Genomic DNA, 144,179 nt, shown 5'->3' on the forward strand with positions numbered 1-144,179 from the left:
ACATCAGACCGTTTATTGTTTAAATGTCCTATGTAGGCTATATGTCTCTGTCTCTACTCAAATAAACAATAAATGAAAACAAGACAAAAAATGAAATTTATGTACAATAGTTTAATTATTATGGCTAATTTATCCACAGATGTATAGATTCAGAATGCCAGACCAGTGTTTTTAGTCCTCATGAATGAGATTATTAATTTCAAGAAAGCAGTGAAATGTGTACAAACCAGACACGCCTTGAGTGATTTCCAAAACATATATAGGCTATTTTGATTTCTGATTAGACCTCTGACTCATTTTTGTTATGTATTTTATTTATAATTAGTTTGAATTCTAAATTTATTTTCTATATTTTTTTTAAATTGCTCTTCTTGTCTTGAATTTGTAATGTATGATCACTAATGACTGGAAATGCCAGACTTTGTTAACAGAAAAAAACACTGTCAATGGTTTCCATGTATATCCACTTGTTCCCAACACTAATAGCAGCCGTTTAAAACATTTGTACTACCCGCTGTGAAATTGGAGCATATACAGTAGATCAGTGTTTCCCAACCAGGGGTACGTGTACCCCTAGGGGTAGGCTACTTGAGCAGCTTGCAGGGGGTACTTGGAAAGATTTGGCATTACAATTTATTTCCAAAATGATGGGAGAAAAATAATTTCAAAAGTAATTTCATAAGCCCATTGTTAAAATGGCACATGCACGCACATGCACTAGTTCCCCCCGTCATGTAACAGGTGTCAACTGTTACATGACTGATAAATGGCTCAAAAACGTCCAGTTGCTGTCGCTCCAGATTCAGATTTAGGAGAGCCTGGTTATAAAAGGAAAAAGGAGGCCAATCCCAAACACGTCAGTTCAGTGAAACATATCTTTTGTATGGATTTCTTTGTACGTCTGCATATTATTACACTAAAAGTTATAGAACAAATTTAGGAGCATCATCAACAGGCATGAGTGAGGGGGTAGGCTACTATTGGCATGGCAAAACAGCTCAAGGGGTACATAAGACAAAAAAGGTTGGGAACCACTGCAGTAGATGACCTGATGGGACACTGGGGTCATGGACACCCAAGCTTGGAAAAAGATGCAATATACCTCCACCTAGCTTAGGCTACTTGCTTAGTTTAGCTCTGAGGGACAGTATTTGATTTTGGCCTGGCCTCATTAAAATAACTTTACTTTCTGATGTCTGTGTTCTTGGTTGGGATGTAAGGAGTGTGTGTGTGTGTGTGTGTGTGTGTGGGGGGGGGGGGGGCTCAATTCTATAATGCATTTTTGGTCTTGTCAACATTGTTGTCCAGCTGATGCAGGATCTTAAAACTCCACTATTTCCGTGTGGTTGAATCAAACATTTGCTCCATTAATTTGTGTGTGATCCAACTGGTTTAGGCACACGAACCAAGGGATTTCATCTGCAATTCTTTTTTCCATGGACATTTCATGAAATGCTAAAAGTAGCCTAGTTTGATTTGGTCAAACCAAGTGATTCAGCTATACAGTATTTAGAATTGGAATCAGGAGGGGCCGAGGGGCCATATAACATTTCACTCAGACCTAAAAAGCAAAGAAAAAAGCAAGTTAAAGATGTTTTTTTAGACTTTTTGTTGACGTTTTGGTCCGAGTGAAATGTTCTGGTGTCTAAATATAGCTGAATCGCTTGGTTTGACCAAGTGAAACTTATTTTTAGAAGCATTCTGTTGACTTTGTCATTTGGCTCTCTATTGGACACGTTAATGCCCATGTTTTTTTAAGAGATGCTCAACAATCACAGTATGTTTAGGTGTTCATACTTCTGCCCATATAGTGGGTTTCCTACAACTGCTCATCTCTTGTGTTACAAAGATGATATATGTCCTGAGGTGAATAGCAGTTGTTACAGCAGCAAATTCACAATGGTAAAACCCAGGACAAGTCACAGAGTACGAGAAACACAATACTATCAACAGGACACTCCAACTCCACCAAGGTAAACAGCACACTGTACAAGAGACACAATGCATACAAATGGGATAAAATATAGCCTACAGTAATTCATATGTATGCGTTTGTCATATTTATATGTTCTTCATAGTAGGCAACAAAGTAAATAATGTATCTTGGAAGAGGAAATGTGTTAAGACTTTTTTTCTGTTAACACAGTCTGGCATTCAGTCATTACATTACAAAATCTATACTGAGCAATTACAGAATATTAAAATCAAATATAATCTTGCATTGTATTGCATCTTGTAGTATGTTTGGCGATTGAGGGTATTTTTCCATTGAGATTGGTGGTTGATTGGTCGCAGGCCTGGTCGCTGGATGATCTGTGGGCGTGGCCAACCTGTGCTGAGTGCGTGCTCTTCCTGTTTTCAACAACAAAACATCGTCAGTTCAGAATGCGACTGAGTGTTTAGCCTGCGTGACACGGTTCCTCAGGTCTCATGAGACAACTCAGTCAGACAGGTATGTTTTGATATGTTATTTGGGGAACGAAACGGAGGCATTCACAAGGACAGCTACGTATTCTGTTGCGTCCTTTCAACAGCTGGCGTAGCTGTGGAAACCACAGACGCAATTGGCTGACGGTCGCCAGTTATATGGTCGCCAGTTGTTCCGGCTCACCGGTGCTGACAGATCATTGGCCAGATCCATAGCTGGCTTCGGCAAATATATAGCCTCCGACGGCTTCTCAGTAGTCTTAAATTTGTCCCTTATGCTGCCCCATATTTTATAGACCAAACTACTAATTGATTAGTCGAGAAACTAATCAAGAGATTAATCGATAATCAACATAATCATTTGTTCAGCCCTACCAGCATAGCAGCGATCAAGAGGCGCAGTTTGGAGTCCAGTCTTCTTCAGTTCTTCCACCACCTCTGCTAACATGGTGTTTTTCACCAGGACAGGCCTTGGTGTGAAGGTCTGCCTGCACTGGGGGCAGCTGTGGATTTTCTTCTGATCCTTTTCATCCCAGAAGCTTTTAATACAGCTCATGCAGTAGCTGTGCCCACAGGGAATAGTCACCGGATCCTTCAGTAGATCCAGACAGATCGAACAGCAGAGTTTTGCTCCGTCCAGCTGAATTCCTTGCTGTGCCATTTCACTTCTCAGTAATAGTGTGTCAGATAGTTTCACTTTCTATCAACAGAAAAAAAGTGCTCCGATCCAAACCAACAATCTGTCCCTTGTGTTCATGTTAATGTACTGATCTGCAGTGAATCGGCTTGTCAGCTCTTTATGTTGTTTACACCCATCTTTAAACTGGTAGATCTGTGGAAGGGGAGGGAACAGGACAAATCTGGACCAAGTGGAACAGGCTGTGTTTGAGATCAGGAAGAAGAGGGAGGGGTTAACAGGCTAGTATGTATTGTTCCAGGAAGAGGAGCTGTGTGTCTTTAGCTCTCGTTTAAAAGTGAAGGTCATCATTTTACATCAAAAATTTAGGATCTCTCTCTCTCACACGTTATTCCCCCCTCACTTTTTAAAGTGCAACTTTTAAAATAAACGTCCAAAACAAGTGGTCTTGTGGAACACTGAACAGTAAAACTCTCTCTCTCTCTCTCTCTCTCTCTCTCTGTGCATGTGCATGTGTGTGTGTGTGTGTGTGTGTGTGTGTGTGTGTGTGAGAGAGAGAGAGAGAGAGAGAGAGAGAGAGAGAGAGAGAGAGAGAGAGAGAGAGCATGGACAGGGCATGGATTCCCCTCAACCTCTGTGTTTCATGAATTCCATTCCCCACTCCCATTCACAGAGATCGTCATTGTCACTCCTCCGACATCTTCTCCTGGCTGGGGGATCTTCAAACTCCACTGCTGCTAGAATTGCCAATAATCTGGCTTTCATGTTTACAGTGCGAACAATCAACAACAACAAACAGGACCACAATGCATTGCGCTGGCAAGATCTCCTCACCTGTGATTATGTCACGCGCCCAGCAGTCCTATAAGGAACTAGTTAGTGGTTAATATGTGTGCCTTAATATATAAAGTGTTCTAAACAGATCTAAGATGTGTTAATGTGGAAGGCAGCATTGTAATGTGAAACAGATCTAAGCTGTGTTAATGTAGAAGGCAGCATTGTAATGTAGAACAGATCTAAGCTGTGTTCATGTGGAAGGCAGCATTGTAATGTAGAACAGATCTAAGCTGTGTTCATGTGAAAGGCAGCATTGTAAAGACCAGCAGAGACAGGCTGCTTTTAGAGTGGTAGGCTAATCCTCTAGTTCCTTCCTGTTGTTGTTGTTGTTGTATCTCCATCTTTGTTGCTCAGACTCATGTTGTTGTTGTGTCTCCATCTTTGTTGCTCAGACTCATGTTGTTGTTGTGTCTCCATCTTTGTTGCTCAGACTCATTGCTGTGGTGTTTCTGCACTGATCTCCCCAGAGAGATCCTGTGTCAATCAATGTGTCCACGTCTGTTTAGTTCATGCAGTATGATTTTGTGTACATGTAGGTGGCGCTCTTTTTTTCTGTTGCTCAGCCATGGTGGCTATCACTGGCCATGCCAACTACACAGTTCTTCTATAGTTATTATTATTCCAAATATACCAAAGGGTAAAATACATCACTTCTGTAGCCTACAGCTGAAGATTTTTCCCATGAAGGACCTACCAGCATCCAGCTGTTTAGAACATCAAAAAGCATGAACTGGATTATAGATTAAATCACTGTCATGTTATCAATCAGTGATAGAGACATTTATTTGTATGAAAATATCATGTATTATTATTATTAATAATTGAACAGAGGTCAGGCCAATAGGAAGGAGCAAGGTGGAGGGATCCATCTGACTTGTGGTCAAACTGCTCCCTCTGCTGTGTGAATCAAACATTCACTGACCACTTTAGTAGGGGCATCTGCTTGTTAACACTCCTCCAAACAGAGAGAATTATGTGGCAGCAACGCATGCAGACATGGTGATAGAAAGCTGTACCTAATATAGTGGCCAGAGTGTATAGGCATCACACTGTCAGACAAACAGACCACGTCCACAGACTTCCATTGGATAGCATTTTCTCCTGGGGGTCCCCAGGGGAAGCCTAACCTATTAGTCATTAGTCTGATATATTCTGTAATTGGGATCATTTATAGTGAATGAAATTAAATTTTAATTAATTCTAGGGAAATTAAACTATTCCTCATTTTGTAGGGGTGCAGTAATATGTTATGTTAGTATATGTTACTATTCACTGTTCAGAAAATCTGAATTTGTTTTATACAATACAAGAAATTGTTTACCTCTGAATATTGTTTCAGTATAGCTTTTATTGAACTGAGGTTTGGCATGCCCACATACAACATCTGGGTCCAACATGTACCATTTTAGGGCACCACTAGGTGTCCCTGTAACACAGGCTAGTGAGGCTACTATATGCCTATATGTAACAAATATTACTGATATAAATAAACCTTATCAAGACACAAAAACCTCTTTGGGGAAGATTGTAAATGGCCAGGTCTCGCTCCACACCGAACTCCTCCATCTTCTTCAGGGCAGCGTAGATGAACTCCACATGGCGCCTCACGTCCCTGGGTGAACACCTCCAGCAAGTCCAACGTCCTGCTGAACGTGGCCTTGGTCTTGGCTTTGCTGGCCATGTGCTCAAACAGGTCATCGTGAGCCACCAGCGACTTGTCCTTTTTGGGCTCCAGGAAGTCTGACTGCAGGCATGGGCCAGGGCCACTCTTCAGACAGGCTGGACTGGGCTGCCGTGGAAATGCCTCAGCACCTACAGATGACAGTTTGAAGTTAAAGCCCATGGAAACCCAAATCCACAATAACCTTCATTGTTTACTGACATGAGAATGAGTTGGAGTAGACCGATCTCGGACTGGACCAGAGACCACCACGAAGCAAGATTAGTGGCTTAGCAGGTAACTTCAGGTAGGTTTAACCCTTAGTTGACATCTACAGGCTTCTCACAGAGGAATCTATAGGCACACACACCAGTTTAAAGGCAAATATGTTGGCCCTTGCCTTGTTTCATTATGTTTTATATAGATTGAGGAGAAGTTCATGGTGACGGGGTCCACACAAACCTATGGAATTGGAGCTGTGTTCATGCACTGCAGGACCCACTGGGGCACCATGCAAACACCAGGCAGCAGTGGCTAAAATCTGCAGATGCTTGTCAAATACTTTCCTTCCAACAAGTGCAGAGATGAGAGCAGAACTGCTCAAACTAACATCAGGAGTTAAGCCAATATTTTCACAATAACTGGTATAGTATGACTCCCAAAATGTCCAGCTTAAAATATACAATTAGGAATAGAATATTAATTGTATTTCAAGTGTCCAATTGGGCCACGAAGCCATTTGGTGGTCATTGCAAGTAATTTCATTGTTTATTTGGGATCCTTCAGAGTATTGGCACTCTCTCATCTTCAGTCCGCTCAAATCTGCATAATTTAGGTGTCATTTTTGATCAATCTGTCATTCGACCATCATGTTAAACAGCTCTCAAAATCATGTTTCTTCCATCTACGTAACATAGGTAAACTCAGATCTGTAGTCTCCACTTCTGAACTGGAGATGCTTATTCATGCCTTTATTTCATCACGTATAGACTAGCAAGACTCCTCACAAGATCTAACAGATACTCTCACATGACACCCCTTCTGAAATCACTCCCCTGGCTCCCTGGCTGTTCCATTTAGGTATCAGTTCAAAATTCTCACACTCACCTACAGAGCACTCCATGGTCAGGCTCCAGCTCACCTACAGAGCACTCCATGGTCAGGCTCCAGCTCACCTACAGAGCACTCCATGGTCAGGCTCCAGCTTACCTACAGAGCACTCCATGGTCAGGCTCCAGCTTACCTACAGAGCACTCCATGGTCAGGCTCCAGCTTACCTACAGAGCACTCCATGGTCAGGCTCCAGCTTACCTACAGAGCACTCCATGGTCAGGCTCCAGCTTACCTACAGAGCACTCCATGGTCAGGCTCCAGCTTACCTACAGAGCACTCCATGGTCAGGCTCCAGTTTACCTACAGAGCACTCCATGGTCAGGCTCCAGTTTACCTACAGAGCACTCCATGGTCAGGCTCCAGTTTACCTACAGAGCACTCCATGGTCAGGCTCCAGTTTACCTACAGAGCACTCCATGGTCAGGCTCCAGTTTACCTGGCTGATCTACTCATCCCTCACTCTTCTGTTCGTTCCCTCAGGTCAACTAACCTTCACCTCTTATCTTTCCCATGCACCGACCTCGTGACCCGTGGTGACAGAGCTTTTGCCGCTATTGCCCCTACATTGTGGAACTCTCTGCCCACTGCTATTAGGTCCTCTGACTCTGTTGGCTCTTTTAAGAGCCAGATAAAAACCTACCTGTTTAAACAGGCCTTCACCTGACTCCCTTGCACACATTGCATTTGCATTTGTTTTGTTTTGTCTTGCACACATGGGTTTGTCCGCCCTCTGCACTAAGGATTCAATATTGTCATTGCTTATTGTGTTTTTTATTCTTCCATATCTTGTTTGCATTATGCCTTGTTTGCTGTGTATTGCTTTTCCATCTCTGTGGCCTAGTGCCTTTTTTAATATCTTTTTTTTATGTCTCTAGCTATGCACATGCAGAGAACAATGTGCATAATGGCAATTTTCACTTTTGAGGACTGTTCCTATGCTGTGTGTACTTAAATAAACATACCGTATTCAAACTTTGTATGCCTCCGCCAGCGATAGCCAGGCCGGAGGCATTATGATTTCGGACTGTCCGTCCGTCCGTCCGTCCGTCCGTCCGATGTTCGTTAACACGATATCTGAGGAAAAATTATGGAAATTCATCAAATTTGCCTCAAACATTGACTTGGACTCAAGGATGAAGTGATTAGATTTTGGTGGTCAGAGGTCAAAGGTCAAGGTCACTGTGACCTCACGAACGCCATTTCCAAGCTCGATAACGCGATATCTCAGGAACGCCTTGATGGAATTTCTTCCAATTTGGCTCAAACGTCGACTTGGACTCAAGGATGAACTGATTCGATTTTGGTAGTCAAAGATCAAGGTCACTGTGACCTCTTGAATGTAATTTTCAAGCTCGTTAACGCGATATCTCAGGAACACCTTGACCGAATTTCTTCGAATTTGCCTCAAACGTCCACTTGGATTCAAGGATGAACTGATTATATTCTAGTGGTCTAAGTTCAAGGTCACTGTGACCTCATGACCACTCATTTCATGGTCGTTAACGCAACATCTCAGGGAACGCCTTGACGGAATTTAATCAAATTGGCCTCAAACGTCCACTTGAAATACCCCCCCCCCCCCCCCCCCAACAATGTATTTATTCTTTTTTTCAATCAGCACATTCAAACACAGACCAAATAATAATTACAATACAAACAACCACAACACAAACCACCGCCCTCCCCTCCCCACAACAACACAACAAAAAACAAAAAATGGCGATTTAGCTGGGGGTCAAATTAACTTGAGTTCAGTTCCATTTAGTTACATCTTGTCTATGCACAGATACAGAGAGTGGAATGAAGAAAGAAAAAAAACAATCAAACAAAGAAGTTGGATGACTTTTTGTTTAAGGGTTACTCAAACATCCCCAGGCGCCTCCATCATATCTGCCACATCTGTCCTCTCCAATAGTGACTGGTTACCCCTGATGGCATATGTGATACATTCTCTTCCTGCGTCCCAAAACGTTTTGATTTGGCTACACTGCCAAAGACAGTGGAAAAGCGTCCCTTTTTCTTTTCCGCACTTGAAACATACATCAGGAATGGCACCATTGTATTTATTGATCTTTTCTGGAGTTACATCACATCAGCTAGTTATACTGCAGCAATTTAAGGTGTGAGTTAATTGTTTGAGACTGCGCTTTGTCACATGCCTCCTCCCAGTCCTCTATGGTGATGTCTTCATCATCAAGTCCTCTCTCCATGCCTCTAGTCTCTCTATGGAAGACTCTGAGGACTGGCCTACCAGAAGGTTATATATCCTAGAGATTATGCTCACTTGTAAGTAGTTGAAGAACTGTTTGCAGGGTGTTATTGTAATTCCAGAGTGCAACTTCATCAATATTAGGGAAGATATTAACCCCCAAATATCTGAAATTGAGGACTATAGGAATATGAAAAAGAGACTTGGGGATTTAAGGCATTTAGAGGTAATAGTGGTGATTTATCCCAGTTAATCCTATATCCTGACATCCTACCAAATGTGTCAAATAGCTTGAATAAAGATGATATTGATTTGTCAGGATTTATTTTTGATAAATCAATATATCGTCCACATAAAGCGAGATGAAATGGGATGTATTATGGATCGTGACTGGTTCAAGATCCTGTGATTTGACGAATGGCCTGTGCAAGTGGTTTCAGGGACAGAGCAAACCGAAAGGGAGAGAGGGCAACCTTGATGGGAAGACCTGGAGATATGAAACCTTGCTGAGTAGATATTGCTTCTCATCAAGACCGATGCACTTTTTTATCATGGATGCAAATTGTTCACTGAATCCCATGGTGTGAAGGACGGTCCATAGGTATTCCCATTCAAGGCTGTCAAATGCTTTCTCTGCATCTAGAGAGAGAATTGCATTGGCATCCTTGGAGAAATAGAGAATTTGTGATCCAGATGATAAAATGTGATGCAGTGCTGTAAAGATGTCCCTGCATGTGTGAGGATGTGGAGAATTTTCCTAATGGATGTTCCTCCGGTGGATGAAAAACTCATGAACTGCCCTCTCAGATGCCCTTCCAAGTGAGAAAACATGATAAAGTGCCCGTGCAATGGAGAGGAAACAAAACAGTAAAGAAAATCAGGAGCAGTATATGAGGGATCAGCCGAGCAGCATTTTGGTAAACAAACCGCGTCACTGGGTGGCAACGGCAATGGAACCCTATGGAGCCTGAGTTTGAGCGTCTGACTCTAGCCGGCTGACCGTGTTTACAATTTAAAAACTGCAACAGTTCACACAACTTTTATTATTCTTTTATTTTTTTATTTTTATTTTTTTTTTTTTATTATTTTAACAACAATCCCCAACATTAGACATAGTACATCAAACAGAAAAAACAGGAAAATAAATAAATAATAATGTTTAAAAGGGAAAACAAACAAACAACACGAAACAAAAACAACAAAACAAAAAAGGCACAGGCACTTTTTGAATCTTACGTCATACAGTCGGTAGCTCTCAATCAGTCCAGAGTCCTCTCCTATGATAAAGTGTCCTACGCTACATTAGTAGCCAGGTATGTCCCCCATTTGAAGGTGAATTCCTCCAGTCTGTTATGCATCCTATAAAACAGATGTTCATAGGACGCCACCCTTCCCAGTTCAATCAGCCATTCCTGCATGGAGGGTCCCCCCGTTGTTTTCCACCCCCTCATTATCATTTGCCTCGAATACTAGTCTGGATCCAGTCTGCTACCTCACCCTTACAGTGGGTGAGCAGTGAGGGGTCACCCAAAACGTAAAGTCTAGGACAGAAAGAAAAATCAAGTTTCACAATATCACAGATTTTCTTATGAACTTAATTATTGCATGCCAGATTATGTGCCAGAAATCTTGGAGAACAGAACATGACCATAATGCATGTAAAAGAGTACCCTCTGACCTCTGACACCTCCAACAGTCTGCTGTGTCTTTCAGCCCCAGTCTATGCAACCTTGATGGAGTCCAATAAAACCGATTGATTATTTTTAATTGAATTAATCTAATTCTAATATCCCTAGACATTTTCTTTGAGTTCTGACATATTCGGTCCTATTCTTTTATTTTCTTGTGTCATCCATTTTATAGGTAGGCTATAAAAGGTAAAACAAAGTCATTTGGTAGAAAGGTCTTTTTCCTTTCATTAAACATGTTTTCTTATATAGCCATGATTTCGGGTGATTTAATGAGTATAGAAAAATTGATTTATTCTACCAACTGAGCAAATATTATCTGATTTTATGCAAACCCAATGATGTTTCAAGTCCTCTGTAAGTTTTTAGCTATTTTTGCAACTACTACGCTTGTCACTTAATGCCTATTTTAACCTCTTCTTTTATTCTTTTATTTTCTTCTGTCATCCATTTTATGTGAAGCACTTTGAATTGCCTCTGTGTATGAAATGTGCTATACAAATAAACTTGACTTGACTTGACTTTAACACGACATGCATTATATTATACATCAAACTCTTGAGCTAATTCTGCTCTCACTCACAATGTCAAAATATAAGCGATGTGATGTAGCTACAGTATACTTTTTGAACTGACCTCCTTTACAGTAATTCATTATATGTTTACAATCAGGGAGGCAAACTCATTAAAATATGCAATAATTAAGATGAGTGCATATGATGGAATAGTGGCATTAGAATGTGTTATTTTTTCCCCACTGGCTGGATATGCCATATCTGCATCATACGTGTATATGAGTAAGTATGATGATGCATCATAGATTTTCCCACGCTGGTGGGGCCCAAGTTCTGTAGGTGCTTTTTATTTTTTCGCACCTGCCTTTCCAAAGGCCTGAGTCTGTCACTCTGACACAGACAGACAGACAGACAGACAGACAGACAGACAGACAGACAGACAGACAGACAGACAGACAGACAGACAGACAGACAGACAGACAGACAGACAGACACCTGCAGAGAGAACCACAGAGAGAGGTAGAGAAGCGTAGGACAGCAGAGAGGGTTTATGGGTAACGTAGTGCTCACTGCTAAATGTGTTGACGTCAGGCAGGGGGAGGAGAGCAGTGTGTTGCCAGGTCTCGCGAGATAAATAAGCAGCCAGGTCTTCGAATCGAAAGACCTGGTTGCTTGTTTCTCTCGCGAGATCTGGCAACGTCTGGAGGAGAGAACTCCAGGCTCCTCAGTGTGTGTTTGTGTGTTGGTGTGTAGATGTGAGTGAGTGAGTGAGTGCACGGTGAGGAATTCAGAGGCTGCCTGTGGGACTTTACTGTCCGGATAAAACAACGTATCCCCCCCAGAGACAGGACCAGGAAACACAAGGGAGAATAATAGCGACAATGCGAAGAGAAATCCAGGAAGAGAGTGTCTTCTTCTTATTAAAAATTCAGCGCGGGAGTACAACCGACGTTATCGCCCGTTCAGATGACTTGTGGCTGCACTGAAAAAACAATAACATTAACTTTATGGGCTTGAAACGCCGTTGAATGGGGAGAAGCGAAGCTGCATTCCCCCCCCCTCAAAGTGAGTCCAAAGTATTTCCAAGCGGCCAAAAACCCAGGGAAGGGAAGGGGAGGAGAGGGGGGCAAAGAAAACGCCCTAGCCGCTGCTGCCTGTTGCTGCTGCTGGTATCTCTACAATTCAAACTTTGGAAAAATGCGTCCATCACCTACGGGAGGTGATATTATTACGAGGGAGTAACGTCGTTAGCTTCCCATTCGCGTTGAGTTTGGAGCACGAAGCTAAAACAAAAAAAAGGCCGACGTTAGCTAACCGTTAACGTTCTTGGCAAGTTTTGAGAAGCGGTGGTGAGTCTCTGTGCTTTTTGGGAATATTTTCTCTCCATTGAGGCGAGTTGGGTGGGCTGAGAGTCCAAGGCTGCTCTCTGCTGAGGCCCACGGCCATTAGCCAGGAACAAAGACGTTTCACATGTCAACTCTAACAGAAAGCCTGTAACCACTAACTTTGTAGCTAACCCGCCGACACAGGCTGCGGACATCATGTCACTCGGCGCGGAGAGAAGGGTGGAAACCCGGCTGAAAAAACTGGAGGAGATGATCAGAGATCCCAGATCTGCCATCAACTTGGAAAGTTTGCTGGTGAGTCGAGCAGCGGTGGATATACCCCTCATGTATTATTGAAAAGTACGCCATGCTGTCTATTCGCGAAACGCTAGTAGACACACGGTTTAGCAACAATGCATTGTATTGTTTATGTTTTGACAGTATTTCCAGATTTATACCCGCTGGCGAGGCCGTTCGGGGTTTTTCTTACAGACTGCGATGCTGCCAAGGACGACAGTTATATTCTCTATTCATATATTTCTCATGTCATCCTGCTCCTGCAGTGGTTTCCATTGCACGATACTATTCTCACTGTAAGGCGTTTGAAGAAGAAAAAAAAGAAAACAAGTCACAATAAAAGCACATGGTCGACACAGGCCTAACTAATAATTAAGCCAGAATGCAGACTGACAGTATATCTTGTGGCTGCATGCACGCACTGTCTGTGCAGATTAGGATTAACTATTTGGGAAGAATGTGCATGGGTCTGTTTATGAAGACTAATATTTCCGGCTAAAACTCCCGCCTGGATAGGAGTTGGGCCCAGTCGACCAGGACAGCCCCACTTCACTGTCCACTGACAGGACAGTGGTAGACCCATACACTGATATGCATGGTAGATTGTGCCGCTATTGTCCACCAATCTAGTTTCTTTATAGAGTTAGACAGAGTGGGGGGGGGGGGGGGGGATCCTCCTCTTGAGAGTTTTTGTTAGACCAGTTGTTTATCTACAGGCATGCTTTCAAATATACGTTAACCTGCACAAAATGAATCCAATAGCATGAGAGATTACTGTTCCTCTGGTTTAATGCCAAACCTGTTGTGGAGACCTCTGGAAATCTTCGTGATTTAAAGCCTCAGAGAGATAGTTGTAATCCCAACTAAATGAAGGAATGTTAAGTCATCCGAAAAACAACACAGCTGAGCATGCTATCCTCTGTATGACCGATTGATTTTGCAGAGACCTTTTGAATCAAACTTCTCTGAAAACGTCATAAAGGTATGGGGTCGATCGACCCTTCAATGCCTTCTATGTCAACATTGGCGCATATGTCACTTTTTTTTTACAGCTACCTAGTCATATTACAGTGAAAACAGACTGATTCACGAGTCTTACAGGATGTGAATCATGTAGATGCTACTTAAAGGCATTTCTTTGTGTTGCTTTCCCAACATAAGTTTCCTGGGAAGTGAGCTGTTGGCTTGCCAACATCAGTTTCCTCTGAGGTGAGGTGGTTAGAAGTGAAAGCAGTGATTTCAGATGCAGATTCCTCAGTTGTTACACAGCTAAGAGCCGCATGCCACAATGTGTTTGCACTCCTTCCTCCGTGTCTCTCGCACTAGCCTTGTTTGGAGCATCAAGGGAAGCACTGATGCTGTTATTGGGCCTGTGAAAGACTAAAATAGGGTATCATAGCATTCTGAGACCAGTAGCTGCATGTAACATGTCAGAAATTGAAGGAAAGATTCCCCCCCCTGCTTTATTGACAATAACACAGCAAAAGTTAGATATTTTCTAATGGAGAAGAATAGTCTGTATTATTGAGTAATGGATCGGTGCTCTACCGGAGGAGACTTAATACTCTAGTCTGAACGGTGTCCAAGGTGACCAGGGAGGGTCATGTCGGTACATCTCCTCTGGATAAAAGCTTTTGGTGAGTGCATTCTAGGCTTAAAAGCTTCACTAGGCAAGATGTATATGTCCAAATACACCCGTCTCATCATCCTAAATCACAAAGTGGGGCTGCAACAGAGAAGACCGTCCCATCTCCCTGTTGCTCATTGGTGGGAAATCTTCTCCATCCACAGGATCACAGGAAATCCAAACCGTCGTGTTAAACCAAATATTTTTCTTTTATATTTACTTTTACTGATGTTTTTTAAACATTGACAGAAAAAAAAGCTGAAGGCTGTCTGTCATTTTAACACAGGTAATAATAGATTACACATCCTAATTATAGAACTTTTCTGTCAAAAAGACAGACAATGAGAAAGTCTAATGCAACCTCTGTTCCGAACTAAACATTAGTGACCAGCTCTTCACCAGCATTAGATCTTTTCCTCTGGAATCACCAACCTTAGATCTTTTCCTCTCTCATCTCTTTGGTTTCCTTTGGTATAAGCATCACAGAGCAGCCAGGTTGGTAAACACCAATGTGCTGTGAGCAGTTTACTGACGTCGCGTTACAGGATTTCTAGGTATTGCAGTTAGCAGCACAATTTGATATCAACAAGTATCATTGTGATCCAGGAACAACGGTTACTTGGTGATATCAGATTCTTCATTGAAGTTACCTCTTGCTGCCATTTGGAGTGTAGCATTAAATTGACCTCAGTTCCATTTTGGATTTCTGGGCCCCCAGACAAGATCTGACACCCGGTCCAACTCACTGATGCATCGATCTTAAACCATATCGCCCCACCTCTCTAATGGGTCCCATCTAGCTTTGGGGCCCCTGCAAGTAACCCCCATACCTACCCCACTACTAGACTAGTGACGCTCCTGAGCAGTGGTCCAGAGCTTTCCTTCAAACACAGAGCAGCAGGATACTGAACACACGGCTCGTGTTGACTTCCTGCGCACAAGTCGGGGAGATGGAGGTGTTGAGTGTTCTAGACGTGAGTTGAGTGGGAAGCCTGCGTAGGAGGGGACAGGCTGCACTCTTCCATTTTTAGCAGCCTCAGTGCTGTCGCAGCCTGGGATCAAGAAGTTTGCTTGCTGATGATGGGGAGGATTCTAAATACGCACGTACACTTGAAAATGTCCCTCTGTGCAGGTGGGATAACATCGTGTGTGCTATAATGTCCCTCTGTGCGCAGGTGGGATAACATCGTGCGTGCTATAATGTCCCTGTGTGCAGGTGGGATAACATCGTGCGTGCTATAATGTCCCTCTGTGCAGGTGGGATAACATCGTGCATGCTATAATGTCCCTCTGTGCGCAGGTGGGATAACATCGTGCGTGCTATAATGTCCCTCTGTGCGCAGGTGGGATAACATCGTGCGTGCTATAATGTCCCTCTGTGCAGGTGGGATAACATTGTGCGTGCTATAATGTCCCTCTGTGCAGGTGGGATAACATTGTGCGTGCTATAATGTCCCTCTGTGCAGGTGGGATAACATCGTGCGTGCTATAATGTCCCTCTGTGCAGGTGGGATAACATCGTGCATGCTATAATGTCCCTGTGTGCACGTGGGATAACATTGTGCGTGCTATAATGTCCCTGTGTGCACGTGGGATAACATCGTGCGTGCTATAATGTCCCTGTGTGCACGTGGGATAACATCGTGCGTGCTATAATGTCCCTCTGTGCAGGTGGGATAACATCGTGCATGCTATAATGTCCCTGTGTGCACGTGGGATAACATTGTGCGTGCTATAATGTCCCTGTGTGCACGTGGGATAACATCGTGCGTGCTATAATGTCCCTGTGTGCAGGTGGGATAACATAGTGCGTGCTATAATGTCCCTGTGTGCAGGTGGGATAACATTGTGCGTGCTATAATGTCCCTGTGTGCAGGTGGGATAACATTGTGCGTGCTATAATGTCCCTGTGTGCAGGTGGGATAACATAGTGCATGCTATAATGTCCCTGTGTGCAGGTGGGATAACATAGTGCGTGCTATAATGTCCCTCTGTGCAGGTGGGATAACATCGTGCGTGCTATAATGTCCCTGTGTGCAGGTGGGATAACATTGTGCGTGCTATAATGTCCCTGTGTGCAGGTGGGATAACATAGTGCATGCTATAATGTCCCTGTGTGCAGGTGGGATAACATTGTGCGTGCTATAATGTCCCTCTGTGCAGGTGGGATAACATCGTGCGTGCTATAATGTCCCTCTGTGCAGGTGGGATAACATCGTGCATGCTATAATGTCCCTGTGTGCAGGTGGGATAACATAGTGCATGCTATAATGTCCCTCTGTGCAGGTGGGATAACATCGTGCATGCTATAATGTCCCTGTGTGCAGGTGGGATAACATTGTGCGTGCTATAATGTCCCTCTGTGCAGGTGGGATAACATCGTGCGTGCTATAATGTCCCTCTGTGCAGGTGGGATAACATTGTGCGTGCTATAATGTCCCTCTGTGCAGGTGGGATAACATCGTGCGTGCTATAATGTCCCTGTGTGCAGGTGGGATAACATCGTGCGTGCTATAATGTCCCTCTGTGCAGGTGGGATAACATCGTGCATGCTATAATGTCCCTGTGTGCAGGTGGGATAACATCGTGCGTGCTATAATGTCCCTGTGTGCAGGTGGGATAACATCGTGCATGCTATAATGTCCCTGTGTGCAGGTGGGATAACATAGTGCATGCTATAATGTCCCTCTGTGCAGGTGGGATAACATCGTGCATGCTATAATGTCCCTGTGTGCAGGTGGGATAACATTGTGCGTGCTATAATGTCCCTCTGTGCAGGTGGGATAACATCGTGCATGCTATAATGTCCCTGTGTGCAGGTGGGATAACATTGTGCGTGCTATAATGTCCCTCTGTGCAGGTGGGATAACATCGTGCGTGCTATAATGTCCCTCTGTGCAGGTGGGATAACATCGTGCGTGCTATAATGTCCCTCTGTGCAGGTGGGATAACATCGTGCGTGCTGTTTCGTGCCATAATAATTGCTCACAGGCACATTTTCAGTCAAGAATGAACCACAACACCCCCCCTGCTATTCTGGCATAGCAACAGCAGCACAAAAAAACACAACAAAAACAGTAGAACAAGCAAGGTGGAAGGCTTGTGGCTGAGTAATAGACTAAGCAGTCTCCTAAATAGCAGCTCAGTTAAGACGCGGAATAATTAATTTGAGGGCCGTGATACCTTTGGTTCCTCTTGAGGTTGAGTGGAGATGTGTCGGAGGCTTTGCTGAGCAGTGATTCAGGCTGACTGGCTGCCCTCAGGCTGTGGAAAGCTGAGTGGTGAATCTGCTGCATCAGTCGACCGGACTGGATGACATTCCTCTAAAGAATGCTGCCACATCATCCACCGTCTTTAAGTTAGGATATACTCCTGCGCTCTTTCACTTTCGATAGGCTTGGATTAGTGAACAGCAGGCCTATCCTTCTATCCTATCAGAAAGTGTGAATACTTTTCCCCCTGTTATGTCATTATATGCCTATTACAGATAACAGCCTCGGGGCCAGCCAGTGCTACTGCAACAATAGAAATCTATTCTAGAATATGATGATGTGTCCAACAGCCGCTCAAAGCAGTTTTATAGCCTAGAATGAAGCCTAATGTCTGCAGAACGGTAAAGTAGCCACGAGGAAATTGCCTGCGAGCAACATCACAAGAATGCATCTGCTTTAAGCTCAGTGCCCCCCTCCTACATGATGTTCATATACAGTAAACCACCCACTGCAGTGCCTCTATCAGCACTGGAGCCGATGCAAGCTAAAGTATATACAGTAAACCACCCACTGCAGTGCCTCTATCAGCACTGGAGCCGATGCAACCTAAAGTATATACAGTAAACCACCCACTGCAGTGCCTCTATCAGCACTGGAGCCGATGCAACCTAAAGTATATACAGTAAACCACCCACTGCAGTGCCTCTATCAGCACTGGAGCCGATGCAAGCTAAAGTATATACAGTAAACCACCCACTGCAGTGCCTCTATCAGCACTGGAGCCGATGCAACCTAAAGTATATACAGTAAACCACCCACTGCAGTGCCTCTATCAGCACTGGAGCCGATGCAACCTAAAGTATATACAGTAAACCACCCACTGCAGTGCCTCTATCAGCACTGGAGCCGATGCAACCTAAAGTATATACAGTAAACCACCCACTGCAGTGCCTCTATCAGCACTGGAGCCGATGCAACCTAAAGTATATACAGTAAACCACCCACTGCAGTGCCTCTATCAGCACTGGAGCCGATGCAAGCTAAAGTATATACAGTAAACCACCCACTGCAGTGCCTCTATCAGCACTGGAGCCGATGCAACCTAAAGTATATACAGTAAACCACCCACTGCAGTGCCTCTATCAGCACTGGAGCCGATGCAACCTAAAGTATATACAGTAAACCACCCACTGCAGTGCCTCTATCAGCACTGGAGCCGATGCAACCTAAAGTATATACAGTAAACCACCCACTGCAGTGCCTCTATCAGCACTGGAGCCGATGCAACCTAAAGTATATACAGTAAACCACCCACTGCAGTGTCTCTATCAGCACTGGAGCCGATGCAACCTAAAGTATATACAGTAAACCACCCACTGCAGTGCCTCTATCAGCACTGGAGCCGATGCAACCTAAAGTATATACAGTAAACCACCCACTGCAGTGTCTCTATCAGCACTGGAGCCGATGCAACCTAAAGTATATACAGTAAACCACCCACTGCAGTGCCTTTATCAGCACTGGAGCCGATGCAAGCTAAAGTATATACAGTAAACCACCCACTGCAGTGCCTCTATCAGCACTGGAGCCGATGCAAGCTAAAGTATATACAGTAAACCACCCACTGCAGTGCCTCTATCAGCACTGGATCCGATGCAACCTAAAGTATATACAGTAAACCACCCACTGCAGTGCCTCTATCAGCACTGGAGCCGATGCAACCTAAAGTATATACAGTAAACCACCCACTGCAGTTCCTCTATCAGCACTGGAGCCGATGCAAGCTAAAGTATATACAGTAAACCACCCACTGCAGTGCCTCTATCAGCACTGGAGCCGATGCAACCTAAAGTATATACAGTAAACCACCCACTGCAGTGCCTCTATCAGCACTGGAGCCGATGCAACCTAAAGCATCAGCAACCTTTTCCCTGCGCACAGTGCAAGCTGTAAGGATCTTTATTTGGCAGCACAGCATCGTTGACTGAAGTGCTGGACTTACTTGGCAGCTGGGAGTTTAAAGAGTGATTGCCGAGGAGGGCGAGCAAAAGAACGGGCATTTTTCCAGATTGAAAAAAAAAAGACATTTGATTGCAGTCACATAAGTTGCCTTTCTGCCGTCCTTAAGGAAGTGACCTCATTGAGTAAATAGTTGGCAGCTATATACGGGGCTCAAAGTCCCTGCGAGTGGCTGCACTTTCCCCTTTCACTTTTAGCCTTATCTCTCTTCCCTCGCTCTGCGTCTCTCTCAGCCTCCAGCCAACCCCCCTCTCTCTCTGGCTTGTTAACACACTGCAGGTATTCTACCCCGCTTGTTGTAGCTCCAATCTGGGCATACCAACCAACCGCTGTGAGTTGGGGAGTGCTGTCGGCCAGGCCTGAAGAGATCTTTGGCGCAGTTGGAATTGGTAATCATGTCGTGTGGTGGGCTGCATGATCCTGTCTAATACCTTTGCTATTCAGATAGTGTCAGATCATTTCAAACACAATGCTCAAAGTGTGTGAGCGACAACATTACACGACACAAGATCTTGGTTAGCTTGCTAACTTTCATTTTTATTGTCTTTTACTTGCAATAAACAAACACTTGGGGAATTACAACTCCCAATTAGAGATGCTGCGATCCGATCATGTGATCGGATATCGGCGCGATATCAGCCAAAAAACATGGATCGGATCGGATCGGATTCCAGCGAAAATGACCGATCCAAGGCTCCGATATAAGCACTCCATTCCATGACTCCGCTCCAGGATTTCTATCCAGCATGCAGCACACTGAGGCCGCGTTGAGCCTAGGATGGCCAGGGCCAAAACGTTGTCTTGCTTCAACATACATCGCATCGCATAAACCATTTCCACCCGCAGGTTTGAGGAGTAGCTAACATAAACGTCAGATAAATACTCTCAATAGGCTAACGTTACCCACTGAGACAGCTAACATGGCTAATTAGCTAGCTAACAGCAGCTATCTTTCTGCTCTAACTAACGTTAATGACACGTTAGTTGACTGAGCGAACGGCGCTGTACAGCAGGTCGTTATCAAAACGTATTGCACTGAAGAGAAGTAACATTAGATAATGACAAAAGACTCCTCCAATCTGGCAGTGGAAATGTATGCACAAACTTTGTGTGTAACTTTGCGAGACTCAACCGAATGACTGATTAGTCTCGCGTTGAGACATCTCAATATAGACAGCATAGAGAGGCTTAAATATGTGCTGTATCGGTATCGGATCGAAATCGGTATCGAATCGGGTATCGAAATTTGATCAGAATCGGATCGGTTTTGAGGCTAAAATATCGGGATCGGAATTGAAAAATCTCGATTGCAGCATCTCTACTCCCAATAGCCCATCCAAAATTAACAGTCTTATTCTTACAGAGCACATTTCAATTTATTAGTGTTATTTCCTTGTTCTAGCATAATTTGTGTCCCTCTGGTTTTAAACTCTTCTGGGGAAGGGAGCATTTTTCAAGACTAGATATGTGCCTGCTGTTTATCACACAGCTGGGAGAGCAGTTGTGGGAAGTCAGTCTCTGGCAACCCAGTCTCAAATATCTAGTTTTTTTTTCATGGGATATCACAGCTGACCATCACATTAATTACCCATCAACTAGGAGTAAAAAACAAAACAAAAAACTTTCACAACTATTATAAAACAAAGCTCAAAAACAGCCAAATCTGGCTGCTCCAATAATTTCTCAGGACTGTGGGCGCATGGCCACATCATCTACTTTTTCAAACTGCCAAAAAATGCAAATTGTTTATTTTATTTTTATTTTATTTTATTTTTTAAGTTTGGTGTATAATTGAATTTTCATAACAGCTTTTAAGGAAGGAAATCGCAGAATTGAATTACCTTGCCAGGGGCTTTAAGTCTTCCAAATAATCTCTGGTGACACTTCTGGAGTACCGTTTGTTTTTAAAAATACTTACCCTCTTGCATTGTGTATTCAGAATGATGCTCTAACTGAAAGTGCAGCTGTCTCTCACAGAGCCTAATGCACTTATTGAACTCCATAATGCACTCTTATTCACTATGTCCATTCTCTTTTTCCACTCACTTATTGTTTCTCCCCTTCTCTCTGTTTACCCTTCTCTCTATGCTTCTCCCTTTCTCTTTGTTTACCCTTCTCTCGGGATGCACAATATATCATCAGCAATGAACAATCATATCAGTTATCGATCTGATGAGCAAAATAACATACTTTTTTTTATGACCAAATATTTATTGTTTTTTTTAAATGATTTTCTCCATGAGGGGCAGGAAACAAAAATGAAAAACGGTTGATACAGAAACACTTACATTACATACAATTGACACGCTCCACAATACACACATGTTACTTCAGGATATAGGAGCATGCATGCACATACTCATGCAGTCCCTCCACCGTCCACACACATGTGGCTGCAACCCATCCCCTCTCCTACATCCAACAACAACACCTTTCCAGTGCTCTCTGTGCAAATCCTGTCTCCCCAGCATCAATGAAGAGTTAAGCAATAACAAATAAAAAAAAATCCATGCTCAAAACAAATTGTCTATAAGAGAGATCGTTCTTTTTCAACTGCCTTAGCTAAGGCCTATACAGTTTCACTTGTTGCACCACGTGAACGTGCAATAGACATTTCTAAGGAAAGTACATCCAAAAACAAACAATGCCAACGACATGTTGTTCAAAACATGTGGAGGTTTCCATCTCATAACCAAGTGTTTCTTTGCTGCCGTTGGTCCAATAACAGCAAATTTAATATCGGTTATCGGTATCGATCATATTGTCCTCGGTAAATATCAATATCAATTCTCATATCTGTCTGTGTATCCCTATTCTCCTTATGTTTGTCACACTTCTCTTCACCCAGGCCAGCATGTCTCTGGTCTGGTTCCTTCCTGGTATCTACAGTATCTATCATTGCTTCTCTCTCTATCTCCTCCCTTCATTCCCCCATCTTTTCCATGTCTTTGATTAGGCCTTACCCTGTCCCCCTCCCATAGTTAAGACTACAGTCTTCCCTCGTATCTGTCAGCTTTTAGGGGATGAGGGTGGAGGGTCACGAGGGATATCCCCATTCGGTCTGTCTCTCCATGTCTTTAGCCTGAGAGTCGGTGTCCGGTTTGTCTCGGGAGTGTAGTTGAGCTGCTCGCAGCAGCAGCAGTCCCGGCTGCAATGTGCTAGCAGGGAGAAACACTGCCATATATGGTGCTGGGGATGGTGGCCCCGGCCATTTCTGTGTGTGTGTGTGTGTGTGTGTGTGTGTGTGTGTGTGTGTGTGTGTGGAAAACAAGCCAGTCTCTCCGCTCCACACCTCCTCTGCTGTCTCTCTGATCCACACCTCCTCTGGTGTCACTCTGCTCTACACCTCCTCTGGTGTCACTCTGCTCCACACCTCCTCTGCTGTCTCTCTGCTCCACACCTCTGGTGTCTCTGCTCCACACCTCCTCTGGTGTCACTCTGCTCCACACCTCCTCTGGTGTCTCTCTGCTCTACACCTCCTCTGGTGTCACTCTGCTCCACACCTCCTCTGGTGTCTCTCTGCTCTACACCTCCTCTGGTGTCTCTCTGATCCACACCTCCTCTGCTGTCTCTCTGCTCCACACCTCTGGTGTCTCTGCTCCACACCTCCTCTGGTGTCACTCTGCTCCACACCTCCTCTGGTGTCTCTCTGCTCTACACCTCCTCTGGTGTCACTCTGCTCCACACCTCCTCTGGTGTCTCTCTGCTCCACACCTCCTCTGGTGTCACTCTGCTCCACGCCTCTGCTGTCACTCTGCTCCACACCTCCTCTGGTGTCACTCTGCTCCACACCTCTGCTGTCACTCTGCTCCACACCTCCTCTGCTGTCTCTCTGCTCCACACCTCCTCTGGTGTCACTCTGCTCCACACCTCCTCTGCTGTCACTCTGCTCCACACCTCTGCTGTCACTCTGCTCCACACCTCTGCTGTCACTCTGCTCCACACCTCTGCTGTCACTCTGCTCCACACCTCTGCTGTCACTCTGCTCCACACCTCCTCTGCTGTCTCTCTGCTCCACACCTCCTCTGGTGTCACTCTGCTCCACACCTCCTCTGCTGTTACTCTGCTCCACACCTCTGCTGTCACTCTGCTCCACACCTCCTCTGGTGTCTCTCTGCTCCACACCTCCTCTGCTGTCACTCTGCTCCACACCTCCTCTGCTGTCACTCTGCTCCACACCTCCTCTGGTGTCACTCTGCTCCACACCTCCTCTGGTGTCACTCTGCTCCACACCTCCTCTGGTGTCACTCTGCTCCACACCTCCTCAGCTGTCACTCTGCTCCACACCTCTGCTGTCACTCTGCTCCACACCTCCTCTGGTGTCACTCTGCTCCACACCTCCTCTGGTGTCACTCTGCTCCACACCTCCTCTGCTGTCACTCTGCTCCACACCTCCTCTGCTGTCACTCTGCTCCACACCTCCTCTGGTGTCACTCTGCTCCACACCTCCTCTGGTGTCACTCTGCTCCACACCTCCTCTGGTGTCACTCTGCTCCACACCTCCTCAGCTGTCACTCTGCTCCACACCTCTGCTGTCACTCTGCTCCACACCTCCTCTGCTGTCACTCTGCTCCACACCTCCTCTGGTGTCACTCTGCTCCACACCTCCTCTGCTGTCACTCTGCTCCACACCTCTGCTGTCACTCTGCTCCACACCTCCTCTGCTGTCTCTCTGCTCCACACCTCCTCTGGTGTCTCTCTGCTCCACACCTCCTCTGGTGTCTCTCTGCTCCACACCTCCTCTGGTGTCATTCTGCTCCACACCTCTGCTGTCACTCTGCTCCACACCTCCTCTGGTGTCACTCTGCTCCACACCTCCTCTGGTGTCACTCTGCTCCACACCTCCTCTGCTGTCACTCTGCTCCACACCTCCTCTGCTGTCACTCTGCTCCACACCTCCTCTGCTGTCACTCTGCTCCACACCTCCTCTGCTGTCATTCTGCTCCACACCTCCTCTGGTGTCACTCTGCTCCACACCTCTGCTGTCACTCTGCTCCACACCTCCTCTGCTGTCATTCTGCTCCACACCTCTGCTGTCACTCTGCTCCACACCTCCTCTGGTCTCTCTCTCCTCCACACCTCCTCTGGTGTCTCTCTCCTCCATACCTCCTCTGGGGTCACTCTCCTCCACACCTCAGGCTCTGGTGTCTATCTGCTCCACACATCCTCTGGTGTCTCTCTCCTCCACACCTCTGGTATCACTATCATCCACACCTCTGGTGTCACTCTCCTTCACATCTGCTCTGGTGTCTCTCCACACCTCCTCTGGTGTCTCACCTCCATACCTCCTCTGGTGTCACTCTCCTTCACATCTGCTCTGGTGTCTCTCCACACCTCCCCTGGTGTCTCTCACCTCCATACCTCATCTGGTGTCACTCTCCTCCACACCTCTCTGGTGTCTCTGCTCCACACTTCCTCTGGTGTCTCTCTGCTCCACACCTCCTCTGGTGTCTCTGCTCCACGCCTCCTCTGGTGTCACTCTGCTCCACACCTCTGGAGCCGAGTGCACCAGCTGGGCGTACGCCTAGGTGTAACGCTACGTCCGACGTAGAACTCAAAGTTACGACTAACTTCATTTTATGACTAGTGCACCATGTAGTCTTAAGCCCTGTATGCGCTGCGCCTGGGTGTAACTTTTACGTCTGGTATGGAGCAGGCGTAAAAGTTACACCTAATGCGTACCCATACTGACTGGCAGCTGTCTCATCTTGATCTGCGCTGTCGGGACTGACAGCTCTGTGCTGTCAGTGCTGTTCAGTCCTGTGATGCGGGGGAATCTTCTCCAAAAATATCGATCCATATGTGTGTGACGTTTTGGGCGCAGGACCTCCGCTCGTCGGCGGGTTTTTAAAAGCTGATGCGTCGGAAGATCTTCCCATTTCTTCCTGACTTCGTCAATTGCCCGCAGTGCGCAGTCCGCCATCACATTCATTACTGATTGCACTTGTGATTCTGTTTGTTTGTGTTGGCGCTGTTAAATTGAGCTGTGAGAACGTTTCTATGCTTTGAATACAACTCTATAAGTTTGAGCTGAGTTGGAGCTGTCTGTCAGCTGTCTCGAACTCGTCTGAGAGAAGTGTGTTGCTTGGCAACAAGCACGTATCCACGTGGACGCGCACGTCCGCAGCCTAAAGACCGGGCGCAGCTACGACCATGGTAAGTCAGGCTTGGTGCACTCGGTGTAAATTCAAATCACAACGTCGGGCGTAGCTAAGACCGGCGTAACAGTTAAGACCTACTTTTTTACGCCCAGCTGGTGCACTCGGCTCCTGGTGTCTCAGCTGCTCCACACCTCCTCTGGTGTCTCTGCTCCACACCTCCTCTGGTGTCTCGCTGCTCCACACCTCTGGTGTCTCAGCTGCTCCACACCTCTGGTGTCTCTCTGCTCCACACCTCCTCTGGTGTCTCGCTGCTCCACACCTCTGGTGTCTCAGCTGCTCCACACCTCTGGTGTCTCTCTGCTCCACACCTCCTCTGGTGTCTCTCTGCTCCACACCTCCTCTGGTGTCTCGCTGCTCCACACCTCTGGTGTCTCAGCTGCTCCACACCTCTGGTGTCTCTCTGCTCCACACCTCCTCTGGTGTCTCGCTGCTCCACACCTCCTCTGGTGTCTCGCTGCTCCACACCTCTGGTGTCTCAGCTGCTCCACACCTCCTCTGGTGTCTCTGCTCCACACCTCCTCTGGTGTCTCTCTGCTCCACACCTCCTCTGGTGTCTCGCTGCTCCACACCTCTGGTGTCTCAGCTGCTCCACACCTCCTCTGGTGTCTCTCTGCTCCACACCTCCTCTGGTGTCTCTCTGCTCCACACCTCCTCTGGTGTCTCTCTGCTCCACACCTCTGGTGTCTCAGCTGCTCCACACATCCTCTGGTCTCTCTGGTGTCTCTCTGCTCCACACATCCTCTGGTGTGATGGTCGGGCGTCTTCTGGGGGTACAAGCCCTCATCAGTCTTAAAATATGTCACACTTCACTTCAGGGCTGTAGTAGCTTACTGTCTCTTATATAAATATGTCACACTTCACTTCAGGGCTGTAGTATCTTACTGTCTCTTCAGTGGCCTTTACCTCCTGAGTAGAGCTGCACAATATAACGTTTCAGCATCGTCGTCACAATGTGCTCATGTGCAATAGTCACATCGCAGGACGTGTGATGTCAAGTCACAGCAAATTAACTCAAAAGATGTCATGCTACAATTTTTTTGCTGCTTGGATGTTTTTGGGTAAAATTACTTTCGATTAAGCGACACCTTAAAAAAAAGAGGTGAAATAAGACAGCTGGCACGCTTTCATTCCAGCGCTCCAGATGGTTTCAAATATGCACCCGTTATTTTAGTGTGCTGTGCAAGTCGTGCACTGCAGTGCTTCCCTTCGAAAAGTCGATGCTAACTTAGCATCAATGCTAACGGGAGGGAGGACTTACCAGCATTCAGTCATTGCCTGCTTACTGCTGCGTGCTGGTATTGTTAATCCCATGTCAGAAAAAGTCTCCAGGTGTGTGTCGCTAACGTTAGTTTCTTTTGAGAAAGATTGTCTCCACGGGCGTCTGAAAAGTTGTCTCGAGTCAGATGCAGCCATGAGTTGTGATGCAGCCAGTGTTGTATGACTGTGAGCGTCCATGCTAACGTTAGTACTTTAAACAGCAGCAGCGTGCGTCTTGTCTCTACGAACCTACAGAATGGACGGTTAAAGCATAGGCTCTTGCTTACTTTAAAACTTGTATTATCAACATACATATAACGTAACGTTCGCTCTAGTCTAGCTGCTATGGATACCCGACTGGTGTCTCACTGTTATTGTTCCCGGGAACAACATGCACTAGTAGGAACTAACAATCCTATTGTTTACATTTCCCGGTGTAACCGGTAATACCGGTGAGGTCACGTGCTTATTATTCGGTGTGAAGATGTTCACACCGTGACATCCCTAGCTGCTAACATGCTTTTGTACTAAGAGTCCGGACCAACTCTGCACTGGAGATTGGAGGAGTGTCACTTTATTTGCGTACAGCAGTGAACATAATGCATGGCCTCTCAGTGACATTCTAAGCTCTGTTCCCGCTAACTATGCTAACTTTACTCACTTGGCATCCTGCAACTCACTCTGGCTGCGGCTAAAAAACATTCACTTCCTACTATGACATCCCAGGTTACCTACTACTAGGCCACCTTCTTAAAGGGGCAAGGCTTGATTGAGCTATTCAAGTCATTTGGTGAAAGTTCATTTTTTTTATTTTTATCGCAAATTAATATATATCGCAAACACAGAATATATTGCAATATTAGTTTACCTCCCGATATCGTGCAGCCCTACTCCTGAGTGTTTTCTTTAGCATGCAACATGCTGTATTGCGTCTTTTTAGTTTTTCAGGGTTTCAGAATATTCTCCAAATAATCCAATTTCCCCTGAAATGTATTTCCTCCACCAACCAAGTTGGAAGGAGCCTCACTTTGTTGTATGCAACATTGAAATAGTGGATAGATAGATTTGCTCTTGGCTCAACAAGGATCCGTTGATTAAATTGTGGTGTGGTGATTTGGATCCGTTGATTTTCGTCATTGAGCTATTTCTGTTTAGCCACCATACAGTATATAACTATTGTGCTGTGTTCAATCATGTGCTGGTGGGAACTGGCAGGTCAGCTGTTTAAAGGGCAGGTCAGCTGTTTTCATTGCATTTCCATACTAATTTGTTGTATCAAATCAAACCCAGAGAAGACAAAGGATAAACAAACAAAATGTGTTACGGAGGCTAGATCTTTGACAGCTGGAGAATGGTTCAGTGTTGGCAGCAGCAGGTTGCTCTCCACACAGTGCCTTCTAGTTGAATAGGTGGTTGTTGATCTCATTGCTCAGATATGCCAGGCAACTCTTCCAACAGCATGGCATGTTAACTTACTTACATTCCTACCGGCAAGGTTATGTCAGAAATATTTAATAGGATTTACACACAGCCAACAGGAAGTGCAGTGTAAGCTTGTAGAACGACCATTATTGCCCTAAATCACTGTCCAAAAGTTGCCCAATTTTCACCTAATTTATCGCCTAAGCCTCTTGTAAAGCTAGTGATTGAATGCATCAGAAATGCATTAGATTGCATAACAGTAGTCCACTGGTTCAGCCCAAAACTGTCATGTGCATAAGAAACAAGAAATACCATGATTCATTAGTCTTAATTCCACACGCACGCGCGAATGTACACACTCACGCACGCACGCACACACACACGCATGCACGCACACACACACACACACAGGCACACACACACACACACACACACACACACACACACACACACACACACACACACACACACACACACACACACACCTTGACTAGATCTTACATAATACCTTGGATAAATATCAGAAGGCAGCAGGCCACACTGTCAAATCTAAAACCCACATGAAGATGTGATGAGGAGGAACACAAAGCATAGGAAAAGCCTCATCTCCCATCACTGATGAATGGGAGTGTAAAATGTATGTCCAGAAGAAATTAAAATCTGGATAAAACCTGCAAAATCTCATCCTTGACATAATGACAAGTTAGGACTAGTAGGAAGACTGGAACTGAATTTCCTAATTTTTGTTCACATGGTTCTCATGAAAAAAAAAACATTACGTGCATGTACACCCTGAGAAGATCCCGTCTTAAGCTTATGGATCTTCTTGTCTAGACACACGATGCTGTTGGAGAGGCGATGTTGCCGGGCACCTAACAGTGCATTCAACAACAATTTTTTATTCAGGGTTCCAGACTAACTTTTCCACTGGTAGCACTGCCTGGTGCTACCAACCTTCTCAGCTGGTCGCACCACGTTTTGACTCACCACGGTCCCTCTGTCCCAAATGCATCAAGCCACTGAAACCAGCCAGATCAAAACGCCGCTGTGTAGACCAGACATGGGCAAAACACAGCCCCAGAGCCAGAACCGGCCCATGGACCATCTCAATGTGGTCCGCAACGTCCTCAAAGGAGAACAAAACACCCCAGAAAATCTATAAAAGGCAGCATTATGTGAATAAATCTCGAGGCGAAGGATTAAAATGAGTCTGTACTGCTATTGTTTATCTATTAAATGTTGATATGGTAATTGTAAAACTGTCTGCCTTGAGTCCATATTTGCATAATGCAATGGGTTTCATCAGTAACTTAGTATGCAGTGGTGCACATCAGACCATTAGCCAGATGTAGGCTCATTTAAAACTTGATACTGCATTAAGTGGATTGTTTTATCTAAGTAAATATTTTCACCGTAACCGTAAAGTGCACCAGACTGACATACAGCTGTGTAAAAAAAAAGTCAACATTTTCTAAGGTGTTTTTTTTATTTATTTTTACCACGACCCAGGCCTTCTGGGCTGACAAATAGCCTATTGTAAAGCAATCGTCATGTCTACCAAATGAATGTAGCTGAAACCTAATTCAGTAGGTGTTTGACGTTTAAATTCAGTTGTCCAATGTGTGGCCCTTTCCTTACTTTGTCTAAGTCAGTATGGCCCTCTGTGCACCCCCCCCCCCCCCCCCCTCCCCCCGTACACATGCACTGATCATGCAAGTGCAGGCAGACAGCATCACAACAGCAAATAAGGTTATGCCAGACTGCTTTTCATCTGTCCCTGTTTCTTTCTCCTTGTGCTTTATGCACATGGGTTACACATCAAACTGGTATGTCTATGATAAGCAGGTTTCACTTTACATATCTTGCACTGCACAGACGTTTCATCGTTTTTGCTGAAATACTTCCAAACATGACTCGTATGCGGTGCCATGCTGCCTGAATCACCAGATCCATGTGACCAGGCCTGTGTAGAGCTGCCATTTTTAAGGGGGGCGAGTACCTGAACAGCTGAAACATTACTCGAGTACTGATGTTATGAAGGAGTACTCGAGTACCGATGTTATGAAGGAGTACTCGAGTACCGATGTTATGAAGGAGTACTCGAGTACTGATGTTATGAAGGAGTACTGATGTTATGAAGGAGTACTCAAGTACTGATGTTATGAAGGAGTACTCCAGTACTGATGTTATGAAGGAGTACTGATGTTATGAAGGAGTATTCGAGTACCGGTGTTATGAATGAGTACTCGAGTACTGATGTTATGAAGGAGTACTCGAGTACTGATGTTATGAAGGAGTACTGATGTTATGAAGGAGTACTCGCGTACTGATGTTATGAAGGAGTACTCGAGACCCCGAGTACTCCTTCATAACATCAGCGCTCGAGTACTGATGTTATAAAGGAGTACTCGAGTACTGATGTTATGAAGGAGTACTCGATTACTTATGTTATGAAGGAGTGCTCGAGTACTGATGTTATGAAGGAGTACTCGAGTACTGATGTTATGAAGCAGTACTCGAGTAGTGATGTTATGAAGGAGTACTCGAGACCCCGAGTACTCCCACCCATCCCTACTCATCTGTAGTCACAGGACCCCGAGCACATGCGTTACCCACAGGGGCACCAAAACAGCCTAATGACCCTCGTGCACATGTGACATTTTAACTCGCACTCTCAAAAATGGTGGCATGTTGGAGCCCTGGTCATAGTTCAGCTCAAGTCGTTTGCAAATACAAACTGTAGTTCCTTTGCTAATAATTCAGCTCTTTGTTTATATTTTGGATATGACAGCCGGTAAACCGAACCCACTCATGCAAAGCGGACGATCTGCGTTCGACACTGGCTAGATACACAAACCCCAGTGTTGAAATATGACTGTTGGCTTCTGCAGCATCTTCACATTGTTGGTCAGTGAGTGTGTTGAGGGTTTGTTACCTGAGAAGTCCCTGTGTATCTTCTAGTTTTTACATGAGAGTTTGGGTGAGATCAGGGACAGAAGAGAAGACTCCCACACATAATGCTCCATCCATCTGGCCTCAGCGTTATCATTCCATCATCACAACCTCCCACACACACACACGGGCACACACACACACACACACACACACACACACACACACACGGGCACACACACACACACACACACACACACACACACGGGCACACACACACACACACACACGGACACACACACGCACATGCACACACACACGGGCACACACACATACACACACACACACACACACACACACACACACACACACGGGCACACACACGCACACAGGCACACACACGCACACACGGGCACACAAACACACACACACACACACACACAAACACACACACACACACACACACGGGCACACACACACACAGGCACATGCATATACATAGACAGGGTCGGGCACTCATGTACACATTGGCACAAACGCGCACACAGAGAAGAGGGATGTTCACATTACTCACTTGATCTAACAGCAAGAGTGGAACAATTCATCACATGTATTTAACGTGTGGATTGTGAAATGAGCACATGCATCTTTCATTCCCTTTTCAAACCAAAACAAGAGGGTTTGTATTAAAAGGCCAATATAGAACCGATGCATTGGTCTAAACTAAAGTTGTGTTTTGGATTAGGGATGCACCATGATATATCTGATATCTGCAATAAATAAATCCAATAAAAATATCGTGCATCCCTATTTTGGATACTAGGAGGATAGTAGCAATTATTGAGAATATCCACCGTGAGAGGCATGCACGACAACCTTGCCACTGTATAATTTGTCCTTTAGTTTTTATTTTATTTAAACAAATGGAATATTACCACAACCATCCAGCAAAATTGAGTGTAAGTTCAGGGCTGTAGTCGCATGTCACCCTCTCTTTACCGTTTTTCCTGCGACATTCCTCAGCCTACTTCTGTGCCAAAAATGCATAGGGCATAGGAGCTGCTCCCTGAGAGGACATATAAGATACACTGTAGCTGCTCCCTGAGAGGACATATAAGATACACTGTAGCTGCTCCCTGAGAGGACATATAAGATACACTGTAGCTGCTCCCTGAGAGGACATATAAGATACACTGTAGCTGCTCCCTGAGAGGACATATAAGATACACTGTAGCTGCTCCCTGAGAGGACATATAAGATACACTGTAGCTGCTCCCTGAGAGGACATATAAGATACACTGTAGCTGCTCCCTGAGAGGACATATAAGATACACTGTAGCTGCTCCCTGAGAGGATAAGATACACTGTAGCTGCTCCCTGAGAGGATAAGATACACTGTAGCTGCTCCCTGAGAGGACATATAAGATACACTGTAGCTGCTCCCTGAGAGGATAAGATACACTGTAGCTGCTCCCTGAGAGCACATAAGATACACTGTAGCTGCTCCCTGAGAGGACATATAAGATACACTGTAGCTGCTCCCTGAGAGGACATATAAGATACACTGTAGCTGCTCCCTGAGAGGACATATAAGATACACTGTAGCTGCTCCCTGAGAGCACATAAGATACACTGTAGCTGCTCCCTGAGAGCACATATAAGATACACTGTAGCTGCTCCCTGAGAGGACATATAAGATACACTGTAGCTGCTCCCTGAGAGCACATATAAGATACACTGTAGCTGCTCCCTGAGAGCACATAAGATACACTGTAGCTGCTCCCTGAGAGGACATATAAGATACACTGTAGCTGCTCCCTGAGAGGACATATAAGATACACTGTAGCTGCTCCCTGAGAGGACATATAAGATACACTGTAGCTGCTCCCTGAGAGCACATAAGATACACTGTAGCTGCTCCCTGAGAGCACATATAAGATACACTGTAGCTGCTCCCTGAGAGGACATATAAGATACACTGTAGCTGCTCCCTGAGAGCACATATAAGATACACTGTAGCTGCTCCCTGAGAGCACATAAGATACACTGTAGCTGCTCCCTGAGAGGACATATAAGATACACTGTAGCTGCTCCCTGAGAGGACATATAAGATACACTGTAGCTGCTCCCTGAGAGGACATATAAGATACACTGTAGCTGCTCCCTGAGAGGACATATAAGATACACTGTAGCTGCTCCCTGAGAGGACATATAAGATACACTGTAGCTGCTCCCTGAGAGGACATATAAGATACACTGTTGCTGCTCCCTGAGAGGACATATAAGATACACTGTAGCTGCTCCCTGAGAGGACATATAAGATACACTGTAGCTGCTCCCTGAGAGGACATATAAGATACACTGTAGCTGCTCCCTGAGGGGACCTTAGCTGTGCCTTTTTGTGAGCCCCTCCAGGATCCTTGCCGTCCTGTGTCTTTCTTGGAGAGTTATGGCGCTGCCCGGCCCGCCTGGCCCTCCGTTTATCCCCACGACTATTTTTAAACGTCTGGAATTCGATCAAAACATTCGCTTTCTGCTCAAGCCTTTTAAAGCCCAGAGCACCGCTTGTTTTCTGTTCCACATGCCTAGTGATGAGATGGGTAGGAGGGGAGCTCGATTATTTTTCTTTGTGTGTGTGTGTGTGTGTGTGTGTGTGTGTGTGTGTGTGGGGGGGGGGGGGGGGGGTGCGAACGGAGCAGGCAGGGTTTCCGATGTGCTTTGGATACTCCTCCCTCTGTTTATTCCCTCTCAGGTTAACATCACGGCATTCCTGACTGCTCGATCCACGTGGCTTTTTATAGGGTGATAAAGACTGGAAGCAGGCACAGGGAGAATGACAGCTCAGTAATGTCAACAGCAGGTTGGCTAAATAAAATGGAATAGAATGGAGCCCGCTGAACCATGCCGCTGATAAAAGTCTTGCCTGCTGCTTTGCTATGGCTTCAACCCCTTTCCACTCTTTGTATTTTTCAGGAGTTGCCAAGCAACCCAGCACAACCCGTTGACTTGATTCCAGTATAGCCGAGATAAAAAGCTTCAGTGCAATCTCCTAGATATATAAGAACTGGGACTGATAAGCCTGACTGCAGAGATACTCATACCAGCCTGTTACTGTAGTTACAGGACAGATCTATGACCTGGTCACTCCACCAGTTAGGCCTATATATCAAAGTGTGCTATAACAACTTGTGGTATTACTTTTGATTGATTCTCACACACAAAAAGATTTTCACTTGCTAAGTGGTTTGGAACAAGTCCAAATTTGTCAGATACAATAAAGCTCCAATAACTTCTCAGTCCAGTTTCACACCAGACGCGTCTCAATTATTTCATATTTATAAAGAGCTGCTTTGAGTCAGGAGCTGAGAAATGCCCTCCAGAGGCTTCAGTGTTTCCCCTTCAGCAGCCCCCCCCCCCGCTGCTGAAATATCCCCCCCCCCCCCCACTGCTCAATTACATTGTTAAAAAAAAAACTATTGGAAAATTATAGGACTAGTGCAGGAATATTATAGGAATATTAGATCCCTATTGCCAAATACAATTGTATTAACTGTGTCTCCTACTAGACAGGACAGGACTAGGCAGGGCACACTTGGCAAGCAAAATACACTATTGGTGCAAAAAAATTGTCATATGCATGCTTCACCCCTGTTGCAGCTACAGCTCCATCCTAGGCATGCTTCACCCCTGCTGCAGCTAGAGCTCCATCCTAGGCATGCTTCACCCCCGCTGCTATAACACAGCTCCATCCTAGGCATGCTTCACCCCTGCTGCAGCTACAGCTCCATCCTAGGCATGCTTCACCCCTGCTGCAGCTAGAGCTCCATCCTAGGCATGCTTCACCCCTGCTGCAGCTAGAGCTCCATCCTAGGCATGCTTCACCCCTGCTGCAGCTAGAGCTCCATCCTAGGCATGCTTCACCCCTGCTGCAGCTAGAGCTCCATCCTAGGCATGCTTCACCCCTGCTGCAGCTACAGCTCCATCCTAGGCATGCTTCACCCCTGCTGCAGCTAGAGCTCCATCCTAGGCATGCTTCACCCCCGCTGCTATAACACAGCTCCATCCTAGGCATGCTTCACCCCTGCTGCAGCTACAGCTCCATCCTAGGCATGCTTCACCCCTGCTGCAGCTACAGCTCCATCCTAGGCATGCTTCACCCCTGCTGCAGCTAGAGCTCCATCCTAGGCATGCTTCACCCCTGCTGCAGCTACAGCTCCATCCTAGGCATGCTTCACCCCCGCTGCTACAACACAACTCCATCCTAGGCATGCTTCACCCCGCTGCTACAACACAACTCCATCCTAGGCATGCTTCACCCCACTGCTATAACACAGCTCCATCCTAGGCATGCTTCACCCCCACTGCTACAACACAGCTCCATCCTAGGCATGCTTCACCCCCGCTGCAGCTACAGCTCCATCCTAGGCATGCTTCACCCCCACTGCTACAACACAGCTCCATCCTAGGCATGCTTCACCCCCGCTGCAGCTACAGCTCCATCCTAGGCATGCTTCACCCCGCTGCTATAACAAAACTCCATCCTAGGCATGCTTCACCCCCACTGCTACAACACAGCTCCATCCTAGGCATGCTTCACCCCCACTGCTACAACACAGCTCCATCCTAGGCATGCTTCACCCCGCTGCTATAACACAACTCCATCCTAGAAATGCTTCACCCCCACTGCTACAACACAACTCCATCCTAGGCATGCTTCACCCCGCTGCTACAACACAACTCCATCCTAGAAATGCTTCACCCCCGCTGCTACAACACAGCTCCATCCTAGGCATGCTTCACCCCGCTGCTACAACACAACTCCATCCTAGGCATGCTTCACCCCCACTGCTACAACACAACTCCATCCTAGGCATGCTTCACCCCGCTGCTACAACACAACTCCATCCTAGGCATGCTTCACCCCCACTGCTACAACACAGCTCCATCCTAGGCATGCTTCACCCCCACTGCTACAACACAGCTCCATCCTAGGCATGCTTCACCCCCACTGCTACAACACAGCTCCATCCTCAGCTCATTTAATGTTTGTCTCGAACATAGCTCTGTAGGCTATAGCAGTGGTTCTCAAATGGGGGTCCGTGGCACTTTGCCAGGGGGTCCGCGAAAAGTTTTCAGGAAAATAAAAATAACTTTTTTTTTTGCAAAAGCTTCATAGTTCAATGACAATATTTTATGCTTTAAATCTAAAATGGTTCATGGATTATATTCTAATCTAAGAAACCTATCAATTTAAAAGTCAAGCACGTGACCATGGAAACAATTAAGTTGAGCCCAAAATCACAAATCAGAATGAGGGGGTCTCCCCGGTATATTTTCTATCTTGTAAGGGGTCCTTGGCTAAAAAAACATTTGAGAACCTCTGGGCTATAGCATGTAAAGTGTTAAATGTGAAACATGTTGCTGTTCTAATAGGTCTACACAGTTTTCACACTGATCTCAGTTGTCAAATTGGACTTATTTCATTTGAACTAGCGTTAAAAGTTCTCGGAACAACTTAAGTTGAACTTGATGAAACGCGCTGTCAGACATCCTGAACCTACAGGAGAAGAGTTTTCTAAGAAACAGTAAGCATACAGTAATTGCTCGATAATTGACTGCCCATGAAATATTTGCTGTTGCTTGAAAGATGTTTTACCAAATAAGAAGTGTGTGTGTGTGTGTGTGTGTGTGTGTGTGTGTGTGTGTGTGTGTGTGTGTGTGTGTGTGTGTGTGTGTGTGTGTGCGTGCGTGCGTGCGTGCGTGCGTGCGTGTGTGTGTGTGTAGTAGTAGTAGTGGAGAATGCTGCCTCAGAGGAAATGACTTGCACCCCCATGGACTAGCTTCATGACACAGTGAAATGATCTGCCAGGGGTGGCCTGGATCATTTCCTGTAGTGCTGAGCTTGTAGGGAGATCTGTGTGTGTGTGTGTGTGTGTGTGTGTGTGTGTGTGTGTGTGTGTGTGTGTGTGTGCGTGTGTGTGTGTGTGCACGCGCCCCCCCAGCGTGTGTATTTTCTTCCCTTAAATAGTAGTTTTGTGTGAGGTCAGTCCTTTAATGGGGAAGTGAGTGAGGTTTAGATGATGAAACAGAGCGTGCAGCGGGCTGAGTGCAGACTGACCGGAGCAGCAGGGCAGAGAGACATGGAGAGAGCAGGAAGAGCGACAGATGAGAGAGAGAGAGAGGGAGGGAGAGCAGAAGGAAAGGGCAATGGAGGAGTGAGTGAGAGAGAGAGAGAGGGAGAGATAGAGGAAGAAAAGGAGGAGAGTGGAAGTGAGAGAATAATAGAAAGATGACGACAAGCAGTGTGGCTACAGAGAGAGAGAGAAGAGGAAGAATAAACCAATTGACAACATTGCCTGGGGTGGTGGCTGACTGACTGACTGTACACTGTGTTGTAACGTTTGGCTTGGTGGTGGTGGCTGACTGACTGACTGTACACTGTGTTGTAACGTTTGGCTTGGTGGTGGTGGCTGACTGACTGACTGTACACTGTGTTGTAACGTTTGGCTTGGTGGTGGTGGCTGACTGACTGACTGTACACTGTGTTGTAACGTTTGGCTTGGTGGTGGTGGCTGACTGACTGACTGTACACTGTGTTGTAACGTTTGGCTTGGTGGTGGTGGCTGACTGACTGACTGTACACTGTGTTGTAACGTTTGGCTTGGTGGTGGTGGCTGACTGACTGACTGTACACTGTGTTGTAATGTTTGGCTTGGTGGTGGTGGTGGCTGACTGACTGTACACTGTGTTGTAACGTTTGGCTTGGTGGTGGTGGCTGACTGACTGTACACTGTGTTGTAACGTTTGGCTTGGTGGTGGTGGCTGACTGACTGACTGTACACTGTGTTGTAACGTTTGGCTTGGCGCAGCGTTTCAAGCGGCTCTGCATTGACCGTTGCGGAATGCACAAGTTGATAGATGACTTCCTCGTCGTAGCGATCGGGGCTTTGCATAAAGTTTGTCTTTGGCTTATTTATTGGTTGCCATGTATTGACCCGTGTCAAAGTATATCCAATATAAAAAGATGTAATAGGACAAATCCTCAGCTTGTGCTCACAGATAACCTAACACTCTGCTGCCAGTATTACAGTCTCATTCCCAACAGCTGTTCCCCACAGACACAGACTCACGTTTCTGAAAGTGGAGTACAGCGCCACCTATGGTATCACTTTCACTCTGACATTGATTTACTGAGAGCTCTTGATAAAACCACTTGACATCAAGCAGCTGTTAAATTTGAGATTGAGGTGGATTTTAGCATTTGAAAGTTGCATCATGCTTTCCTTATGTAAGTCCTACTCCTCAGAAATGGAGAGAATATTAACTCATTCATGGCCAGTTTAGGACTGCCAATATTTAGCACAGGCCAAAGATTTTCATAATTGTTGGTCATCTTTCAAGACCCACAGTAAATTATCTATTAGCACCAGAGTGATTTGCAATACCTCAAAATGAAGATGTACCTCTCTGGGTTCACCAGGGAAAAAAAAGTGAGCTTTTAGCATGTTCTGTACTCTACTTATATCCATTTATATACACCCTGTTTTCACCCAAAAGGTCTCTCTGAGATGACAAACAGGAGAAAAGGCAATTTCTGTAAAATACACATTCTCAAGCAGAACTCACTCTCAATTCTTTTATTTTGAACTGTATTGACATCAGACATGTAAATACTATTCGTTATGACACAAATGAAAATATATATATATATATATACACATGAAGTGCTTTTTTTTTACATTCAACAATACAGCAGAGTGAGTGTGCAGACAGACACACAGACAGACAGACAGACAGACAGACAGACACACCGACAGACAGACAGACACACACACACACACACACGATCCCCCTTCGTTGCGTGATTTCTAACCCCACATAGGATAAGCAATAACCACGCCCTGTGGCGCCGGGATTGGCCAGGAGCAACACTGGAGGGCACGCAGCCCAGCGATTTCATGAACCAACTGAATAGCTCTTGAGAACGGACAGCGGGCTGCTGTGACTGCCTTCTGCCCGCTGCTGCCTAGCTGTGTTTATTTTGTTTTGTTCTGGTCCACCCGTCCTCGTCCATGTCTCCCTCTCCTATCCTCCCTGCTATTTGATCGTTCCCGTTTTCCCCTCGGCTATTCAACACGTCCTCACCGCCCTCTGATCGATCATTTCCTCATTCCTCCGATGATCAAACGCATCTCTGGATTACTTTCTCCCGTTTTCTCCCGGCTGGCACACAGGAAAGCGACCAGCTCCTGCAGCGCGCCGAGTGGCGTTTCAATGGCGTTTCTCCTGTCTGCACAAGGAAGCGTTTTTTATCCGTTTTCTGCTTTTCCTCCTGCTCAATTTCAAAACAACAGCTGCGGTATGTGTTTGTTCACGTGTTGTCTTAGATGCTAGGGACCTGATACTATGTCACAGGCTGAGGAAGTGTTTGAACTACGCGCTGCAGTAATAAAAACAAAAACACGTCAAACACGTCTTTGGCGTGGATGGCTATTTCTGATAACACGTCAAAGACGTCTTTGGCGGTGAATGAGTTAAAGGATAATTTCGTGTTTTTTTCAACCTGGACCCTATTTTCCCCACACTGTATGTGTCTAATACAGAGGTTCTCAAATGTTTTTTTTAGCCAAGGACCCCTTACAAGATAGAAAATATACCGGGGACCCCCTCATTCTGATTTGTGATTTTGGGCTCAACTTAATTGTTTCCATGGTAACGTGCTTGACTTTTAAATTGATAGGTTTCTTAGATTAGAATATAATCCATGAACCATTTTAGATTTAAAGCATAAAATATTTTCATTGAACTATGAAGCTTTTGCAAAAAAAAAGTTATTATTTTTATTTTCCTGAAAACTTTTCGCGGACCCCCTGGCAAAGTGCCATGGACCCCTGGGGGTCCCCGGACCCCCATTTGAGAACCACTGGTCTAATAAACTCATCGTGACACTTTTTTTTCAAATTGGTCGAGTACTCACCGAGATCGCCTTGTTTACAGCTGGAGCAATGTGCTCAAACAACTACACAGTCGGGCAATCCTGCACCGCATCGTCAATACACGTTCGCTAATAAAACAGTTTGTTTTGCCGGCTGTCAATAATAGTGTCTGGCAACATGGAAATGACTCTATATATATTGAGCTGATTGATGGATAGTTTCCCATTCGGTCCCTCTGTTTTGGCGCAGGAGCAGACAGGGGCAACCAGCAAGACAGCGAAGCTCGTGCTGTGTCAACACAGAGGATTTCCCCTCTCTCATCAACACAACAGCGCTGTGCTGGAGACAATTCTTCCATGTCCCAAAAGTGAACTGGAAGAAGCGGCCAAAACAGAGGGACCGAATGGGAAACTATCCATCTATCAGCTCAATATATATAGAGTAATTTCCATGTTGCTAGACACTATTGACAGCCGGCAAAACAAACTGTTTTATTAGCCAACGTGTATTGACGATGCGGTGCGCAATTGCCCGACTGGGTTACACTGTGTAGTTGTTTGAGCACATTGCTCCAGCTGTAAACAAGGCTATCTCGGTGAGTACTGCACCAATTTGGAAAAAAAAGTGTCACGATGAGACACATACAGTGTGGGGAAAATAGGGTCCAGGTTGAAAAAACCCCGAAATGATCCTTTAATATTCTCTCCATTTCTGAGGAGTAGGACTTACGGTACATAAGGAAAGCATGATGCAACTTTCAAATGCTAAAATCCACCTGAATCTCAAATTTAACTGCCGCTTGATGTCAAGTGCTTTTATCCAAACCAGGATAAGGGCTTGTATTTACACACAGTGGTGGATGGTCATTAACACTTTATAACCTCTTTCTTCTCATATTCCCTTAAGAGATGAAACGGTATGAACATTTCATGTCAGTGAAGTCATCAGTGATGTCATACATAGGCATTGTGACACTGTGACATCACTGATGATGTCATCAGTGACACACAAGAGAGAAACTGAGGGAGAGGGAGAGAGAGACGGGGGGAGACATTGCGTCTGCGTCAATAGGGCAAGTGAGGCCACGCAGCAGCCGAGCTGCGGGCGAGGCCACACAGCAGCCGAGCTGCGGATGCGAGCGCCAGCTCGGTGAGCTGCAGGGTGTAGTGAGCCCGTGCAGCGGGCGAGCCTAGAAATCGAGCGCGCGAGATGCCTAGTGTTCAAAAAGTACTGATACAGACCCAGAGGCAAGGAGACTGTTGCTAACTTTGGTTGATGATGGGTAGTATTTACTATGTTTTTCAAAGCCTGGTAATCATATTAAAATTTTAAACGGTAATGCTGACCGTCATTACACTGGATCCTTAGAGTCCTTTAAAAAAAGTTATCTGTAGACTTAATTATAAAAGCTGTGTTTCATCTTTCATTCCCTATTCACCTTATCATTTGCCCATATCAGGACGCTTCTGCATAACGTCATTTTGTAATCGTTATTCTGTTTTAGACCCGTAAGTAGATTACTCCTTCCTACCTTTATCATTTTTAGACGTGCCAAAAAGTTTTCAAGCAAAAAAAACAACTGTTATAAAGTTTTAATATTTTTTCGGGTCAGCGTAACATTCCAATTATGTGACCCGTTTATCAGAATAATGCGTATTCTTAACACATTCACTGCCAGCCGTTTTTTCAATACTGTAGGTAGCTTCTGCCAAGGCTTTTTTTTGAGGATTCTGGCTCATCTTTCAAGAGCCGAGGATTCTTTTCTGCTAAGATTTTGTGAACACAAATTATCTCAAAAGAACTAATAGAATGTGTGCTTTCTCTGTCTAAAAGAGTTAGTTTGTAGAGTTTGTAGTTATGTAGGCATTAGCAGTAGAATACAGCATGGTTTCAGCGTCTGAAAATTTATGCTGAGATAAATGGCTTTTTGTGAAATTCGATAGAACAGTCACTTTAACCATTTATTTTTGGCGTAAGACGTCAGACATCTAAACAATAGTTTTGAACAGTAATTTCCTCCATAGCAGCAGGAAACCCCCCTCTCCTTCAAACTCCTCCCTCCGTGTGTGTTCTCCTCTCTCCGTGGCTGCAGCGGTACAAGCGAGGCTCTGCCTGTCTGTGCTGCCTGGCTGCTGGCGGCTGCTCTTTGGGCGAGTCTGCATGAGTCGTTTCGGTTGTGAGCTCAGCTGGAATGAAGCTGCGTGCGATTGTGGGCTTTCTGCCGGTGTTTCAAAGTGTGTTGCACGCATAATCTATTATGCAAATTTGCAATCCCCCAGCGCGATAATGCGCGAAAGCGAAAGCGTTTTCGCCAATCCATTTTACAGTATGAGAATGGTTTCCTCGCGCGTTCCCCTGCAGTTTTGGCTCGGCTTTTTCTAGTCTGGAGAGCACTGTCGCCACTTAGTGGGTCGGTGGAATGGGTTGTACACGTTCGGTGGCTCCCATATTTTTATAGGAGACGTGGGGGGCGTTGATCCACGTCCCACCGTCAAAAACTTTTTTTTTTTTTTTTTTGACGACTTGACTCGTCAATGGCAGTCAACCGTTGGATTTTTTTTGACGAGTCAACTCGCCAATGGCAGTGAACATGTTAACGAGCAGCGAGGACTGAGAGCGCTGGCTGTGTGACCGGTAGGACTAGCTAGTATCTGTCAACCCCTACTGTACTGTCTGGCAGTGAGAAAACACTGTCGACGTGCTTTTGTAACTAACGTTAAATGCCGACCAGGTGCAGCCATCGGCTCCTCGCAGCAGTAGGAGCATGTAACTGAAGCTGGCCGCAGTGTAGCTGCTGAATGTTGCTAAACTTCATTCATAGGAGGAGAAAGCAGGGTTACACACAGCAGATTTGACCTTTGACCTTTGACCTCAGCCTCAGCTTTGTGAACGCTTCTGCTGGTCTGCAACACTACAGTTTAAAAAAATGACAATGAAACAACTGCATTTTATTTTTGTATTACGTTTATTTCACAATTCCAAGCAACTGTGAATGGTGAACTGCCTCGGTGAACTCTATCTTTTTGGAAACGAGGCTGACATACTGCACCCGCACTCTCTGTGGTAGAAACAATGGAAAATTGGAAAATTGGAATAGAGGTTAAAGGAAAAACCCAAAGTAAGATTTTTGCAGCTGCAGCATAAATAAACGGTACCAGATATCAATGAGTGGGGTAAATAAAACTCTACCAATGACTCTGCATGTTGGGCTGAGAGGAGAGTTCACTGCATAATATTATTTTTAAGAGTGACTGCTTCCGAAAGCGAGCAGAAATCGTTACAAATTGAATGAATGACAGAAGCCCGTTTGTCATTTTGTCAGTTGATGAACCTAAAGACAAAATATCACACGACATCAACTAGGCTACTGGTGACACAATGGCTTGATCAATTCCTTATCATGAGGAACTGGGCTTTTAGTTGACACCATTCTTTGTGCAGTTTGAGTTGTGTGTGCACTCAAGTTGAAATGTTGGGGAGGGAATTTTCCCAGGCAAAAGCAGTTGGGTTTTCATTCAGACACCCTAATATTCGTCCACTACACGACAGTGATGATGTGGAAGTGTTTGTGTCCTGTGCAATGGTCAGATGATATACAGGAAACAAACACCCTAAAAACCACAGTCTGTGGCTCTGGATCATCTTCAGTCTGGAGGTAGGCCCGCTATATGTAGCCCAGTCAATCCTGCACTACACTGGCTTTATTGGCTGGTACATGTTTGCCAGTTGGCCTGACTGGCTCAACGTTTTTACATCAGACAAATTGAGAGAGTTGGGAGCGTTCTTTTATTTTTTTTATTTTTTTCCTGCCATGGTGCTACAGCTCCATAGTCATCAGGAAGTAACATTTACATGACCTCAGTCAGTCAGGGATGAAACACTTTGCTTCTGCTATCAAACATCCTCACGGTTTGCAAAATAGTTTTCTATAATCTGGCTTTTAATGAGCAGAATCTAGTTAATAGAAGAAAATCTTGGAATTATTGTGAAAATGTAAAGGTACCTTTGAATCCTCATCCTCACACCTTGAGCTGTGCTTTTCTCTAGGGGTGGGAATCTCTAGGCACCTCACGATGCTTCTGAGGGCTACGACTCCATGATCAAACCATTATCGATGCCATCGATTATAGATGCATCTTTTTTTTCTCACTGTGTTAAAATAAAGTGCATTTTGAATTGCATTGTAATGATCCATAATTAAAATCAACAGATGAATTTACTTCCATTATCTTTTATTAACAAAGCAAATGGAATTGTTTTGTCAACTGGAAGGTTACATTTACCAACATATCTCCCAGCATTGTAAAGAACCAACAGGAAAAGAAACACAAGTGTGACAGTTGTGCCTGTAGCAGCATCCTTGTAGTAAATTAACGTCACTTCAGCATATTCTGAATCACTTCTTCTACATGTTGTAACAGCTCTGCCACATTTGCACCCGTGTGGCTCTCAGTCATCACTCTTGTTTGGAGTCCATGAGACGCTAGCTGCCACTGCCAGTGTTCAGTGATGAAGTGCACAGTAACAATGCATCACGCATCACAAGTTAAAGCAGCTACGAGCAACTTTTTCGATTGTTATTAAACAGTATAAATTTAATATCAATGCATCACATCTTACCTCTAATAGTCGACGAGACCAAAGCCGTGTGTATCTGAGATTGCTCCCTTAGGTGATTATTAAGTCTATAGTCTGTCTAAACTCGCGCCAACAGGGGGCTCTCTAGAGCGACCGGACCGGGTAACCCGGAAGTGAAACGCGGAAGTGAAACCAGGAAGTGAAACGCAGCTGCCTTTTTACGCCGTTTGCGCTGCCTAGCAACATAACATAAACAATGTGAACGCCACGCATACTCGCGGGAACATCTCTCGTTATATTCTAACAGGTTTTTTGGAAGTTATTTTGTGGTTATGGCCGAAGTGGCTGCTGCAAACCGTTTCATTTCAATTCCTGATCTGCCCTGGCTACAGACACACTAACACTGGCCGATTCACTCGGGGTTCAAGCGAGACTACTCTGTGTTGGTATCGTCGACTATTAGAGGTAAGATGTGATGCATTGATATTAAATTTATACTGTTTAATAACAATCGAAAAAGTTGCTCGTAGCTGCTTTAAGAGATATCCTACCCGCTTTCTTCAGTGAGTCCATAACTTGGGCTTTGGTCTCATTGTACAGTCTGGGGATCACTGTGTCGGTAAAAAACCAGCGAGATGGGACGTTGTACCTCGGCTCCAAAGTGCGCAATATAGCGCGGAATCCCTGGTTCTCAATGACTGAGTACGGGCGTATATCCATGGCAATGAAAGTTGCAATGGATTTTGTGATTTGTTTCGCCCTTTCTGAGTTGGGTGGATGCTTTGATAGCATTGCTTGCTCGATTGTTGGCTGGTTGGGAGCAACTACAGCCGGTGTGTCTGATTTCATGTTATTGTTTTGGCATCTTCACACGCCTTTGTTTTGCTTTCAGCTGCGCCACGCTGTAAACTGTCCGGACGGACGCTGCATTTTAGTTCAGTTTAGTTCCGCCTTTTCGTTCAGTCAACATTAAAAAAAAATCGATTGTCGACATTTGTGAATCGATTCATAATCGTCCACGTCCGCATCTCGATGCATCTAAGAATCGATTTCCCCCCCCCCCCCCACCCCTAATTTTCATACAACCATAATCATCTACTTGTATGCAGATTAATCTTGATGGGAGAATGAACTTCTGTATTTAGCGTTGCTATATAATGTGTTCATGTTAGGCTGCATAACAGTGGTACTGTATATCTTTTTATGATCCGCTTTACTCTGGAATTGTATAGTAAATCACACTTGTATGCACAGTGCCTCTGTCTGTACAGTGTAGAGTTTAAGTAGGCTAATATGCTCTGAGCTAAATTAGCTAAAAGGCTCAGTTTTATTCTCCCTGGATGTGATAAAGGCAGCTGACCATCTGTTAGGGCAGTGTTACTGGTTCCCAAACTTTTTTGTCACATGTACCCTTGTACCCTGCGATGCCAATAGTACCCCCTCACTCATGTGTGTTATGATACTCCTAAATGTGTTCTATTAAACTCATATTAAATAGGGCTGTGAATCTTCACTGGCCTCACCATTCGATTCGATTACGATTCATCTGTCAACGATTCAATTCGATTCCACGATGCATCACGATACAGCTCAAAGTATTGCAGCTCCAAGTATCAAATCCTCAATTTTCTGTACTATTACTGCACATGGCTACAATTAATACAAGCAGTCAGATAAATATCAACTCCCTTTTTTACTTAGAAAGTGCTTTAAAATCTGAATGTCAACAGAGATATAAACATAAACGATTCAACGATTCATCTGTCAACGATTCGATTCGATTCACACGTCCGCATCACGATGCATCGATTATACGATTAATTTTGACACCCCTAATATTAAACCGTTAGTATCGAACTCAAAACTGAGTATTAGATGAATGAATAATTCTGACAGGTTATGATTGAAGCCAGTTGACAACTACCAGGGGGGAGCTAGTTGCATATACCATTTTAGCAACACGTACCCCTGGTTGGGAAACACTGAGTTAGGGAGCTAAAAAGATAAATGACATTCAAATAAACTGATAATTAATTAGGCCTATATTGCAGCGTGGGACTGGACAGAATCTATCTTGTACTTATTTTTCTCTCTCCATATGGACCCATGCTTGATCTTTGCACAACATGGATCTATGCAGTGTCTGAGTCCCTGGGTACTCTTAAGTGTCTGAGTCCCTGGGTACCAAGTGTCTGGTTCCCTGGGTACTCTAAGTGTCTGATTCCCTGGGTACTCTAAGTGTCTGATTCCCTGGGTACTCTAATGGCCCATTTCCACCGCTGGTATCAACGCGGCCCCGCCCAGCTCGTCTCGCTTTTTTGTCTCATTCCACCGATCAAAAACGTGGACAGCCCGGGTTGAGTCGGGGTTGAGTCGTGCTGCTTTTGGTCCCTGCTCTGTTGAGGTTCTAGCACTGTGAACCCGGGTTCATACGGTGACGTGAAAACACTGCAGACGACTGATTGGTCAGGCAGAATTGTGTTTACTCTATCTACTGACTGTCAATGCAATGCTGCATACCAGTTTAGTGGGGCTTACCTTCTCTTCTGTTATGTTATTTCCATCAGTCTTTTGTGTTGCTGCCTTCGCCTCTGGTGAAATAAAATCGATCTCCTTACTCAGCTTTAACATGGCGGTGGGTTTCAATTGTTTTGAGAGAGACAAAGTCCGCTGCTCAGGAAGCCCTTGTAGTTGAGTGCAGCGTCGGCTCCGCTAGGCCGCAGGTGCTTTGGTGAAGCCGCGGTCTTGCCTGGTGAGAGGCCGCCGGGGTAGAGGCTTCACTCTGTAGCGCAACCCCCGTCCCTCGCGCAGCGCATGCATGTGAGTTTGACTAACAACAAAGTGATATCCATTCTCACATTTGCCCATGTACACTGTACTGTAGGTCATTTAGAGGCACCAGTATTTCATAAACAGTTTAAAAGTTCTGTGTATGGATTTAATTTTAACGTTATCGACCAGTTTTGGGCGGGGGTGGGCGGGGGCAGATCAGCAGCGGTGGAAACAAAACATCCATCGGGTCGAAACAAATAGAGCCGAGTGGTGACGAGCTGTGCAGGGCTGTAAAATGTGGTGGAAATGAGCCATAAGTGTCTGAGTCCCTGGGTACTCTAATCTAAGGGGCAAGCTGGAGAGAATCAGGGCAGGAGATTGCAGGATCCTGGTCCTGGTGTTAATCCCTCTTATACAGCATTATACTTGCTTGAGGGAAGCGTGTCTTATTAACTAATTAATTCACTCACTCACTCACAGATTATATTAACCAATTTACTCATTGACTATGTCTTATAGGGCTCCACAATAAATTGTATTTTAATCGTCATCGCGATATGAACATAATGCAATAAACACATCACAAAGACTGCCTGAAATGAATTATTAACTCAAATCGTTTTATTTCCACACGCCATGCATTCACACTCAGCATGCGATCGTTTTGTGTTGTAAATCCAGCGCACACCTTTCCCTTGCAGTGGTGCGCTCCACCCCTCCACCAAAACCCAAACACGCTGTGTGTCGTTTCAGCTCGAGTTGCTAACAGAGAGCCATGCTTATGTTGGCAGTATTAAAGCAGAAAGACATAGGAAGTGTATAACTAATATGCATACTTCAATATTTGTTTGTTTATTGCATGCTTCAATATTTGTTTATCGCAAGTCATATTGCAGATTTTCCTCACATCATGCAGGCTAATGTCTTATCAATGGCCTGCCTCTCAAGCCAGGTGCTGCTGGTAATGCAGGACCACACATTAGACCCCAGTAACTGCACTGTGATCTGGCAATTTAATCAGATCAATTTCATTGAGATTTTCAGTTTACTTTTCACCATTTTTACAAGATTTTGCAGAAAGACTACCGTAGTCTATTTAGTTGGATGCTGTGTTTTCAATTTCTTCCATGTTTTCTGTTCAAACTTGAAGGATTCTCCTTTCTTTCCTTATAGGACTCCATAAACGCTGTGGTTTTAGACTTGGACTATCCTGCACTACGGAAAAATAAAAACATCGACACCTTTTTAATCAGATGTAAGTTTTGTGTGTGTGTGTGTGTGTGTGTGCGTGCGTGCGTGTGTGTGTGTGTGTGTGTGTGTGTGTGAGAGAGACACATTAAGGATGTATTTACAGCTGTACTTTGATGATTGGAGTAAATTGATCTAAAAACATTGTTGTTATTGGTTTATGGACACTTTCTTTTTATTTGAATTGTTGACATGCTCTCTTATTTATTTATTTTTATTTTATTTTATTTTATTTTGTAACCTTAGATGAGAAAGTCATGGGGCTGATTCGGGACCTCCAGACGAAGTCGGAGGACTTTGACAGAGTTAAAGTCATTGGCAGAGGAGCATTTGGTGAGGTTCAGCTGGTGAGTATTCTTTGAAATGTATTCTTTCATTTGCATCATGTTATTTTAGCTTTACGGACGCTTTTCTAGCTACTGTAGGAATACACTGCTATGTAGGATTGCTTTGCCAAAGCTACATGTAAAGAGATGCTACTAGAGAGTACCTGTTGGTGTTAAGTAGTCATCACTTGTTCTGCCCCCTCCACCACTCAGGTGAGGCACAAAGCCTCTCAGAAGGTCTATGCCATGAAGCTACTGAGCAAGTTTGAGATGATCAAGCGCTCAGACTCCGCCTTCTTCTGGGAGGAGAGGGACATCATGGCCTTCGCCAACAGTCCCTGGGTTGTACAGGTGTGGTTACTGTTGTTTTGATGCTTGCAGTCTTATATTCTCAACCAAAGAATGTTTTTCATTTATTTATTTAAACTTTATTTAAATGGGTTGGTCCCGTTGAAATACAAAAAACATCTCTTTCAAGGGTAGCCTGGCCAAGATAGCAGCATAAGGCCTTGGCCACACTGATCCGTCAGAAAATGGACAGAATTATTGAACAGACAGATGTCTGTCCGATGCATTGTTTTAACGGACAGATGTGTAACCTAGCGTCAGCTAACATGTTAAAATACAGTAGCACTGCAGCAGCCTATAATACTGACCTGGTAATCCCACAATCATCCCAACATTATGCCAGGCTGTCTCCGTTTTGTTTTTGTTTTTGTAATCTTTTGAAGTCACGTTGTACAACAGCAGGATGGTGTATAGTACACAGCATTAATTATAGCCTCCTTCACCGCCTCGGCCGCCATCTTCTTTGAAAAGTTGAAACAAATCTCAGAACGCCTCCTCTCGAGACCTCGACTCTGATTGGCTAAACGGACAGTGACCATCCGATACGTCCATCCAGAAAAAGTTCATCCCTCTTCAACTTTCTGTCCATCAAAACGTATGCAAATCTTCTGGATACGTACGCTTCTGAGTGCTCCACGGACAGTCGGACAGCTGTCATTGAAAATGATTGGAAGTGAACAGAGAAATGAACACACACGGACAGACACCACGGATCAGTGTGGCCAAGGCCTAAAAGAGATAAAGTTACAACAACATTAAAACGGACCAAGGCACAAACATGCAGTAAAACAAACAAAGGCAATTACAACGTTCGATTTTTTAAACTTCCAAATGGAAACGGTTCGTTCAGTTTTAGGTTGCTCTGAAGTAAGTTCCCAGGCTGTACTGTAGATGCAGAATACACACAAGCCTTCTTGACAAGATCTTTACAGCCCGTAACAAACCTCAGAGCACCATGATACACAGTGTCCACTGTGCAGACAATGGACATGGGCATGCGTATACAATAGATCACCATAGTTGAATACAGGGTGGAAGGTTGGTTGCAACCATTTCTTTTCTGGCAGCGAAAGAAAAGCACAACCTGCTTCAAAAGGAGAAAGCCATCAACCTTTTAATAATAAGGCTTTCAATGTGGAGTCTGAAAGATAAACCATCGTCAATTAAAATGCCCAAATACTTATAATGTGACACTAAATCGATCTGGCTGCCCTGCAAGGATAATATTTTGGGAGGAGGATCTGTGGTTTTCCTGCCATTTGAAAACACAATGAATTTAGTTTTGGCAACATTTAGGACAAGCTGGCTGAGACTCCACATGAGTACAAGCAGTCTGCAAATAGCCGAGGGCTTGAGTAAGAGTGGATCCACAGAGGACGGTGTCATCCGCATTGTGTGACCATTACCAGTAGAATAGGATTTTAGCCACCACCAGTAATATGAGCTTGTGTTAACAATGTTCTTGTTTCTGTGTTCAGTTGTGCTGCGCCTTCCAAGACGAGCTCCACCTCTACATGGTGATGGAGTACATGCCTGGCGGCGACCTGGTCAACCTGACCAGCACCTACGACGTGCCCGAGAAATGGGCCAAGTTCTACACGGCGGAGGTGGTGATGGCCCTGGACGCCATCCACTCCATGGGCTTCATCCACCGCGACGTCAAGCCGGACAACATGCTGCTGGACCGACTCGGACATCTCAAGCTGGCCGACTTCGGCACGTGCATGAAGATGGACTCTGTGAGTTGTGTCACATCGCTGAAACATCGACGCAGGAGCGTCCCAAGCTTCTGAAAAATATCTTATTTCTAGATGAACAGATCCTCTTGTACTTTCGGCAATGGTAACAGGGTTGAAGACTTCCTCTGTTAGGCATGTTACCTTTCATTGTTCAATTCAACTTCTGAATTGGCTTGATGATAGTGTGGCTATCTATGAGGCTAGGAGCCAGGATGCCGACTGTGAGTCTGTCGAGACTTTCTTTGAGGAATCTTCTCCTGAAGGTTATTGAATTTCTGAGTTCCTGAATGTGTCTCCATTTCTGTTGCAGACCGGCATGGTGCACTGTGATACGGCAGTCGGCACTCCGGACTACATCTCTCCTGAGGTGCTGAAATCCCAGGGAGGAGATGGCTATTATGGGAGAGAGTGTGACTGGTGGTCCGTAGGGGTCTTCATCTTCGAGATGCTGGTTGGTCAGTGAACATTTGTTTTGGACACAAGAATGTCACAGGACAAGAATGGACAAATCAAGCTATAATATATGTAGCATTTTGGGATCATCTGTGTGCAAAAAGCAACTGTTCAGTTGAATTTGTCATCCTAGTACTGTATATTATAGCTAACTTCATTACTGTCATCTCGGTTAGGTGATACTCCATTCTATGCTGACTCTCTGGTGGGAACCTACAGTAAGATCATGGACCATAAGAACTCCCTCAACTTCCCGGACGATGTGGAGATCTCAAAGGACGCCAAGAATATCATCTGTGCCTTCCTTACTGATAGGTATAGGGAGCTAAAAGAATCAGCTAACTGAAGTCATTCATCCATCCTCTGTTTGTCTGTCTATCTGTCCACTCAACCAACCAACCAATCAGTCTTTCTGTTTGTCTATCTGTCCACTCAACCAATCAGTCTTTCTGTTTGTCTGTCTATCTCTCCACTCAACCAATCAACCAATCAGTCTTTCTGTTTGTCTATCTGTCCACTCAACCAATCAACCAATCGGCCTTTCTGTTTGTCTATCTGTCCATTCAACCAATCAGTCTTTCTGTTTGTCTGTCTATCTGTCCACTCAACCAACCAACCAATCACTCTTTCTGTTTGTCTATCTGTGCACTCAACCAACCAACCAATCAGTCTTTCTGTTTGTCTATCTGTCCACTCAACCAACCAATCAATCAGCCTTTCTGTTTGTCTATCTGTCCACTCAACCAATCAATCAACCGGTCTTTCAATCTTTCATTCAGGCATGTGGGGGCCGAATCTTGCTAAGGGATGGATGCTCTTCTTTGTTACAACTCCACAATTGTATTTGTACATAAATATGTTGTCTAGTGCGGCTCTAAACCGTTTACATCACATTTTTTAAAGTATGGCAATAATGTAACATAAAACATACCAAACAAATTCATGAGAGACATCATATATTTATTGGTAGTTTGTGGGGTCTTAACCCATTCCCACAGCTGTTTAACAGAGCACAAAATGGACTAACTGTAACTAGGGCTGGGTGGGTATCGTAAAAAAAAAATCTACATTGATACCGGTACCTTGACTTCGATACCGGTTCCTGAATGACACATTTTGCGATGCTTTGCTCTCTCTGTAAAAAAAAAAAGATGGGGCGGCTGTAGCTCAGGAGGTAGAGCGGGTCATCCACTAATCGCTTTGGATAAAAGAGGTCGGTGGTTCGATTCCCGGCTCCTCCAGTCTGCATGTCGAAGTGTCCTTGGGCAAGACACTGAACCCCAAATTGCTCCCGTTGGTGTGCCAGCACCCTGCGTGCTAACCTGCCGCCATCGGTGTGTGAATGGGTGAATGTACTGATTGTAAAGCGCTTTGGATAAAAGCGCTATATAAATGCAGGCCATTTACCAAAAGAAAAGAAAGGTAATTTCACAATTTTCAGTTGTAAAAAAATAAGTCCAAACTTCTCAATTTCAACGGTTATTTATTTAGAACATTATTTGGTAATCTCGCGATCGTTTGCTGCATTCAAGGGCAACTAGGAAAAAACAAAATGTGCACATAGGTATTAAAATTTGGTGAATTGATACTCGAAGTGAATCTATACTCTATAGTATTGACGTAATTCGGTCGATACATAAACGTGTAGAAGTTTGACACCCAGCCCTAACTGTAACTGTCATTGTTGTCCCACTTATTCAGTCTCTTTTGTTTTGAGGGAGGTGCGATTGGGCAGGAATGGCGTGGGGGAAATCAAGCGGCACCCTTTCTTCAAGAACGACCTGTGGACCTTCGACACCATCAGAGACAGTTAGTATGAACACAGCTCAATGGGAGCATGTTTTCAGCTGATCCTATAGAATGATTGGTGATCTGGTTAAAACATCCAGATCCATGAACTCACATTTAGTTTGGTTTTGTGAATCCATCTGGACTCAGTGGTGTGCTCAGTCATTTCAGCGGGTCGAAGCAGCCAGTCCTTCAGCCAATCAGCGTCGGACCCAATCCAAGAACAGTGAAAACGTATTTTCCACCAAGAAACACCGCTGTTGCATGCTCCTGTTCTTGTTTAATTGTTATTGAGTCTATTTCTGCATTAACTGCACTTATGGCTGTTTAAACTCGACGAATGTTGACGTTACTGCTTGAGCAAGAGAGCCACGGAGGCAGCCATTACTGTTTTGCCAGCAGCGTTCCTGATTGGCCGGTTACGATGTCAACTACGAGGCAGCTCCCTGATTGGCTAGAGCACTAATTTCTGAAAACACCCGCCCAGGGCTGGAGGCTAGACGGAAACGCAGAACGAAACAGTGTGAGTTCACGTGACCGGCTGGTTGACCAGGCTATATAGTATAGAATGACGGTATCAACACATTTCAATGGGGACATGTTTTCAGCTGATCCTATTCACCTTATGTAGCCCCGCCCACTTGACCCATTGTATCACGATTTCCTGTTCAAAACGCCGGCTGTTTTACCTGCTCAAACTAGTCTAACCCACCTGGTCAAACCTAGTTTGACTCACATTATGAGTCAGACTAGGTTTATGAGTCACCGGAAGTGTAAATACAATCAGAACTTCTGATTGTATTTACACTTCCTCTTAGTCTATCAAGACAGACGGTCTCTTCTACATAAGGTGAATAGAATGACTATTTTAACTGGTTCAAGGACTAGACTTCACACAGTACCTCCTTTTCCACCATTCACGTTCTCTCTCATGTTTCTTTCTCTTTCACCATCGTCTCTCCTCAGCGGTTGCCCCTGTGGTCCCGGAGCTGAGCAGTGACATAGACACCAGCAACTTTGACGAGATCGAGGAAGACAAGGGCGATGTGGAAACATTCCCCACGCCTAAGGCCTTCGTTGGAAATCAGTTGCCCTTTGTTGGCTTCACCTACTTCAAAGAAGACCAGTAAGTTGATTCTGTTGATTTGTGAGACTGTTTATATATTCATTCTGCATTGATTGATTGATTTACTTTATTTGGTGATGTCAACAAAACAGGGCACAAATACAAAAACAGACAATCACCGAGGATAAAAACACAATAAAGCCACAGGCTTATTTCCATTGCGGTCCTCTGAACATAAAACATAAAAGAGACAGACATGAAACACGGATGGGTATCACCGTCAACACTCAGATTAAGATTAGTAACATTATTACTAGTTTGAAAAGTAATAAAGGCACACTTCAATATTATATGCATATATTCATCTTCTGCAAATATTTCTGTTTCATATTGTACATCTATATGCAGGGTTCCTAGGCAGGTCTGGAAAAGTATTGAAAATGAATTTGATCATTTCCAGGTCTTGAATAGTTTGGGAATTTGGAAACAAAACAAAACTGGAAAAGTATAACAAATGTTGTGGTTCAGGTCCGATACACACATAATTACAGCTTTTCTGTTGTTGTAGACCCACTTTGAGTCCAGAGTTTTCGTTGATGCGAAGAATAATGTTCAGATAGAGGGATGCTCGTATTACCCAGGCACTGTCAGCGCGTATTATATCATCAAATACCCACCAAAATCAAATCCAGTCAAGAATATGGGGTCTGGAAAAAATATGGAATTTTAAAATGGAAACGGTGTAGGAACCATGCCAAGCATCTCACATGTTCTGATATGTGTCACTGTGAAGAACAGTTTTCATCTATACAGTGATATTCAGATTCAGATTCAAACTCAAATTCACTTTAATAGCCACAGTAAATAATCAGATTACATCAGAGGAATTTGAGTTAGTGCAAGTATGCAGCGTAGCCGTCACATCAGTAGTAGAAGACAAAAACAATATAGAAAGACAATCACAAGAAATTTAAAGTGCAGAGGCCGGTTGCACAACGCACCTTAAGTTATGATTTTCCTTAGGGTCCGAGTTAAGGTGTCCATAAAATAGAATTGACTGCACAAAACACCCTTAAATCTTCTTCTTACGTTTTCCCTAAAATGATTAACCTTATAGACGGTTTTCACGGAATTGTGTTGCTATGGGAACAGTTTGAACCCTAACTTATTTCCTGTCAGCTATTGTATTAGCAAACATTGCAACAGGAAGTAAGCTAGGGGCAATTTTGAATGTTTAGATTGTCAAATTAAAAGCGTCTATAGAGAAGATTTAAGGGTATTTTGTGCAACCGATTTGATTTTATGGACACCTTAACTGGGACTCTAAGGAAAATCTTAACTTAAAGGCCGGCTTTACCGTGGGGAATATGAATATATTAAATCTCACGCCCCTAAGGTTTTCGAATCCGTTGAAATTTTTTAAATTGGTTGTTTCCCGCCAGAGATATCACCAGAAATCCACTCTGTGTGGAGGCGGGGGGTGGTGGAGGGGAGGGGCGGGTGCGGGGACCCGAAATACTACATTTCCCACAATGCACTGGGCTCGCGTGGCCTTCGTTTTCATGCCCACCCCTCAGGCATTTGGCTGATATCAAACTCCAGTAGGTGGCGGTAATGCACATATATGTTTGCCAACCGCCATAAAACTCAAAGAAGAAGAAGAAGGCTTCGACAATAAAAGATACAAAGAAGAAGAAATAAATCGAAAATAAAATTGCCTCCAAATTGCACCAAATGTAAACGGTAGTATATATGTCGGGAGATGTCTTCATAATTTTTTTTTCATGCATTTTAAGGCATTTTCGTAGGAGTTACGCGCATCTGATGTTGTAACTATTTTCTGTAAAAATGTGTAAAAATGGGTACATTGCTCAGCGTTGATTTCGTTACTTCAACTCACCTACTACTAGATGTAAAATTTGACGAGCTTTCCAATGCCGCCAGTCCCGTGTCTTTTGGTGCTTCCGTTCCAGAGATATGGTCTCTTGGCAAGGAGCTATGGAAAGCTAACCTAGCTACAGTATGCTATGCGGGTGAACAAGATGGCTGCCTTTTGCTTTTCGTCGAGAGCTCTGAAGGGGCGTGGAGGACCTCTAGAGGCGGGACCATGGCTCACAAGACTTGTAGTTCATAGGCGCTCGAGTTCCGCAAGCGGGGAGGGAAGCCGGGTGACGCGTAACGCGTCATCCGGCTTCCCTAAAAATGTGAGAGATGCCTGATAGGTCAGGCAGTGAAGCTCCATTTCAAAATATTTCAACGGATTCTAAAACCTTAGGGGCGTGAGATTGATATATATTCATATTCCCCACGGTAAAGCCGTCCTTTAAGGTGCTTTGTGCAACCGGCCCCTGACCTTTAAAGTGTGTGTGTGTGTGTGTGTGTGTGTGTGTGTGTGTGTGTGTGTGTTGGGGGTCATGTCTCTGCTCAGGGAACAAATCAGTCTGGAAAAAATATGGATTTTTTTTTAATTGAAAATGTGTAGGAACCTTGTAAATCAGTGTGAATAGCTTGTAATGCACATTTGCATTTTGAACTAAATTAATTTAGTTATATATTTTCTTCCATTGAAACACCTGATAATGTGAATAACTAGCAATTCATAACCGCACGTCTGCTTCACACCTGTAAATCTGTCAACAAAGATATTGGATCCTCATTCATTTGTCTGTCGTATTGTTTTCAAGATGTTCAGTTGCTAATATAATTACTTGTTGTGCTCGTCTTACTGTCGGCTGTATCCTGTTGTCTGCGCTGATGTCTCATTTTATCCCACAGGGATCATTCAAGTTCTAAGCATCTAATTTAGTCTAGTTTACCTGAATTCCCACCGGGCATAAAACACTCACAGCATGTGCAACGATTCATAACCAACACTAGATATGCAGTAAAACCAAGGAATGGAATGGAAGCATATTGATTTAGTCCTTTTCTTTCTTCAGGTTACTAAGTTCTTCCAACAATTCCTCAGTTGCGCATGAGAACTCGAAAGGAGAGGTAGGTCCTTTCATTTCTTAATAACTACAGCATACAGCTGGTGTGTTTGTCAGGTAATAACTACAGCATACAGCTGGTGTGTTTGTCAGGTAATAACTATAGCATACAGCTGGTGTGTTTGTCAGGTCATAACTACAGCATACAGCTGGTGTGTTTGTCAGGTCATAACTATAGCATACAGCTGGTGTGTTTGTCAGGTAATAACTACAGCATACAGCTGGTGTGTTTGTCAGGTAATAACTATAGCATACAGCTGGTGTGTTTGTCAGGTCATAACTATAGCGTACAGCTGGTGTGTTTGTCAGGTAATAACTATAGCATACAGCTGGTGTGTTTGTCAGGTAATAACTATAGCATACAGCTGGTGTGTTTGTCAGGTAATAACTATAGCATACAGCTGGTGTGTTTGTCAGGTAATAACTATAGCGTACAGCTGGTGTGTTTGTCAGGTAATAACTATAGCATACAGCTGGTGTGTTTGTCAGGTAATAACTATAGCATACAGCTGGTGTGTTTGTCAGGTAATAACTATAGCATACAGCTGGTGTGTTTGTCAGGTAATAACTATAGCGTACAGCTGGTGTGTTTGTCAGGTAATAACTACAGCATACAGCTGGTGTGTTTGTCAGGTAATAACTATAGCATACAGCTGGTGTGTTTGTCAGGTAATAACTATAGCATACAGCTGGTGTGTTTGTCAGGTAATAACTAGCATACAGCTGGTGTGTTTGTCAGGTAATAACTATAGCATACAGCTGGTGTGTTTGTCAGGTCATAACTAGCATACAGCTGGTGTGTTTGTCAGGTAATAACTATAGCATACAGCTGGTGTGTTTGTCAGGTAATAACTATAGCATACAGCTGGTGTGTTTGTCAGGTAATAACTATAGCATACAGCTGGTGTGTTTGTCAGGTAATAACTATAGCATACAGCTGGTGTGTTTGTCAGGTAATAACTATAGCATACAGCTGGTGTGTTTGTCAGGTCATAACTATAGCATACAGCTGGTGTGTTTGTCAGGTAATAACTACAGCATACAGCTGGTGTGTTTGTCAGGTAATAACTATAGCATACAGCTGGTGTGTTTGTCAGGTAATAACTATAGCATACAGCTGGTGTGTTTGTCAGGTAATAACTATAGCATACAGCTGGTGTGTTTGTCAGGTAATAACTATAGCATACAGCTGGTGTGTTTGTCAGGTAATAACTACAGCATACAGCTGGTGTGTTTGTCAGGTAATAACTATAGCATACAGCTGGTGTGTTTGTCAGGTAATAACTACAGCATACAGCTGGTGTGTTTGTCAGGTCATAACTATAGCATACAGCTGGTGTGTTTGTCAGGTCATAACTATAGCATACAGCTGGTGTGTTTGTCAGGTAATAACTATAGCATACAGCTGGTGTGTTTGTCAGGTAATAACTATAGCATACAGCTGGTGTGTTTGTCAGGTAATAACTATAGCATACAGCTGGTGTGTTTGTCAGGTAATAACTACAGCATACAGCTGGTGTGTTTGTCAGGTAATAACTATAGCATACAGCTGGTGTGTTTGTCAGGTAATAACTACAGCATACAGCTGGTGTGTTTGTCAGGTAATAACTATAGCATACAGCTGGTGTGTTTGTCAGGTAATAACTACAGCATACAGCTGGTGTGTTTGTCAGGTCATAACTATAGCATACAGCTGGTGTGTTTGTCAGGTCATAACTATAGCATACAGCTGGTGTGTTTGTCAGGTAATAACTATAGCATACAGCTGGTGTGTTTGTCAGGTAATAACTACAGCATACAGCTGGTGTGTTTGTCAGGTAATAACTATAGCATACAGCTGGTGTGTTTGTCAGGTAATAACTATAGCATACAGCTGGTGTGTTTGTCAGGTAATAACTACAGCATACAGCTGGTGTGTTTGTCAGGTAATAACTATAGCATACAGCTGGTGTGTTTGTCAGGTAATAACTATAGCATACAGCTGGTGTGTTTGTCAGGTAATAACTATAGCATACAGCTGGTGTGTTTGTCAGGTAATAACTATAGCATACAGCTGGTGTGTTTGTCAGGTAATAACTATAGCGTACAGCTGGTGTGTTTGTCAGGTAATAACTATAGCATACAGCTGGTGTGTTTGTCAGGTAATAACTATAGCATACAGCTGGTGTGTTTGTCAGGTAATAACTATAGCATACAGCTGGTGTGTTTGTCAGGTAATAGCTACAGCATACAGCTGGTGTGTTTGTCAGGTAATAACTATAGCGTACAGCTGGTGTGTTTGTCAGGTAATAACTATAGCATACAGCTGGTGTGTTTGTCAGGTAATAACTATAGCATACAGCTGGTGTGTTTGTCAGGTAATAACTATAGCGTACAGCTGGTGTGTTTGTCAGGTAATAACTATAGCATACAGCTGGTGTGTTTGTCAGGTAATAACTACAGCATACAGCTGGTGTGTTTGTCAGGTAATAACTATAGCATACAGCTGGTGTGTTTGTCAGGTAATAACTATAGCATACAGCTGGTGTGTTTGTCAGGTAATAACTACAGCATACAGCTGGTGTGTTTGTCAGGTAATAACTATAGCATACAGCTGGTGTGTTTGTCAGGTAATAACTATAGCATACAGCTGGTGTGTTTGTCAGGTAATAACTATAGCGTACAGCTGGTGTGTTTGTCAGGTAATAACTATAGCGTACAGCTGGTGTGTTTGTCAGGTCATAACTATAGCGTACAGCTGATGTGTTTGTCAGGTCATAACTATAGCGTACAGCTGGTGTGTTTGTCAGGTAATAACTACAGCATACAGCTGGTGTGTTTGTCAGGTAATAACTATAGCGTACAGCTGGTGTGTTTGTCAGGTGATAACTATAGCGTACAGCTGGTGTGTTTGTCAGGTCATAACTATAGCGTACAGCTGATGTGTTTGTCAGGTCATAACTATAGCATACAGCTGGTGTGTTTGTCAGGTAATAACTATAGCATCCAGCTGGTGTGTTTGTCAGGTAATAACTATAGCATACAGCTGGTGTGTTTGTCAGGTAATAACTATAGCATACAGCTGGTGTGTTTGTCAGGTAATAACTACAGCATACAGCTGGTGTGTTTGTCAGGTAATAACTACAGCATACAGCTGGTGTGTTTGTCAGGTAATAACTATAGCATACAGCTGGTGTGTTTGTCAGGTAATAACTATAGCATCCAGCTGGTGTGTTTGTCAGGTAATAACTACAGCATACAGCTGGTGTGTTTGTCAGGTAATAACTATAGCGTACAGCTGGTGTGTTTGTCAGGTAATAACTATAGCGTACAGCTGGTGTGTTTGTCAGGTCATAACTACAGCATACAGCTGGTGTGTTTGTCAGGTAATAACTACAGCATACAGCTGGTGTGTTTGTCAGGTAATAACTATAGCGTACAGCTGGTGTGTTTGTCAGGTAATAACTATAGCATACAGCTGGTGTGTTTGTCAGGTAATAACTATAGCATACAGCTGGTGTGTTTGTCAGGTAATAACTACAGCATACAGCTGGTGTGTTTGTCAGGTCATAACTACAGCATACAGCTGGTGTGTTTGTCAGGTAATAACTATAGCATACAGCTGGTGTGTTTGTCAGGTAATAACTATAGCGTACAGCTGGTGTGTTTGTCAGGTCATAACTACAGCATACAGCTGATGTGTTTGTCAGGTAATAACTACAGTGTACAGCTGGTGTGTTTGTCAGGTAATAACTATAGCGTACAGCTGGTGTGTTTGTCAGGTAATAACTATAGCATACAGCTGGTGTGTTTGTCAGGTAATAACTATAGCGTACAGCTGGTGTGTTTGTCAGGTAATAACTACAGCATACAGCTGGTGTGTTTGTCAGGTAATAACTATAGCATACAGCTGGTGTGTTTGTCAGGTAATAACTATAGCATACAGCTGGTGTGTTTGTCAGGTAATAACTATAGCATACAGCTGGTGTGTTTGTCAGGTCATAACTATAGCGTACAGCTGGTGTGTTTGTCAGGTAATAACTACAGCATACAGCTGGTGTGTTTGTCAGGTAATAACTATAGCATACAGCTGGTGTGTTTGTCAGGTAATAACTACAGCATACAGCTGGTGTGTTTGTCAGGTAATAACTACAGCATACAGCTGGTGTGTTTGTCAGGTAATAACTACAGCATACAGCTGGTGTGTTTGTCAGGTAATAACTACAGCATACAGCTGGTGTGTTTGTCAGGTAATAACTATAGCATACAGCTGGTGTGTTTGTCAGGTAATAACTATAGCATCCAGCTGGTGTGTTTGTCAGGTAATAACTACAGCATACAGCTGGTGTGTTTGTCAGGTAATAACTATAGCATACAGCTGGTGTGTTTGTCAGGTAATAACTATAGCGTACAGCTGGTGTGTTTGTCAGGTCATAACTACAGCATACAGCTGATGTGTTTGTCAGGTAATAACTACAGTGTACAGCTGGTGTGTTTGTCAGGTAATAACTATAGCGTACAGCTGGTGTGTTTGTCAGGTAATAACTATAGCATACAGCTGGTGTGTTTGTCAGGTAATAACTATAGCGTACAGCTGGTGTGTTTGTCAGGTAATAACTACAGCATACAGCTGGTGTGTTTGTCAGGTAATAACTATAGCATACAGCTGGTGTGTTTGTCAGGTAATAACTATAGCATACAGCTGGTGTGTTTGTCAGGTAATAACTATAGCATACAGCTGGTGTGTTTGTCAGGTCATAACTATAGCGTACAGCTGGTGTGTTTGTCAGGTAATAACTACAGCATACAGCTGGTGTGTTTGTCAGGTAATAACTACAGCATACAGCTGGTGTGTTTGTCAGGTAATAACTACAGCATACAGCTGGTGTGTTTGTCAGGTAATAACTATAGCATACAGCTGGTGTGTTTGTCAGGTAATAACTATAGCATACAGCTGGTGTGTTTGTCAGGTAATAACTACAGCATACAGCTGGTGTGTTTGTCAGGTAATAACTACAGCATACAGCTGGTGTGTTTGTCAGGTAATAACTACAGCATACAGCTGGTGTGTTTGTCAGGTAATAACTACAGCATACAGCTGGTGTGTTTGTCAGGTAATAACTATAGCATACAGCTGGTGTGTTTGTCAGGTAATAACTACAGCATACAGCTGGTGTGTTTGTCAGGTAATAACTATAGCATACAGCTGGTGTGTTTGTCAGGTAATAACTATAGCATACAGCTGGTGTGTTTGTCAGGTAATAACTATAGGATACAGCTGGTGTGTTTGTCAGGTCATAACTATAGCATACAGCTGGTGTGTTTGTCAGGTAATAACTATAGCGTACAGCTGGTGTGTTTGTCAGGTAATAACTATAGCATACAGCTGGTGTGTTTGTCAGGTCATAACTATATCATACAGCTGGTGTGTTTGTCAGGTAATAACTATAGCATACAGCTGGTGTGTTTGTCAGGTAATAACTATAGCATACAGCTGGTGTGTTTGTCAGGTAATAACTATAGCATACAGCTGGTGTGTTTGTCAGGTGCATCTTGGGCTGCTGCAGTCATGTAGACATTGATCCCAAGCTTCAGGAGGACTTGAGGTGACTACACAGAAGAACAGCCTTGTAATCATTCTAACATCATAACAACACACTATGTGTCAAGAGCTGGATGTCAGTGACACAAGAGAGGATTTATTTAGCTGATCCACTTCTATATTCTTAGCTACGCAGAAAGTCTTAAGCAGCTTTCATTTAAAGTGGCTAAAGCTATTTGGGAGAAATCTCACTCTCATTGACTTCATTACTGAATTAATGGGTTCCACTCAATATGATCAACCTCAACTTTGGAGTTGAAAAACGACTAAAAGTCCAGTTTGTACTTGCAGTTTGACATCCCTTGTTGAAACGCTGTGTTAGCAGACTCCTGGCGTTGGACTGGCAGTATGAGTGCTGAATGTGCTTTTTAGGTTTTTGTAATTTTTCAAATGTATTTTCTGCAGTCCCTTCTGTCTCTCTCAGTAGCCCCTAATCTTTTTCTTTTCCATGTTGTTGTTACATGCTTAATTAATTTACAGGAAGGAACACACCTTCCTATTGGTGGGTTGTTATTTGGTGGTCCAGGAATCAAAGCTTATTGTCCTGTGTGATAGTACACAGTGGAGAGAGACAAGAAGGATGGATGAGCTGACATGTAACAAAGGTTGTGAGCCTGAGTTGAACTTCCTGCTAAGTCACCATGCCGTGTATGATTGGTCGATCTTTGGTTGTGAGCCTGAGTTGAACTTCCTGTTAAGTCACCATGACGTGTATGATTGGTCGATCTTTGGTTGTGAGCCTGCGTTGAACTTCCTGCTAAGTCACCATGACGTGAATGATTGGTCGATCTTTTTCTCTCCCAAGTCAGCAGCGCTGCAGAAGAAACTTCTCCAACTGGAGGAGCAGCTGCATGCTGAGATGCAGTCCAAAGATGATGTGGAGCACAAATACAGGTACTAGAGGCATATGAAAACAACATAGTAATGGTAGTGATACCCTGATCGTGGAAGTACTAATAAAGTACTTGATCTTAAGTTGTCACATGTCCATATTTGTCAGATCTGCCGTGATTGTCCTCCTTTTTCCTCTCTGCAGAGCTGCCACTAGTCGTCTAGAGAAAATCACCAAAGAACTTGAGGAGGAGGTAGGCTAATTATGGTGCTTTTCCACCGCATAGTACCGGCTCATCCCGACTCTACTTGAAGTTGACTTTAGTCGCTTTTGGTAGTCCCTGTTGGTTTTCCACTGCAAATAGTACCCCCCCAATGTGCCCTAACCCTAACCCCCCCACAACTGGTCGTCATAGCGGTGCCGCATGAAACTGCCGTGCCGTGACAGCAAGGAGATAACCTCAACAGAGACTCTAGTCTCATTCACACTGGTTGTGTTTTGAAGTATTCCATAGTTTTCAATAGAGGGGTTTTAGTCATGCCCGAGCCTTTCTTTTCTCTCAAAGAAAACAAGGGCAAATTCGGCCCTGGACCACGTGCGGCGTGTGGCAACAGTGTGGGCAGGCATCCCTGGGTTGTGGCTAGATGGGGTACAGAGTAGACACGGATGGAGTGACGTGAAATCATGGCAATTGTTATTCCATGTAATTTGTGTTAGTTCTTGTATAGTGTCATGACGTAAGCAAAGATACAAGAGGGTGAGATAAAGGATACTGTACATCCCCCCAAGATTCAAGTAGCCTATAATACTGTGTGTGTGTGTGTGTGTGTGTGTGTGTGCGTGCGCGTGCGTGCGTGCGCGCACGCGCATGTGTGTGAGTAACTTCCTCTAGACCTAACCATCTTTTAAAAATTCACCAATACCATCATTATTATTTTTTATGGCTTTATAGCAGGAATGAGAGATGAATAGGGGGGTGTCAGCTATTACAATTGTAAAAAAAAAAAAAGTCATATTTGAGATCCAGGGCTTTTCATCAAAGATGCGGGGCTGTAGCCCTGAAAGCCCAGGCCGAACAACGCCACTGCTTGTAGGGAGATGCTGCTTTATCCTCAAAACTGCATGATAATGTCAATCTAATAAAAAGAAGAAAGAAATCTCCAATAGGCTATCAAAGAGCATGTCAGTGATGTCAGGTGTCGGATGCGATGATGCAATTGTCTCAAAATGCGTCATTCACACTTCAAGTTGTACTCTTTGATTGAATGGTGAGAAGAACCTAATTGACACACATAATTAGCGAGCAGATGACAGAGATTCCAGAGCATTTTTATTGACAGAAATCGGTTAAGAAGTAAGTAGAGCATCATTGGTGACAAGCAGGCCTATAATAGCTGAGGTCTGTGCGCATTTGGCACAGGGGCGAGAGGAGGGGATGAGATGGAGGCACGCCTCGGCACTGCTGACTGGGAAGTGAATACAGTGCAGCGCACCCCCGAAAGTGGAAAGTGTCCTTTCCATTCCGTATGACTGACACTGAGTTAATAGGGATTCAAATTAAATTGGCATCTGTTGAGGCTAAGCAAGGAGACATGTTATGTCAGAAGAGGCTGAAGGCAGCAAGACAAAAGACTGCTGAAAACACAGCAGAGTTTGGAAGTCCTACACACGAGAGGGTAATGCTAATATGTCACGTCCAGAGAGATTCACCTGGAGGACTTGTGAGTCTAACCCAACTCTAATAATCACATTAGACTATGATATAACTTGTCTATTTGTCTGCGAATTGTGTTGGGCCTCAATTGGATTGGCTGGAACCAATTCCCATGAAGCAACGGGTGGAATCGTGGCAGCGTGAAAGCACAATCCAATAGGACAGAATATCTGATGCTTGACCATAGGACTTTTTGAACAGAGTATCTGATGCTTGACCATAGGACTTTTTGAACAGAGTATCTGATGCTTGACCATAGGACTTTTTGAACAGAGTATCTGATGCTTGATCATAGGACATTTTGAACAGAGTATCTGATGCTTGACCGTAGGACTTTTTGAACAGAGTATCTTATGCTTGACCGTAGGACTTTTTGAACAGAGTATCTGATGCTTGACCATAGGACTTTTTTAACAGAGTATCTGATGCTTGACCATAGGACTTTTTGAACAGAGTATCTGATGCTTGACCATAGGACTTTTTGAACAGAGTATCTGATGCTTGACCATAGGACTTTTTGAACAGAATATCTGATGCTTGATCGTGGGGCTTTTTGAACAGAGTATCTGGTGCTTGATCGTAGGACTTTTTGAACAGAGTATCTGATGCTTGACCATAGGACTTTTTGAACAGAGTATCTGATGCTTGACCATAGGACTTTTTGAACAGAGTATCTGATGCTTGACCATAGGACTTTTTGAACAGAGTATCTGATGCTTGATCATAGGACATTTTGAACAGAGTATCTGATGCTTGACCGTAGGACTTTTTGAACAGAGTATCTGATGCTTGACCGTAGGACTTTTTGAACAGAGTATCTGATGCTTGACCATAGGACTTTTTTAACAGAGTATCTGATGCTTGACCATAGGACTTTTTGAACAGAGTATCTGATGCTTGACCATAGGACTTTTTGAACAGAGTATCTGATGCTTGACCATAGGACTTTTTGAACAGAATATCTGATGCTTGATCGTGGGGCTTTTTGAACAGAGTATCTGGTGCTTGATCGTAGGACTTTTTGAACAGAGTATCTGATGCTTGACCATAGGACTTTTTGAACAGAGTATCTGATGCTTGATCGTAGGACTTTTTGAACAGAATATCTGATGCTTGATCATAGGACTTTTTTAACAGAATATCTGATGCTTGATCATAGGACTTTTTGAACAGAGTATCTGATGCTTGATCGTAGGACTTTTTGAACAGAGTATCTGATGCTTGATCGTGGGGCTTTTTGAACAGAGTATCTGATGCTTGATCGTGGGGCTTTTTGAACAGAGTATCTGATGCTTGATCGTAGGACTTTTTGAACAGAGTATCTGATGCTTGATCGTAGGACTTTTTGAACAGAATATCTGATGCTTGATCGTGGGGCTTTTTGAACAGAGTATCTGATGCTTGACCATAGGACTTTTTGAACAGAGTATCTGATGCTTGATCGTAGGACTTTTTGAACAGAGTATCTGATGCTTGACCATAGGACTTTTTGAACAGAGTATCTGATGCTTGATCGTGGGGCTTTTTGAACAGAGTATCTGATGCTTGATCGTGGGGTTTTTTGAACAGAGTATCTGATGCTTGATCGTAGGACTTTTTGAACAGAGTATCTGATGCTTGATCGTAGGACTTTTTGAACAGAGTATCTGATGCTTGATCGTGGGGCTTTTTGAACAGAGTATCTGATGCTTGATCGTAGGACTTTTTCAACAGAGTATCTGATGCTTGATCGTGGGGCTTTTTGAACAGAGTATCTGATGCTTGATCGTAGGACTTTTTGAACAGAGTATCTGATGCTTGATCGTAGGACTTTTTGAACAGAATATCTGATGCTTGATCATAGGACTTTTTGAACAGAGTATCTGATGCTTGATCGTGGGGCTTTTTGAACAGAGTATCTGATGCTTGATCGTAGGTGAGTGGCAGAAAGAGTCTGGAGTCGACTCTGAGGCAGCTGGAGAGAGAGAAGGCACTGCTGCAGCACAAGAGCATGGAGAGCCACCGCAAGGCAGAGAGTGAAGCCGACAGGAAACGGTGCCTGGAGAATGAAGGTGACATGGGACATGCATCTCACACGCGCACACACACACACACACACACACACACACACACACACACACACACACACACACACACACACACACACACACACACACACACTCTCTCTCTCTGTCACACACACACACCACACAGAGGTGCTGTGTGTATAGGGCTAGCTATCAAAAAACAGTACCTGTAGTATTGGAACTGCCATCCATCTGTACCATTCTGAAGTCATCAAAAGGTATTGGCACTGAAAAGCTTTCAAAGATCAGATTGTTATCATGAAATTTATGCGAATTGAAGCAGAGGAAATCAAATGAGCACAGTCAGATGGTGGTTCTTAGAACTGCCAGCATTTTCCAAGCATCAGAAATCGTTGGTGGTAAAATAAAAAGGTCACCTCCAGATTGCTTGAAACGCTTGTTGTATGAAGCTCATCAAAGCGCCTTGTCTGGCTTTTCACTCTCTGGGACTGGAGAGGTTTTGATGCATGGAGACTGAAATGGTGAAGGTGTTACTGCCACCAACTGGCGAAAAAACACTGGGTGCTAGACTAGTAGAGCATAGGAGAAATAACAGTTCTCATAGTTGCTGTAAGTAAAGGGATTTTTCAAACTGTGCCTGAACCTGCTTCCCAGAGGCATACGTTCACACAGCTACTCTTCTCTTGCTTTGTGGAATCATTCACTGTCTGTGTAATATGTAAAATACCATACTTGATATCTCTTGTAACATGTTTGTGTCACTGATGTTTTTCTAAGTAAGCAACTTTATTGTCACTGTACAATCACTGTACTACTACAAAGTACAATGAGAATACGTTCATGTGGACACTTCAGTGAAGAAAAGATCAGAATAAAGGAGAAATACCTGAGTTTTACAAGTACCTTTTATAAGTACCGTAAATTCCGGACTATAAGCCGCACCGGTGTATAAGCCGCACCTGCAAAGTTGACTGTTTTTTACATATATAAGCCGCACCGGACTATAAGCCGCGGCTGTTTTAATGGTATTTTTTTTTTTTTTTTTTTTTTTTTTTTTTATTGTGTTTTAATGTTTAATTACCATATGTAAGGGTTCATGCACAGAGGGGATTGTCGGGAAAGAGATGGCTGTTTGAGGAAGCTCCCATTTATTAACATTTCAACAAAACAACATAACACAACACCACCTGTGTTTCTTTTTTACAGTGCACACAGTGTCATACAGTGTCATACAGTGTGGTGAAAAGAGGGCAAGAGAGGAAATTAAAACAGAAGTGGATTTATAGTTAGAAAGAGTGCTAAAAAAGAGAGATTTTTTTTTTTTTTTTTTTTTTTTGTTGAAAAAATCCATAGATAAGCCGCACCGTTATATAAGCCGCAGGGGCCAAAAAAGCCCAAAAAACGGGAAAAAAGGTGCGGCTTATAGTCCGGAATTTACGGTACCTAGAGAATACCTCGGAGATAAACTTTGAATCTTAACTTTGCTTTCCCCCCTAATGCTTCCACACACCAGTAGGCATTATATTTTATGATGCGTTTAAAATGTACAGCACTATATATCTTTCTGTTTACCCTGTGGGAGGTTTGAGATTTTCACTTCTCTTCTCAGTAGGTGCACCAAGGTTGGGGTTAACCTGTGTGTATTTCACTTTTAAAGAATTCTTATGTTTTGTTTTGATTTTGTTATAGAGACGATATAAGAGCCTTACTGCTGTAAAAGCTCACCCATTTTCAAATTCTGAAGGAAATTCTCTCTGGGCTTGATTGAATTGAATATGACCCTAAAAGTGTCTGTCTGTCTGTCTGTCTGTCTGTCTGTCTGTCTGTCTGTCTGTCTGTGTGTCTGTGTTCCTCTGTTGTGCAGTCAACGGCCTCCGAGACCAACTGGACGACATGAAGAGGAGAAACCAGAACTCCCATATTAACAATGAGAAGAACATTCACCTGCAGAGACAGGTCAGTCACTTAAGATGCCTACTTAAGCTGCGTTCACACCGACCTATTAAAGTTTTTCGCTGGCGTCGAGTTTACATACAAAGTCAATGCAAACGAGCGACTGAGCGTATATTCGCCTGGGAGAAAAATCGCTGGGCGTCCGAGTGGCAGAGACAGAGCGATAGGGAGAAAATACGCTCGTCGCCCCAGATGAAATATCCCAACTCGAGCTAAATTACGCTGGCATCAGTCGCTCGCTGTTCAACGCTGATTGGCTGCCGTGTGAGAGCGAGTCAAGGATCACACTGGCTTGGAACAAACCGCTGGTTTATTGTGTGGCAACAAGCCACATTGACAGGCTGACAGCTGACATGAAGTGAAGTCTGTCCTACCGGTATGGAGCTCGCATTAGGAGCACGCTGATAGGCTTTAGCTTGTAAACAATGACGGTGGCTCGTAGTGGACAAATATCATGACATTGCGTAACGTTATAACCCTGTCAATTATTGTGCCTGTTGACGAGCGATTTAAACAGAGCGACAGAGCGATTCCAAAGGGTTGAATCAAGCGACAGAGCGAAAAATAAATATCTTGGTGTGAACACAGCTTTAGTAGTAGTAATATGTTATCCTGTAAGAAATCTATTGAATGACATTCACTATAAATAGAGCTTGTAATGCTTCAGGTGGGCAGTAATGTTGAGATATACCGGTAATCAGGGTTCTGCCAAGGTGCTTGAAGTGCTTGGATTTAGAGAAAAAAAATGCAAGTCCTGGAATACCTTGAAAATAGCCCCTTTTTTTAAACAAGGTGCTTAAAAGTCCTGGAATTTCACATGAACCACATAAAGCTGTCTGTCAGTGATGTCACGTCTTCTATTTTCACCAAAGTTGGTATTAAAAAGACAAAAGGCGCTTACTGAGGTATGAGCATCTGTTCAAAGTCAAAGCAATCTTTAGACAAATATTTTCCCGTCCCATTCACAATCAAAATTATTTGATTTGTGTGAAGTCCTTTAAAATAGGGTTAGGGGAAAAAATTGTGCTTGAAAAAGTGCTTGAAAGTCCTTGAGTTTCATTTTGTAATGTCTGTATAATACTGCATGCCCCTATACACTAATGCTGTTGTTGCTGTATTGTACAGTAACTGCTTGGTCTCGTACTTTACTGCAAGATAGCAGTTTGTAGAAGTACTTGCAGTGAGTGTGAGTATATTACAGGACTCCGTACTCTTAACTCTGAAAATGGGTTTGGCTGCAATGAGTAAACTTAACACAAACCACTAACTGATCTTCAAACAAAAAACTGAGCAGCCTCAACTGTAGTGCTGTTTCCATTTGTTTTTCAGTTTTTTCAGGTTCCATTAATCATTGTCTTTGACTAACCCAGAAGAACTCTGTTTATAACACGCTTTGCCAAAACACAAGCCTAATAATCTTCAGTAGCTTAAACACAGTACTGTTTACATCTAAACATGTACCATTTATAGCCTATCCCTTGTTGTTAGGGTTATGGTGGAGAATTGGAATATGGAAATAGTATCCAAGTTGACTAACCAATCACATTTGTCTTGGCAACAGTACAGTGTGATTTGTTCAAGTCACCCTATTGCACTACTGTCCTCTAGAGAGAGAGTGGCATCAGCGGAGGACCAAAATGCGAGACTCATTAGCCAATGAACAGCCAGGAATGGGTCTCGCGCTACTTTTGCATGCTAAAATAAAGCTGATAATGTACAATTTGATTCAAGGGGGAAAAAACCCTTTCAGAGTACAACACAAACGGTCTATTTTGCTGCAACTCGACAGTGCTGCTTAATCCAGGACCTTACTTCCTGGAACTCTTGAGAGTAAAAAACTGGTCCATTGGAGTGAATGGAGATGTCGGAACTCTTCTATTATACGGCTCTGTATTGCACTTTAGGACCTGTTCCACAATCAATTAGTCAACAGCATCAGTGGGAAAGTCTCTATAGACATTCTATTCTCCTTTCTAAAGCCTTTTGAACCTAAATGTGTTCCCTGTCAGCTGGAGGAAGCCAACGCGCTGCTGCGGGCCGAGTCGGAGGCAGCGGCCAGGCTGCGTAAAGCCCAGACGGAGAGCAGCAAGCAGCTGCAGCAGCTGGAGGCCAACGGGCGCGAGCTGCAGGACAAGTGCTGCCTGCTAGAGCGCAGCAAGCTCAGCCTGGAGAAGGAGTGCATCGGCCTGCAGGCCGCCCTGGAGACCGAGCGGAGGGAGCACAGCCAGGGCTCTGAGACCATCACCGACCTGATGGGTGGGTGAGAGACACGCACGGGGACCAGATGGGTGGGAGGAGGGGCTACATTGTTTTTCTTCTTTTTATTATTATAATCACAGTGTGCTTAGACATGTCCGGAAATGCATGTCATTTTCTTTCTTTGTAATTTCCATATCTTTGGAAAATGCACAAAAGTGAGGAAAAGTATTTTATATATATATTTATATGTTTTATTTTACAGTTTTCAGAACATAAACATAAAAACAAAAACAGGCTCATACACAGGAAAAAGGAAAAACAGATACTACATTGTCAAAGTAACGACTCTGCTACCAGCAGCATAGTGTGCTCATGTGCTCATGCTACCAGCAGCATAGTGTGCTCATGTGCTCATGCTACCAGCAGCATAGTGTGCTCATGTGCTCATGATGCTACCAGCAGCATAGTGTGCTCATGTGCTCATGACTCTGCTACCAGCAGCATAGTGTGCTCATGTGCTCATGATGCTACCAGCAGCATAGTGTGCTCATGTGCTCATGCTACCAGCAGCATAGTGTGCTCATGTGCTCATGACTCTGCTACCAGCAGCATAGTGTGCTCATGTGCTCATGCTACCAGCAGCATAGTGTGCTCATGTGCTCATGCTACCAGCAGCATAGTGTGCTCATGTGCTCATGCTACCAGCAGCATAGTGTGCTCATGTGCTCATGCTACCAGCAGCATAGTGTGCTCATGTGCTCATGCTACCAGCAGCATAGTGTGCTCATGTGCTCATGATGCTACCAGCAGCATAGTGTGCTCATGTGCTCATGACTCTGCTACCAGCAGCATCGTGTGCTCATGTGCTCATGATGCTACCAGCAGCATAGTGTGCTCATGTGCTCATGATGCTACCAGCAGCATAGTGTGCTCATGATGCTACCAGCAGCATAGTGTGCTCATGTGCTCATGACTCTGCTACCAGCAGCATAGTGTGCTCATGTGCTCATGATGCTACCAGCAGCATAGTGTGCTCATGTGCTCATGATGCTACCAGCAGCATAGTGTGCTCATGATGCTACCAGCAGCATAGTGTGCTCATGTGCTCATGACTCTGCTACCAGCAGCATAGTGTGCTCATGTGCTCATGATGCTACCAGCAGCATAGTGTGCTCATGTGCTCATGATGCTACCAGCAGCATAGTGTGCTCATGATGCTACCAGCAGCATAGTGTGCTCATGTGCTCATGATGCTACCAGCAGCATAGTGTGCTCATGTGCTCATGATGCTACCAGCAGCATAGTGTGCTCATGTGCTCATGAGAGATGTTCTGCATGGGATCACATGCATGGAGTTCATGAGAGGTCAGCTGGGCCAGTCACTCTTCACCCCTGACTAACTAACCTAACTAACTATCCGGTGTGCACAACATTATCAGACTAAACTCCGGCTGACACCCCAAAAACCTATAATCCGCTACAGAAAAATGTATATAGTTTGTTTATTAACTGGCCCCTGGCCTTCTATCATTTCACAAAAGTGGCCCTCGGGCAAAGCAAGTTGAGTATCCCTGCTGTACACTCACACTCAGGTCTTTTATGGGAAGGATTTTGTGTCCTCATGTCTACTTTAATGAGACATGAAAAAGTGAAAGAATTCAAGAAGTGCTACAACACTTCCTACTACGTTATTTGCATGTGCTTTAGGTATGTATGTATGTATGTGTGTGTGTGTGTGTGTGTGTGTGTGTGTGTGTATATATATCTATATATATCGATCTATCTATCTATCTATATATATATAATCTAATATTATGTGTGTGTATATAAACTTTGCTAACTGTGTACCTATCTGCATTTGTCTCTCAACCTTGATCTTTGCTTGCAGGACGTATTTCTGGCCTGGAGGAAGAGGTACGCCAGACGAGACAGGCTGTGTCCAAAGCCGAGACTGAAAAGAGACATCTCCAGGAGAAACTCACTGATCTGGAGAAGGTAAACTGCAAGAACACACTGACTTTACTGCCTTGATTCGCTCATTCACATTCGCTTCTCCTATATGCCTGACTAAGTTGTAGGCATAATAAAACTTTAAAATCTGTGAATCACCCTAATCAAACCACGGCATAATACACAATATCACATATATCTTAGATCGTTCAGGAATGAGCTCTCCATCTTCTACCTTTGTCCCCCTTTTCTCTGTACAGGAGAAGAGCAACAAGGAGATAGATCTGACCTATAAGCTGAAGGTGCTGCAGCAGGGCCTGGAGCAGGAGGAGGCCTCCCACAAGGCCACCAGAGCACGGCTGGCCGACAAGAGCAAGATCACAGAAACCATCGAGGGGGCCAAGTCCGAGTCCATGAAGGGTAAGGACAGCAGCTCCCAAACCTTTTCTGTCAGGCCCCCCTTTTTGATAGAGGAACATTTACCCCCTCGACGACCACACCCCACCCACCCCGAATGTGCCGCAGCCTACCATCTTAGTTGTTAATTAATTATTAATTGCACTATATATACAGTAAACTCAGTAGATCAGTTTGTTTGACTGAAAATAAGAAATAAAATCAACTTCCAAAAAGATTTGATAGTATACAGTAGATTGCTTTCTGACAAATTTCAAATTTTTCCATTGAACTTAACACATTCACTGCCAGCCTTTTTTTTTTTACTGTAGGTAGCTTTTGCCAGAGGGTTTTTTTGAGGATTCTGGCTCATTTTACAAGAGCCAAGGATAATTTTCTGCTTGGAGTTTGTCAACACAAAGTTCACAAAAGTACTAATAGAATGTGTGCTTTCTCTGTCTAAAAGAGTTAGTTTGTAGAGTTAGTAGTTATGTAGATATTAGCCGTTGAGTACAGCATGGTTTCAGCGTCTGAGACAAAAAGCTGAGATAATCGCAGTTTTGTGAAATTCAATATCAAACAGTCACTTTAACCATTTATTTTTGGCATCAGTGAGACATCAGACATAAACAATATAGTTCTGAACAGTAATTTCCTCCATAGCAGCACCCGCACCCCCTCTCCTTACAACTCCTCCCTCCGTGGGCGTGTCTCCGTGTTTGTCAGTCACAAGCCAGTCTCTCCTGCCTGTCTGAGCAGTGAGCAGCAGCCTCTCTCTGGCGGTCCCTCGTCGGCGAGCGTGGATGTGGCTTAATCCGTTCTTGGATTTTCGGTTGAGAGCTTTGACGAAGCCTTGTGTGACTCTAGGCTTATGCTGCGCGCTTCAAAGTGTGCTTTCCACCCAGTCCACCTGTGGAAGCCCCCACCGCCGTGCGCCCGTGTGAAAGGTTTTCGCCTACAGTATGAGAATGAGGCTCGTTCGCTTCTGGGTCCTCGGTTGAGCTCAGCTGGAATGCGTGCGTTTCTGGCCAAACAACACTCAATAGTCTGAGCACCGTCGCCACTCAGTGGGTCGGCGGAATGGATTGCACACGCCCGGCGGCTCTAACAGTATAATAGAAGATGCAAAAGGGCCAGATCAAGGATCCACCGTCAAAAAAAAAAAAACGATTTTTTTGACGTATCCATACGTCGCTGGCAGTTAACGGTTGGATTCTGCTTGACGTATGCATACGTCGCTGGCAGTTAACGTGTTAAGAACAGCGCAGCAACTTAGATTTCCCCCACTTTTAACAGCAGGTTCTCTCTCTCTGCGCCGGGTTTGGGAACCCCTGGGTAAGCTCATCATCATTCACTCCTTAACTGGTAAACACATGGACAAAGCGGGTGATGGCTGTTCCCTCCCATACCTCTCTCTTCACCTCAACATTCACTTCCTTTCTAGTTTGTACCACTTTGCACATTGAGAGGTCTTAGAGATCTTGTGAAGGAGAGGGATGTCACTTCACACCAGGCTCATGTACTGGCATCTCCTGCCTTCACCCACCAGCACTGCACGCACCTCAATCTCTCATGCCTCTCCACTGTTTTCCAATGCAAACCTTCCAAAGCCATGCACATTGCACACACTATTCTTTCTTTTTTTCTTAACTGAAAAATTGCTGCCTGAAATTGCTGTCTCAAATCACTGCCGACAAACGGCAACATGACGCTACCAGCTGGTTTGTTCACAGAACCATCTGCGACCTCGTCTTTGGAAACTGTTTTGAAAAGGGCAGACGTGCTCAAAAATAGCTGTCGCATGATTGGATGAACCACCTGTCTATCACGGGCTCCCTCACGTCGTCCGGGACAGAGTTAAACCAATAGCTTGGAGCGCGGCAAGATGGATTTCCTGTGCGATCGTGTTTTTGCGAAGGTTAGACAAACAGCACTTACTTCTGTCCAACTCTTGACACTTACCAGAAATTCCCGCAACACAGCCAATTTGCTCTGTACTGACTCTGGATCATCAGAGTAACCACTACTACCAAATGTCCATTGTTTTTTGTAGACTGTCAGCTGGCTACAATGTCAACAATGTCGTCTTTGTTGTCTTTGGTCAAGTCACAAAAAAGGGGTCAACTTCATGTTGAACTTTTCCCCAACTTTTGAAAGCACTCTGCCTCAATACAAGGCAGGCACGTTGTTTTTTTCTGATGCGTCTGCTTTCCATCCGCCTTACAGTCTCTCCCCATTAGCTATATAATGTGAATGAGGTGCCGTGCCGGTAAAAATGTACCGGTGTCAACATGTCGTCCTCACCGGCTTCTCTCTAGTGTCAACACGTCCTCCTCACCCGCTTCTCTTGTGCTTCACGCCCATCCAGAGCTGGAGCAGAAGCTCGCGGAGGAACGCGCCGCCAAAATGCGGCTGGAGAACCGAATGCTGGAGCTGGAGAAGCACAGCAGCATGCTGGACTGTGACTACAAACAGGCCCTGCAGAAACTGGAAGAGCTCCGCCGACACAAGGACCGCCTCACTGAGGAGGTATGTGTGTGTGTTACTGTGTGTGTGTGTGTGTGTGTGTGTGTGTGTGTGTGTTTAACTCTTCAGCACTGGCTATGTTTTGATATTCCCTTAAAGGAAATCTTTGCTGCTTTTCAACCAGCTTTGTATCATTACATTGTCGGTAGTATTATGCAAATGTTTACTTCCATGTTTCTTGCACTGAGAGCTTCTCATTTCTCTGCCGGCCACCAGCTGGTGTGGCTCGTTATGGTTTGTTAAGGCTAGGGATGCACCGATCCACATTTTTTCCCGATTCCGATACCTGAATTTGGATATCTGCCGATACCGATATTATGCCGATACCAATATTTTTCTTGAATATACAGTATAGGCAAAGATTTGGCCAATTATAGATGTGTTTTTTTTTTATCTACCTTGCAAAAAGTTAAGAAAAAAAAGACAAAATTAAGAAAATATACAAGGCAAAGAAGGATACTATTATACATGGGTAAATTACAGCGCCCCCTGTGCGGCCCGCGCTGGAATTGCAGATAAAAAAAAAAAAAAAATCCCCCCCAATCCGGTCCGTGAATTAGTGCCAATATCGGCACCCGATACCGATATTGGATCGGATCGGCCCCATCCCTACTTAAGGCTCTCGATGACTGCCCATGGAGGCGTGCATACAGAAATTAGTCAATACAATCTGTAGCTCGAATAACAGCCAAGCGCACCTTCAAGATCTGCACTCTTCCTCGAACCTCCACTGTTTCGCGGAAGTAGAGCAGATACTGAAGCCGCCCCCCAGAGACAGAGCGTTAAAAAAACCTGCTGTTGTTTTTCACACTGTATCCCGATTTCTGATAGATAGAGAGCTGGTTGAAAAGCATCAAAGTTCTCTGTTCATATTTACGATGCTCAAGTAGACCATTTGTATACCCCACCGGTTTACCATAACCTGGATAAGCTCTTATCACTGGTTATGAGTAACCTGTATGAGGAAAAGCAGGAAGGAAAAGGCACACACATCCAGACAGTGAAAAACTAGGTGCAGGATGAAGTGCAACATACAATAACAAAATAGAGTCTGCACACTAGTTGTTGCTGCCCCCAGCAACAACAACTAGTGTGCAGACTTTATTTAGTTATGGAACCTGTATTAAGGAACAAGGGATATTCTGATATCTGGCATGTTGGCGCATGTAAACATCTTAAACTGCGACATGTAAGCAAGGAGCAAGCTATCTCATTTAGTTTTTGCAGTCTGAACAAGCTCAGCTTTGCAAAATCATTAAAGATCATTGCCCTTGGTCCTCTCACGTCTGTGGTGAAGAGGAAATTGAACTATCTTCTTGGTTGTTTGAATGGCAGACGGCAATAGTGATTTATTTCAGCTGGCAGTGCTGAAGTGCTTGATTTTCGTTCTTTTTTTCCCTCTCCTATTTTTTTTTTTTGCAAAATGCAAAACACCGGGTTTCTGTAGATTTTGACTAAGTCAGTGATGGAAAGTTCTGAAGAGATCATATTATGAAGCCAAGAATCCAAATTGTACAAGTGGCTCAGATCCAGCATCTTTCAATGTACAAACATGGATGTTTCACAGCAGGTCATTAAAGTTGTGTACAAATGTCTAATCCAAATAAAAGCTTAATGGGGATATAAAGCACTATCTGCAAGTAAACACAGCCATGGTTAGTCCTCATTTCTCCCTCCCGTCCTCTTCTCTTCTCTTCTCTTCTCTTTCCTTTCCAGGTGAAGAACCTCACGCTGAGGATCGAGCAGGAGACCCAGAAGCGCAGTCTTATTCAGAATGACCTGAAGGCCCAGAACCAGCAGCTCAACGCTCTGCGGACCTCCGAGAAACAACTCAAGCAGGAAACCAATCACCTTCTGGACATCAAACGGAGCATGGAGAAACAGAACCAAGAGCTGCGCAAGTCAGTATTTCTTTGACTCGTTTGCCAGCACACCTCTCACATCTAGACTAGGCTAGTGGCTCCTTTGTATGTCTCTTTCATGTTCCTGAGTGGGAAACCTCCCTGTGCTGTGAAATAATCAACTAGAGCTGCAACCATTAAACCATCAAATGACTCATCGCTTAGTCGCCAGATTAATCCGTAATGAAAATAATGGTTAGTTGCAGCCCTATAATGAACTGGTCTCACATTAGCAACACAACAGAATTTTGTATATGTGGAAATGTGCGTCGTTTGTACTTTGTCACGTAGAAATGATCTTTGTTTTTCTCCACAGAGAAAGACACGACACAGATGGGCAAATGAAGGAACTCCAAGACCAGTTAGAAGCTGAACAGTATTTCTCTGTGAGTCTATTTTCTGCTCTGTAATTGGACGTGTTGATGTAAAATGACTAAGCTTATTGTATTACGGCTTCAGTATTTTACTGAGTGTGTGGGTTGTAATGGACCAACGGTGTAATTGTCCGTTTGGTTTCAGTGTTCAGTGAACATTCATGCCTTTTTTTATTGTTTTATGTATTTTTATGATAATATGAGCACCACGTGGTTTTGTGCTGTGTCTGTTTTGCTGAGGAAGCTGAAGTGGATACATTCATTATTACAGAGGAAATGCATTTCTTTCTGGTGATACATTGTATTCTTGTATCTTCTGCTTTTCTTTCTTTTTCTTTGTAGTCTCTATGGAGATTTGGTTTTATGGGGACTATGTGAGTTAGGAGCTGTTTCATGGACTATATTAATGTATTACCTGTGACTGCGAGATGTATCTGACATGTTTCCTGTGTTTTCCAGACACTATATAAGACCCAAGTTCGTGAGCTGAAGGAGGAGTGTGAGGAGAAGAACAAGCTCTACAAAGACATGCAGCAGTCTCTGCAGGAGCTACAGGAGGAGAGGTGGTTATATTTGGAAATAACTATTTACTGTACTGCACTTGGATTCTGGGGAATTATCCCAATACATTTGATCTGAATCATCGTTGACTCTTTTCCTAATATCTGGATATTTCCTCCAGGGACTCGCTGGCGGCTCAGCTGGAGATCACGCTGACCAAGGCGGACTCGGAGCAGCTGGCACGCTCCATCGCCGAGGAGCAGTACTCTGACCTGGAGAAGGAGAAGATCATGAAGGAGCTGGAGCTGAAGGAGATGATGGCTCGCCACCGCCAGGAGCTGGGCGAGAAGGACATCACCATCATCTCGGTGCGTCACATCGACACCACGCCAAACCTCATGCCGAGTCCAGATGAGAGATATCTGTTGTTTGAATGGGTTTTGTACTGTAGCCAGGTTTAACAGCTCTTTCCGGCAAGTCAATGAGCGCCACAACTTTATCATCAAATGAGATTAATTTGATTTCATTGATGGTGGCAGAAAAAACATGGCCACATGTGGAGCTGGAAGTCTGTGACGCCCTTTCCATCTGGTTTTATACACCTTATGTAGCCCCGCCCACTTGTTTTATATGTGTCCTGATTGATCAGAATAAAGATGGAATAAAGCCAAAATGTGTGAATGCAGCCAAAACGCAATGAAGATCTGAGCAGCCAAGACATGCATTTACATACACACATTAACAACAAAGTGTAACCGCAGTGTCTCTCCAATCTACTTATAGACATTATGGAAATGGAAACTATAATAAGTGGAAATAAACGATAATAAAGTGCACCGATTGAACCTGGAAGTGCTCACAAATCAAATTGTAGGCATCTTAGATAGTAACATACTGGTTAAAACTTTTTACTTAATGTCTGCGTCTCAGCAAGGAGGATTGGAGGATTGGTGCATTAATGCATTGACCTTTGTAACCTAAAACACTGCCGATAGTCGCCCACAATATAGTGAATGAATGTGACAATATTCCTTGTCCCGTGCAGCTGGAGGAAGCCAATCGCACACTGACCAGCGATGTGGCCAACCTAGCCAATGAGAAGGAGGAGCTGAACAACAAACTGAAGGAGATCTTAGAAGGTAACTCCATCGTTGCGATCTCTGCGAACAAACAAATAAAATGTCTGTCATCGTTTTTCATTGCGTTTTTGTTCTGTGCTTTCAGACTCGGAGCGGTCGAAGGACTGGGAGCAGCAGATCAGCCAGATGAAGCAGACCTTTGAGAAGCAGCTGCAGTCTGAGAGGACGCTGAAAACCCAGGTAGATGTTTATAAAACTCTGATGAGAAAGCCGCTCTCACAAAGCTGACCACACACAGCGAGTGTACACTTGCAGATTTAATCCAGTTGGAAATCATTAGACGGGCAGCCTTGCAACGGGAATGCCTTAATTTTCTGCGTAGATCTTTTGGCTTTAGTCAAATCCTAAAGATCCAAAGATCTTTAGGAAAGAATGGCAGAACACTTTCAATTCACTTAGATGGTTGAGAAGCTTCTCACTTCCTGGTTTCCATCCGCAGGCCGTCAACAAGCTAGCAGAGATCATGAACAGGAAAGAAATGCGCGGCGGAGGCAGTCGTCGCAACGACACGGACGTGAAGCGCAAGGAGAAGGAGAACAGGAAGCTGCAGCTGGAGCTGAGGTCGGAGAAGGAGAAGCTCAACAGCACCATCATCAAGTACCAGAGAGAGATCAATGACATGCAGGCGGTCAGTACTGCACACACTTGCAGTACATACAGCTGCCACACCACCACACAATAAGAACCCAGCTTGCATCACATATGTCTGTGAGGATCAGGGTGTCTGCAGGTCCTGAAGAAGAAAGAAAATAAAATCTTAAATCAGATCTAAACTCAAGCTGAGTTGTTTTGAATACAGTGTACCGTATATATGGTGTTTCAAATTCAGTGTTACAGGTCTGATTTTTTTTTTTGGTGCACTGCTTTTCTGGTGAAGTCATATTATATACACATACTCTGATAAGTCAGCTGTTGCAAAATTGATGTGATTTTATTAGCTGGTGTTGAAAAGTCTTAAATTGAAACTTGAAGATATCCTGGACCTACAGTAGGTTGCAGTTGACACTTTGTGTACATATGGTGTGGCCAGAAAATAGATAATTTGAATACATCTAATAATAGAGAACCACTACGTCACTGTCAACATTCACTTTGTCATTATTAGCAATTAGGACTCGAAAGTGATTAAGAAGACAGACAGTAGCCATGTAATATTAACCTGAGGTTGACCATCACACAAGCGTTTTATCAGTGTTGTCAGCCTGTCATACCATAGATCAGCTACGTAAAAGCAGGTTGGAACCTTGAAATTACGACAACGTTCAATGTTAATCTAATTTAACATTGAGGAAAGCCATCAGGCTGAGGCGCACTCGTTTCTGCTGCTGTGCAGGATTAAATTTATCAAAACTTTCTTGTGAGTGCTGCCATTTCATCCGATTCTTCAAAATAACATGCTAACAACATGCTAACAGACAGATGATCAAGTTTGGCAGAATCTGAACTGGCTGAACTTGTTTCTCCGTGTCATTTTGCATTTGTAGCAAATAGCAGATGAGAGCGTGATGCGTATCGAGCTGCAGATGGCTCTGGACAGCAAGGACAGTGACATCGAGCAGCTGAGGAACCTCCTGCAGTCTCTCAGTGTTCAGTCCATGGACTCTGCCAGCGTCAGCAGCGGGCCTGAGTTTGATACAGATGATGCCTTCACAGGTACAGTCAACTCTCCTGAATTATAAGTAGCATCCATTGGTGTAAGTTGCATGCAGTTTAGGGTTTCAAAGAATTAAAGCATAAATGAATGCTTTTAAGAGATTTTTTTATTGTATTTTTTATTTTTGTGTGTTCATATTGGTGGCTTGTTTGCCTGATCATCACCAACTACAGGTCGCCATTTTTACCCACTTAAAAAAAAAAGATTGCCACTGCATCACTGTTGGTACCATACCAAATGTTGGTGTCCTTATGAATGATAAGACATCAGAATGTGTTGAAAGGTCTCAAAAAGTATCATTTTAGATCTGCTATCAGAACCAGTATCAATGTCAAACCATTTCCAAAGATACTCGGCATTAATGGAAATGGATTGATGTCGAATCAAATCAGTGACGTGAAAAACTTTTTCTCTCGCTCGCTGTGTCAGAAATAAGGCTTGAAGGATGGCTCTCTCTCCCTGTAAGAAACAACACCAAGAAGTTTGGATGGGAGAAAAAGGTACAAAACAATTCAACTATTAAACTAACCCTAAACACAGTGTCATCCTGAAGAACACTTTAACTGATGTTCTGTTTTCCGTCATGGTAGTATGTTGTGGTGAGCAGCAAGAAGATTCTGTTCTACAACAGCGAGCAGGACAAGGAGCAGTCCATCCCCTACATGGTGTTGGATATAGAGTAAGTCATCCAGCTCTTTTGCTGTAGAGCAGAGATGTGGATCTTCATGTTGTGACGTGTGTTGATCACCAGCCTGTTTCTCTCGTTACAGCAAACTCTTCCACGTCAGGCCCGTCACTCAAACAGACGTGTACCGGGCCGACGCCAAAGAGATTCCCAGGATCTTCCAGGTCACTCAGCACAGCTTGGATGTTTGATTATGGAATGTAATAGTAGTGGATGGCATCAACTACTGTGGCTGCTGGCCAAAAAATTGAAACAGACAACATTGCCCACATTGCCAAATTTATATATAAATAGATACTCAAGATAGATAGATAGATTTCATTTTGTATTAGAAAAGCTGAATGAAAATATTCAATAAATGCCAATAGAAATACAAATAGTTCAAACACATTGCAAACATTTCTGGAACTCCACACATTCGCAATATCAACACATAGTACAAATCTTTCAAACTATGAAAACATGGTTAAAAGATAACCAGGTGTGTCAACACAACCATTAGCCATTGTCTGTCTGCTTTCCTGCCTGCATGTCACTTAATTGTTATTGTTTCTCTTGACAGATTCTGTTTTGTTGTTTTCTCCTGTCTTGTCATGATGCTGCATGGGTGCATTGTCTATCTGTATGGTTGTATGGCTGCATTGTCTTATATGCTTGTGTCTGCCTGGCTGTATCGTCTGGTTGCTTGTGTCTGCCTGGCTGTATCGTCTGGTTGCTTGTGTCTGCCTGGCTGTATCGTCTGGTTGCTTGTGTCTGCCTGGCTGTATCGTCTGGTTGCTTGCTTGGCCTGCATGCATGAAGTCTAACTTTGTACTGTAATGTGCTTTTTACTGTGTACTGTCTCTTATTAATTGCTTGTTTTGTTATTGTTTTCTACTGTGTTTTTATCCGGCAATCAACACCTGGCCCAGGGACTACAGTTAAAAATTACCTAACCAACTAAAAGGGGCACATTTGCAGCCATGTTGATTGATGTGCATTGTCCCTTTATAACTAAACTACTAAACTAAACCAGTGATTCCCAAACTGTGGGCCGTGGATGTACTGCAGGTGGGCCGCGAGTGGTCTGCCAACACTCCAGATTTTCACGGGCAATCAAATGGCTGTAGCAGGGTCAGTTTTAAAGCTACAGTGGAGATCCTGTTATCACAAGACACTAGAAGATCTACGTAATCCATTGGTCCCAAGCATAACATGCTAGCTTGTCGGGAAGGGGGCTAAATAACGCTCCAAACATAGGTTCAATTTGGGCAAAGGAAAACTATATTTAAAAGGGGACCCTTGATCTCTCAGCTTAATTTATCTGAATGAAAACTGGTTCAATGGGTACCCACCAGTCTCCCCTTTACAGATAAGGTTGCATTTTTCACAGCCTATAGCATGAATAGCTTGTGGATTGATTTCTTCTGTTGCTCATCACATTTTGTCCCAACAAATGTGTTATGCATGCAAATACTTGCAAATGTTGGCAATCTGCTTTTGGGTATTTTGCTGAAATGTTTTGTATGTGGATGGATTATTAATTTCCCTTATGCCCAAGTTCGCATGCTCTGTTAATGAAATACAAAATACATAGCCTAATATAAAAAAGACATATAGGGAAATGCATCATCTTAGTCTCGTGTGTTGATCAGAGTTGTGATTACTGATTTAAAGGAAGATTTTCAGATTTCAAAGTGGGCTGCGGAATTCTTAACTTTGGGAACCCCTGAACTAAACTAAGCAGGTTCAAACTGGCTTTGGTCACTGTAAAATGTTGCAGCCAAAATATATGTAAAGTATTTCTCCTCTACAACCTTCCAGAAATGTCATAGCGCTTCCATGTATAAGGTTTTCATCGTAGTTATAATGGCTGTTAGATATAGTTCTATTATAAAACTGCCAAATGCATTTCTGTGTTTGTGTCTTCGACAGCATGAAATATGGCCAACATGAAAGAAAATGAACTTGCCCAATACTCAGCCTGTTTATTTGTTTCAACCCAACTGATGAAAACCCAACTAGCTTTGAGCATTGCATAAAGCCTTCAGAATAAAAGCCTTGAGCATTACATAAAGCCTTCAGAATAAAAGCGAGGGTCTTTTTACTCTCCTCCCTGCAGATTCTCTATGCCAACGAGGGCGAGAGCAAGAAGGAGTCCGAGTTCCCGGAGCCGCTGGCCATCGGAGAGAAGTCCAGCTACATCTGCCACAAGGGCCATGAGTTCATCCCCACGCTCTACCACTTCCCCACCAACTGTGAGGCCTGCACCAAGCCTCTGTGGAACATGTTCAAGCCCCCGCCCGCGCTCGAGTGCCGGCGCTGCCACATCAAGTGCCACAAGGACCACATGGACAAGAAGGAGGAGGTCATCGCTCCCTGCCGAAGTAGGGCGCCCCACTCCACTTCAGAGTTTAAAGTCAACAATGTCACAATGATCTAATCCTCTTCCATAGAAAATCACTTCAAATACCATATACAGTTCCTACACAGGTCTGGAAAATTATTAAACATTTTTATTTGATCATTTCCAGCTCTTGAATAGTTTGGGAATTTGAAAAAAAGTCTGAAAAAGTATGGAAAGTGTTCAGGTCAGATACACATAATTCTAGCTTAATGTTGTACACTCCACAGTTTTTGTTGATGAACCCTGCCAATCATCTCACATATTGATATATGTGTCACTGTGAAGAACAATTGTCATCTATACAGTGATATGACCTAGTTAGCAGGGGCAGCAAGATGTCTATCTGCGCAAATCATATTGAACACCAGACACAATCTTCAAAACAAATCATCTGGAAAAAGTTTGAATTGAAAATGTGTAGGAACCCTGAATGTAAATAAATTTAAATAACACTTGTCTTCTACTCGCCCGCCGCCAGTCAACTACGATGTGTCCACCGCCAAGAACCTGCTGCTGCTGGCCGTGTCCCAGGAGGAGCAGCAGAAGTGGGTGAGCCGCCTGGTCAAAAAGATCCCCAAGAAGCCTCCAGCCCCCGAGCACTTTGCCCGCTCCTCACCCCGTGCCTCCATGAAGGTGCAGCCCAGCCAGTCCATGAGGAGGACCAGCCGACAGCTCCCGCCCAGCAAGAGCAGGTGAGGGAGCAGAGGTCAAACAGTGTGGGTCACTTTCTGCCAAGGCTTCAATGACAAAAATAAAACACCCTATTGTTTGAAAATGTATGCTTACAAGAGTTTTCTTTAGGGTTACGCATGAAGTCTCCAGTAAGGCGAGGGATAGGTTTAGGGTTCGGATGAAAATGATCAGTTATGGATTTGCAGTTGGTTTAGATTAGAAAGTAACAACCTGGGTCAGTAGATAATGTTCACACAGGCAAGGGTTAGACCACAATATATGGGGTCAATCTCGGACTTACCGTAATTAAAAATCGCATATCGGTCAGTGTTGTCTGCCTCCATCCAATGATGCATACGTATTTATTGAAAAATGCATCAATTCTACTTGTCATGGGAAGCCCTTAACGTGGGTTTTGTTCTGTGGTCTGAATGCTGTTGCCAAGGCTTGTCAAGGTGTTACCACCCAGACAGATCGAATTCTGTGGGAAACACTCGAGTACTGTAATTTTCTTGGGTTTATTTTTTGGCCTGTATTAGTAGAGGAAATCAAATTTGGCCTTTTATCCACAATTCAGAGACTTGTTTTTCTCCTCTGAGTGTTGTCTTGTTTCAAATAAGAGCTCCTTTAACATGAGTTCTGCAGCCAGTGCTTCAGTTGACATATTAATGACGCTTAATGTTATATTTATTGTCCTATGAAAAATGATTTTTACCTGGCCATCACAGCTAATGTCCCCTTTCAGATTGCTGGACTTGGGTCTTCAGGACTGGCACTGGGCATTGGATGATATCGATGATGACTGTTACTCTATTCATTTCTGATGGGCACACAGGGTAAAACTGCAGTGTGTGCTGTGTGCAGTGCACAGGGTAAAACTGTGTGTAGTGTGCAGTGCACAGGGTAAAACTGTGTGTAGTGTGCAGTGCACAGGGTAAAACTGTGTGTAGTGTGCAGTGTGGTGAATTCGGAGGCAGTGGAACAGCTTGTTTCCACGAGGCTTTGGTTTTACACAGCAACAATCCCAATTTACTGTGATTTTTCTAAATCGAATGAAACACTGAAGATCAAATCTTAATGTTGATGAATAGTAATTGGCTGCAATCTGTGTTTTAAATTAAGACCCTCTGCTACTCAATATTTTTTCATCCCTTGAAAGACCCATTATCTAGCTGAACCTAAGATCATAGCCATCCCTGCACACACCTATAAAGTCCAGTGTAATCTGATCCCAGTCCGTCACTGTTCAGAGAAGTCAAGTGTAATCTGATCCCAGTCCGTCAATGTTCAGAGAGATTTTCTAAAGTTAAGTGTAATCTGTCTGATCCCAGTCCGTCACTGTTCAGAGAGATTTTCTAAAGTTAAGTGTAATCTGTCTGATCCCAGTCCATCACTGTTCAGAGAGATTTTCTAAAGTTAAGTGTAATCTGTCTGATCCCAGTCCAGACAGATTTTCTAAAATCTGGCCCATGGTGACGTGAACTTGCTTCCTCTGACCTCTGACCTCAGCCCTCGCAGGTCAAACGGCTACAGGATGAGGCGAGAAGACTCCAACAATGGACACTGGCACAAATGACGGCCAATTTGGTGCTTTTACTTTGCCCAGATGTTTCCCTGTAAACCACTCCATTCCTGAATGTGTGTATGCTTGTTTACAAGCCCAAAAATCCTTTTTGCACTAAATCTTCAAACACACACTTGTGGTTGGCAGTTTGCGGTGGCGGCAGTGCGTCACATGCAGGTGTGGACTATATATAGCATGTTGAACCCAATGCATTGCATGTGCTGGTGTGGGGTTTTCTTGAATGTGACGAAAACATGGCGACTCGCCTAGTAGTATTTGGGATCACTAATATAACCACTGGGTGTTGGAAGCTGGTATGTGGATCAGTGTCTGTACGATTAATTCACTCTTATTCCAACCTACATCTTCACTTTACATCTCAATATTTGGATAGAGATTATCAACATTTCTGTGTAATGAAATGAATTGAGGTTATACAGGTCAGTGTGCATTCCATTAAGATTACCATTGTGATGTAAAAAAAGAAAGAAAGTACATGTCCGTTCCTATTTTAATCACAAGTGCACACAGGAATTCTGTATTTACACAATATGAAGGCTGGGGTATTGAACACTGTTTCCACTGGTGTGACTGATCTTCTCAGATGACCTGTGATCTATATGATGAGCTAGAGTATTTGGGATTGTCACCTAACCTGTGTCTGTTTCTCTCTTCCTCCTCCAGCTAACCTTGCTTGGGAGTGTGGTGCAACGTCAAGGTGGTGGTGGTGGGGGGGGTGTTTCCTTCTGAATCACAGACTGATACGAAGCTTCGTTTTGCAAATGGACACCCTGACACAGACTCCACTTCACTCCCCCCCGGACCCACGCTGTCCCGCCACGGCCTGGGAGCTTTTTCCAAGACTGATTTCTCTTTGCTGACGTTCTCGTCCTCCCCCGCTGGACTCCAGAGGGTACCGACTGTCCAGCTCACTGGACTCCAGAGGGTACCGACTGTCCAGCTCGCCTGCTCCCCCACTGGACTCCAGAGGGTACCGACTGTCCAGCTCGCCTGCCTCCGCACCTGTGATCTTTTCAGCAAGCTGGCTGGCTTTTAAAGCTTATTAGCAGAAGCTCTTCCCTCAGGTCTCTTGACCAAAGCAACCATCTTTTTTTCCCCTGGGGAGTTGGGCAGCTTGGTCAGCTCCCACAGAAGGGAAGAGTTTTTCCCCTGGGGGGGGGGGGGGGGGGGCAGCTTGGTCAGCTCCCACAGAACAGAAGAGAAGAGAAGAGAATAGAGCTGTAAGAAAGCCTATCCATGCCTGGCAGGACGGGGGGGGGACGCACTTACCTCAACACTGCTGACCAGGACACACTGTCGACCGAAGGAACCAACAGGAAAACTCAGAGCTGTTCCTCTCCGCCTATGGGGATTCTTGTGGCCAAAAAAGAAGAAGAAGCAAAGTCTTTATTGTTTAATGATTGTGAACAATGCGAAGGGTCCGCTGGGAAACACTACACTCGCAGGATAGCAGATTGTCTGAAGTACAGCTGAGGTTCCTGCACAAGGTTCCCAGGTATCTGACTGTACTCCGGCTCATTCAAACTCTTGTTGCCTTTTTTTTTTTACAAACACGCTGATGAGAGCTCCTTGCTTACCCACTGTACCGCTGTCAGATGATGCTGATGAGAGCTCCTTGCTTACCCACTGTACCGCTGTCAGATGATGCTGATGAGAGCTCCTTGCTTACCCACTGTACCGCTGTCAGACGCGCGTCGGCTTGAGCCACAGAAACTGGAATAAGGTACTCGGCTCAACGAGCCCGTGACTTCCTGTCAAGTCGGTGAGGAGTGTCGCATTCTTCCAGCCAGGGTCTGAGGACGTTAATTCCTCGAGTGCCTCTTATTCAGATTTCTGACTCTAGACATGCTCTGAATCACTGGTTTGTTTCCGTATGAATATTACAGTTATGAATGAACAGACACAACAACATCCCATAATATTCTTCCCCTTACCAAAAACCCGCACTGGCAAGTTATGAGGGTAATGTTTACTGAATTCCAAGGGGTGCACCGTTCAGCTCAGCTCCTTCTTTTGTCTGAATGTACATCTGGGTTTGTTTTTTTATTATCCAGAGACGACACACAAGCATTGTATGTTTCCTTCCATCCAAATCTAGTTGACTGAAGCCCCGCCCCCTTTCGTCAGACTCCTCCCTGTGTGAACCTCCTCAGGCCTCTGAAGCCCCGCCCCCTCTCGTCACGACTCCTCCCTGTGTGAACGTCCTCAGGCCTCTCACACATGCCTACATCATGTCTCCTGTGATAAATCCACCTGCTGTTAACAAATGTGGGTTTTTTGGTCATTTCTGGAGAATTTAGCAGAGAGAGAGAAAAACAAAGGGCAAAAAGTATACAGTCATGATATCCCATAGGTTGGAAGAACTGAGCAGCACTATTCAATGGAAACTTCTTTTTTTCTCCTTTCCAAAAAAAGTGTTTGTCCTGATATTTTTGTATTAAAAGTAACCAAACTCCTAGTTTGGGCACGTTGTGGTGTGTATGTGGCATATATAGCAGGTGGAGAGTAACAGTGTGTATGTATGTGTGTGTGTGTGTATGTGTGTGTGCGCCGAGTGCTCTCCTTTAACCAAGAAGCATGTTTTATACATATAAATATACACAGTATATATTTTACATGCCATACAGTGCACATTGTATTATTTATACTGCCTTGTCCACTTTGTATTTAAGGGCGCTACATCCAGATTGCATGTTTGCTACCAAACAGCTCTATAATAATAATAATAGCCACTTCATCAATAAAGACGTGGATGTGCCTTTGTGTTTGATTTATTTTTGTTTTAAAATGCATGAAATGTCAGAAATGCCATAAAGGATGATGCACAACAATCTTGCACAAGTGCTTATTTCAAGATTGCAGGTGTGACAAATTGTGTGTGCATGACGCAGGAATGACGAGTGTATGATGTGTGACATTGTTTTATTGAAATCTATTTCAGAAAAGTCTACATTTATAAAAGCCATTCAAAATACAGTATTTGTAATCCTGAGTAGGTAGAAAAGTCACTCCAGCAGCTCATCAGATACACCAGGTCTAGCGCTACATATTTTCACATATCAAAACGCATGGTCACGTGTTTCACACTACAGATGGAGTTGTACATTTTAGTCATATAAATGAATGTGTGGGTACAATACTGAGGTAAAACACTAAATTATAAAATCACAAAAACATTTCCAGAGTCTGTATTACACAAAGTTTGCTTACATAACACAGATGTTAACCTATTTTTCCAGTGCTGCTGTGGCCAAAGTAACCCAATTGTGTGTGTGACAGAGCTGGAACACATGCAGCAGTAGAGGTGGTGACAGCTCTCTTAGCCCTGGGCCTGTCTCACCAAGCCACTTCAACTCAGCCCGGCTCTCTCTGGGATAGCTGGCTCCACTAAAGCTAACAAATAGCCATCCTGGATAACTGGCTCCACTAAAGCTAACAAATAGCCATCCTGGATAGCTGGCTCCACTAAACCTAACAAATAGCCATCCTGGATAGCTGGCTCCACTAAAGCTAACAAATAGCCATCCTGGATAGCTGGCTCCACTAAAGCTAACAAATAGCCATCCTGGATAACTGGCCTCACAAAGGTGCTTTTCAACTGGATCGACCAATCCAGCTATGAGTGTGTTCACAAAGAGGTGACATTTGTAACATAATAACCAATAATGTGTAACAGGCAGAAAACATAATTGTGTGTAAACATGTTGACAATTTCAACACAGACTGTAAAAGTGGGTATGAGAAAGAAACGGATGACTAACATTTGTGTTCTCAAGACTTAAAATGAATAAATATGAGCAATACAAAAACATTGTAACAGTGAAAAGGAAGTCTTGCTGCTGCCAATGCTAGAGAGGATTACTGGACATTAAGGCACAGTGGTCATATTTTACACTGATGAAATTCAGTGCTCACAGAGGCTGGGAAAAAACCTACTCAAGTGAACCAATCACTCATGGGAATGTTAATATGCAACTGTAAATGTCCATTATAATCACTAGAGTGAACTCATGTAAGCTACCTGCAGGCTGACACAATCCCCTCTTTAGCAGCCGCTGGGCAAATGACCTGGAAACATTGAATTTATATATTTTGGGCAAAAAAATAAATTGAAGTTCTTTTTTCTTTTTTTTACTTAAACTGCACAGTTGAAACATGTTCACACATTCAAGACTCTCGTCTGCGAGCTTCTGGAAAACCTGCTAGTTCTCATTATAAAAATTCTCTGTGTAACAATAATGAACGTTGATCCGTGTCTCAAACTATGCCATGTTTGGTCCTTCAATTTAAGGGAATGTGGAAAGTCCTTGAAAATAACTCAAATGTGATGTTTAATTAAGAAGGTGTGTGAACCCTGACTGAAAGGGCTTCTAATGGCCTGTCAACTGTCACCTTGCTGTTAATTCTTTCCTTTCCCCTTTACACTTATTTTTATTATTTGTTTCAGTCATTTTGGACGCAACATTTTTGTTCACACTGGATCTTATAAATGGAATTTTTACAAGAGGTAATTGGGAAAACAACGGCATCCTCTCGGAGTGGTGATGCCGTTTTTGCAGAGGGTCGATTGTTTTTTTTTAAATACATTTTGGATACATAGATTTGTGTCAGCCTGAAGGTATGCTCCTTAAGTTACCATGGTGATCTTCGCCTGCTTTAAAGTGAGTCATCTTCTTGAGAGCGAGGTCCTGGTGAGACAGCTCCCACGTTGACCTTAGTCTTGTTTCTTGGAGCTGCTGCTTCTCCGGTAGTACAGCACAGTGAGCAGCACCCACAGGTTCAGCAGGGTCATGGCGATGAAGCGCACCAGCACTGTGACACAGGGAGGGACAGCCTTTCAGTAGATCCAACAAAAAAAGCACCACAGAGGATTCAACTAACATGACAGAGCCATCAGTAAAGCACAAGGATAACAAGGAGAAGATATAGAAGAAACGAGACATTCTGAAGGGCTTCACCTGAAATCTTTATAGAATTCCATCATACTAATTCCTTTCACTCCTTTGGATTGGAAGCGGCACGCCTCTCGTGTGTGTGTGTGTGTGTGTGTGTGTGTGTGTCACACTCACCCTGCATGTCTCCGCTTGTCATAGTGGTGGTTGTGTGTGTGTGTGTGCGCGTGCGTGTGTGCGTGCGTGTGTGTGTGTGCGTGTGTGTGTGTGTGTCACACTCACCCTGCATGTCTCCGCTTGTCATAGTGGTGGTTGTGTGTGTGTGTGTGTGTGCGTGTGTGTGTGTGTGTCACACTCACCCTGCATGTCTCCACTTGTCATAGTGGTGGTTGTGTGTGTGTGTGTGTGTGTGTCACACTCACCCTGCATGTCTCCGCTTGTCATAGTGGTGGTTGTGTGTGTGTGTGTGTGTGTGTGTGTGTCACACTCACCCTGCATGTCTCCGCTTGTCATAGTGGTGGTTGTGTGTGTGTGTGTGCGTGCGTGCGTGCATGCGCGTGTGTGTGTCACACTCACCCTGCATGTCTCCGCTGGTCATAGTGGTGTGTGCGTGTGTGTGTGCGCGTGCGCGTGCGTGCGTGTGTGTGTGTGTGTGTGTCACACTCACCCTGCATGTCTCCGCTGGTCATAGTGGTGGTGTAAATCCGTGCTGAAACAAACAGGGAGGCCATGTAAATGACACCCTCATTTATTCTCTGACATATTCTATTTAATTCATGAAGCGTTGAACTGCTCATTTATTAAGTCTGGAGCCAAGTGAATAATATAATACACAGTTTCATAGACCTGATACTTTTTAAGTACGAGTGATTTCTATATTAATTGTGAATGCAATATGCAAGAGAGAGATATGATGCTGCAGTTTGCTTGATTACACATTTATTGTACTGTATAATAAATTATCTGGCATGAACAGTTCTTCATATTCGAAGATTAACGGCACAAAATATCGGCTATTGGCAGCTTCAATCCCCCCCCCTCTCTCGCCGTTTTCTCTCATTTTCTCCCTGACAGACCCTTCTCACGGGGGCCATTTTGTGTCAAAAAGGCAGGGTAAACACAGGCGCAAGCAAAACACTAATGGGGGTTTCAAACTTCCATGATTGGCATTTGGAAACCCTCATTACTGTTTTGCTTGCACCTGTGTTTATTCTGCCTTAGGTAAGGGTTGATAGGCTGTAGATACGGTACTCACCCATACACGTGTAGGTTGCCAGACCCCAGGAGAGCGCGCTAACCTGTTCCGAGTCCTTGGAGCTCCACAGACACTGCAGCTGGGCGAACTTACTGGCTGCACTGATGAACGTGCACAGGCTCTGAGAAGACAAAGGGGTCAAGTGCACCATGGTTTGAATTCACAGTGCTCAATATCGGCTGAATGCCATTCCTCTCTACACTTGTGTCATGTTTTGCAATCGGCACAATCCAGCCATTCAGACGTTTCTCTATAGATTGATAGAGAGAACACCGTTACCGTCCTCTTGTTTGTGCACAGACATGCCTGCCCTAACAAATTTCACCAGACACCAATACAATCCTAATGACAGTCCTTTGATTCACCAGACACCAATACAATCCTCATGACAGTCCTTTGATTCACAAGACACCAATACAATCCTCATGACAGTCCTTTGATTCACAAGACACCAATACAATCCTCATGACAGTCCTTTGATTCACAAGACACCAATACAATCCTAATGACAGTCCTTTGATTCACCAGACACCAATACAATCCTCATGACAGTCCTTTGATTCACAAGACACCAATACAATCCTCATGACAGTCCTTTGATTCACAAGACACCAATACAATCCTAATGACAGTCCTTTGATTCACCAGACACCAATACAATCCTAATGACAGTCCTTTGATTCACCAGACACCAATACAATCCTAATGACAGTCCTTTGATTCACAAGACACCAATACAATCCTAATGACAGTCCTTTGATTCACCAGACACCAATACAATCCTAATGACAGTCCTTTGATTCACCAGACACCAATACAATCCTAATGACAGTCCTTTGATTCACAAGACACCAATACAATCCTCATGACAGTCCTTTGATTCACAAGACACCAATACAATCCTCATGACAGTCCTTTGATTCACAAGACACCAATACAATCCTAATGACAGTCCTTTGATTCACCAGACACCAATACAATCCTAATGACAGTCCTTTGATTCACCAGACACCAATACAATCCTAATGACAGTCCTTTGATTCACAAGACACCAATACAATCCTAATGACAGTCCTTTGATTCACCAGACACCAATACAATCCTAATGACAGTCCTTTGATTCACCAGACACCAATACAATCTTAATGACAGTCCTTTGATTCACAAGACACCAATACAATCCTAATGACAGTCCTTTGATTCACAAGACACCAATACAATCCTCATGACAGTCCTTTGATTCCCAAGACACCAATACAATCCTAATGACAGTCCTTAGATTCACCAGGCACCAATACAATCCTAATGACAGTCCTTTGATTCACCAGGCACCAATACAATCCTAATGACAGTCCTTTGATTCACCAGACACCAATACAATCCTAATGACAGTCCTTTGATTCACCAGACACCAATACAATCCGAATGACAGTCCTTTGATTCACCAGACACCAATACAATCCTAATGACAGTCCTTTGATTCACAAGACACCAATACAATCCTAATGACAGTCCTTTGATTCACCAGACACCAATACAATCCTAATGACAGTCCTTTGATTCACAAGACACCAATACAATCCGAATGACAGTCCTTTGATTCACCAGACACCAATACAATCCTAATGACAGTCCTTTGATTCACAAGACACCAATACAATCCGAATGACAGTCCTTTGATTCACCAGACACCAATACAATCCTAATGACAGTCCTTTGATTCACCAGACACCAATACAATCCTAATGACAGTCCTTTGATTCACCAGACACCAATACAATCTTAATGACAGTCCTTTGATTCACAAGACACCAATACAATCCTAATGACAGTCCTTTGATTCACAAGACACCAATACAATCCTCATGACAGTCCTTTGATTCCCAAGACACCAATACAATCCTAATGACAGTCCTTAGATTCACCAGGCACCAATACAATCCTAATGACAGTCCTTTGATTCACCAGGCACCAATACAATCCTAATGACAGTCCTTTGATTCACCAGACATTAATACAATCCTAATGACAGTCCTTTGATTCACCAGACACCAATACAATCCGAATGACAGTCCTTTGATTCACCAGACACCAATACAATCCTAATGACAGTCCTTTGATTCACAAGACACCAATACAATCCTAATGACAGTCCTTTGATTCACCAGACACCAATACAATCCTAATGACAGTCCTTTGATTCACAAGACACCAATACAATCCTAATGACAGTCCTTTGATTCACCAGACACCAATACAATCCTAATGAGAGTCATTTGATTCACAAGACACCAATACAATCCTAATGACAGTCCTTTGATTCACAAGACACCAATACAATCCTAATGACAGTCCTTTGATTCACCAGACACCAATACAATCCTAATGACAGTCCTTTGATTCACCAGACACCAATACAATCCTAATGACAGTCCTTTGATTCACCAGACACCAATACAATCCTAATGACAGTCCTTTGATTCACCAGACACCAATACAATCCTAATGACAGTCCTTTGATTCACCAGACACCAATACAATCCTAATGACAGTCCTTTGATTCACCAGACACCAATACAATCCTAATGACAGTCCTTTGATTCACCAGACACCAATACAATCCTAATGACAGTCCTTAGAGGCATTCCACTCATTAGCCAGAGAAAGCTGTTTGGCATTCCGAGGTCTGGATCGCTTTCTGTTCAAATCTGAGATGTCATTCCTTTTGCTTATATGGGGATGTGCTGAGCCTTAAGGCTGCTGTTAAATGTGAAATTCAGTTTGTACCATAGCCAAATCTATGATCCACGTCTGCACAGTGAGGAGCTGCCAACCCCCCACAAACCTGATCACATGGGGTTAAGGCACTAACACATGGTGTGACATGAACAAAGACATCAACATCTTCACATCCATTGGTTCTTCAAAAGTGAAATGGAGATGTGGAAGGATACACCAAGATGTAGAGGAGGCTGTGCCGCAGGCTGCCGTGGTAGTGAAGAATCAGGAGGAGAAGAATGACATCTGAGAAAAACAAATCATAACACACTCCACATTAGAGATAATAACCAATGAGCTGTAGATAAGGAAGTGTTCTGCCTCTGAAAACGAATTTTTTTTAGACGCTCCACTCATTAGACTTTTACTTAATGCCCCTTTAAATTCAGACCCATCCACTCTGCAGCTAATGCAGGCCTATGTTTCACATGCCATGCATTACACTCAACTCTGCAGCTAATGCAGGCCTATGTTTCACATGCCATGCATTACACTCAACTCTGCAGCTAATGCAGGCCTATGTTTCACATGCCATGCATTACGCTCGACAGGAAACCACGTGGACACGCCAGTGACTTCCTGCCAAACCATTTAGCTAGACACAGTTTAAAGTCTGGACATAAACTCTGAGTCTGTGGCTCTGCTTTGAGGGACATTATTGATGGCAGCCGCAACCCTGAACTGTAACAAGATAAGTTACGTGGTTAGGCTCTTATCTGGATGCCTTACATCCTACATTGAGTGTGCTGCAGCAATTGAGGAATTCATCTCCAAAATGAGGTATCCTAAAGTGTGTGTGTGTGTGTGTGTGTGTGTGTGTGTGTGTATATATATATATATATATATATATATAAAACATTACCTTGTGCGATGAGGATTGGGTACTCCAGGTATGTGGGAGGTGGGTAGTCATAGTACATCTGGTATGTTACAAAAACAATGTATCTGAAAAACAGGTGGAGAGTTTATTGGAGGTGGAAAATGTAATATTCAGCACTGATTAAAATGGCAAGAGGCACTGACCAAGAAGAACTGCAGCAAATGATGGCAAAGAAAGCAGTGACATACATAGAGGTCACCTAATATGAGTGTGATCTAGTGAGGAGAGATTTGACTCATTTCAGCCAGACAGGCCATGTTGATGCTTGAGGCATAGTTGGTTGGTCAATTATTTCATGGCCAAATGGTGAGTAATTTGAGTGACTTGGCCAAACACCATCCACAAACATCATGAAATCAGATGAAACAAGGCTAGGTCAAAACCTAGCATATTATGGCCGGCGTGGAAAAGCGTTGATGAGCCTGTTGTCAGCCAAAGTGGCTGGCCGATTTGAAATTGTACCTGCCATGCACATTTGTTTAGGCAGGCTGTGTGTAACTGACATTTGTGTAATGGTTGTCTTGATTTGGGCGATATGGAGCAGAAATTGATTGGTTCCTACACTCCTCGGATTGGTTCCTAGTTGTTTTGGTGAATGGTAGGACTGCATACAAAGTTCTTAGAGATTGTGACCACATCAGTAAAAATGCACAAACTCAAAATGTTCAACTTCCAATCATGGAAGACAAAAACAAAACACCAATGAGGGTTTCCAACTTCCATGATTGGAAGTTGGAAACCCTCATTAGTGTTTTGCTTGCACCTGTGTTTACCCTGCCTTTTCGACACAAAATGGCCCCTGTGAAAAGGGTCTATTGGCAGGGTTCCTATACACTTTCCATTTAAAAAAATGCCATTAAAAGTGAGTCTACAACAACATAAAAGCTATAATTATGTGTGTATCTGTATCAGACCTGGGCCACATTTTCCATACTTTATTTTATTTTATTCCCACAATATTCAAGAATGCAAATGATGAAATTCAATAACAGGCAGGCCTGTAGGAACTCTGTTTAAATGATTCAGGGCAGAGGCGGGTGAAGCTGTAACAGACACGAGCCACTGAAATGAAATCAAAAGCTGCATGAAGCACCGACGATGCAAGTTTACTGCATCTCAAACAGTGGGGGTCATGTGACACAGCGGGGGTCATGTGACACAGTGGGGATCATGTGACACTTGTGTTCTGCAGCCCCACTTTCTGATTCCATCCGATAAGACACCTGGCTTTTTTTTAACCTTCAAATCCAGCCGAGTGCAGCTTTGACTGTCTGCTTTTCCCCTGTATGACTGGTCCCATTCAGCAACTAGGCTACCGCTCACCAACACAGTGGAGACAGTTAGGACAGCACTGCTGCCACTGCCAAGCACCGAGGAGGAGGGACAAGACAAGACTCACACTCTCTCACACACACACACACACACACACACACACACACACACACACACACACACACACACACACACACACACACACACCTGCTTCTTCTTCCCAGACAAAACATTATCCTTGCAGATAGTCCACTGTTTGCTGTATCAACCAACAGTGTTTACGCTGTCCATCCAAATCAAGATTCAAGATTCAAGATTTTTATTGTCACTCCGTAGTACAAGTATCACGTGTGAAATTCTTGTGCTGTGAACTCCGTTTACAACATAGTACAAAATAACAGGGCATATGAGCTCAGGAAAACAACAAGAGACACAACAAGTAATAAGGCAGTAGAGTGATAAGACAAGTCAGAGACAGTGGCATATTCACTGCACATAGGTGCACATGGCATGTGCATACTTTAGACATACTTAAACATAGTTGACGTTCTGTTTGCACAGGTGCAAATAGCATATACCTAATTAAACATACAATTAAACTTGAGACATATGTAATGGTAGCAGCTACAGTACGGTACAGTACAGCTACTACACTATTTGTGTATGTTAAGGTGTTAATCACGCTGTCATGACAAGTGGATCTGGGCCTGTTTGCATGGAGGGGTCTAGATCTGAGAACCTTCCACTGTTACGATAAACTGATCACTGCGTTTAAAAAAAATAACTTAATTTATTTTTCCTCTGTCTTTGTTTCTAACATGAACACACAACACACATCCAAAAGTCTATTCTTTCTGTATACAAATTAAGTCACATGAAAGAGTTTGACTTTGTTTTATACCGATGTCCCCGTTGCAAACTATAGAGGGTATGTATGCGCGTGACGTCACAGAGGCAGAAGTCACTGTGGGGTCACGCTCACCAAGTGGCTGCAGCTCGCAGACACAGCTCGGCCGTTGCGCGGCCTCGCCCGCAACTCGGCTACTGCATGGCCTCGCCTGCCTTATTGGCACACGCTCTCTCTCTCTCCCTCAGTCTCTCTCCCCCTCTCCTCTCTCTCCCCCTCTCTCTGCCTCGTGTGTGTGTGTGTGTCACTGATGACATCATCAGTGATGTCACAATGCCTATGTATGACATCGCTGAGACATCATGACTGATGACTATTAGTGCATCAGTGACATCATCACTGAACTATAGCCTCAGCCTTAGGGCAATTAATCTGAATTGCTTATTACATAATGCATTTTTTTAGCCTGCTTTCTATAATAATGCATCCCTCAATTACTTGAATGCTTCCATTATTTTGGCAGCTACTTGGGTTCGAATCAACTTAGTGAGTTGGTTTGAAATGTGTGTATCAATGAACTACATTCAGTAATGTTCAGGTTATGGTAGCCTAATTGATCTCATTCTTACATTGTAGCCTATAATTCAATCAAAATGTTGTTTTTGTAGACACCAATAATGACTCTCTCTCTCTCTCTCTCTCTCTCTCTCTCTCTCAAAAGCGGCCGGGGGGGGGGGGGGGGCGTAAGTAAATGCCACTTCTCCAGCAGGGACCACTACACCACTGCAGGAGAGGGATGCAGGCAGCCAATGAGAATTGCGACCAAAAGGATGTATGAATTAAATGACCCGATTTTTGAACAGAGTTTGGCCTGCACTGAACTCTCCAGACAACCGCGCGCGTCAGGGCTACACTGGCAGAGACAGTCAGACGAAGAACAGGTGGAGGTTTTCATTATGAGTACACGCGCAACTTTTTAGCAGATGATTGACTTTGATACACGATACAGCTACTATGAGATAGCGTCAGTCATATTAGTGTACAGTAAACGGACACCATAACGTCAACAAACCAGCAAACTCAAGCAACTTTAAAACACAAACGTACCCGGTTAGCTCGAGGAGGAGACTGTTCAGACTGACTCCTGTCGTTGATTTCGCCTGCAACAATACAAAGATCTGCGGGAATTTCAGCACCATGCACGCAAACAGTGTGCTGAAATTAGCGACGTGCAGCAACGTATCCGAGTCCATTGTCCGTGAATAAAAATAACCCAGTCCAAGATGTAAACTTTTGATGAGCAGATTGGAGGGTTTACCAAATCTGGCCAGATGCTGTGACCGATAATAAGCTACCTGAACGATTTAATATATGGCTTCCGTTCAGAACCTTCAAAATAAAAATGTTTGAACCCCCCCCCCCCCCCCCCTGCATAGGCTAGTTTTTACTTATTTGCCTACCTAGGACAAAAAATAAAATAAAAAATAATATAATGCAGTCTTGCATAGCCAGACCTACCGCCATACTTTGTTTTAGCATTGTGCCAGTGCGGGAGAAAGTAACTTGACTGTAATATAGCAGCCTAATGACTCTCTGATGAAGCCTAATGACTCCCTGATGAAGGCTCCTGATGTGTGAGCAGAAACATGTTGCTTTTGTAGCCATGTCTAAATAAAGGCTTTTTAATATATTTCTACCAAAAGACCAGTGCCGCTGTGGACTTTTTAAAGTTTGCTCTTAATCGGTAGTTCCTTAAAGATCCTTAATGGTAGTTACTTAAGAACTGATCATTAGTTACCATGTTAACGAACCAGTAAGTAATGATTACTTCCCTAAAAAAAACTTTTTTTCATTTGTTTTCATTCACTTGTTCATTAATAGGTAAGGAATGCACCATTACTTCCTGCTTACTTTACCATTACTTAACATGTGTGTGACCCCTCAAGTAAAGCAGTACATCTTCCTGAGTTGTTAGTAAGGAATGCACCATTACTTCCTGCTTACTTTACCATTACTTAACATGTGTGTGACCCCTCAAGTAAAGCAGTACATCTTACCGAGTTGTTAGTAAGGAATGCACCATTACTTCCTGCTTACTTTACCATTACTTAACATGTGTGTGACCCCTCAAGTAAAGCAGTACATCTTCCTGAGTTGTTAGTAAGGAATGCACCATTACTTCCTGCTTACTTTACCATTAGTTCCCATGTTTGTGCCCCCTCAAGTAAAGCAGTACATCTTCCTGAGTTGTTACTAAGGGATACACCATTACTTCCTGCTTACTTTACCATTAGGCTACTTAACATGTTTGTGCCCCCTCAAGTAAAGCAGTACATCTTACTGAGTAGTTACTAAGGAATACACAATTACTTCCTGCTTACTTTACCATTACTTAACAACTAGTGAAATATTAAAAAAATAAATAAGGAAGTAATCATTACTTACTGGTTCGTTAACATGGTAACTAATGGTCAGTTCTTAAGTAACTACCATTAAGGAACTACCTATCAACTACTCATTAACTACTCATTAACTATTCATGAACTAATGGTTTGTTCCTTACTCGTTCCTCAGTAACTACTCATTTTTTGTGTTACAGTATTATGAGGTGTTACCCATCTTTCATGAATGAAAAGAAGATTGTTGTTCTTCCCAAATAATTTACAGAGCATTCATAGCAATATGAGCCTATGGGTGATGCAATTTATAGGCTGTAGAAATACAAAATCACTCACAATCACAAAACATACCAGACAACTAGGATATCTTATCTTGAAAAGGGCTATTTTTACTCTTAGCAGTGGCACAGTTGTTCCTGGTGCCACTGCCAGTGCCAGCCAGAGGAAGGCGGGATTCATGGGCATTTCTGAATCATCCAAAAACGGAGAATATCCCATCTATTTCAATGAGACATCTAGACAGATAATATTACTGAACATAAATTAAATGTAACACTTTTGTTTTGCTCCCATTTTTCACTAGTTTAAATATAAGACTTGTTCTATGCACTCAGGCTTATTTCTCTCAAATTGTGTTCACAAATGTGTTTGAATCCGTGTTAGTGAGCACTTCTCCTTTGCCAAGATAATCCATCCATCTGACAGGTGTGACATCTGAAGATGCTAATTAAACATGTAACCACGAGCTCGACTCCTTTTGAAGGCAGCAAAAAACAATAATAATCGAATTAGAGGCAATTAGCCTATGTAATATGATAACAAGTAGGCTAGTTACATTTACAACGGGCCCTTTGAGGGCAACCATAATGCTGATGTGCCCCAGGATGAATGCGTTTTTGACATCCCGAACCCATTCTGCTTTTATTTTGAAGGAAAAAAACAGCTAACTTCCGATATTATTCTGTCATCTTGACTGAGGTTCCCGGCGTCGCAGTTTCACTTCCGTACACATGCACTCAACGCTCATTGGCTCGCTGTGCAGTATGATCGAAATAGTGTATTCTTATGCTAGAATGGATCGTCCGGGGGACATGAGGAGTGATGATTGGTTGGATTTATGCATGAGGAGTGATGATTGGTTACCCGGCTGTAGTAGCCTAGTTGCTTGAAGTTTTTCTGTATTACCTACAGTTTATGGTTTGATAAAACTTTGAATGACTTACAACTTGATCATCTACAAATCTATAGGCTATTATAATGTTTTGTAAATGATGAGTTCATCATTAGTTCATCCTTAACTAATAGAATAGCTTATAAATGACTTACTACTGAACGTTAGGCTATTATAAAGTGTTACCATGTGCTACTTTGCTTTTTGGCCAAATTGTTCTTGCAACTTTTATGCCAATCATTGAATTGAATTGAATTGATAGCATACTACTTCCAAATACTAATAGGCCTACTAATAGGCTACTAAGTACTATCCAAATTCCAATAGCGGTGATTCTACTCGGCGGCAGCCTGACCCAGACGTATAAAGTGTTTACTACTGTGCTGTGTTCTTGTTGTGAAGACAGGGCAGCAGCGGCTCCGCTGTTTCCAGGGAGACGTCAACAAAACGGATTTCAGCAGCAGACAAGCAGTGATTTCTGCACACGTTTTTGTGAACAAATAGCCTACTGGGCAGCTGTAGGCTACTCTAAACTGGCACATTTTCCATTTCGTTTTCTGCCGCAATGGAAAAACGAGTATCTTCCGCGGGCTACCGGTTACCAGCACGACCCGAGTTCCACGCGAACAGGCCGGCGACCCAGGCCTCGCCGCCGGACAGGACGCGCGGCGCGGCAGTAGACGCGACGTCGGCGCGGCACACAGACAGCAGCGACCCGGTCAAACAGGACCAGGTGTGGAGGGAATTTGTGCTCACGGAGATGAGAGGAGTCCGGGAATGGTAAATATGATTTGAAAGATTATGAACCTGTATCAATTGACGCTCCAATCCATGTAGGGCAGCAGCCTACAATATAGCTGTATGATCATCACCAACCTTATTGTGGCCCACAGGGAGAAGAACTGGAGCTTTCTCAAGAACTATGATCAGATGGTAAGACAACGCATGCACACTAGCACAGCAAATTGTAGGCTACAGATGTTGTATTAGGCTAGGCCTATTCTCTGAAATCAGGCTGGATTGGGTTATTTTACTGCAATATCAGGCTAGCCTGAAACACTCAGTGCTTTCACTGCTTTGTTAGGCTACTCAATGCTTTGTTTTGATCTGTTTTCATTAGGCTATTCAAAATGACCTGCTCAGGGCTGTGTGAGTGGCATGCAGCCAAAATATCACATTCATCATTTTGTTTAACCAATATTTGACTTTGCATATGCCATAAGCTTGTTTTAATATCCATTTACACATTTGTCATGCTTCAGCTTCCATTTAAAATAGCATTCTCACATAATCTCCACTGAAAAAAGAACAATAAAAAAAAATCAATGTTGATGACAGTATTGTAAAATAATAAAATATCTATATAGCTTCGTGTGGTTCCATACCAAGATACTGTTTCTTAGTCCTGCACCTGCTGTTTTTGAGTGGGATGTGCGCGCTCTACTTTTTTATCTCACTTCTAAGTCTTACCTGTTCTTTCTGAATGTATGTCTACAGTAGTTGGACATATAATTAATTGTCAAGTAATTTTCCATCACTTGACGAACATCTGACTGTGGCTTTACCCCTGTGTGTGTGTGTGTGTGTGTGTGTGTGTGTGTGTGTGTGTGTGTGTGTGTGTGTGTGTGTGTGTGTGTCTGTGTGTGTGTGTGTGTGTGTGTGTCTGTCTGTGTGTGTGCGTGTGCACGCGTGTGTGCTGTAGGGGCAGCTAAAGCCAGAGGAGCCTTCACCCGGCCATGTGTCCCTCTTCTCTGATGGCCTCCCCACCACCACCAACCACACGTTTGGCAGCAGAGTGTCCACTCCGCTGGGCAGGGAGCTGATGAGGATGGACAAGCTGTTGCTCTGGTCCGGAAGACACCACAAGTGCAAACCAGACCCAGAGATTGTGCCCTGCTAGACTCACTCCATCCTGATAAAGTCCACATTATGATCTTGGAGAGCAAGGATCAAGCAGAAATCGGACAGGAATCTGTTTGGAAGCCATATCTTAAAAACAAAAACAAAAAACAAACAAACAAAATCACATCAGACATTCAGGATCAGTGTAGCCCAGTTTGGGAACCGCTGCTATAGGCTAAAGTTGTTTTATTAAACCATAACCAAAGTTGTTTAAATGTTGGAAAAGCGACAAAATAACCGCCGTTTTGTTTCAAATTTACATTGCGATTGTAGGTTTGCAGAAACATTTTAGAAACGTAAAAGGCAGACATTTTGTTTCAAATTCACGTTAAGATTATAAATATCCATGGGTTGCAGACATGTAAAATATCAATGTTTTATTCTGGTGACTGGGTTGCATTGCTCCACTTTGTCCAGAGATATTTAGTCTATTTATGTCAGCTGGTTTGGAGGTTTTGGTGGCAAATCATATTGGATGCTGGGATGTTGCTATAGCTCAGGGTTTAGTGCAGGGGTGGGCAATTTTGTTTTCCCTGAGAGCCATACTGACTTACATCGTTTAACGGTGAAGAGGATGATGACCCACTTCAGCTCTCCAACAAATACGGTCCACTCCAGGGTCTGGATGAAGATGGGCCACTATTTCCCAACCCGACGGCGTCTCCCACACACTCCCCGTTTGGATCCTTTTCCATGGGTCTGATCGCTAAGGGCAGCGGTGCCGGTCCTGGACCTTCCTCCCGCAGGAAGCGCACCTCTCCCCGCAGTATTGCATCAAACACTCCCTCTCCCCCCGCAAAGCGTCCGCGGGCCTCTCCCGTATCTGCCCCCCACTGCTCCCTTGTCAACTCGCCTGCAGCTGGCATGTCTAGTCCCCGTCCCCCTCCTCCTGTGGCTAGCTCTGTCAAGGCTGGCCTCCATATTCCACCTCCGGAATACATCCTAGTTGGCGATTCCATCGTTAGATACGTTGCTATTCCAAACGGCATTACATACTCCTTTTCCGGCGCAAAAGTCCTTGACATAGTGGAATATATCCCGTCCATCATTGAGCGTCACCCGTCTGCCCATACAGTGTTTGTTCATGTGGGCACAAACGATATCAGGTGTAAGCAATCAACCAAACTTGCCTCTGATTACGAGACACTAGCGGTGACGATTGAGAGCCTTGGCAAAATTTGCATTTTCTCTGGTCTAATTCCCACTCTCCGACGGAGTTCTGAGCTCTTTAGCCGCCTCTATAATATTGACCAGTGGTTACGTCACTTTTGCTCAGCCTGTGGATACGGCTATGTCGACCATTTCGACTGGTTTTGGATGGAGACTAACCTGTTTAAACCTGATAAGCTCCACCCCAATAGCAAAGGAATTGGTGTTATGGCCATGAATTTCTCCTGCCATCTGTCCCGCATTGAATGACGCTATATTTCTGTCCCGGGCCCAGTTCAAGATACATCTCAGTCTGTTCCTTATCTTTCCAATAGCACTCATAGCCCACATATTTCACCTATCCCAGCTATTTTGTGTGCAGAGAGCTCCCCCTATAGGATTTTCCCCCTCCCCATCCCTGTCATTTGGAACCGCAGCTCACAGCGGCTGTCTGAAGGCAGGCATCGCCGGCGTGTAAACGCCTCTCACTTGCGCCCGTTGCCTCTCGCCTCTCCTGGCACTGATGAAGCTACCATAGCATCTATCAGTTTGGCTCTGCTCAACGCTCGCTCTGTTGCCAACAAATCATTCATCCTCAATGACCTATTTATTAAAGAGAATATGGATTTTCTTTTTCTCACTGAGACTTGGCAGCGAGATATGGATTACGCAGTCCTAAATGAACTTTGCCCTGCGGACTGTAGCTCTATATCCTCGCCTAGGCTGTCAGGCCGTGGTGGAGGTCTCGCAGTCGTTTTTAAAGACCGTTTTGTTTGTCGATCAGTAAACACAGAGACCTTCCCCTCCTTTGAACTACAAATAACTAAAGTTGGTCGGTTGAACCCGTTTTACTGTATTTTAATTTATCGACCCCCTGGCCCATCTGCTCCTTTCTTGTCTGATTTTACTGAGTTTTTATCATCTGTTATTAAGCTGGACAAAGTTTTAATTACAGGTGATTTTAACTTCCACATTGATGACGTCACCTCTAAGGCGGCGTCTGATTTTATTTCTATTACTGAGTCTTTTAACTATGTGCAGCATGTCTCTGGTCCCACTCACAGAGCAGGCCATACGCTGGACTTAGTTTTCTCCCATGGTTTAACTGTTGATAATGTTCACCTAGAGGATTTTCTGATCAGTGATCATAAGTGTGTTTTATTTGATGTAGTTTTTAATCTGGACTTGCTGCCCCAAAAGCGCACTGCTCATAGGCGCGTTGTCAATCAAACCACAGCTGAAAAATTTTCAGCCTTATTTAAGCCAGAAAACATGTCAAACTGCACTGATGTGGAGAGTTTTGTCCAGTCATTTAATGATCAGTGCACTGCTGTGCTGGACATAGTAGCCCCTTTTAAAAATAGGCTTTTTTCCTCTGGAAAATCATCCCCCTGGATTAATGAGCCTATACGCAGTTTTAAACGAAACTGTAGGAAGGCTGAACGCCTATGGAAAAACACCAAACTAGAAGTCCATCGGTTGAATTTTAAAGAGCTTTTAATCATTTTAAATCAAATGATAAGGGATGCCAGGACTGCCTATTTTACCGATCTCATTGAATCAAGCAAAGGAAACTCAAAGGTTCTCTTTGAGACTATCAACTCCATAGTGTCTCCTCCCTCTCCTAATGTACCTGTTTTTTCGAACATTGAGTGTAACACTTTTCTTAATTATTTTATGGACAAAGTTAACAATGTAAGAGCAAGCATTCCTCCTTCAACCAGCAGCCATCCCACCATTACTCCCTCCGGCTCCACAATTCTGGACTCCTTCTCTCCTGTAACACTAGAAGACCTCACTAAATTGCTGCGTGAGACAAAGCTCTCATCTGGCCCGACTGACATTTTTCCTTCATCTTTGTTTTTAGATGTTTTTAATGCTATCGGCCCTTCTGTGTTGTCCATGATCAACCTCTCCCTTTCAACCGGCACTGTCCCCAGCCATTTTAAACATGCTACAGTTCAGCCTTTGCTGAAAAAAATGAATCTGGACCCCTCTCTCCCCAAAAATTACAGACCCATATCCAAATTGCCATTTTTATCCAAATTACTTGAGAAAGCAGTCGCAAAACAACTCACAGCCACCTTAGAATTACACTCTCTATATGACACATTTCAATCAGGTTTTCGTAAGCAACACTCAACAGAAACAGCTCTTCTTAAGGTCTCGAACGACATTATGATGGCGGCAGATGATGGCAAGTATACTATACTAGTATTACTTGACCTCAGCTCAGCATTTGATACGGTTGACCACAGTGTTCTTTTAAATAGGCTGAAACATTTTGGCATTTCTGGTTCTGCCCTGGACTGGTTCACATCGTACCTCACTAATAGACATTTTTCTGTATCTGTGCAACAGTTCATATCAGAATCTGCCTGTCTGTCATGCGGGGTGCCTCAAGGATCGGTCTTGGGTCCATTGCTGTTTTTATTGTATATATTGCCCCTGGGTCAAATTATTAGTTGCTTTTATGGTATTTCTTATCACTTTTATGCGGATGATATCCAGTTGTATTTTTCTTTTAAACCTGAAGAGACAAACAAATTGTCAATTTTAAATGATTGCCTGGACGCAATAAAAAACTGGATGGCTGACAACTTCCTCCAGTTAAACTCAGAGAAGACTGAGACTCTTATAATTGCTCCAGAAAATAAAGCGCCATACATTAAGCAGTGTATTGGGCCATTAGGCAACTGTGCACAAAACAAGCTGAGAAATTTAGGAGTCATTTTTGACACGTCAATGTCCCTTGACAGCCACGTGAGCCAACTCACACGCTCTTGTTTTTATCAGCTCAGGAACATTGCGAAAATTAGAAATGTTGTGTCCAAAGTTGAACTGGAAATGATTATTCATGCTTTTATTTCTTCTCGTCTTGATTTTTGCAATTCTGTTTTTACTTTGTTAAGCAAAACCTCTCTGGGCCGTCTACAAATGATTCAAAATGCAGCTGCACGGCTTTTAACTGGTACCAACAAGAGATCCCATATCACTCCCATTTTATATTCCCTACACTGGCTTCCCATTAAGTACCGCATTGATTTTAAAGTACTGGTTTTAACTTTTAAAGCCCTGCATGGTCTGACGCCACAATACATCTCTGATCTTATTATCCCCCACACAGCAGGTCGACCTCTGAGGTCATCTGTACAGTCCCTGCTTGAAGTCCCTCGTACCAATTTTATAACTCGTGGTGACCGTGCTTTTAAATCAGTTGCTCCAGTTTTATGGAATGCCCTCCCATTATCTCTGAGAACCATAGACTCTTGTGGCATTTTTAAAAAGCAACTGAAAACATTTTTATTCAGACAGGCTTTTGGCTAGGTTTTTAATCCCTGTTTTATTTCTTGTTCTAATTGTTTTATTTGTTATATTTTATCTATCTGTTTTATTTGTCTTTTAAGTCTATTGGTCTGTTGTAAGTTTGTATTTTGCACAGTGTCTCGCTACCTCTTAATCTGTAAGCCACTGTTTTTATGATATCACTACTGTTTTTAATACTGTAAAGCACTTTGTGATTTTGTATCTGTGAAAGGTGCTATACAAATAAACTTTACTTACTTACTACTTACATCAAGTAAGCGAAGGGCCACAGATTGGAGATTATACCTGCCAACACTCCTGGTTTTCGCAGGAGTCTCCCTTTTTAACCCTCTCTCCCGTTGTGATTGGTAATTTATTGTTAATCTCCTGATATAATAGTGATACAAATCCAATTGCTGTAGCAGATGAGATTTATTAACATAATTCTGCCTTTTATTGAGTTTTTGGGGGTCATTTTGTTTTACTTTGAGTCTGGCCCTGGGGCTGCATTTTGCCCCAGGCCCCAGGGCCACAAGAAATGACTGTAGAACAGTCATTTCTTACACATGAGATTACTTTTAGCCGTATTGAAAGATAGCCTATTCCATATTCCAGACTGAAATGTTATAACAGAAGTGGCGTATTGGCCAGAATGGCATGAACATTTGGACCCTTATTCAGCGGGTATCTTGCATGTTGTGTTCAGGTGCACTGTGTAATATATATTTTTTGCAATTCCCTTTGCAGGCCGCACAGGGGGCGCCCGCAGGCTGCATGTGGCCCGCGGCCGTATTTTGCCCATGTGTGGTTTAGTGCCTTGATGCTCCTGGCTCAAATCTTACACACATGTTTCCACATGTCAGAAGTAGCACGTATACACAGCAAGAATAAAGTGTAGGAGAATAATATGATTGTTCTTCACGTCCATGGCTTCTCTGTTGGAGCCCCACTTGGTGAATTGGGTATGATGCCAAAGTTACTGAAGGATTGTTACTGTTACCATGTTTTGAACAAAGTAAAAGCCAGAATATTGTGCCATTCTGTTTATGGCATTGTTTCATGTTGTCATAAATTACTGCCCCTTTGCCTAAATGTAATTGAAAATGGCCATTTGCAGAAGGAATGCACATTTTTTGTTTTATTTTTTAATTGATAATCACAGTTCAAAGCTGTGCTGAAGCTGAATTATTCAGTATGAAATGAAATGTACCTACTTTGTTGTGTAGCCTATTTCTACACAAGCATTGCTCTGTATACTGTAGTTTAATACGAACATTAATTTATGCCCACTCTTATTGCTTCTTCTTAATGGTTCTTGTGTGTTGTTGTTTAAAGCCATAAAACATTGTTTTATTGACTAAGCACATGTGTTAGTGTTGATAAATAAATGCAGTAGAGGATAAATAAATGTAGTAGAGTATAAAATAAATAAATCAACAAAAATGCTTCACTTCTAAGTCTTACCCATTCTTACAGAATTTAGTTGGACCTATAATTAATTTTCAGGGAATTTTCCATCACTTGACGAACATCTGATTGTGGCTTTACCCACGGGCCCAGGCCTGGGACCAAATTATCCCTTAGGGCCCAACCCTTTTTTTTTTTTTTTTTTTTTACAATGGACAATTAGAGGGTTATTGTGCTTTTGCCTTTAATTGAGTGTACCTGATGTGTAAATCATGTGTTATTTAGATACATTTATTGTTATTGTGCTGTTGGCTTTGAGTGTTCAGGTGGCTGGCTGTGCTGTCAATCCTGTTGAGATGCAGGTGAATGTAGTGCGCTATGTGCTATGATCCAGAAGATGGCAGTGGTGCGATAAGGTTGCAAGCTGCCGTTAAATCTCAGAGAAGAAGAAAAAGAAGAAGCAGAAGAAGAAGAAGGGGAAAAAAATTCTAGGCATTCCTCCTGTCATGACTCCAAGCGTTTTGAAACGAGCTGTAAGGTCGAGGTAATACATTTTTTGTTTACGTAACTAGTCATCTTTTGCCAGGACATTTATTTATATTCCAACTTGTAAAGTGCATCTTAAGCGACGGGAAGGCTTGGCCCAATATTGGTGCTAGCTAATACCACTGAGGAGCTAACGTGTGTGTAACGTTAAAGGGAGAAGGCAGTTTATCTTTCTATGCAACTTTTCAGTGACATTAGTACAAAACCATGTTGTTAACTGTCCATTGTAACCATGCATCAAGTACCAAAGTGGAAGTGTAACGTTAGTCAGCCGGGGCTAGCTGCCTGTCCCCGGTATTTACGCTAGCGCTAATGTCAACCAGACCTGTCAGTGTCACTGTCACAGCTGATTGGCTCATCAAATTAAAGGTTCCTACAGATAGATAGCTAAGCTGTTAGCTTCACCAGTGTGTATCCCAGAAGCATGCAGAGAGGGAGGGTGTGCCAGTGGTCACCGAGGTATCTATTGCATTTTAAACTTAGCCTACGCAACACTGCATAATATAAACCCACATCTATTTAAAAAAAAATCTGAAACAAAACGATGATCTAGCATAATTACTAAAGTTTATTTAGTTGTAGTCATTTGTGGTGCAATGTTCCTGTTAGTATACATTTTGGGGCTATACCTTCACATGATGTTGTTCAAGATAGTGAACATGAACAACTCTCCCTGCTAAAACAGAGGACAGCACAGGCCTAACTCTCCCTGCTAAAACAGAGGACACCACAGGCCTAACTCTCCCTGCTAAAACAGAGGACACCACAGGCCTAACTCTCCCCTGCTAAAACAGAGGACACCACAGGCCTAACTCTCCACTGCTAAAACAGAGGACACCACAGGCCTAACTCTCCCTGCTAAAACAGAGGACACCACAGGCCTAACTCTCCCTGCTAAAACAGAGGACACCACAGGCCTAACTCTCCCTGCTAAAACAGAGGACACCACAGGCCTAACTCTCCCTGCTAAAACAGAGGACACCACAGGCCTAACTCTCCCTGCTAAAACAGAGGACACCACAGGCCTAACTCTCCCTCCTAAAACAGGACACCACAGACCTAACCTGCTAAAACAGATGACACCACAGGCCTAACTCTCCCCTGCTAAAACAGAGGACACCACAGGCCTAACTCTCCCTGCTAAAACAGAGGACACCACAGGCCTAACTCTCCCTGCTAAAACAGAGGACACCACAGGCCTAACTCTCCCTGCTAAAACAGAGGACACCACAGGCCTAACTCTCCCCTGCTAAAACAGAGGACACCACAGGCCTAACTCTCCCCTGCTAAAACAGAGGACACCACAGGCCTAACTCTCCCTGCTAAAACAGAGGACACCACAGGCCTAACTCTCCCTGCTAAAACAGAGGACACCACAGGCCTAACTCTCCCTGCTAAAACAGAGGACACCACAGGCCTAACTCTCCCTGCTAAAACAGAGGACACCACAGGCCTAACTCTCCCTGCTAAAACAGAGGACACCACAGGCCTAACTCTCCCTGCTAAAACAGAGGACACCACAGGCCTAACTCTCCCTGCTAAAACAATCTGTTAATCTGTTAATCCACTTTTACTAAATACTTTAGATTCATACGAGATGCAAAACAGATGCTGAGCTTTTCTGGGAGAAGTATTGACGCAACTATGAGACTAATGACACAACTCTAGAGTCTCTAGACTTTCCAAAATGTGCTGTTTCCACGTGAAAAATATGACGCATAATATGATTATATTGTGTTTTCATTAGTTGTGAGGTTGGGTGAATGGGTGCAGGATGACATCATGGGTCACACAACCGAGGAGGGGCTTATTGAGAAACTAGGCCATTGTCCCAAGTCACACTGCAAACTCCTCATCATTGGATGGCAGTGATCTCAGAGAGTGAAACTGTGAACCAAATTGTTTCTCCATCCCATCCCTCTCAGCAGGGGGAACAGTCTAGAGTAGAGCTTCCAATCACACTAACATGAAGTAGTCAGACTAGACGCATGTAGAGAGGTCATGATTGGTCTTTGCCATCCTGAAACCCCATCATTATCCTGGCGTGTTCTTTTTGTGATAATCCGTCGACCCCCCCAAAGGAGAAATGTGTCTTTTCTCTTCCCTCCTTCCACATGTAGGTGAACTAAAGCAGGGCGGACGCTTGCTTTAGCCCGGTGGCTGAACCCAGGCCTTGAAAGACAGTCCTCCTAATGACAACAACACCACCCCACTGCCCCTTTTGCACAATGTTTGTTTGCACCGTCACCCTACAGCCACATTCTCCACATTGCCAGTCTTATTATGAGTGACGAGCCAGATGAGGAGTGGCAGTGGGGGTCAAGAGTGCACACGCCTGGAACATTAGAGTAGCATTCCAGCGGGGCAGAGAGAGTCAGAGAAGTGAGAGCAGCCTTGACACTTTGCAGGCTGTAAATAGCCAGTGACCCTGGGAGCCAAGCGATCAACAGGGAATGATCAGAGAGAGAGAGAGAGGGGGGGGGGGGGGGGGGTTGTTATTGGAGATTGAGGAGGGTCGGCCTGGCAGTTATTTTGGGACGTTGCCTGGTCAAACGCTCTGTCGGTCCCCAGTTTGTGTCTGCTGTGATTGGTTTTAGCTTAGCTGCACGGGGAGGCTCTCATGGAGATCAACAGGGCAGAGGATAAAGCAGAGGAAGATGACAGTGAGTGTTGGTTGTTAGACGGGCAGCTTTTAGGTTTGTTGTTGGCTTTGTAGGCTTTAGGCCTGCTGTGTGTTTGCTTCTAGTTCGCCCTCTTTCTTTTTCTTTGCCTCTCCTGTCTCTCTGTCTTTCTTTTTATGGTGCCAGATCAATGGCCCGTCATTGTTTGAAAGTCTTCTTTAGGAACCAAGCTCTAGTTTATGTATTCTAAATTTCATGACTCCAGTTTTGATTTCCTCTGTATCTCAAAGGCAATTGTCCTCTGCCCTGCTTTGAAAACGTGGGTGTGTCTCTTATAAGCAAAACGGTGCATGCCCTAAGTGATAGGGCTTCAAGTTCAAGTTCAAGTTCAAGTTTATTCGTATGTCCCAGAAGGGCACTTTGGTTCACATCAGACAGTAGTGGATAATTACAACATCATCAGGGCTACAGTTGTAGCCAATTAAAATTGTCACAGTTTATCCCTGCACATTTACAACACCATGCTTATGGATCATGTCCTGGTGGTACCTCTGATGGTACCAGCCACGTGTCTAGTTCTACCATGCTGCTGTACATGGTGGGGCACATTATGTGTACCCCCACTCTGCTATTAGGATGGGAATTGCCTAGTCTGCTTAAAACCATCCGGTCACGTGAACTCACCTTGTGTTTGGTCCAGCGTTTCCATCCGCAGAACCAAGCACAATGTGAGTTCCACGCAGAACCAAGCACAATGTGAGTTCCACGCAGAACCAAGCACAATGTGAGTTCCACGCAGAACCAAGCACAATGTGAGTTCCACGGATCCGGAGAGCTCATACAATAAAGTATTTTCCTGTGTCACACTTATGACATGATGTATTGCAGAATCCATTTCTCTCTAATTTGATGCCAGTAAAAAGCTGAAATAATATCACTTAATCAATAAAACGTCAAAATCAATTTGATGGCAGAGAAAAGCTGAAATAATATCACTTAATTAATCAATAAAATGTCAAAGTCAATGCGTACTTACAAGGAAAAAGCCTGAGTCATTTAGGCTAAGTACTAACCTTCTACCTAGAACATTTCCCCCCCTGCTCTGAACAATATCATTTGAGTGAGCAACTTTTTAAAAGGTCTTTCATTGAAAGCCTTGAAATATGGATATGGATAATGTTCATATGAATTCATATGTGACATTATATCACAGTAATGGGTAGTGAGTGATACTAGATGCACCGATATATCGGCCGATACTGGTCTTGTTGTCTGTAAGCGGCCTATCGGCAAAAAAGGTGGCGTTCACCGATTGCATTGTGGTCAATATTTAGCAGTTGGGTCACATCATTTCTGCCTGGCTACTGTACTACTCGTGCCAACCATAAGTACTGAAAAATTCTTCTCATTGAGAACTATGAGGTAGTTGTATAGCAGGCTAAAAAGGCTTTTGAAACTCTTATTTTTCCACAAAAGAATCTTTGTCATGTGAAAGAAGGTTATATTAAAGTTTGTTTAAATTTGAATTTGTATGATTGAATTTGTGCTCTTCCGAAGATAGTGTGATGAAGGGCTCAAAATACTTTAAAACAGTTTGGTTATTGAAAACGTGTTTCCCTGTCACAAAAGGGGTAATAAAATATATATATCGCTATCGGCCAAATTGTTATTTTAAACATCTGTAACAGTTTCATTCCCCCAAGCCACCAGACTCCTAAATAATAAAATAAAACCACCCAATAATGACTCAAAACCCCTGGGCAATATGCAATATACTATATATGGGCATTGGGCAACAGCAATACATATGTACGACAACAGATTTGTAATATTGACGAGGATGTTCTGATGTTGATGTACCAACAAGACGCATAACAAGAAGGACTGACGTTTACTGTTGACATAGATGTTGATGATGATGAGGCGATGATGGTGGTGGTAACGATATGTAACGGAACACAACACAGCTCAAGAATTTCACACGTGTGTACGTGTACATCGAGTGACAATAAACATCTTGTATCTTGTATCGTCCCAGAAAGTGGTGCATCCCTAACTGATACAATATTGAGTTTGAGTGGACACTAGGTATTGTGATATTTCACTGATCATTTTGCCTACACTGAATTTTAATCATGTGGGCACACATTAGAACAGGGGTGTCAAACTCAATTTCATCCTGGGCCACATCAGCATTATGGTTGCCCTCAAAGGGCCGGTTGTAAATGTAACATGATATAAATGCATCTAGCCTACTTGTTATCATATAATTTCATAATTGCCTCTGATTAGATTATTATTGTTTTTTAGTAATAAGTTATTACGGTACTAATAAGTAATAACTTAATACTTAATAGCTATCTCTGAAAACACAATTACCCGGAAAACAATGGCAAACTGACAACTCGTAGCCTACAATTATTATTCAATTTAACAATAGCGTTTTTTCCCCCCGCCGTATTGCAAAGAATTGTATATTGCGCAAATTGCATTATTTGCTCGCTCTCGCGGGCCACATAAAATGAGGTGCCGCGCCGGATTTGGCCCCCGGGCCTTGAGTTTGACACGTGCTTTAGAAGAATACCTGATCTCACCGCTTTGTCGTCGCAGTGCCAGATTAGCTGAAAGCTTTAAATTGGGTTACGTCTCATCATGAAACAGTGGCACTCTAAATGTGAAGATTAGACCTGCTTTTGCTGTGAGAATAAGACGTGTGATACTGTTTGTGCCTCAGGCCCCGAGGGGGAGATGACTAAGGAGGATGTGAGAATAAGACGTGTGATACTGTTTGTGCCTCAGGCCCTGAGGGGGAGATGACTAAGGAGGATGTCTCGGAGCCTGCTGAAGGGGACGCTGACGCCGTCCTCGGCTGCCACAGGAGGCTCTCTAACCACCAACACAGCCATGGCCTGGAGCGGCCCGTCATCCACCAGGTGGCCTCAGCACCCATGCCCAGTGACTGTGGTGAGGAGGACACACACACACACACACACACACACACACACACACACAGTATGCAAACAAGGTTTGTATAGCCACTTCTAGACATGAACTCTGGACTATGTCCATTGAATCAGGTCCGGGCACCAAAAACTCCTCTATGCAGGAACAAGCCTGTCAGCCAGGCTGGTTCACATGTAAAGCTGGGGAGTCACTACAAAAGTGAACAGGCTGTGAAAAGTGGACATCATAGTGTCCCCAGCTGAAGGTACTCTTCCTTTGTAGGGGAAAATGCATCTGGCGGTGGTGGTGTGATCTGTAGTGGTTGAATTGCAAGCATTGGGGTTCACTTTTTTTTTTTTTTATAATATTTCCCCCCGATTTTTTATCCCATTTTTATCCCCCATTAGTGCTAATTTAATTTATTTATCCTGGTTGCTACTCCACCCTCTGCCGATCTGGGGAGGGCCGAAACTGACTCCATGGGACATGGGCAGTTAGCCAGCCGCTTCTTTTCACCTGACAGAGGAAGCTTCACAGGTAGGACATAGCACATGGGAGGATCACGCTATTCCAACCAGTTCCCCTCCCTCTGAACAGGCGCCCTTAATGACCAGAGGAGGAACCACATTAGCAACCAGGATATTGCATGTTTTGGTGAAGGGGGTTCCTATATGAAGGAAACCCCCGGGAGGCACGGGGAGAACATGCAAACTCCACACAGAAGGGCGCTTTTGACGACCCCACCCGGGCGGTGGGCACTCGAGGACATGCGGACGGGCACGCATTCCTTCAGCCTTCACAGCGTCCCAGGTGGGAATCGAACCCAGGACTTTTGAGCTGTGAGGCGACAGCGCTTACCACTGCACCACCGTACCCCCCTAATTCACTTTGGGATTCACTTTGAGCAGAGCCTATCTGTTTTCAGCCTGTCTTTATTTGGTTCATTGTCACATCTGATTTCATTTGCTGTAGAACACCACGAGCCCAACAAGGAGATAACCCACGAGAAGTCATTTGAGTGAATTGATTGAGCAGTTAATGTATGTCTGTGCTAGGGATGCACAATATGGATTTTTTTCAGCCGATACGATAACCGATAAGTACCTGCTTCTCATCGCTGAAACCCATAAGATAACTGATAATTACCTGCTTCTCATCGCTGAAACCCATAAGATAACTGATAATTACCTGCTTCTCATCGCTGAAACCCATAAGATAACTGATAATTACCTGCTTCTCATCGCTGAAACCCATAAGATAACTGATAAGTACCTGCTTCTCATCGCTGAAACCCATAAGCTAACTGATAATTACCTGCTTCTCATCGCTGAAACCCATAAGATAACTGATAATTACCTGCTTCTCATCGCTGAAACCCATAAGATAACTGATAAGTACCTGCTTCTCATCGCTGAAACCCATAAGATAACTGATAATTACCTGCTTCTCATCGCTGAAACCCATAAGATAACTGATAATTACCTGCTTCTCATCGCTGAAACCCATAAGATAACTGATAATTACCTGCTTCTCATCGCTGAAACCCATAAGATAACTGATAATTACCTGCTTCTCATCGCTGAAACCCATAAGATAACTGATAATTACCTGCTTCTCATCGCTGAAACCCATAAGCTAACTGATAATTACCTGCTTCTCATCGCTGAAACCCATAAGATAACTGATAATTACCTGCTTCTCATCGCTGAAACCCATAAGATAACTGATAATTACCTGCTTCTCATCGCTGAAACCCATAAGATAACTGATAATTACCTGCTTCTCATCGCTGAAACCCATAAGCTAACTGATAATTACCTGCTTCTCATCGCTGAAACCCATAAGATAACTGATAATTACCTGCTTCTCATCGCTGAAACCCATAAGATAACTGATAATTACCTGCTTCTCATCGCTGAAACCCATAAGATAACTGATAATTACCTGCTTCTCAATGAGAAACAGGTAATTATCAGTGATATGATTGGTTGAAATGGGGTAGAAATTTGATAGTACTAGGTGACGTCAGCAAACTGTAGATTGCTGTTATCAATGAAATCTTGAAAAATGAACTTTTGATGTGAAAAAGTGTGAAAAACTAAATAAATTAGATTTTTGTGATTTCTTTGGCATATATTATTAAATAGGTGCACTGCATACCCAGGTGTTTGAACTAAAAGAAAATAAAAGTCATTTTTGGGTTCAGCTCGACTTTAAGAATTTAAATTAAATGCTTTGACATAATTTGTCAAATCAGACAAAAGGCACGCGCAAAGCTTTAGATTCCTGGTTCACCTAAACCACACTGAATTACATTATAGTCAACATACATTTGTGTTGTTGTCCCTCCCTCCACCACCAGAGTTCTCCTTCTTTGACCCCAGTGAGCTCCAGTGCAGGGAGGTTCTTCTGGATCCCAGCACTACCGTACCGGAGCTGTTTGCCGTCCTGAGGCAGTGGGTGCCCCAGGTCCAGAAGAACATTGACCTCATCGGCAACGAGGTAACACCATCCAGCTGATTCTGCACTCTTTGTAGCTGATTGTTTATAGTGGGCCTTACACCCGATGTACACCAGATGCGTTACGGCTGCATTGTGGATCCGGTAAAACTGCCGGATTAAACTCTCGCCCATGTTAATAGATGGGTGATACATGCAGTATGGAAAAATTACACACCTGTTCTATTTTTGACAGATTACATGAGTGTGGGTCTGTTTGCAGCCTTACCACATCTGTTCCGGAGTTGATGGACATTAGCCCTTATAGTACAGAATGTTCTTTCTCGTTTGATGGAAAAAATATTACACAAATATGTCATACATTTCTGACAACCAGGGGGGATGTTTGGGCTTGGACAGATGAAGCCAGTACGGAAAAAAACAAAAACTGCAGTTCCTCGAATGGCCACTTAAGGCTGGCTGCAAAAGGGAGTCATTCCCCAATCCCCATTCACCCCCATGTTAAAATGCCTGCCTTTACAGCAGAAATAAACATGTTTACAGCCTGGTTTAAAGGGTGTTTTTGGTCTCTATATAGCTACTTTCACCTTTCATGACAACTCTATGCGAGGTGAATTTTCATATAATTTTTCTGTTTAGAGTAAAATAGACAATAAAAAAGTCTATGCTTTGGGAGTGATTGACAGGTGGCCTGTCCAGTGATTGCGTAGCTCACCGATCATGGAACAATAGCAGGAGGCTCTGTGGGAAACCCCCCGTCCCCTGGCAGCGGACAAAATGGCAAACTAAAGGTCAAACGGGAGTCCGCAAACCAATGGGTGACGACACGACACTCACTACTTCTTTTTGACAACTGACAAATCTGACGAATACTAACGGAGCCGCCCCCCCACGCAATACCTCTCTTTTTTTTGCATGTTCCTATCTGGAGGAAGCCCCAGGGCACAGGGAGAACATGCAAACTCTACACAGAAAGGCCATTTTTGATGAGCTCACCTGGGTCATGGGAATGGGGACACACCCTCGGCGGCCACAGCGTCCCAGGCGGGAATCGAACCCAAGACCTTCTTGCTGTGAGGCGACAGCGCTACCACTGCACCACCGTGCCCCCACAGAATACCTACCTTTAGAAAACAAACGTCTGCTTTTTGGTTGTGTCTGGAGGCCCCCCCCCCCCACCCACCCCAACCCCAGTTACATAATGTAGCTGCATTGCAGTAGATTGTGCAGTGAAGCACTTGTCTCGAGGGTAAAAGCCGACGATGACTTCTCTCACACTCACACTTAATAAGTTCTAACCTTGAGAAATAAATGGCCTGTTTGTTTCTCTCCGTCTGTACGACACTCCTCATCTGAACCGTAAGCTGAGTAGACTTATGATAGGCCCAGTAGAGTTATGATAGGCTCAGCTTCTTGCCTGTCATTCATCAGATCACTACCCCCGAGTTTCACTTTATAGCCCATTATGCAATATTGCTGAACAGTGACAGCGCTGGTCTTTTGCTGTCATTGCACATCTTGTCATTTGCACAGATACTGAAAAGGGGCTGCGGTGTGAACGATCGAGACGGCCTGACTGATATGAGCCTCCTGCACTACTGCTGCAAGGCCGGGGCCCCAGGCATCGGTTAGTATGAACAATCATCTATCATATCTCGCTGCAAATGAGTATATCGTACTACTCTGTCCTCCACTGAACAAGTATTCCTGTGTGATTTGGCCAGCACTTATTCATCACCACTCTTCCTCCACCACGACCTCCAGAACTGACACTCTCTGCGTGTGTGTGTGCCACCCCCCCCCCCCCCCCCCTCTGCCCCGTCTCTCAGGCGATGCAGACACGGCAGCCAGCTTCGCCCGTCAACTCCTCGCCCGGGGCGCCGAGCCCAACCTGCGCTCACGCTGGACCAACATGAGGGCCCTGCACTACGCCGCGTACTTCGACGTACCCCAGCTTATCAGGGTGGTGTTGCAGGCCTCCCAGCCTGGAGGTGAGGGCCAGACGAGAGCGAGGGAGAGGGGGAGGTAACCTCAGATAGCCAGCACAGGGCAAACATTTCTATTTTAAAAGCTGAAGATTATGCCCCCAGTACTTATTTCTTCCTGTACAGAACATATACAGCCAATGTTATTGCATTTTCCAGTGACACACAAGTGGCAGCTAGAGTTCAAACTGCAGGTCGATTGCATTTCTTTTGATTAGCGCTTAGGCCGTGTGTCCATATGGTGTCTATTCCTAAGCTCCGGTGTCTTTTTTCAGTTTTTCCAATGAGGAGAGAAGGCGCCTACGGCCGTCTAGAGAGAGTGCGCTGGCTTTTTTGTGCGCCGGCTCCGAGTGTTTCCAACTGAAAATATCTGAACTTTTCAGAAAGACGCTGGTGTCGGGTGCTCCGTTTCATGCAACTAATCATATGGAGAAATGATCACAACAGAGACAGAAAGGCTCAATTATGGGAGCAGATTGGCTGGACACTGAATATTTTTCTCGTGAGTGTTGCGGTAAATCATTGTACGTGTGTTGTTAGCTTGTTGTTAGCGGTCAGCTATCAAGCTAGCTACCACTGCTGAGCTAACGTTATTTTCAGTCTGCTTCCTTGCATATTGTGCGCTGGGATCAGTGCTCCCCAGTGTACTTCCAGCGTTTAAACGTCAGGAATAGACGTCCAGTCGACACACGGCCTTATGGAATAAGCAGTAATGGACACATCTGCTTGATAAGTGAAGGATGACGTGAAGTTGTAGGAGGATGTGTGGGACACTGTAAGCTAGTTGGAGGAGACTTGAGGGTAAAGTAAAGGTAAAGTCACACACCTGAGTGTGTGAAATTTGTTCTCCGCATTTAACCCATCGCCTGGGGGAGCGGTGAGCAGCAGCAGTGCCGCGCTCGGGAATCATATGGTGATCTAACCCTCCAATTCCAACCCTTTGATGCTGAGTGCCAAGCAGGGAGGCAATGGGTCCCATTTTTATAGTCTTTGGTATGACTCGGCCGGGGATCGAACTCACGACCTCCCAGTCTCAGGGCGGACACTCAAACCACAAGGCCACTGAGCTGGTATAGTTAAGATGAGTGGTCAGATGAAATGTGGAGTGGCAAATTATTTAGATCTTTGCCATCATGCATGGTGTCCTGTGAGGGTTTGAGGGACTTGTTTTTTCTCCATAAGACCGAAGTCAGGTGTGCTGTTAGTTAGGGCTGCCGACGTCACAAATAGGATAACCCCAATTATTTTCTCTAGATATTATGATGACAGTTATGAATAATCATGATTATTGATCTTAAAGCCCCCCTCCAGTCAGTTTAGTCATTTTTCAGATATTTCTCATGTGTAGCTGTGTTTTTCCTGCTCTACTAATTAGCCAGTGTTCGCCACTGTATTTTGTTGACAAATAAGCTTATTTTGGCATCAAAGTCATAAAAATTGTCTCACTACACTATACATACTACACTATACCATCTGCCCTTAGCTTGGTGTTGGCCTACGTTTGCTAAGTAAGTGTTCACCAGGCTCAAAACGCTGTGATAGTCAATTTTAACCAGTTAGTTACGCTCTTTCCACATATTTTCCATGTAAGTCACCAGCTTTGATATCTGTTGGCTAGTTGTTGATATTTATAACAATATTGTGGCGTCTGGACGAACATTTTGCGGAGATAGAGGCAGCCATACTGTTTCCGGTTTACTGCCCGGAAGGGAGACAAAAATCGTATATTGAAGGCAGGAGCGAGGCTCTTATCCTTTTTGGACAACAGTGCTCCAGCCATGATGTTGCAGTGGGACAAGGTATAAGCCTTCGGTTCTTACCAATAGACGATCTTTGGCGCAAATGATGATTGGTGATGTAGTTCATTACAGCACGCACAGCTTTGTGTTTCCACTGTACACCCAGGATTTACACAGGCTGAAAACTGGCTGGAGGGCGGCTTTAATGATTTGAGAAGCAAGGTTATTTTACTGTACTTTTTCATATATCAGTATCTTGCCTTTTTCAACGACAATGGGTTTTATTAGTGAGATGACAGTTTGAAAGTTTAGAGTTGGGAGGCTGTGTAAGTTGTGATTGAATCTGTCAACCGTGTATGACACCCATCTCTCTTCCTTGGTCTTTGTCAGAGGTAGATGCCACCTGCAGTGACTTTGACTTTGGCACGGCCCTGCACATCGCCGCGTCCAACCTGTGCACATCAGCTGCTAAATGTCTGCTGGAGCTGGGAGCCAACCCTGCTTTTAGAGTATGTTACCTTTTTCTCATATTACACACACACACACACACACACACACACACACACACACACACACACACACACACACACACACACACACACACACACACACACACACACACACACACACACACACACACACACACAGTAACTTCCTCAGATAGTTTCATAAACACACTAACACACACACAGTAACTTCCTCAGATAGTTTCATAAACACACTAACACACACACAGTAACTTCCTCAGATAGTTTCATAAACACACTAACACACACAGTAACTTCCTCAGATAGTTTCATAAACACACTAACACACACAGTAACTTCTTCAGATAGTTTCATAAACACACTAACACACACACTGTAACTTCCTCAGATAGTTTCATAAACACAAACACACACACAGTAACTTCTTCAGATAGTTTCATAAACACACTAACACAGTAACTTCCTCAGATAGTTTCATAAATACACTAACACACACAGTGTAACTTCCTCAGATAGTTTCATAAATACACTAACACACACAGTGTAACATCCTCAGATAATTTCATAAACACACTAACACACACACAGTAACTTCCTCAGATAATTTCATAAACACACTAACACACACACAGTAACTTCCTCAGATAGTTTCATAAATACACTAACACACACAGTGTAACTTCCTCAGATAGTTTCATAAACACACTAACACACACACAGTAACTTCCTCAGATAGTTTCATAAACACACTAACACACACAGTAACTTCCTCAGATAGTTTCATAAACACACTAACACACACACAGTAACTTCCTCAGATAGTTTCATAAACACACTAACACACACACAGTAACTTCCTCAGATAGGTTCATAAACACACTAACACACACAGTAACTTCCTCAGATAGTTTCATTAACACACACACAGTAACTTCCTCAGATAGGTTCATAAATACACTAACACACACAGTGTAACATCCTCAGATAGTTTCATAAACACACTAACACACACACAGTAACTTCCTCAGATAGTTTCATAAATACACTAACACACACAGTGTAACTTCCTCAGATAGTTTCATAAACACACTAACACACACACAGTAACTTCCTCAGATAGTTTCATAAACACACTAACACACACACAGTAACTTCCTCAGATAGGTTCATAAACACACTAACACACACACAGTAACTTCCTCAGATAGTTTCATAAACACACTAACACACACACAGTAACTTCCTCAGATAGTTTCATAAACACACTAACACACACACAGTAACTTCCTCAGATAGGTTCATAAACACACTAACACACACAGTAACTTCCTCAGATAGTTTCATTAACACACACACAGTAACTTCCTCAGATAGGTTCATAAATACACTAACACACACAGTGTAACATCCTCAGATAGTTTCATAAACACACTAACACACACAGTGTAACATCCTCAGATAGTTTCATAAACACACTAACACACACACAGTAACTTCTTCAGATAGTTTCATAAACACACTAACACACACACAGTAACTTCTTCAGATAGTTTCATAAACACACTAACACACACACAGTAACTTCCTTAGATAGTTTCATAAATACACTAACACACACACTGTAACTTCCTCAGATAGTTTCATAAACACACTAACACACACACAGTAACTTCTTAAGATAGTTTCATAAACACACTAACACACACACAGTAACTTCCTCAGATAGTTTCATAAACACACTAACACACACACAGTAACTTCCTCAGATAGTTTCATCCACTGAGCATTTGAGCAGTATTGTCACTACTGCTGTGCACTGGGGCATTCACGACTAGTGAATTTTACTAGTCGACTAGTCGTCCCTAAAGGTAGTCGACTAGTCTGAGTTTTTTTCTCCCCCCAATAAAAACGCTCAACTCACGTCAAAAGGTCTCAAATACAACCAGGCAGCAGGGCTATTGAGATGCAGGCATAACTAGCTAATGTAGTAGACCTTTTCTGACCAAGCTTGATTCCCAAAGCATTTGGCAATAAATTAGTATAAAACGGCATGGCTGATGGCTGTTTTCTCTAATGTTATATTTTTATAATCCAGATAGGCCGAGGCTTCACACGCTAACGTTTCGTTGTTTTTCCACTTTTAATTTGAAGTCGAAAAAGGGAAATGGTACGTGTGAAATGATAGAATTGACAGACCAGTGTCAATTCAATTTACTATCACACCATTTCCCTTTTCGGCCTTCAAATTAAAACTGTGAAACCCTAAAAAAACGTTGCATTATTCACAAACAAATGGGTAACGTTACTTAAGTAATGACAGCTAGTCATTTAATAAAGCATGGTTAAAACGAACTCCACTTAGACTTGAAGGTCTGCCATGCTGCTATCCTGCTGGCTGTGTAGTCCTGCTTTGGGGCGCGAGGAGAGGTTTTCCGAAATTAACGTTAGCAACCTAGCCTGGGCCGCTGTCCACATACAGTCCGGTAGGATGCTTCCTAGTATCCATCAAAAGTGACTTTCCTGACACCATACATCAGTATTACTAAAATAAAAACTAAAAGAAAGTCATGTGACTTGTGAGGTTTGTTATTGTTGCACTCGTTCTTCTTCGTCGATTGGAAGGGTCGCAAATGGTCGCAAGGTACCCACAGCGCGGCAGCACCCCCCAGTGGCTCTACTGCATTATTAACACTGCACTGTGGAAAGAGGGACAACCAAGAATGACGACTAGTCGACTACTAAGCACAGTGTCGACTAGTGGTTTTACTAGTCGACTAGTCGGGGAATGCCCTACTGTGCACACTACCACGCTTCACTTGATAAAATCTCTGTTTCCTCTTTGTCAGAGGCACATATCCTGTTGTTTCATGGGATCTATAACAATTTCACACATTTCCTCAGTGTAATAGTGCTCTTCATTTTTTTATCACGTTTTTTCTACCCCCCCCCCCCCCCCCCCCCCATGTTTTGGCCAATTCTCCCTACTGTCCCTGTCATTGCTCCACCCACTCTGCCAATCTATGGAGAGCCTGAGACTAGCACAGTGTGTCCTGGTGGCTCACCTGGTAGCACACATACCACGGAGGCTCGGCCCTTCTCTCTCCCCACCTTTCCTGTCTGCCTACTGTCCTAGTGTCCTGTCTAATGAAGGCAAAAACCTTCATGTCTGCCTACTGTCTGCCTACTGTCCTAGTGTCCTGTCTAATGAAGGCAAAAATGCCCCAAAAAAGAAACTTGCGTGACACAACAAAGACTTCATTGAGTCAACAGACATGAAGCTATCACACACACGTACACCAGCCCAGTGCAGTATTTTGTCGACCTCAACCATTCAAGTCAACCATTTCCCCCTTGGGCATTTTCTTTCTAAATTAACTGCTAATTGATCTGAAGTGGTTTTCCAGGCTGTGTGGGGCATTGTAAGCTAGTTGGAGGAGACTTGAGGGTGTAGTTAAGATGAGTGGTCAGCTGAATGGGCTTAAGAATCAGGACATTTTGTGCAGTGGCTAATTATTTTCATCTTTGCCATCATGCATGGTGTTCTGTGAGGGTTTGAGGGACCTGTTTTTAATTTTCTGTGTGAGCGTTTGGACCAGTAGTCTTATGTTGTTACTTTAGCCTTTCTATGGTTAAATCAGCTAATTTTATTTGATGGGAAATGCTGTTATCTGCAGTGGAAGTGGTCCCTGTGGAATCTGGTTTGGTACACAGTGGTACTTGATCTGAACAGTTTGGGAAGCCCTGCCAATAGGCTACATGCACAACTTTTTTACTTCCTGAAATTAGTACTGCTTCTTTATTTCCTGTCCTACACTATTGGATGAACTGATTAATCAGGTGTGCCTGATCATTGTTGTGACTGCAGCACACCTGACATTAATCAGTTCATCCAATAGTGATGACAGGAAATAAAGAAGCTGTACTAATTTCAGGAAGTAGTGGAGTTGTGCATGTAGCCCATAGAGCATCAGGTAGAGGAAAGGCAACACCCAGAGGTCATTAACAATCTTGAGTTACGTCACTATGTTAGAATTTTAATTGTTATTACTCCTTTAAAGCCATAGTGCCATGCTATGGAGACAGTAAGTCACTGGCTCTCTGCTTTCACAGAGCACATCTTTTTTCTTTTTTGCATGCAACGGTCCTCATCTGTGCATACAACATACAGCATTGAATTGTCAACAGCTCTCATCACCTCATGTGTTACTCAATCAGATTGATTGAGTTAATTAAGTGCCAGGTATTGGAAATGTGGGGGCAATTTGCATGACAATGTCATTGTCATTTATTCAGTGCAGAGGCAGATATTCAGACAGCTTGCAACCCCCCCCCCCCACACACACACAATAATAAAAAATAAAGTAACTTCTTTTGAAACAAATTCCCTTGTCTGCATTTGCCCGCAAACCTCTCCAATCAGTCATTCAGTCTACTATACTCTACTAAAATTGGCAATTTCATTCCCACATCTTCCCCACGAATACATTTACAAAGCCTTTCCTGTGTAATCTAATCTTCAAAAATACAAAGGATTGCAATCTTCCAGTTACACTCAGGTCCTGCTTTCATGCCATTTCAGATATTCAGTATGTTGTTTTTTTTCTGTTTCTTTGCACGTCACATTTACCAATTTGTCATTTTCCCGACTCAGTTGGTAGATAACACTCTGAAATAGTGTTTGTCTGGAATACAAATTCCCCACTTTAGATATGCCGGGCTGCTGTACATATGCACTTTAATGCACAGTGTGGACATTCAAGTTTTCTACCTACCTACCCTACCAGACATGCCATGAATAGCCCTACCACTTTCTACCTACCTACCCTACCAGACATGCTATGGATAGCCCTACCACTTTCTACCTACCTACCTACCCTACCAGACATGCCATGAATAGCCCTACCACTTTCTACCTACCTACCTACCATACCAGACATGCCATGACTAGCCCTACCACTTTCTACTAGGGGTGTGCCACCTTAGGCACCTCACGATTCGATTCGATTACGATTAAGGGTCCTACGATTCGATTAAAAAACGATTACGATTAATCACGATTACGATTTCGATGCATCTTTTCCCCATACAGGATTTCTTTGTCAGTATCTTTTTCCCCATACAGGATTTCTTTGTCAGTATCCATTAATTAAAGGAAACAAACAAATTTACCTCCATTATCTTTTATTTAGATCAATCAGACCAAACACAATACATCCAAAACATTTTACATTTCCCACAACAAAAAGCTGCTCTTTACAGGTGAGATTATTTGAAATAAAGTGCCTTTAGAAACTTCTTTTATTTTAACCAAAATTCTCTGCTGTTTTCACAGATTTAGGATTAATATAAAAAACAAATAGCTTATTCTGCTGTTTTCACAGATTTCTGTACTGGCAGGATTAATACAAAAATAGCTTATTCTGTATTCAGTAATAGAAAATAAAACTTTTAACCAAAATCCTCTGCTTTTTTCACAGATTTCGGTACTAGCATGTTTGTTTAATACAAAACAAATAGCTTATTCATAAATAATAAATAAAGACTTCCAAACAAAATCCTTTACAAATGACCAGTGAGCAGCATAGCATCATCCCACAACAAGCAAACGTTTTCCTATCCACAACCAAAAGCAGCTTTAAAACTAAATAAGTGGCGGATGAATAAAATAACAGAATTAACAGATTCACCCCTTCACCTCCCCTCTCCTTCACTGCCTCCTTCCTTCACCACCACCACCCTGCCACCCTGCATGCTTTCTTCAGGGATTCCAGTACTTCGGTTTTGGTCTCGTCATGCAGTTGAGGAACTGCTTTCTGGGTGAAATACTTTCGTGTCGGTAATTGGTATCTCGGTTCCAATGTACGCATCATAGCGCGAAAGCCTGTGTTGTCGACGACAGCGTATGGACGTAAATCCTTAGCTATGAAGGTAGCAATGGAGGTTGAGATTCTTTTCGCCCTGTCAGAGCCGCGGGGAAGTTTTCTGAACCCGTCCTCAATTCTTCGCTGGTTAGCAGTAGCAACAACCAGCGTCTTCTCCGCCTCCCACCCGGGATGAAAACGCGTGAGGTGGTGCCTCATGTTCGTGGTGTTGCCACTGTACTTGATTCGTGTTTTACAAGTCGTACACACAGCTAGCGCGTTAGCTGCTGCCGCCGCCATTTTCTCTGTCTAGTGTCTACAGTCGGTCTTATGAGTCCGTCCCTTAAAACTGTCCGGCCGGCTTTTTTCGTTCCGGGCGCTACGGCTCTGTTTCTGTGGTCAGGAAAAGTAATCGATAATCGAACATTTTGCATCCATTTGAATCGTTACGTGTCTTATCGCGATGCATCGAAGAAACGATTTTTCGGCACACCCCTACTTTCTACCTCCCTACCTATCTACCTACCCTACCAGACATGCTATGAATAACCCTACCACTTTCTACCTACCTACCTACCTACCCTACCAGACATGCCATGAGTAGCCCTACCACTTTCTACCTACCCTACCAGACATGCTATGAATAACCCTACCACTTTCTACCTACGTACCTACCTACCCTACCAGACATGCCATGAGTAGCCCTACCACTTTCTACCTACCTACCCTACCAGAGATGCCATAAGTAGCCCTACCACTTTCTACATACCTACCCTACCAGACATGCTATGAATAGCCCTACCACTTTCTACCTACCTATCTATCTACCCTACCAGACATGCCATGACTAGCCCTACCACTTTCTACATACCTACCTACCCTACCAGACATGCCATGAGTAGCCCTACCACTTTCTACATACCTAGCTACCCTACCAGACATGCCATGAGTAGCCCTACCACTTTCTACCTACCCTACCAGACATGCTATGGATAGCCCTACCACTTTCTACCTACCTACCTACCCTACCAGACATGCCATGAGTGGCCCTACCACTTTCTACCTACCCACCCTACCAGAGATGCCATGAGTAGCCCTACCACTTTCTACATACCTACTCTACCAGACATGCTATGAATAGCCCTACCACTTTCTACCTACCTATCTACCTACCCTACCAGACATGCCATGACTAGCCCTACCACTTTCTGCCTCCCTACCTATCTACCTACCCTACCAGACATGCTATGAATAGCCCTACCACTTTCTACCTCCCTACCTATCTACCTAGTACCTACCCTACCAGAAATGCTATGAATAGCTCTACCACTTCCTTCCTACCTATCTACCTACCCTACCAGACATGCCATGAATAGCCCTACCACTTTCTACCTCCCTCCCTACCTACCTACCCTACCAGACATGCTATGAATAGCCCTACCACTTTCTACCGCCCTACCTATCTACCTACCCTACCAGACATGCCATAAATAGCCCTACCACTTTCTACCTCTCTACCTATCTGCATACCCTACCAGACATGCCATGAATAGCCCTACCACTTTCTACCCCCCTACCTATCTACCTACCCTATCAGACATGCCATGAATAGCCCTACCACTTTCTACCTCCCTACCTATCTATCTACCCTATCAGACATGCCATGAGTAGCCCTACCACTTTCTACCTACTGTACCTACCCTACCAGAGATGCCATGAGTAGCCCTACCACTTTCTACATACCTACCCTACCAGACATGCTATGAATAGCCCTACCACTTTCTACCTACCTATCTACCTACCCTACCAGACATGCCATGATTAGCCCTACCACTTTCTACCTCCCTCCCTACCTACCTACCTACCCTACCAGACATGCTATGAATAGCCCTACCACTTTCTACCGCCCTACCTATCTACCTACCCTACCAGACATGCCATAAATAGCCCTACCACTTTCTACCTCTCTACCTATCTGCATACCCTACCAGACATGCCATGAATAGCCCTACCACTTTCTACCCCCCTACCTATCTACCTACCCTACCAGACATGCCATGAATAGCCCTACCACTTGGACATTTCTGAGTGTTCACTCATAGTGGGCCTTTGTGCCTCTCAGTTGCAGCCATCTCAAGCCTTGGTGGAGAGAAGTTTGTTGGATAGCCCTCATTCAAGATTGACATTGAATTGAAGGATATACAGCAGAATCCCAGGAAATGACAATATGCTGTCAAGACGTGCCGTGCAGCATTGGTGATGATATACCGCTAGTTTATCAGATAGGCTGGTGTTTTTGGCTACGTTCACACAGCAAACCTTAGTGCTTGAATCTGATTTGTTGCTCACATCTGATTTTTTGTGCGGCTGTTAACACAGACTTTTTAAAAGTGGCCCATATCAGACTCCAGTGTGAACAGTTCACGGCCCCGAAGTGACCCACATACGCACAAGACGTCACATGCAGCACACTGCTGTTCTACGTAAACTCGGAAGAAGACGGCAGTAAACATGGTGGTAGCTGACGATGTTGTTTCATCTGTTGTTTACAGTTTAATTTACAAGTTATTGTGCAGTTGAAGCCAGCGAATAATACGGGAGCAGATGATAGCGAGGAAGAGGAGAAAGAGAGCCAAAATTTTAATAAGGGCTTTCTGTGGAGCAATAGCTGCTACTTCTTGCTAATACTTATAAGGTCTAAAACCTCACTGTCCCTCCACTGAGCTCCCTCGCAGCTGTCCTCCATGTTTGTAATCACAATCTACCTGCTTGGTCCTCCCTCCTCCCGCCAGTGCAGCATAGTGATGAATGTCGCTCTGGAATGACGTAAAAGTCACATTGAAGCATTAAGTCTGATATGGGCCAGATGTCTGTTCACACCGGAGTCACATTCCAAAACATCAAATTCAATTCTGATGTTTTTCCACATTTGAAAGTAGCCCAGGTCCTCTTTAAAAAAGTCACTTTCAATGTGACTTATACTGTTCACACAGTCATGAAAAACACTGCCCTGAGTCACTTAGGGGGGAAAAGATTAGATTCAAGCACTAAGGATGGCTGTGTGAACGTAGCCTTAGTTCTGATGATACATTTGATGTACACTTGAAAGAAGTGGCATCATGTCTGTGAGGTGATATGGCCTCATGATGTGTTTATTTGCTCTGAATAAAAGGGTTGACTGCATGAGACCTATTGTTAACGGAAAAGCTGCCTGTTCTCTGCACGCAGCAATTTCCCCACTGGAGGTCGCCAAAGCACTATGTACCATAATCTGATCCTTCCATCCCCAGCTCAAAGATGAGTGCACTGCAGAGGGAGTGCTTGCCCTATGTTTTAACGCTCTCAGTGCATTGGTGTGAGCAAGAATGCAAAGCTCCAAGAGCATGTCAGCATTCATACAGATGTGAACATGAATCACCATCTTCTTAACCCTTTTATTTAGAGATTTATTGTTCTGAAAAATTGACATTTGTTCGTCATCTTGCCGACCAAACACTAAATCACTTTTGAGGAGAGATTATTTTCTGTCTACTTTGTCTTTTGAGGTTCATCGACTCTTGGCTGCTGGCATCAGCCCGGGAGATATAGGCGACCTGTTTTGAGCAGTTTTGTTATCGCTCCGTCAGCGATTGTCTGAGAATCTTTGCTCCCCCTCATCAAATGTGTATTGGCACCGTCCATGACTCAGCCAGTCACAAATAAACAAGTGGGTTTTGCTGACTCACAGAGCAGAGCCATGACTGTTCTGTTCAGTCAACTTGACAGCTTGCTGCTGCGAGTGGGCTTCAGGGTTGTGAGCTACATTTACCAGTCTGACCCCAAATGCTTGTCATAGTCCTGTTCATGATTTATGGGGAGTTCTTCTGTGTTCACCATCAGCCAAAGAAACCTAATGTAATATAGACCGTGCACAGACCACTCACAGGGTTGACTGCAAGTTTGTATTCAATTATACATCGACGATATTGCTCAAGAGAGCAACAACACTGCACACAATTCACAAGACACAGTTGGAGAAAGGCATAGTCATTTTGAGGTTAGATGTTGAAGCACAGTGTTCCTGCGGCTCTGTAGACAAAGTGCCTGAGTGAAAAAGTACAGTGGTGTTCAGTGCTAATAGTCTTATCAAAGGGCATCCAGCATTGACATCAGCAACCTTGCTCAGCACTTCCCGTTATCAGGTGGGACCTTGCCAATCCATCATCTGGAAGCTTTCTTGGGTCAGCGTTTGTCCACTTGTGCCATGAGAGAGTGGAACGCATGGCAATGCTTTTCCCCAGGTCGGATATTTTCTTATGTTTCGTCACTACACGGATATGCACTGATTTGTACAGTAATGCACTTGCTCTACCTACAACATTGTGTCACTTTCATTTGAAAGATACTGGAAGTTGGCACTAGGAGTTTAAAGCTAGCTACCACAGCCAAGAAATTCAGTTTGAAATCTCTCTTTCCCTTTTGAGTAGACGTCACACTTGGAAGTAATTTAATTTGATAATGGTCTTCCCAGTCCCTACATAGTTGCTATACAACTAGGCCTAGATCCAGCTCGAACTCGCATAGTAAATGAAAGTTGTATCGTGATGGAAATTTGAACGAACGCCTCGTTTCTGAGAAGAATGTGAAAAATGTGTGAAAATCAAAATGTGAGTCATTGTGCTCCCTCACAGCATTGAAATCAAACACGTTGGAACTGTCAAAATGGTTAGTGGTCTGCTGAATGTCCTTTAACACCCATCTGAAAAAGGAAAATGGCAGAATGTCCATGCTACAAGGTGTCAACGTTTCCTGTAAATGAGTTGTGTTGTGATGAAGAGCTAGAGGCAATGGAAACCTCCCACACATTCCTCCAACAGCTGTTTGTGTGTGAGAAGGTATGAATTAGCATTGCATTACCTAATGCTAACCGCCAACAATGGAATACACTGACAAGCTTGAGTCATCAATAAATGGTTATCAGGGATGCTTTTAAGGTGACTAGTTTGTTGTTAGTTTTCAGTGACGGTCACCTTTTTGATCCCAAAATTGGGCACTTAAGTGAATGACTTCTGAGTGGTTTTGTGTCTGTCACCTTTTTCACTCTCCATGCGTTTGCATCCCTGAGTTGTGGGGCTTTTCTCATACAGGAAATTAACACTGAATTTGATCCTTTTCCAGATTGCATCACAAGGTTACTCACAAAGGCAGAAATGCACACAATACAGATGCTACAACTCAGTCAGCAAAGAAGTCGTTGCGTTAGCTTAGTGCTTAGCATTAGCTTAGTGCTACAACATGTAGAGGACGGGCCTTGGCAATGGAAGGCAAGCTCCTTTTTGATGTTTCGTAAAGAAGCAGTGGTGTTGCTGCTGGAGGAGATGGTGAGCATGAGTGTGCCTCAATGACTCCAGCGTAGTGTGGAATGAGCTCCCTCTGGCTGTCACGCCTCCGCAGCAGGCATCTCCACCTGCCTCCCCTGACACTCCAGCTCACTGACTCTCTGTCTCCACTCACTGACACTCACTTTCTTTCAGCCAGTTGACTCAATTCCAATGTTGTGCGCCTACTGATCAGCTGCTATGAAATACAGCGCTGGGGGATTTTGTTCTTCTGATGAGATTAAAAATTCTGTTAAGCCCTGCATTCTTGTTTCACGAACGATGGCGCTGAACTTTTTTTTGTTAAAACACTACTTTTTACTTTTTGCCATCCTAGCAGTCTTGTCACCTTGCTTGATACATGATTTGATATTTGATCAGTATTGACGTGTTATATTGCATTTCATCTGATACTACCATTTGAAAGCCTAATTCACTCCTTCCTCATCAATTTAGCTTTGCTCCTCCGTGCTTTCCCCCCCTGTCTCTCCCTACAGAACGAAAAGGGGCAGTGCCCAGTAGACGTAGTGCCGGACCCTCTCGACATGCCCTTGGAGATGGCAGACGCAGCCGCCGTGGCCAAAGAGCTCCGGGCTCTCCTGAGAGAGGCTCTGCCCCGGCCCAGCTCCCCCCTGCCCCTCGGCCTGTCTGCTCTCACTCCCCTGCCTCTCTCAGATAAGGCCCGGACACAGCTCGCCACTATGGGCATCCGACTGGGCGACCGCGTGGTGATTGCCGGCCAGAAAGTGAGTCCACCGTCAAGAGCAAGGGGCATTAATAGCATCTTCATTAATCCTTCATGTCTAGCTATTTCCTTTTGCATAAAGCTGCACAAGGCCAAGGTCTCCGTTAAAAAATGTCATGTAGGCCTATTTTACATCAAGAACATCATCACAGTGGCAAAGTCTACATTATTGCAGTCCACTGACGGTGACAATATGTCATTCACCTCTATTGTCTTGGAATGCACATACTGAAAATACATTTGATATAGATTTGATCCAACCGACATGTGTCATTGATGGCTGAGGTGTTCATCACCTATTGTTTGTCATTGCAGCAGCACAGGCTCTCTACCCGCTGGCCAATAGAGAGCCGCAGTAACGAGTCCGGAAATCATCGATGCTAACACTCCTGGTTCTTCACTGTTTTCGCCTATGGGAGTTTTGAATGGGTTTTTGGCACGATGCTTCTAATAATCTCTCTGGGCAACGCTGGCTTAATCAAACGCGAACCAGTGTTTAGTAATATCATCTTCACACACGAGGACCACCTTTATGAGTTTTGAAGCTTTTACGTGCCGTTAAAAGGGCGGCTAGCTAGCAAACGGCTAAATGAGACTACACTGTTGAGTCGATGGTCCACTTCAAAGGACGAACACGGAAATTCTCTTTCCCTCACCTGGTTCAGCCCTGTTCAGCCCGGGGTAATCAGTGCACACATCAACAACAGTCCAGGTTGAGTGCTGACGTGACGTGGAAGCCTATGCGACAGTGTGTAGTTCAGGATTAGCTTAGCTCGAGCTTTTTACTTCTAGGGCTCGCATTTACGCTACAAAACTCATGAAAGTGGTCCTCATGTGTGAAGATTATCCGACTGAACTCTGGTTCGCGTTTGATTAATCTTGCGTTGCCCAGAGACCGTATTTGAAGCATCGCGGCAAAAACCCATTCAAAAATCCCATAGACAGAAACAGTGAAGAACCAGGAAGTTCGGGACTTCCGCATTCAGCCTACAAAAATATGTCATCACTGCGGCTCTCTATAGATTGAAGTGGTTGTAATCTATGATCGTAGGCTGTGAAATTCAAAACACAATGTCAGAACTGAACTGTCAATCCTACACTGCTAATATTCTGCAGACCGTCACAATTTAACTCGTACTTTTTACAGCAGATGTTTGACCACTTTCCTGAATTTGTTTTGCTTTCACTGGGTGATTGATCAGTGATGTTGTTCTCTGATCGATCGGTGCTTTCATTGGCTGATCGATCTGAGCACCCTTAAGGGACATTCAGACCAAAAGACGTTTTTGGAGCTGCCAGCGTCTTTCTGCAATTCATTCTCTATGTAAGGACACGCTAGACGTGCTCCTCTTTTAATGAACGCACCTGGCGTTTCAGCGCTGGTGGCGTCTGTTGTTTTTGGCAGGGCGCTCTGGGCGTTTTTAAGCTGAAAAAAGTTTAACATTAGAGGAAAAGCGCCCTGCTCGTCTTTTTCACTCATCCTACCTTCTCTCCTCCCGAGGGATTTTCAACCTCGCTGCTGCCAGAATTGGCAATAATCTGGCTTTCATGTTGACAGTGAACAACATCAAACAGACAAAACTATCTGGTTACCGTCCATGTGGTCGTTGTGTTCTGATCTGTACTGCACGCGACTACAGGGGAACACAAACGGAGCACAAAAAAAAACGCTCCGTGCGGTGTGTTTTGTGCACAATGGAAGGCGCTCTCAACATGATTTTCATAGCGTTCTGACTGGAAAAAACGCTTTTGGTGTGAATGTCCCCTTAGGATAGTGACTTTCATTTCATGATGTGAGGGGAAAACTTAAAATACTCCCTCATACTCAAAACTGAAACTTGATTTTCCTGAAACCTGGCACCTCTTAGCTTTTATGCATCAATATTCAGTGCCAGTTGATGAGCAGTTGACATTTTGATTGTCATTTGTCAAGTGTCTTTGTGCGTGAGCCTGGAGCATTGTTTTGTTTTGTTAATATTCATGAAAACATACTCACAAATATACTGTAAGTAGTTACAAAAATGCTTTTCTTTTTTACCGATTCTTGCTGCCATTTGGGCCAATGTTACAGTTACCTAGTGCATTTGTAACAGTGTTGACTGTTTTTCTGACTAGTATAATTTTAAGCACAGGTGGATTTGTTATGTAGAAATGCCACCTCATACCACTAAGGCTGAGTACTTCCTTATCCGGCCCTCCACCCTGTGGCCCTTTGCTGCATGTCATCCCCTGTATTTCTCTCTCATCTCTCTCATCACCTCTCTCTCTCTCGCTCGTCACCTCTTCTCTCTCTCTCTCTCTCTCTCTCTATCACCTCTCTCTCTCTCTCTCTCCTCTGTCTCATCTCTCTCTCTCTCATCTCTCTCTGTCTCATCTCTCTCTCTCTCTCTCTCTCTCATCACCTCTCTCTCATTCTCTCTCTCATCACCTCTCTCTCTCTCTCTCCTCATCCTCTCTCTCTCATCACCTCTCTCTCTCTCTCTCCTCTCTCTCTCATCCACACCTCTCTCTCTCTCTCTCTCTCTCTTCTCATCCACCTCTCTCTCATCCTCTCTCTCTCTCTCTCTCTCTCTCTCATCTCTTCTCTCATCACCCTCTCTCTCTCTCTCTCTCTCTTCTCTCTCTCTCTCTCATCACCTCTCTCTCATCTCTCTCTCTCTCTCTCTCTCTCTCTCATCACCTCTCTCTCATCTCCTCTCTCTCATCACCTCTCTCTCATCTCTCTCTCATCACCTCTCTCTCTCTCTCTCTCTCTCTCTCATCACCTCTCTCTCATCTCTCTCTCATCACCTCTCTCTCTCTCTCTCTCTCTCTCTCTCTCTCTCTCTCTCTCATCACCTCTCTCTCATCTCTCTCTCATCACCTCTCTCTCTCTCTCTCTCTCTCATCACCTCTCTCTCATCACCTCTCTCTCATCTCTCTCTCATCACCTCTCTCTCTCATCACCTCTCTCTCTCTCTCTCTCTCATCACCTCTCTCTCATCACCTCTCTCTCTCTCTCTCTCATCACCTCTCTCTCTCTCTCATCACCTCTCTCTCTCTCTCTCTCATCACCTCTCTCTCTCTCTCTCTCTCTCTCTCTCATCACCTCTCTCTCTCTCTCTCATCACCTCTCTCTCTCTCTCTCATCATCACTCTCTCTCTCTCTCTCATCACCTCTCTCTCTCTCTCTCATCACCTCTCTCTCTCTCTCTCTCTCATCACCTCTCTCTCTCTCTCTCATCGTCTCTCTCTCTCTCTCTCTCTCTCTCTCATCACCTCTCTCTCTCTCTCTCTCTCATCACCTCTCTCTCTCTCATCACCTCTCTCTCTCTCTCTCTCATCACCTCTCTCTCTCTCATCACCTCTCTCTCTCTCTCTCATCACCTCTCTCTCTCTCTCTCATCACCTCTCTCTCTCATCACCTCTATCTCTCATCATCTCTCTCTCTCTCTCTCTCTCATCACCTCTCTCTCTCTCTCTCTCTCATCACCTCTCTCTCTCATCACCTCTCTCTCTCTCTCTCTCATCACCTCTCTCTCTCTCTCTCTCTCTCATCACCTCTCTCTCTCTCATCACCTCTCTCTCTCTCTCTCTCTCTCTCTCTCTCTCTCATCACCTCTCTCTCTCTCTCTCTCTCTCTCTCTCTCTCTCTCATCACCTCTCTCTCATCTCTCTCTCATCACCTCTCTCTCTCTCTCTCTCTCATCACCTCTCTCTCATCTCTCTCTCATCACCTCTCTCTCTCTCTCTCTCTCTCTCTCTCATCACCTCTCTCTCTCTCATCACCTCTCTCTCTCTCTCTCTCATCACCTCTCTCTCTCTCTCTCTCATCACCTCTCTCTCTCTCTCATCACCTCTCTCTCTCTCTCTCATCACCTCTCTCTCTCTCTCTCTCTCTCTCTCTCATCACCTCTCTCTCTCTCTCTCTCTCTCTCTCTCTCATCACCTCTCTCTCATCACCTCTCTCTCTCTCTCTCTCATCACCTCTCTCTCTCTCTCTCTCATCACCTCTCTCTCTCATCACCTCTCTCTCTCTCTCTCTCATCACCTCTCTCTCTCTCTCATCACCTCTCTCTCTCTCTCTCTCATCACCTCTCTCTCTCTCTCATCATCTCTCTCTCTCTCTCTCTCTCATCACCTCTCTCTCTCTCTCTCTCATCACCTCTCTCTCTCTCATCACCTCTCTCTCTCTCTCTCTCATCACCTCTCTCTCTCTCTCTCTCTCATCACCTCTCTCTCTCTCATCACCTCTCTCTCTCTCTCTCTCTCATCACCTCTCTCTCTCTCATCACCTCTCTCTCTCTCTCTCTCTCTCTCTCATCACCTCTCTCTCATCTCTCTCTCATCACCTCTCTCTCATCTCTCTCTCATCACCTCTCTCTCTCATCACCTCTCTCTCTCTCTCATCACTTCTCTCTCTCTCTCTCTCTCATCACCTCTCTCTCTCTCTCATCACCTCCCTCATATCACCTCTCTCTCTCTCTCATCTTTCTCTAAAGAAATACCACCTTGCAGCGTTGTCTCATTGTTATATTTAAATGGCACTGAGGCAAAAATGTTTTGTAGTAGTGCCATTCTTTATATGCTGTCTGCAATGTCTTTACTGATGGCCCTGCAGCGTACACACACACACACACACACACACACACACACACACACACACACACACACAGCAAAATAGTCCGTCTGGCCCAGTTGGACATTGCTGCAGAAAGAAGGAGCCTTTAATGAATTGTTCGTGTCACACTGGGAGTGAAATCGCAGAGTCGACTTCTACAGATTGGCTGATCACTGTTAGAAGAACCCTATTATCTGTCCTGTGCTCTCTGGCACAGTCTCACGCTTTGATCTCTGTTTTCCTTTTAATTATTGATCTGTTCTGCTGCTTTGACAAATACAAACGCAATCATGTTTGATTGCACTATGATTGAGCACTGTTTTCCTGAGGACATAAGGAGATGAAGAAAGGCGCATATTGAAAGCGGCCAGTCCATTCATTCACTGCCTCCACTCATTTTGTGCTGCTTTGTTTCATACTGCAGTTTGAAAACATGACGCATTTTAACCTTGGCTTAGCTATTCTCCTAGTTTTGACTTTGTGTGGTGTGGTGCATGTTTGTGTGTACCCAGGTAGTTTTGACTTTGTGTGGTGCATGTTTGTGTGTACCCAGGTAGTTTTGACTTTGTGTGGTGCATGTTTGTGTACCCAGGTAGTTTTGACTTTGTGTGGTGCATGTTTGTGTACCCAGGTAGTTTTGACTTTGTGTGGTGTGGTGCATGTTTGTGTACCCAGGTAGTTTTGACTTTGTGTGGTGCATGTTTGTGTGTACCCAGGTAGTTTTGACTTTGTGTGGTGCATGTTTGTGTACCCAGGTAGTTTTGACTTTGTGTGGTGCATGTTTGTGTACCCAGGTAGTTTTGACTTTGTCTGGTGCATGTTTGTGTGTACCCAGGTAGTTTAGACTTTGTGTGGTGCATGTTTGTGTGTACCCAGGTAGTTTTGACTTTGTCTGGTGCATGTTTGTGTACCCAGGTAGTTTTGACTTTGTGTGGTGCATGTTTGTGTGTTCCCAGGTAGTTTTGACTTTGTGTGGTGCATGTTTGTGTACCCAGGTAGTTTTGACTTTGTCTGGTGCATGTTTGTGTGTGCCCAGGTAGTTTTGACTTTGTCTGGTGCATGTTTGTGTGTACCCAGGTAGTTTAGACTTTGTGTGGTGCATGTTTGTGTGTACCCAGGTAGTTTTGACTTTGGTGTATGTTTGTGTGTACCAGGTAGTTTTGACTTTGTGTGGTGCATGTTTGTGTGTACCCAGGTAGTTTTGACTTTGTGTGGTGCATGTTTGTGTGTATCCAGGTAGTTTTGACTTTGTGTGGTGCATGTTTGTGTGTACCCAGGTAGTTTAGACTTTGTGTGGTGCATGTTTGTGTGTACCCAGGTACTTTTGACTTTGTGTGGTGCATGTTTGTGTGTTCCTAGGTAGTTTTGACTTTGTGTGGTGCATGTTTGTGTACCCAGGTAGTTTTGACTTTGTCTGGTGCATGTTTGTGTGTGCCCAGGTAGTTTTGACTTTGTGTGGTGCATGTTTGTGTGTACCCAGGTAGTTTAGACTTTGTGTGGTGCATGTTTGTGTGTACCCAGGTACTTTTGACTTTGTGTGGTGCATGTTTGTGTGTACCCAGGTAGTTTTGACTTTGTGTGGTGCATATTTGTGTGTACCCAGGTAGTTTTGACTTTGTGTGGTGTATGTTTGTGTGTACCCAGGTAGTTTTGACTTTGTGTGGTGCATGTTTGTGTGTACCCAGGTAGTTTTGACTTTGTGTGGTGCATGTTTGTGTGTACCCAGGTAGTTTTGACTTTGTGTGGTGCATGTTTGTGTGTACCCAGGTAGTTTAGACTTTGTCTGGTGCATGTTTGTGTGTACCCAGGTAGTTTAGACTTTGTGTGGTGCATGTTTGTGTGTACCCAGGTAGTTTTGACTTTGTGTGGTGTATGTTTGTGTGTACCCAGGTAGTTTTGACTTTGTGTGGTGTATGTTTGTGTGTACCCAGGTAGTTTTGACTTTGTGTGGTGCATGTTTGTGTGTACCCAGGTAGTTTTGACTTTGTGTGGTGCATGTTTGTGTGTACCCAGGTAGTTTAGACTTTGTGTGGTGCATGTTTGTGTGTACCCAGGTAGTTTAGACTTTGTGTGGTGCATGTTTGTGTGTACCCAGGTAGTTTTGACTTTGTGTGGTGCATGTTTGTGTACCCAGGTAGTTTTGACTTTGTCTGGTGCATGTTTGTGTGTGCCCAGGTAGTTTTGACTTTGTCTGGTGCATGTTTGTGTGTGCCCAGGTAGTTTAGACTTTGTGTGGTGCATGTTTGTGTGTACCCAGGTAGTTTTGACTTTGTGTGGTGTATGTTTGTGTGTACCCAGGTAGTTTTGACTTTGTGTGGTGTATGTTTGTGTGTACCCAGGTAGTTTTGACTTTGTGTGGTGCATGTTTGTGTGTACCCAGGTAGTTTTGACTTTGTGTGGTGCATGTTTGTGTGTACCCAGGTAGTTTTGACTTTGTGTGGTGCATGTTTGTGTGTACCCAGGTAGTTTTGACTTTGTGTGGTGCATGTTTGTGTGTGCCCAGGTAGTTTTGACTTTGTCTGGTGTATGTTTGTGTGTACCCAGGTAGTTTTGACTTTGTGTGGTGCATGTTTGTGTGTACCCAGGTAGTTTTGACTTTGTGTGGTGCATGTTTGTGTGTACCCAGGTAGTTTAGACTTTGTGTGGTGCATGTTTGTGTGTTCCCAGGTAGTTTTGACTTTGTGTGGTGCATGTTTGTGTACCCAGGTAGTTTTGACTTTGCGTGCTGCATGTTTGTGTGTACCCAGGTAGTTTTGACTTTGCGTGCTGCATGTTTGTGTGTACCCAGGTAGTTTAGACTTTGTGTGGTGCATGTTTGTGTGTACCCAGGTAGTTTTGACTTTGTGTGGTGCATGTTTGTGTGTACCCAGGTAGTTTAGACTTTGTGTGGTGCATGTTTGTGTGTACCCAGGTAGTTTTGACTTTGTGTGGTGTATGTTTGTGTGTACCCAGGTAGTTTTGACTTTGTGTGGTGTATGTTTGTGTGTACCCAGGTAGTTTTGACTTTGTGTGGTGTATGTTTGTGTGTACCCAGGTAGTTTAGACTTTGTGTGGTGCATGTTTGTGTGTACCCAGGTAGTTTTGACTTTGTGTGGTGTATGTTTGTGTGTACCCAGGTAGTTTTGACTTTGTGTGGTGTATGTTTGTGTGTACCCAGGTAGTTTTGACTTTGTGTGGTGCATGTTTGTGTGTACCCAGGTAGTTTTGACTTTGTGTGGTGTATGTTTGTGTGTACAGGTAGTTTTGACTTTGTGTGGTGTATGTTTGTGTGTACCCAGGTAGTTTTGACTTTGTGTGGTGTATGTTTGTGTGTACCCAGGTAGTTTAGACTTTGTCTGGTGCATGTTTGTGTGTACCCAGGTAGTTTTGACTTTGTGTGGTGTATGTTTGTGTGTACCCAGGTAGTTTTGACTTTGTGTGGTGCATGTTTGTGTGTACCCAGGTAGTTTTGACTTTGTGTGGTGTATGTTTGTGTGTACCCAGGTAGTTTTGACTTTGTGTGGTGTATGTCTGTGTGTACCCAGGTAGTTTTGACTTTGTGTGGTGTATGTTTGTGTGTACCCAGGTAGTTTTGACTTTGTGTGGTGCATGTTTGTGTGTACCCAGGTAGTTTTGACTTTGTGTGGTGTATGTTTGTGTGTACCCAGGTAGTTTTGACTTTGTGTGGTGTATGTTTGTGTGTACCCAGGTAGTTTTGACTTTGTGTGGTGCATGTTTGTGTGTACCCAGGTAGTTTTGACTTTGTGTGGTGTATGTTTGTGTGTACCCAGGTAGTTTTGACTTTGTGTGGTGTATGTTTGTGTGTACCCAGTAGGGCTGCACGATTTATCGTATTTTCATCGTCATCGCGATATGAAAATGCGCGATGAACACATCGCAAAAGTCACGTGTTATCGCAAAAAAAAAAAATTTTTTTTACAGTGCACATGAACGCAACATGCAAGATACCGGCTGAATAA

The 144,179-nt window shown here is 43.9% G+C and overlaps 5 protein-coding genes across 7 annotated transcripts in view; 3 read left to right on the forward strand and 2 right to left on the reverse strand.

The window, feature by feature from the left end:
• LOC310773460 (tripartite motif-containing protein 16-like) overlaps positions 1–3,088 on the reverse strand; it is a gene marked incomplete at its 5' end in the record, with an annotated part of 11,244 nt that extends 8,156 nt beyond the window's left edge. The window contains one exon of the mRNA XM_083633344.1: positions 2,803–3,088. Coding sequence (XP_083489470.1) covers positions 2,803–3,088 — 286 coding nt within the window. The remainder of the gene's footprint in view (positions 1–2,802) is intronic.
• A 9,504-nt stretch (positions 3,089–12,592) lies between these two features.
• On the forward strand, positions 12,593–88,740 carry rock2a (rho-associated, coiled-coil containing protein kinase 2a). 2 transcript variants are annotated; one of them, XM_083633664.1, is made up of 33 exons: positions 12,593–12,726; positions 48,758–48,839; positions 49,079–49,179; positions 49,372–49,509; positions 50,985–51,245; positions 51,556–51,700; positions 51,875–52,013; positions 53,416–53,507; positions 54,453–54,612; positions 57,492–57,546; positions 63,929–64,017; positions 64,160–64,208; positions 67,585–67,720; positions 69,561–69,652; positions 71,659–71,905; positions 73,737–73,843; positions 74,059–74,218; positions 76,563–76,723; positions 78,437–78,621; positions 78,938–79,007; positions 79,455–79,558; positions 79,678–79,864; positions 80,542–80,635; positions 80,721–80,815; positions 81,075–81,263; positions 82,120–82,288; positions 82,719–82,789; positions 82,880–82,968; positions 83,060–83,138; positions 85,076–85,340; positions 85,839–86,052; positions 87,542–87,670; positions 88,281–88,306. In XM_083633664.1, exons 1-32 carry the CDS (start codon positions 12,628–12,630, stop codon positions 87,606–87,608), a joined length of 4,191 nt encoding a protein of 1,396 aa, XP_083489790.1. In that variant the 5' UTR covers positions 12,593–12,627; the 3' UTR covers positions 87,609–87,670; positions 88,281–88,306. The 2 variants fall into 2 exon arrangements, with proteins under 2 accessions (XP_083489790.1, XP_083489789.1); XM_083633663.1 differs by lacking the exons at positions 12,593–12,726; positions 48,758–48,839; positions 87,542–87,670 and having other exon boundaries at positions 49,085–49,179; positions 88,281–88,740.
• Positions 88,741–92,147: 3,407 nt separating this feature from the next.
• slc66a3 (solute carrier family 66 member 3) lies at positions 92,148–100,858 on the reverse strand. Its single transcript, XM_083633759.1, has 7 exons — positions 100,649–100,858; positions 97,405–97,487; positions 96,719–96,788; positions 96,552–96,609; positions 93,765–93,885; positions 93,177–93,218; positions 92,148–92,429 (listed from the first exon to the last, which is right to left on the reverse strand). Exons 1-7 carry the CDS (start codon positions 100,792–100,794, stop codon positions 92,332–92,334), a joined length of 618 nt encoding a protein of 205 aa, XP_083489885.1. The 5' UTR covers positions 100,795–100,858; the 3' UTR covers positions 92,148–92,331.
• Positions 100,859–103,676: 2,818 nt separating this feature from the next.
• cimip5 (ciliary microtubule inner protein 5) lies at positions 103,677–105,011 on the forward strand (the record flags this gene model as incomplete). The annotated part of the gene is made up of 3 exons (XM_083633180.1): positions 103,677–103,891; positions 104,005–104,044; positions 104,814–105,011. The coding sequence occupies 3 exons, from the start codon at positions 103,677–103,679 to the stop codon at positions 105,009–105,011; spliced, it is 453 nt and encodes a 150-aa protein (XP_083489306.1).
• Positions 105,012–111,335: 6,324 nt separating this feature from the next.
• LOC310773438 (CAP-Gly domain-containing linker protein 4) overlaps positions 111,336–144,179 on the forward strand; it is an 82,148-nt gene continuing 49,304 nt past the window's right edge. The window contains exons 1-7 of one of the 2 annotated variants that reach the window (XM_083633319.1): positions 111,336–111,419; positions 116,842–117,006; positions 119,348–119,487; positions 120,979–121,072; positions 121,275–121,436; positions 123,560–123,678; positions 135,373–135,621. In XM_083633319.1, the coding sequence (XP_083489445.1) occupies positions 116,856–117,006; positions 119,348–119,487; positions 120,979–121,072; positions 121,275–121,436; positions 123,560–123,678; positions 135,373–135,621 (915 nt within the window). In that variant the 5' untranslated portion in view covers positions 111,336–111,419; positions 116,842–116,855. The remainder of the gene's footprint in view (positions 111,420–116,841; positions 117,007–119,347; positions 119,488–120,978; positions 121,073–121,274; positions 121,437–123,559; positions 123,679–135,372; positions 135,622–144,179) is intronic. The other variant, XM_083633320.1, reaches the window with a different exon arrangement.

The sequence above is a fragment of the Poromitra crassiceps genome, assembly GCF_964638095.1.
Source record: "Poromitra crassiceps genome assembly, chromosome: 3".
In the NCBI taxonomy this organism is placed as follows: Eukaryota; Metazoa; Chordata; class Actinopteri; order Beryciformes; family Melamphaidae; genus Poromitra; species Poromitra crassiceps.

Coding starts and splice junctions, on each gene's coding strand:
- slc66a3 (XM_083633759.1), bottom strand. CDS start 100,794: ATGGACTCGGATACGTTGCTGCACGTCGCTAATTTCAGCACACTGTTT. Junction 96,610..96,718: donor AGCCTCCTCTACATCTTGGT/GTATCCTTCCAC, acceptor CCATGTGATCAG/GTTTGTGGGGGGTTGGCAGC. Junction 93,886..96,551: donor GGATCATAGATTTGGCTATG/GTACAAACTGAA, acceptor TTGTCTTCTCAG/AGCCTGTGCACGTTCATCAG.
- rock2a (XM_083633664.1), top strand. CDS start 12,628: ATGTCACTCGGCGCGGAGAGAAGGGTGGAAACCCGGCTGAAAAAACTG. Junction 48,840..49,078: donor CGACACCTTTTTAATCAGAT/GTAAGTTTTGTG, acceptor TTGTAACCTTAG/ATGAGAAAGTCATGGGGCTG. Junction 69,653..71,658: donor ACATTCACCTGCAGAGACAG/GTCAGTCACTTA, acceptor GTTCCCTGTCAG/CTGGAGGAAGCCAACGCGCT.